At 43.3% G+C, this 144179-nt stretch overlaps 2 protein-coding genes and 1 long non-coding RNA gene across 9 annotated transcripts; 1 reads left to right on the top strand and 2 right to left on the bottom strand.

Moving 5' to 3' along the window:
* Positions 1 to 71662: 71662 nt before the first annotated feature.
* KIF23 (kinesin family member 23) lies at positions 71663 to 98284 on the bottom strand. Of its 3 annotated transcripts, XM_050967552.1 has the most exons (24): positions 97939 to 98284; positions 94528 to 94597; positions 93194 to 93322; positions 91896 to 92001; positions 90290 to 90426; positions 89821 to 89930; positions 86493 to 86663; positions 85299 to 85340; positions 84744 to 84856; positions 84487 to 84608; positions 83872 to 83974; positions 83413 to 83492; positions 83204 to 83323; positions 82564 to 82723; positions 81724 to 81891; positions 81216 to 81373; positions 80595 to 80768; positions 79833 to 80012; positions 79116 to 79424; positions 76739 to 76969; positions 75510 to 75592; positions 75037 to 75118; positions 74847 to 74917; positions 71663 to 72567 (listed from the first exon to the last, which is right to left on the bottom strand). In XM_050967552.1, exons 1-24 carry the CDS (start codon positions 97947 to 97949, stop codon positions 72552 to 72554), a joined length of 2946 nt encoding a protein of 981 aa, XP_050823509.1. In that variant the 5' UTR covers positions 97950 to 98284; the 3' UTR covers positions 71663 to 72551. The 3 variants fall into 3 exon arrangements, with proteins under 3 accessions (XP_050823509.1, XP_050823507.1, XP_050823508.1); XM_050967550.1 differs by lacking the exon at positions 85299 to 85340; XM_050967551.1 differs by lacking the exons at positions 79116 to 79424; positions 85299 to 85340.
* Positions 98285 to 100892: 2608 nt separating this feature from the next.
* PAQR5 (progestin and adipoQ receptor family member 5) lies at positions 100893 to 142042 on the bottom strand. Of its 5 annotated transcripts, none has more exons than XM_050967598.1 (9): positions 141578 to 142042; positions 121731 to 121957; positions 119040 to 119167; positions 118604 to 118809; positions 115313 to 115439; positions 106810 to 106854; positions 105233 to 105329; positions 104039 to 104180; positions 100893 to 103084 (listed from the first exon to the last, which is right to left on the bottom strand). In XM_050967598.1, exons 2-9 carry the CDS (start codon positions 121869 to 121871, stop codon positions 102837 to 102839), a joined length of 1134 nt encoding a protein of 377 aa, XP_050823555.1. In that variant the 5' UTR covers positions 121872 to 121957; positions 141578 to 142042; the 3' UTR covers positions 100893 to 102836. The 5 variants fall into 5 exon arrangements, with proteins under 5 accessions (XP_050823555.1, XP_050823554.1, XP_050823553.1 ...); XM_050967597.1 differs by lacking the exon at positions 141578 to 142042 and adding an exon at positions 141345 to 141569; XM_050967596.1 differs by lacking the exon at positions 141578 to 142042 and adding an exon at positions 136372 to 136466.
* On the top strand, positions 136462 to 143425 carry LOC127058127 (uncharacterized). Its single transcript, XR_007776291.1, has 3 exons — positions 136462 to 136510; positions 142602 to 142728; positions 143316 to 143425. It is a non-coding gene; the product is annotated as an uncharacterized LOC127058127 (long non-coding RNA).
* The last annotated feature ends 754 nt before the right edge of the window (positions 143426 to 144179 follow it).

The raw sequence follows: 144179 nt of genomic DNA, 5'->3' as shown, positions 1-144179 counted from the left end.
TCCCTTCAGTGACTGAAATGCAAGATTGATTTCTCCGTTTCGCAAGTAATGCACTAAATACGGCTCTCTGTTTCATCCAACAAAACTCTTCATTTGACAGGCTAATTCTCCCAGAGTCATAAATAAAACCACGGGGGACAACTAAGTTACATTTTTATAGCATAAGCGTTAAATTGCACATGCCAGCAAGTTCTATTAGTTTAGTCTGTAAGTGTTACATTCAGTAAAGTATACAGTATAAGTAGCACTTAACACCTTGAGAGCAATGGGGGGAGGGAGAAAGGTTAAATTTCCATTTCCAACCTTATTCCCTATTTAAGTGCTTTTGTTTTAGCATTTGAATGGTACATTGAGACCCACTGATGGAAGATTAAATGAAAATCTCCTAAGAACAATGTTTCTCTCAAACAACAATAAACCAAGATGTTTCAGTGAAAAAATGCACCACCCAGCCCTCCACACAGACACTGATTTTTCTTGCCTTGATATATCTTCTCCTCAAGTCAATGCAATGTTTGATTACTCTGTCTGCCAGAGTAACATGTGGAGGCTTTTGAACTTTTTTTTGGCATTATTGCAACATTAAGGTGATCCAAAATCTACTTTGGGTAATTTACTGTATGGTAAGTGATGAATTATAAAACCAGGAAGCGGCCTGACAGAACCAGGCAAAAGGTTAGAAATCATATTTATCCAAAAGGAAAGCGTACTTATTGTACCTTGCAATGCTGTCCCTAAGCCATTAATCAAATTCTAGAGGATTCCACAGTAACTGTTCCTTAACTTGGCTAGCTTAAATAAACGTACATTCCTGTGCTTTCATACAGTAGTTATATTTTTTTTAATCAGTATTTGCCAGCATTTACCACACATCAGATCTGGGATACCTACAGTTTCTTGCACCCTTACTACAGGGAATAACTAACTCTGCAGTCTCTGTTGTCAAAGGTTGATTTTTTTTCTTAACAGCAGCCGCTATCTATATGTTCCAAGCTAACAACAGTTTGTAAGGTGCTAAGTCAAGACTTGTGTCTTACACAGAAAAGACTGGCATCGGCTTACAAAAATAGAAAGCTAGTAATGTTAAGGTTGGCCAAAATGGGTTGGACAAAATAAGAACTGATCCAAGACTTTGGCCCAAATCCACAATGACACTTTGGCCCCTTCAGCATTTCTTCTTCCCTGCAAAACTAAAAGCAGAAATGACCAAACACTGTGCAAAAGGCCAGAGACCACCCAAGAACAGTCTGAACAGAAGGAAGAATCAGCAGAAATCTTGCAGGAAAGCTTGTGCTCAGATCCAGGAGGTTCAGATCACTCACCTAAAAGTGCCAGGCCTCTCAGGGCTTCTCCAGACTGAATCTTGAGAGACTTGCTTCCGTGATCCTCCTAGCCAGTAGGGATCTGCACAGGTGCCAGTGTTTAAACATGCAGATGACATTGAATTTAGGCTCTGTCACACTGAGCATCAATATTAGGCAAGCTTTACCTGAATACAAGCTGCGTGCTCTGTCCCTCCCCACATACCTCCTGTGGTGTGGGGCTGGGCTAGGGGGATTAGATGTCCCAATTTTATAGGGACAGTCCCAATTTTGGGGTCTTTTTCTCTTATAGGCTGGGCTTCTATTACCCTCCACCCGCATCCCGATTTTTCACATTTGCTGTCTGGTCACCCTAGGCTGGGCAGCCATTCCAGCCCTGAGTTCTCTTTATCCCTCTGGGCACTGCATGTTTGGGAAGAAGGCGGAGGCCTGATGTCTCCTCCACCTCAGGCTCTTTTGGCAGAGCTAACAGAGAGCTATTTGCCAGGTAAATCAGCAGAATCCCCTAGCAGAGCAGGGCTCTAATCCTGAAGTGCCTCAGTAGCATACCCCAACTCAACTAGTGCTGCCACTGAGCTGCTCTGGGGTTATTCTACCCCAGGGGCAGGCAACCTATGGCACTCAAGTTGATTTTCAGTGGCACTCACACTGCCCAGGTCCTGACCACCAGCCCGGGTGGACTCTGCATTTTAATTTAATTTTAAATGAAGCTTCTTAAACATTTTTAAAACCTTATTTATTTACATACAACAATAGTTTAGCTATATACATCTCTACCTCGATATAACGCTGTCCTTGGGAGCCAAAAAATCTTACCGTGTTACAGGTGAAACCGCGTTAAATCGAACTTGCTTTGATCCACCAGAGTGCTGCTTTACCGCGTTATATCCTAATTCGTGTTATATCGGGTGGCATTATATCGAGGTAGAGGTGTATTATAGACTTATAGAAAGAGATCTTCTAAAAACATTACAATGTATTACTGACCCACAAAACCTTCAATTAGGGTGAATAACTGGACTCAGCACAGCACTTCTGAAAGGTTGCTGACCCCTGGTCTACCCTATCTCCAGCGCAGCTGGCCTACTCCAGAGGAGATGCTGACTGATTGCTGTTGACTCATGGTGGGAAGCAGGAGTTCATTAACTCCAACCTGAAAGCCAGGCAAGTGGGAGCAAAGGTGGAGGGATGCGAGCGGGATGATCCTGGAGAGAAGCGGTAGGGACAGCAAGCTGGGCTGTGCTATTGTTTGAGTTATAAAAGAAGCTGGACCCCAGGCTGAGTTTAGACACTGAGGATCCGTCGACGCAGCTCATGGCAGTGACAGACTCGGGCTTGCACTACAGCACTCAAAATAGCTGTGCAGACAGCGCTTTTCAGTTGCAGCTTGGGGGCCTAGGGCTTAGAGCTACATAGGAGTCTAAAGCCCACCCCCTCCTTACAGCCCCCAAGCTGAAACGCCTGTAGCGTGGGTGTGGCGAGCCCACATCTGTCCCCCTGGGCTCGGAGGCTTGCTGCAGCAGACTGCATCAACATACCCTTCGGTCATGTCCACACTCTAAGTGAGAGGTGTGATTCCCCTGCTCATGTACATGTCCGCGCACTATCCAGGTGAGCATAAATAGCAGCATAGCCGCAGTCACATGGGTAGTACAACCCCACCCAACCCCTGATATGTACTCAGGAAGCTAGCCCACGCTGCTGCGGCCACACGGCTATTTTTAGAGCTCTTGCTCAAGCAGAGCTAGCTTGTGTCTGGGAAGAGCTGGCCCAGCCATGTAGACAGCCCTTACTCATGTTCTCTGCTCTGTTGAGGGGGGTAGGGTGGAGGCTTTAGCTCACCTGCCCTGTTAAAATGAAACCCTAATTGGTAGATGAGGTTGCAACACAATGAATTGTCGTTTCAGGTCCGGAGCACCTCGGAGGGCATTTGCACGTGCATTATTTAGAAAGGAGCCTGCTATTGCTAATTATCTTTTTAATGTGAAAATATTCTCAAGTGGGCACTTGACCAAACATTGCACATTGGCACTTTGACAGTGGGGGGCAAAGAGTCCTGAACAGCTCAAAAAGGTCAAAGCCTTTTTTGAATTGAAACTGCTTTAGCCACCTCCAATGTCCTAATGCTCCTCTTCTCAGAAGGAAAAGAATAAAGCAGCACTATCTCGTACAATGAGTTCAATACAGATCAATGAAATGGTCAGTGAACATACTTCAGTTCTAAATACCATCACACATCCTGACAGCGCCCCTATGTCCAAGATGTTTTAAATATTTCTGCTATAACTCACTATTTTTAAGGGTTTCTAATGCAGGGGAAAACATTTACCTCGGGCTTAAGCTTGGAATTCAAAGTCTCAGCTCAAGAAGGTTTGTGTAATGTTGTGGTTATCAAGTTCAACTCACACACGAAAGAGCTTCGGCTCAAAACTGGGCAAAACCAGCTGTACTTTTCAGACTGGAAATAAGGCATACCCTTTTTAAGAGTGAGAGTAATCAACTGCTGGAACAATTGACCCAGGGTCACGGTGAACTGGTCATCAGTGACAATTTTTAAATCAAGACTGCTCTAGGAATTATTTTGGTGAAGTTCTACAGCCTGTGCTATCCAGGAGGTCAGACTAGATGACCCCAATGGTCTCTTTTGGCCACGCAATCTATGAATCTGTGAAAAGTTGCCATTCTCCTTTGTGATGGTATCTGATCTCCTAAGTAAAGCACAGTGGATCCTGGTCACAGTTAGGCTGCTTCTGGAAAACATACAAAAAAAGTGAGTATTGATGGAATTGGTGCTATCCTATGTAGCTCTCTTCCCTATATATTCCAGCAAAGTCCCAGCATAGGGCTAACATATGTTGTGTTACTTTTTCAGGTCAGATATAAAACGAAGACCATAAGCACTCGTGGTCATAAAACAACATCATGTAAGAGCAGAGATGAATAGCCCTGTGGTCTTGGCAACATCCAGATTTCAGCAATCTCTATACTCTGGCCTACTTACTGTATTTTACTTCTTCATTTCCCCTTGAAATAATTCATCAAATATCAATAATGTCTATTTTGAAAAATTCCCTTGCTATATACCTACAAGAAGATATTTAAAAGGAATGTCGGTTGGTTAAAAGAAAACCAATTTCTTACCTATGTTATTACATAGAGTGATTCACAATGAAGAATCAGACTCTTCCTCACTGCCCCGGATCTATCCCTGTGCGCTAAGTCCACGAGAAGGCACCTATCCCGTGAAATACTGAAGCAGTCAGCACTTTGCAGCATACAGACTATTGTGCTGTTAGTACTGCACAGGGTCTCGACGCAGGGTGGGTTGTTCCATATGGTGCACCTGGCATGCCATATACCCCGGCACCACAGGGGACCTGCTAAAGAGGGAGTCTGAGCTTTTAAGTCGAATCTCTTTGCTTTTGTTTTGTTTTGTGTCACAATCTGAAACATTTAGCATACTTTTTGTGTTTCTCATTAATGGGAGCATGTTTTCAAAAGGATTACATAATAATGCATATTGATGAGACAACCGTGGATCAAGAATGCTGATATTTAAAAGACGCAATTATCTTTTAAAAGTTTGGCTTTGTTTTCATGCTAATGAATACAATAGTTTTAAGCAAGCTAATTGGCTTGCCAGTTGTTTGGTGGAGATTGCTGCTTGTTACAACTCCTAGATTTTTCTTATAAGCAAATTTAAAAGGAGGCAGCTCGCTCTAGGTTAAAGTATTTTAGCCTCCAAGGGATACACCATTTGAGTTTGTTGCACCCATGCAATAAAAATAATGCTTCCTAAATTCTGGTGGCATCTATGAGTGTTAGATTAAAAAGGGCAGGAGAAGGAGGAGGAGCAATTAGAGGAATCACTCACCACAAAAGATAAAGCAAAACAAAGTTTTATTCTGAAATGCGGGGTCATTAATTAATATTGTGAATTCAACCAGAAACCAAAGTATTCCTGAGATATGCTTAGTTTCAATTAAATGAGTTCTACAGGTTAATGGAGGAGGGCATAATCCTCTTACATGATCTGCAGCCTTTGGCAGCCTAGACATCACATAAGGTCACAGGCCCTGGCTCTGTACCGAATTGGCCTCGTTAGCAGAAATCCAGCAAGGCCAAGGGACTGGAGAGAGAGTTTTCTGGGGTGAAAATTTCACATGCATGAGTCTGTCCTCTCTTGTGATGGTCTATCCACCTGACAAGAGGACCAGAACATGGGTCTTCACTGCCACACAGCAATGTATTTAAGTTGATCATCAATATGAATAATTAAGACATGAATTAATTCTTTGGCCTGGAAGCCTCAGACCAACAGTTACCCATCAATCTGATAAAGACACCCGCCCTTTTTGCCCTATTTATTCCATCTTACAACTGGATCCATTTTATGATACTTATACTTTAAATAGCATTTTACATGTTCAATCATTAATGGACCTTACAACTCTTACAAATAGAATTGCCTCCATTGTATGCAGAACTGAGGAACATAGAAGAAGTGATTTGTTTAAGGCTACACAAGAAACCAATGTCGGAGCCAGAATTAGAACTCATGACATCCAGCTTGGTGGCCATTCCTCGAGACCACACTCTCTCATTTTCAACGTGATCATGAGTACAGCTGATTTCAGCCTTCCTCTTGGCCTTTTCAAATCAAGGATACATGCAATTTTGCAAGCACAATTTTGAGAAGCCCTTATACTAAAACTTGGCTCCACAGGTGCTGAGCCAGTGTATGTCTGTGGAGACATGTACCTGCCAATCCAAAGGTTTGTCTACACCATCTTGCTGTTCTCCCTTTCCCTCACCTAAAATCCCTTGGTGTTCTCGTTCATATACTGCATCATCTCTCTATTCGATTAACTGTCACCACACCATCAAAATCAGGCTATGCAGAGCTCTCAGAATGTGAGCTAAATAGTTCTGTTAGCTGATCTGTTTGGAAGCCCAATTGGCTTGAGCTTTATCAGTGCAGATTTGGTTATTTAAAAGAATTATTTTATCGAGTAATTATGTTCAGCTGAACTAGATTTCATTAAACAACCCGTCCTGATGACAGAAACAAATACATTATTAATTTCATAATCTTTAGCTATTTCATTCAGTTTGCAATATCAATAGAGGGGTTTGTAGCAGAGGCACAAGCATACATTTTCAGGCATAGCTGACAGAACAAGAGCTATTGAGGTCACCAGGCACTTGTCTATGCAATATGGAGCACAGGACAGGCAAGATGACCTACTGGAGCAAATTTGCCAAGTAGGCTTCAAAGAGGTACTCGCAAACATTGCAAGCATCCCTGTTTTTATGATCAAAAATCTGCCTTTGCACATGCAAATAAGCACTTTCGCGCTGAGTTACCTGTCTAGGTGCATGAGGGCTCTACTGAGCCAAATACACAACTGTGTGCACACACTCTGGTGAGAAATTTAGTGTGGATTAGAAGGATCAATGACACCAAAATGGAAAACCCTATGGTAGAAGGAGGATTGTGAGAGACAGGGAAGAGGTGTTCTGTGCTTGGACTATGGTTTCAGTGTCTGGGTGCAAGAGGCTTCCTATGGAACGTATTGCAGAGTTGCTCTTCCCTAGTGGGTGTGTAATATTTTCCTCTCAGTCTGCGTTGATGTGGTTCCACATGTTATCTCTAGAAAGAGAGTGACCAGAATTAACAAAGTGAAAAGCTCTAGGGCTGGGCAAGCAACCAAATACATTTGGTAATTAGGAAAATTATTTTCTTTCAGAAGAACAGGGATTTCCCGTCATCCCAGGGGACACATGGAACTATTCAAGGGCAAGCAAGCAAGTGATGGCAGCAAGTTGCAGAGCAGAACAGGAGAATCTGATGGGAGAATCTCTATGGAGAGAGCATACAGTAAATCAGTGGTTCTCAATCTATTTACCTTTGTGGGCCACATATGCAGCTCTCTGTGTTATACAGGCCACATCGACGCAATATGTAGACATATGGCCCAGAGAATGTCACATGGGCTGCAGCTCTGTGCTGATTGGGCCATGGGTTGAGAACCACTGCAATACCTCATTGCTTGGCCTGCTTACATAGGTCAGTTGTGATGGGGTGGATCTGTGTTACTGAAACTGTTTCCCTGAACACTGGACATTTCACATACACTACCAAATCGCCACCTTGCAAACATAACTTTCAGCCTCAAAGCCAGCCCAGACTGCTGGTAGTGCCAACTTACAGCTGCAGGACATTGCATCCCATTACCAATTCCGTGGGACATCCATTCCCCTCCTGCAGTTGTGGACTGAAGTAAAAGCGTGCATCATGCAGCTCTGACATTCACATGGGGAACAGAGATGGAGGGTGCCCCAAAACAGGGCAGTGCTGCATCTGATGGGGCTGAGAAAAGTGACCGCAAAACCCCAGTAAGTATTCTAGCCATCTCATGACATCGCTTGCCAAGTGTGAAGCACAACACAGTACAAGTGCCCGGTCTCATGGCCTGGATAGCAGGTTTAATTTACTGGAGATTGAGAACTTCCAAGTTGTAGCAATGCAAAAATATAAAGAATACCAGAGAGAATTTGCATTAGTCTAACTTTCCTATTACAGTGGATTAATGGAGAGAAATTGGCAGCAACAGCAGCAATTAGAAAACATATAGAATTGCTCAATCCTCAGAGGTGGGAAAAAGCAACATGCTACCCATTACAGACCCTTTTCAAAGGATGCGAAACAGTTATTGCCTAGCCACGGAAGGTCAAGAATCCCTCTTCTGCACCCTGACAAGCTTTTTCAGCAGGAAAAACAGTCACCCATGGAGGACTCCTTGGGTTGGAACACATGTCATTTTAATACTTCTTCCCTCCTCCATGAAATGGCAACCCTGATTCACCAGAGTGAAAAACTTACCCTCAGCAAATCATGATTATCAAAGTCATTCCAACCCTGAACAACTCATCACCCAGAGGCAAGAAAACTCAGACTGGGCTGCCCTTGCAAAGCTCTTGAATGGGAAATCTAGTCACTCCAAATCCTGGGCAAGTGTTTTGAACCCGAGTGCATAGTTAGGCCACTAAATCCGTGTTTAGGTGGTATAAAAATCAGGTGCCTTGCATTAAATAGTGCTGGGCATTCACAGCTCCTGTTGAAGTCAGTGGATTTCCATCCCCAAATTTAGGCCCTCAGATCTGAAAATCCTGGTCACAGACACTGGAATATTTGATGTAAATGGACTGCCTTCTATTGGAGACATTGTGACAGAGTCACGGTGGGGTAATAGTCTAGGAAGAGATTTGGGAGCTTCCCAAAGGTGTTACTCTAGGATTGTTTTCCCTAGGACTGATCCTCTAGAGCCTCAGGAAGATGTTGGCTGACTTTATGACAAGATGGGCCTCAGAGGCCCAGGCATCCAACAAGTTGGACTATACAAATAAGTCATGGGACTCTGAGCATGGAAGCTACAGTGCCCAGAGAGAGTCCTTTACGTTGGGGGAGGGCTCACTGATGAGCAGCTGCCATTTGGCCCATAAGTTACTGGAAGTGGTAGAAATGCAAACGCTCAACTTCCTCAGATAAATCAGGAGGAGAAAATTTGCTCAATAGGAGCCCACTTCCCCCAAACATTTGTACAACAAAATTAATTTCCTAGGCAACAATCATACCCATTGGATTTTGAAACCTGTCATTTCAAATTAAATTCCAGACCAATTCAAGATGCCACACGGGGTAGGAAGAGCTGTGTTCATTCTTAGTTTTAGCTGATGATGTCAAGATTCTGTGTTATGTTCAGTCATTTCATACTATGATGTTTGATTGCACAAGCCCTTTCAGATTTATAGCTCATAAGCAGGGAGCGAATCCAGTGGCCAATATGTACCTCAGAAGTATGTCTCCAGTGTTATAATACAATGTTTATGGCTGATTTTAATTACTACAAGAAAACGTACATTTCTTCTTTTGTGCTAATCTGACTAGAATATTAATAAAAATTAATTTAAACCCAATTTTTTAAAATAATCTCTGCTGGTCCCATTTCCCATCATGTGGAAGACACTAGAAAGATTGTAAATGTAACTCCTACTGTGGGTTATCAGCTACAGGATTAACTTCTAGCGAGCCAACCTGCACACATTTCCTATGTCCTTTTCTGCCTGGCATGACCAACTGCTATCAATGTGTCAAAGAGATGGTCTGTGTCTTTTTGCAGGAGTCGAAAATATTTTATGAACTAGAAAATATAAGAGCAACGGGAGCTACTGCTCAAGGTCTTGTGCATACAATTCTACAACATTCAATGTAAAAGGAAGACCAGCACCCCCTCCCAGAAACAGAACTTTGAGTCCAAATCCCCTCTGGATTTCTAGGGAAAGAGGGACTATTTGGGTTTGAATCTGCAGATATAAATATACCCCTTTTGGTTTTTGTTTCAGGATGCATGCAAAACTGGAAGGCGCTAATTTTCTGGTAGCAGCTCTGATGCCATAAAAATGTCTGAAAAACAGCTGTACTCATATAAGATTTTCCACAGGGATGGTGCAAATTTGGTAAGAGCAGCTACTGAGGGTAATTAACCATCAGAACAATTCAGGGATTTCCTTCACTTGCAGTCTTTAAATCAATACACACTCCAGCTCCACCCAGAGGCATGGGCTTGAGGCAAGTAGTGGGTGAGATTCTATGGTCTCTGTTATGCAGGAGATCAGACTAGATTATGGTAATGTTCCTTTCTGGAATTAATATTTATTAATTGAAGTGTATGAATCCTAAGACATTCCAAGTATTTGATGCTCAAATTTTCTGAACAGCTTGCAACTCGAATCAGAGCACACGCTCTGGCCCTCATCCTGAGCCATAACGTAAACCAAATACTGATCCAAACGGCATCATGTCATACCATCGCTAGCGAGGCTTCGCTGCATATACAGTGGAATGTTACATGAGGTGTTAACATAGGTGTTGGTTTTGCAATTAGAACTGAGCAGCCAGGTTCCAAGCAGATACAACTGCCACCCAGATCCAGCTGCAGATTCTGAGCCTTAAACTGGAGGGAAGACAGACTCATTTATGATGGGATAATTGAAAAGTTGTGAAATTGAATAAGAGTCAAAATCCTACATTTATCACAGCTGAAACACTGGCTGCTGGGGATATTAGACTCATCATGAAGACTCTGGAATGTTAACATCTGTTGAATCACGTCCAGTGGTTTTCATCTGTTTGCGGTCTGTGGTCACACACACGCACACACACACACAAGCACACACGTTCTCAATGCACTGTCATTTTTCATTTAAGTTAAGGCATAACCACCATGTCTCTTTATACAAATATTTACACATTTTGAATCAGGCTTGGACTGCACAAAGGTACAAATGATATACGTTTTAAAGAGGGGAGCCCAATACATCTATGCAGACATTTCTCCAATGGGAGGCCAACCCAGTGCGAGTGGCTAATCTTATCCTCATGCTGAATATTTCAAAATGGGTGCTCAAATTCATTCTGGTTAAGTGAACCACATACTAGCCTATTAACATAACCACTGCCCTTGAGATCTGTGTAACTGCTTCCTCACTTTTGGCACAGGTCAACATAACATAACATGAAGATCAATGTAACTTGAAATCTTTGCATAATTTTTTTTAAAAGGACAGAAAAAATAAAGTCAGAATTTGCTTCTGCTCTGGACGAAGGGCAAGCTGTACCTAGTGCCTCTTGGTACAGTAATATCAAAAGACCAAGAGCTTTGCTAGATTCATTGATGGATACGGAACTCCAGTCTCAAAGTCCTTCCAAGACATAAATCCTACTAGCTAGAAAATAAAAGTGGAAACACCTGATTATTGCCAGACATGCTGTTTTTCACAACCATGCCTCTAAATCCAATTAAGATACAATTTGAGGTTCGATTAGTTACATCAAACGACCTCATGGATTACATATTTAAAGACCAAATCCTTGCCCTGTGCCTTTGAATGGAAGTGGCAGAACCACTATTAAAAAAATTATTATAGAAACTTGAATTATATATTAATCTGATTTTCCAGAAGGTCTCTAGGAAATGTTTTCAATCAAGAAGTACATTTAGACTGTAATAAAATATTACATAAATATTGACATCAGCTCTGGCTTTACTTTAAAAGGAGCTATTTTTTTTCTTTTGCACACTGCCAAAGTAGTTGGCTGGCAAGCCTGTGAAAAAACAAGGCTTGAGAGGCACTTCCCTCCCCCGCTACCCTAGGCATATCCCTCTCTGAATGATCTGATTGTTTATTTTTCCCATGCCTACCCCAAGAACTCCATCATTTCCCCTTCCTAAAAGCTTCCATGTGTCTCCAAAGGACTCAGTCCCACAGGTGACAGAGAGACACTATTTATATACATTCAATGGAGGCAGGGTAGTGTAGAGAAACTTCTTCAAAGCTGCCGTACATTATTAGATGTGTTGTGTGGGCAGGATGCCAGGTAAATGTAATATAGATCTATATACAAAGAAACTGCCTAGTTATACATAATGCATATTTAATGATGGATAGATCAAGCAATTTCACAGAAGTAATTAAAAACAGGCTTTTTTTATTGCTAAAAAATATAGCTACCCTATTGACCTGGTTCTGAAGCTCCTTTGCCATATTGAACATGTTACCTGCTGACATTATGTTATTAAATGAGGATTAAGGCTTTTTTCCCTCCCGCTTTGCAGATAAGAGCTCTTACGCTATCTTGTCTGTTTGTGCACAGAAGAGGAAAATACGGCTAGTGATGAAAATAACATTCCGTATGGTACTGGAGGGTTAAGAAAACACCATGCCACCCAACACACACAGGCAACAAATAATCAAGCAATTAAATACCAAATGTGTTCTTTTTAAGTCCGTGCAGGCTGTGTATATTTAGTATATTTTCCATTAAAAGAAACTTAAAGTAAACCATCACCATAGACTCGGAGATAGAGTTCAATGGCAAGAAACAGTAATGCAAGAGCATGGTTAACATGAAGGGGCCCTGATTCTGCTCCCACTTACATCAGTGTAATGCCAATCTACCTAGGGCCTCACTCCTGCCATTGGATCAGTGCAAGAAAACGCTTGCATTCAGGCGCTGATCCAACTGCAGGATCGGGGCTGAGGTTTCCACAGTTACAACCACAGGGGTAAAGTATCAGAGGGTAGCCGTGTTTTTTACAACCCCAGGGGTAGGTGAGAAATCTACAAAAAGATAAAACAAGAGTGTGACTCTTTGCTGCATTCTCTCCTCCCTGCCAGCTAGTGACTTCATGCTGTGCAAGTGAGAGACAGAGGGAGAGCACAAACAGGCCTAGTCTTTAAAACCATATTTTGATACATTCCTTGATAAGCTGCAGCCTCGTCTCAAGGCATGAGCATAACTGCTGTTAACGTTAGTGTGTGTTATCTGAGCAAAACAATGGGAGAAGAGACACCAAAGCCACGAGTCATTTAATTTAATTTATTTATTGATAGTATTAAAATCAGCTCAGAGAGTGAGGCAAACGAGTTCTGGGCCGACACAGGGATGTCAGAAGAATAATGAAAAAATGCTGGTGCCAGAGAAGTTAGTCCACATCTTAGTCCTTACTAAAGGCTGTGAGGAGGTTAGAATCCTGCTAACGTTTCTTATTACACATTAGCAATTGAACAGAATGAGTCAAATCCTGCAGTCCTTGCTCTAGAAAAATTCCAAGTGACTTCATGAAGAGCTGTGCCTCAAAAAGAAAAGAGGCAAGGTTTGGCTCAGTACCCTGTATTCTCTCAAATACCATAAAACACCATAAAGTACAGATTCGACATTAGTTTGGCAGGATAGCTTTGGGCCATATATTTTATAGTGGACTGGTGGGCTCTATAGCAAGGGTCCTATTGTGAAGTCAGTGATTTTTAGAGAATGGACCAGCATCAACACAATTAGCTGTGCAATGTAGCTGTTAGCCCTAAAATTAGATACATTTTGAGTATTAGTTTTAATTCCAATGAAAGCAGTTTTGTTTGGGTTGGATTTTTTTAAGACAAGAAACATTCCCTGTAGGATTTGCCATATCAGTTAGGAAATCAAGAAGAATTAAGAACTGAGAGTGAAAGTGACTAGAAACAAAAATAGAATGGTCCTCATTGCCTTTGGTTGTCTAGGCTGAGAAAATGGGGAGATATGGAGGGAGCAGCAGCAGTAAACATACATCAAGGAATGAACAGTAAATGAGATTTTAAAAATTCCTTTAGCCTTAAAACCCCACAAAAATGGACGTAAGGAAAGTTGTTTGTAACTGTTTGTGACCTGATTCACCACCATCCTGTCCCTTCTGGAGTCCCATACACCTGAGCAAATTGGGTGTAAGACGCTCCCAGGTCTGAACGTTACCATTTTACTCCTACTTCCCACAGGTGTAAAGAACTGCACAAAGTGCCAGCCAGGCCGGGTAATAGTTGAGTTGATAGTGTCCATTTAAACTATTATTGTTTGTATGATGGCAGCACCTTAAGGCCTCTGCTGAAATCCGAGCGCCATTATGCTCGACACTGTACAAACACACGTAGTAAGAGACACTAGCTGCCCTCAAGCACTCTCACAATCTAAGCGAGGTCTTTGGGGCGGATGGTACTTTTGCACAGTGGGTTCCTGGTCTATGCCTAATACAAATAACGGACAAGACAGACAAAGGGTAGGAGGAGAAACAAGGTAACAGAACAGATCGACCCCACAGCCCTGGTCTGGTGAAGTTCAATCCAGTGCCCTAATCCACTGGACCATGCCGGCCTCTCCAGCAGTACAACAGTGTTTAATAGCTACATTTAGAATCTGTAGTTCAATTTTTTATAACAATAAACCACTGCCATTGTTTGAAGTTCAAGAGAGTTCATGGGAAAGCTCTAGGTGATGACATTTGTAAACACCAAGAGCTAAAAAAAGAGAGAGAAATAGCAATGTGGACAAAGAATTTGAATCGTGCAGATTTTAATAAAAAGTTGGAACACTGGCCAAGGGTTGTTCAGTTTAAATATTAAGAGAATTCACATACTTTACTAGCTCCAGTTTTGCTATGGGACATTTAAAGATATCCCCACCTATTCCATATCTATACCTACATACAGAGTTAAATGTTCGTTTCATTCTCTATCCAGCCGATATCTGTCCCAGCATTAAATACAGCCCAGGGCATACAGCAGTGCAACTGACCTAGAATGTTTTCCCAATAAATCCTTTCAGTGTGTTAGACTAAATATTTAACAGCTTTGTCAAATAAAAGTGTAATATCATGCCTAAACCGGGATTGGTCACAGTTTGCTGCACTCTTAATTGGTTTGCTGCTTTCCTATGCCCAACTCATAGAAAGAAAAATAATTTCTAATGAAAAAGTGCTGCGTTAGTCAAGATTTGTCCCTTTGGTTTAGGTGAGCAGTAGGTCAGCTCAGAAAATGAGGCAGATTCAAATTCCAAACCCAATGCTAAGCAAATACAGTAATGATAAATGTGAGAGGCTGTTTGGGTAGCAAGGACTTGCTCAGAATCATTTGTTTGTTTTTTTTAACTAGCTAGTGGTAACTGCAAAAACATATCTATTCACAGATTCATGGAGTTCAAGTCCAGAAGATCATCTAGTCTGACCTTCTGTACATCACAGGCCACCCTATTTCAGCCAGTGACCCCCATGCTGAGCCCAATAGTTTGTCTAACTAAAGCATCATTTGTTTTTGGCTAGAACATATTCTTCCAGAAAGGCATCCAGTCTTGATCTGAAGACATCAAAAGATAGAGAAACTACCATTTCCTTTGGTAGTTTGTTCTCCAATAGTTTATCATCCTCACTGGTAAAAATGTGTACCTTATAACGTTGAAAACATATTGATCCTGGTGAATAGATTGCTTTTCATATGGCAGGAAGGCAACTGCAACACACAAACACTGCATGCACGGTTAGTTAAAGGGGTATTTTTTAAAATTATGAATTGACTGTATAGCACTTTGGCTGTATGGGTCCTTTATAAAGTTTGTATTATACATGGTCTGCAGTCCAGATTTTGAGCTCTCTCAGCAAACTAGGTGCCAGGACTCAAGTTCTAGTTTTGATTCTTGTTTCTGACTTTCTGTGTAACTTCAGACAAGACACTTATTTGTGGCTTATTTTCTCCATATGTAACAGGTACAAAAATACCTACCTCACACAGCTGTTCAGAGGCTTTATTATTATTTATAAAGTGCTGTGATATCCACAGACGAGAAGGACTTTGTAAGTGTATAGAGCTATTATTTTTAGCTTTTCTCTGGATAACTTTCTGCCCCAGACGCTCTACACACCACTCCCCTCTTACGCTTCACGAAGGATAAGTCCAGCAATGGCTATTGGCCACGCTGCGCAGAGACGCAACCCCATGTTCTGGCTGTCCCTAAACTGAGTGCCAGAAGCTGGGACTGGACAACAGGGGATGGATCCCTTGATGATTGCCAGTTCTGTTCAGTCTATCTAAAACAGTGGTTCTCAACCAGGGGTCCACGGTCCCCTGGGGGCCACGAGCAGGTTTCAGGGGGTCCGCCAAGCAGGGCCTATGTTAGACTCGCTGGGACCCTGGGCAGAAAGCTGAAGTCCCACTGCATAGGGCTGAAACCCGGGGCCCTGAGCCCTGCCACTTGAGACTGAAGCTGAAATCTGTGTAACTTTAGCTTCCTGGGGGCCCCTGTGGCACAGGGCCCCCGGCAATTGCCCTGCTTGCTATCCCCAGTGCTGGTCCTGGCTTTTATATGCAGAAAACCAGTTGTTGTGGCACAGGTGGACCATGGAGTTTTTATAGCATATGAAGGGGCCTCAGAAAGAAAAATGTTGAGAACCCCTGCTTTAAAGCACCTGGCATCGGCCACTGTCAGAAGACAGGACACTGGGCTAGAAGGACCATTGGTCTGACCCATTCTGGCCATTCTTACATTTCTGTTTTCTCTTTGCCATTCTGTCAGTCATAACACACGACTTGGTTCACCTATGGCCACCGGTCTATTTGCCACCAGCTTCATCCTCTTTTATTCATAACTGACCTATAAATGAGCACAGGCTTACTCCAGACGTGAGTAGCTCAGCTCTCCTGCCGACTTCACTTCCCTGTATGCGCTGGAGGAATTGACTTCTATTGGTCCAGAGGCATGCAGGTAAAGGAGACTGTTCTCAAGCAGAATTACTAAAAGCTTTAAACCTAAACAAACACACTGTTAGAAGTCCCTTATGCTCACTAAACTCATTTAGTCCTTTCAGCTTAGAACAGTAATTATTCTAAATACTGAAAGCTATATAGACTCCCTGAGCCTTGTCATCTTAGAAGTGCCACATTTCCTACAAACCAGAGAAAAATTGAACCATGTTTATTTTAATTGAATTGTGTGGACAGTGCTAGATCCAATTAAACTAAGGGTGTTTCAACCACAAGCCCCTTCATTCTAATAACAGAACTCACACGCCCCCATCCCTATCTTCCAGCCCTTCTGTCATGCTACAGAATCTAGCCTAAAAACTGCAGTTCTACCACTGATGGTGGAAGCACACAACAAAATGAGAACTAGCAGTTGCCTACGAGTAGCATGGCAGATCTGGGGCAACCTTGCAATTCCAGAGACCTCATCTACTTTGTGCAGATTATGTGTTGGTTGTCCAGTGCACTTTACTGTGTGCCATATAATACACAGAGTAGCTTGGGGGTGGAGCAGAAAGGAGAGAGATAACAGAGTTGGCATGGCACTATGTAGCAACCTGTCGTGGATCTAGAATTGACTCAGGGGAACCAACCCCAAACGCAGCATGTAATGCTATGCTGGGAGAGTCGGACCTACTTGTGACAGATACCTGAGAGGTGTGATTCGCTTTCCCCCCCTTTTTTCTCACACTTTGGCACTATTCCAGCAGCTTGCCATGCCAATCAAACCCCACTGAACTGAGTTGTATTGCTGAGGACACAAGATGCTCAGGCATTTAGAAAACAGAATTGCTCCAAGACTGTTCAGCCCTCAGTTTTCAGTGCAGAAATGGCAGACATCCTCACAGGAACATTAAAATAACTACACATGCTGACATATTAAGCCTTTTGCATTATTTTCACAAAGTGCCAGCTGTATAATTATCAGGTAAAGAGTGTTAGGAGGGGACCCGTAATATAAAGGCGGGAGGTTGCGAGTAGCGGTACTAAAGATTACCCTTTGACACAGTAATTTTCATTTTAGCAGGGGCAGAATAATAGTGTTGCCAGACGTGGAGAAATGCCATTCACTGAGTGATGTGCAACTGACAAGCACCGCTGACCCAAATTCAGCCCTGGTGGGTGTAATTCCAATGAGGTTAATGGAGTTATACCAGCTGCTAGCTTAGCCTGCTCAGTCTATTCCAAGTATGTGAGCATTCCCTGGCGTTTCTCCAACAATTATTAGAGGACAAGTGTCTACAGAGAGACACTATTAAAGTCTTGACTCAACACTCAATGTCTAGTTATTTGCAATAGTCACCATGCTGTGCATTAAAGTACTGTAACAAAACAGCGCCTTTGCCCATGCTGTGCCATCACTTGCACAGGTGGAAAGCCACATGACTAATGAGGGGCTCAGCTCTGGGCCCACATGTGCAGCCCAATTATAGGCCCAGATTCTGATTCCCTGCCTTGCTTCAAGCAGTACCTTACTCCATCAATAGTTCTAGTGATGCCAATGGACACACCATTTTTGGCATAAGCCACTATTCAACCTGGCCGAGGCAACCATATTCTAGCCCCCCAATGCCTTTCTGCACAGGAACCGTCGGGGAGCACTGCGGGACTGACTCTATGGTCCACAAGCTTGAAGCAAATTGCAGGATACCCCCCAGCCAGGTACTAACTAACTACTGCTGGTTCAGGAGAGGCAAGTGTACGTGACCCACTGCCCAACCTCCTATAGGGTTACCAAGTGTCTGGTTTTGAACTGGAAAGTCTGGTCGAAAAGGGGACCTGGTAGTGTCCGGTCAAATGTACGCCGGACATCAAAAGACCAGTTACCATGGGGGTGGGTGTGGAGGGAAGGCACTAGGTCATCCACCCATGTCATCTCTTGCTCAGCCGGGACCACCTGTAACCTGCATCTCATGGGCAGGCAGGCAGCAAGCTCCATGTCAGGCTGCAGCTCCAGTCCCAGCCCTGGAGCAGAAGGAGCCTAGCTGTGGGGAGGGAGGTGGAGAAGATCAAGCAACAAGGAAGGGGGAGGGGAAAGGGAAGTGAGCAGGGGTGGGACCTGGGAGGAAGAGGTGGGGCAGGGGGCAGGGCCTTGGGGGAAGAGACAGGGCCAGTTTACAAAAATTAGAAAGTTGAGAAACCTGCTTCCTACGGAACTGTGGCTGTATGAAAGCCCACTGACCATACTTCTAGCATTCCCAACACACCAACACTTCTGCCCCTGAAATGAGCTACGAGGTGTCTCTCTGGCATATGGGCGGTTCAGAGGCCTCAGTGGAGGCTCTATGTTGCCTTGATCTCGTACTTTATGCATCACAATTAGATGCTCTTCGTTCTTCCGGGAGTGGGAAAGGCACCTCAGGATTTATCTCAATAATCTCCAGCCTGGGAATGCTAGAGCTGGTTAGGAATTTTGACAGTGGTTGTTTTTCTGTTGTTTTGTTTGGGGGGGTTTTGGGTGGGGGGTGGGTTTGAATGCCAATTTGTCAAAACCAAAGCTGTTTCACAGGAAAGGGTCAGTTTTGACCCTTTTTTTAAATAAAAAGTTTTTAATAATAGCTTCAAAATGATCAAGAATGAAAAATTCCAATTTTCTGGTTCAACACAACTTTTTGTTTTGAAATTTAAGATAATGGTAATTTACAAAATGATTGAAATCAAATTTTTTGATTAGCCCAAACTGAAATTTTGTCTGCATTTTCAATTTCTGAACATTTAAAGATTCTGTAGTTTGGCCCGATTCAGGACCAGAAAATCTTCTGATATTTCAAAAATGTTCATGTTAAAGGAAAGCCATTTCCCATCTAGCTCTACTAAATGCTTCCTACGGTGGATCAAAGCAATTACCACGTATGTTAGACCAATAGACCTGTAATTCCCATTTCCTTCCCCATAGTGGGAAGTACCAGATGCTTAAAAGAAAGGTGCAAGGAACTTCATAAGTGGTCAAGTGCAAAGTAACCTGCCCAATGGTAAAGTTCCTTCCTGACCTCAGGTAGGTAGGTGTTGATTTTTGCCCTGAAACATGAGGAGAAGCTGATGGCATCTGGACATCATTAAGGTCAAATGGACTATACTGGGTCTTGAAAAGCAACAATTCAAGGCTAAAGCTACACCAATCCTGTACATCGTTATCTTGTATATTTGGCATGTTAACGTTAGCTAATCTGCACATATGAAAGGAAACTCAAATGACAGAATGTAATTAAGATATGAATTCTGATTTATAGGCAAGGAGGAGGAAAATAATACATGGCCTTTCAAGGTCAAAAAACAAATCTAGACAAAAGTATTATCTCCAGCGTTGCATAGCTGATTGCATCATCTGCATATGAAATGAAATATAATTAATATTTGTCATGCATAGTCTGTTGCAGAGTCCCCGCCCCCGCTTCATTAATCTGTTAGTGGCATCCACAGAGTTGCATATGGTAATAAAATACCGAGAACTGTCTCCAGTGATCTGAATTGGAGATAAATCTATTCTCTTGTCAGCAAGTCTAGAAGGCAGAAACTGAAACTTCCCCAGCAGTCAGCGACCTAGCTTGCAACAATTTGCTTAATTAGGATAAAACAATATTTTTCACTAAATTGGGTGACTAATGTTTATCATTATAATCTGCCAAGGAGGTAGATTTGCCCTTCTCCAATGTGCCAGGAAGACAGCTGAATGTTATATTTACCTAGAAAGGGTCCCACAGCCCTATGTTAAAGAGGATGAGAGACAGATTATACCTTCATATTAATGGATGATGATTCTCTTACTGCGTGCCTGGGAGACCTCTTAGGTCTTACTTCCCTAAGACATAAAACAATTATTTGTCCCAGTTATATTTTTCATCAAGCCCATAAAAACTTCCAGATGATGTTAATGGAGGATGAGTTTACCTCCAATGGGTCCCAGGCAAGCTCCTATGAAGGATGTGCCAAGTACCAATTAAACAATAAGACATAACAGGGCATGTGTTAGAGTGCAATCATGACACACCTAGTTGAGCAAGAGTGATTGCATTGATGATTAGAAAGGATTTTTCTAATTCGGTTTCATTCTGAAGATAGTTTTTTTGTTGTTGCTGCTGCTGCTGGGGAGGAACAGGGGGGGCTTTGGGATACACAGAAGGGCCCCGTTGATTCTAGTTCTGTGCCTTAACATCTCCTGCTCACAGAAGCATCGAAGAAAGAAAATCATCAGTGGAGACCTGGCTTCCTGCATCTCACTCAGGTTGGACCACACAGTCCAAACACTGAGACTTGGTGTCTGGGCTGCAGCACCATTTCACAACCCTTAACATGGCAGGCCCAGTTGTGTGTGGTAGCTGTGAGCTCTTTGGTTCTGGGGGCTTGTGTCCAGCAGCTGATTAACATGACACAGAAACAGTGCTTTCAAAGCAAAGCATTATTGATTCCATCCCGCAGCGGTAGCAGGCAGGTAGTGCTAAGGGTTAAACACCAACAGGCCTCTAGGCCCGGGTCTGTCTTACACCTTCCTCTCTGCAGGCCGGCTTTCGTAAGCTCCCCAGAGCCCAGTTAACCCCTAGCTCTGACAAGGAGAAGCAGGCTGTCCTGCTCCTTAGCCCGCTCTGTCTGCATGTCCTCTTGCCAACCAGGCAGCTTTTGCAGACACTCCTTAGGCTGCCTCTCTCAGCTCACCGCCCGCCCCCCCTTTTCTAGGTCCAGGGTCCTGTAACGGCTAAGAGTCTGTCTACACAGCCTGGCCTGATAGAGTTGGACTAATAGGACCTACATTAGTACTCTAAAAATTGATGGAAAAAACCACTCGATCCCCGCGTCTGTAGGCTTCAGAGCCCATGCTCCAACCCAAGCCACAACTTCAAAGTGCTGTCTACACAGCTATTTTTAGAGCACAATCCCCGCTAGCCCGAATCTGTCAGCCCAGGCTGGGAGGCTGGCTGCTGCAGACCCTGTGTGTACTTACCCTGAGCGCTCCCTTTGGTCTCTCTTCTCAGCCTTGGCTAACAGCTCTGTCACCAGGCGTGGGGCCTCTTCACAACTAGAATCATAGCTATTGCATTGGAGTGTTTGTTGGAATGCTTCTTGTCTAGGCCATGGTTTTAGCTCACCGGCTTGATTCCTTTAACAACCCTTTTGATCTAAGGTCTGGTCTACACCAGGAAATTAGCTCGATTTAACTACATCAGTCAAAGGTGTGAAAAATCCACAGCCCTGAGCGACGTTGTTAAACTGACCTAAATCCCTGTGTAGACAGTGCTAGACCGATGGAAGAATTCCATAAATAAACTTATAATAGGCAGCAAAATGCCTTCATCAATGACCCTTTAGCCTTCCAGTGCCTTAACTGGATTTTTAGAAATTCATTAGGTTAAAAGGTCTGTTTCAACCATGCCCCCTGGCAGATCATTGAAAATTTAGTGGTGACGAGGGTCACATAAGCCCAGCTTTACACTACAGATTTATATCAGTGTAACTACATCGCTCAGGGGTGTGAATAATCCTGAGCAATGTAGTTAGACCAACCTAGCCTCCCATGTAGGTGGCACCTTGTCAACAGGAGAGCTTCTCCCGTGACACAGTTACCACTTTTCACAGAGGTGGATTAACTATGTTGACAGAAGCTCTCCTGTCCAAATAGGAGCATCTTCACTTAAGCACTACAACAGCACCGATGCAGCATTTTAAGTGTCAACCTCCCCTAAGTACCTAGACGGATTAGATAACTTTTTTACTTGGTAATTCTTTTGGGTGTATATTGAAGCCTCTGGCAGTCACATGGCACATGCCTATAAGGCACTGATCCCACTGAAATCTATGGCAAAACTCCTATTTGCTTCCATAGTGCAGGATCAGGTCTATAATTCCCAATATCAACTGAGTACTTCAATCACTACAGTACTTATCTGTTGAACGCCACGTGCTCATGTGTGAGGGTCTGCAGGGGAGCTAGACAAGAAATGCAGCTTTTTCTATAACTCTTTCCCTGGTTTATAATCCATTCTTCTGTGCAATTGGATTTGAAATTCCTTCCTGGGTTATTTTGACTGTTTGGGGATCCTCATTCTCATTTACCCTAAGAGTCTTTTCCATGCCTCTGGTTGCAGAAAGGGACCACAGACTGGGGGTACATGTAATTTAGATTGATTTTAAGGCCCTTTTCCACTTGTAGAGCAATGAGAATCAGGCCCAGGAACTCTACTTTCTTGTCCCAGTAGAGAACAAAACTAGCCCAAAGAGCGCTGTGCTTGTTTTCCTTTTTAAGAGATTCCAGTGATGACATTTGTTCTGTGATTTGCAGTCCCCCCACAAGGACCTTCTTTTGAGCATTTTCTCAGTACTAAATCCTGAATTCCTACCTAGACTTGCCTTAGCTCGAAGTTCAGCAAAGCTAATTATTATTCTCTTCTTATATCAAATCAGAGAGCTTTAGAATTCTTTCATCTAATTTTCCCTTGTGCAGTGACTCTGTGTTAATTAGCAACTTTACCCCAACCTATATGTAACACTGAATTTTCCTGGGCTGTGAATTTTCCACCTTATTATTCTTCAATCACACACACAAAAAAGTTAACTGGACACATCACAAAAAATAGTCAAAACGAGATCCCTGCCTAAAAAGGAGCTAGAACAGTCAGAGTCCCTGGAGCATTTACCTAACCCAGTAGTTTTAACAAATTAAAAAAGGCCCTCAAATTGAGGGATTTTGGGCTATGGAATGAAATTCCAGAGAGGACATGGCTTTTCCGGAATCTGATCGTCTTCAGAGCATCCTGCAAGACCCTCCTCTTTATCTGCTAGGAAGTGACGTTTGCCACATCATATCTCACCTGATTTTCTGAGCCACAGATTTGAATTTTGTTCTGACCTTCTCTAAAGCTGACAGGGGTCCATATCTGATGCTCTGGTTCAGACCCACCTCTGAAACATGCAGGGAAATGAGCCGCACAAGGGTTTTTTGCTTTCAGAAGGCCCACTTCCATTACACCTTTTCTTTCTCTTCTTCTATCTTTTATTAGCCCAACAAAAGCATTCAAGGTTTGGAAACCATCAAAGCAAACTTCTTATGGCAGAGGTTTAGGCAGGGAGATGACCTTTTCCTAGCGTTTCCTTTCTAACTGTCGCTTCAAGCCCAGAGAGTGAGATTCAAATCCTTTTGAACTTGTTTTCTAATTTCTCTTCCCTCTACAAGTTAAAAAAACAGGTATTGCCCTTTGCTTGCCACCTTATTTCAGCTTCTTTCAATGTAACTTGCTGTTCCTATATCTATGGCCTCCAACTGACCAGCCTTGTAATGTTGGAATTACACACATTTCCTCAGGAAAGCTGGCATTTAACCAATTTTCTGCAGCTTTCCAGCTATCACGCACACCACCGTGTCACTGGCCTGTTGTTGCTATTTTAATCCAATGGGTGAGGAGCTGGACAGGGAGTTACTAGTTTTAATCTAAATTTCACAGTTAGTAAAATCTGAGCACCAGACATTCAAGGCGGAATTTGCAGCCAGCCTCAAGCTAGCTCTAGATTTTATACGCCTGCTTTGCATAGACATCTGATTACACATAACACTGCACCACTCTAGCAGATGGGCCCAAGTACCTGATGTGTGCATGGACAAAGGTGCACATAGAGCAAGATTCACTGTGTACACAAAACCAGTCTACGGATGTAAGAGGATCCAGTTTTATACCATCTGGGACAAGCTGGGTGGTAGCTCTAGGAAACTCACATCAATTTTATTGTGTTGCAATAAGACAATGCCGAGTACCTCTAAGCACTCAAAGCTTATGCATTGCTGTATAACCTCACTTCCTGCCGTGTATTTCAAGAAGACTAGGCTATCTATTCCCATCTTGTTCAGGAGAATCGTTAGCCAATCAAATCTTCCCAACAGAGTATTAAATTAGCCATGAACTCAACCCTCATTGCCTGGAAGATTAAATTTACTTATTTTAATTCATTTACCTATTCTACTAAGAGGCCACCAACAGCATGGCTTTTAGATTCTAGCATGTTGCATTTTGCTGGTTCACAAGATGAAAAAGCATCAGAGGGCGCAATACAATGAATGGGAAGCAAGGTTCTCTGTTCATTCAGATGGAGCTAGATTATTGCAAACTCCTCCACAGTGTGTGCAAAGTGGAGGAAAAGGTCCTTGAATCTTCTCCCAGTCACAGAACCTGTGTTTGTGGGGAGTAAAGCACCCCAAAGCGGGCCATGGGAGGAGACAGGTTCATAGCCCAGTTGCCACCCCAAAGCTTGCCAGATGTGCTGACAGAGCAAGGTAGACCACTTCTAAAGGCAAAGGGTTCTCACTGCGGAGCTGTGGCTAAACAGCTCAATATAAATCATGAGCAGCATCCAGTGTGACCTGAATCCTGCATGTGATCTAAGGAGAAGATGCTTCTGGGTCACTTAGAAAGAAGTTTTTCTTTTAATCCACAAAAAGCCAAGTGTGTACGATCAGCACATGCATACTATTGCTTTAATTCTGTAGCAGGGAGCCCCAAGGGAAGGTGATTGGGGAAGGTTCTAGGCAGAAGATCTACAGAGAAGCTGATGGAGAGATCTAACTGGAGTGTGCGCACGTGCAAAACCTAACTTGCACATGTGCATCAGGATGCATGCAGGTTTGGCTCTGAAGTGTGTCCTGCTCTTATGAATCTCATCAGGAACAGAGACATATTTGTCTTCCAGGCTTCTGTGGGGGTTGAGGAAGAGAGGTTGAGGAAGAAAAATAAGATCATCACATCACACATGATTCAACAACACACATGTACCACTTCTGTAGAGAACAGGCCAGTTGTTTTTTGTGGGGGAGGAGAGGAAGGCTTACTTGTCTGTATTTGGCCTCTAATTCAGATTTAGAACAAAAGACAGTGGGTTTGGGGGAAAGATCAGAGAAGAAGATATGCCGAGGCAACCAAGTGAATTTTCTGTAAGTACTGAGTACCAAATGGAGATGCGATATTCTGGAGAACCTGCAGCCTTCCCTTCCCACGTCATGTAGGAGAGCTAGATAAATAAATGCAATCCAATCACTTCCCGAAGGAAATGCTAACACTTTCCATGAAGGTTTCTTTTCCTAAAAACATTCCTTAGGTCAGGTGATTCAGTCAGTTGGTGTCAAATTCACTCCTTCTTTATCCTTCTCTGCTTCAGAAAATAGCTGGAGAGTCCAGAATTCCCATCTCCTGCAGTGTAGCAGCCCTCAACTCTCTCCACACAGGCACACTGATCTGAGGCTTTTCAACATTTTAAAAATTCCCTGAAACTTGCACCCCATGGATCAGAAAAGCATGACACCTCCCTTCCCTCGAAGGTAAGCCATAGATATTCAGAACTATCTCAAAACGATACAGTAGTTCCTACCGGTTTCGAGTACTTGTGGATAGGATTGATCCAGCACCCAGCTGACCCTGGCATTTCTCATTCTGTAAGCAGCACACAGTGTATATTTCAGTCTTATTCTCTAATATGGCTAAGAAAAGTCTGGAATTTGAAAGTACATCATTAAAACTAATAGGCATACAGTATAGTGTGGCTTTCCTCTTTACTGGCCCACACTATGAAGAGCCAGTCCCCAGCAAAGGACAGTTGAAACCTGGGCACTGTGTATACAGACACAGTCAGATTGTGATCTCACTTGCATCTGTGTAAATCCAGAGTAAATCAGGGGAGTCACTCTAGATTTACACCAATAGAACTGAAATGAGAATTTGGCCCACTAACAGGAAACTAGAGCAGAAGTATTTGTAAGTTAAACTCAGCAAGCTGCAATTTCCCACCTTCCCATGAACCAAGGGCTGACAAGAGATTGCATCTTTCATACTGATTGCAATAGTGACGCTATCTACTAAAAATAGCCAACTCTGTTTTAACGGTCATGGAATAAAGAATAACTTCTGGTCCCCTCTTTATAGAGCAAATTGATTCTCACGCTCTTCTGTTTGCCACGCATAGATGTGCATACTTGTAGAAGAGCCCAGATGCTGGGAAAAAACACATACAAAAGTTTGGTAAGGAAGTCGCAACCTGAGCAAAGTTATGCATTTGTCAGAGGAGGAAAGTTGGCCTTGTCATAACAGATTTTTTTTAAAATTAAGGGGAAAAAATCAGAAAAGATCAAAAGTATTCCATTTTTGGAGTGATTGCATACTATCAATTTACCCCAAAGTTGGGCACGGGTCATAATAAGCTTTGCTTACTAATGGTAGCAGTTGGCATTTTTAAAGTGCATTTCAGACCCAAAACTGCTTGACAAGCTAGCGCTCCTCTCACTGATGAAGCAGCCATCAGTGAGGTGAAACACAGCAGCTATTTCCTAGCATGACACAGGATGTTGGGACAGGAAGGAAAGAAAAATAGCTTATTCAATTCAAACTGCAGGCAGAATGTAGGTAGGAAGAATGTAACACGGTCCAAGACCCCTTCTCCTCTCAGATCTGCAACTGGATCGTTAACCATCACAAAGCGTTCAATTTTAAATCTCAACTGAAAGACAGCACCCTTCAGTAGCACAGTGCCCTCTCTGTAATGGAGAGATGGGGGACACCTACTGAATCATCAACACCAATGATGGCAGAACCAAATCAAAGTGTTCCTTGATTGCTCTCCCAGCCTTATACTCTGCTGAGTTATGAGGTGTCAGAGGAACACAGCACAAGACCTTTTTCGATTATCGTATTCTTGCTACTGTAAGAGGGAGGAACATAAAAGACCAAAAAAAAAAAATTTTAATGACCTAAGGAAATTGAATGTTAGATGCTTGCAGAAGACACACCAATCCTGGGAAGCAAAATACATTGCAGCCTAGGATCTGTGTTCAACTATGCTGTTTGGAAAACACCTGATTGTACTGGATAGGGATGTGGGGGTTTTGAATAGCTTGGTGCTCTCACGGTCATTGTGGACCATCCAGAGCTAAAAATAAAATTGTGAAAATAAGATGAAGTGAAAAGAAAATATGCAAGTTCAAGAGACTTAGTGAAAAGAAATATCGGAGTGAATTTAGCAGAGAGTTCACGCTTACAGATAAGCAGCATAATAGGGAAGGAAATTGAAAATGGAATTCCTTGGAAAATAATGTGTGTTCTAATTGGTTCCCTCTGTGCCGATTGGACAAAGCCTCTCTCCATCTGGATCTAATGTCAGTGTTATCGTAGCACCGGTACTGTCCGAGACAATGACCTTCTCTGAACCAGTTTGTTTTGGCAGGAAAGTTAACTACACAAGATTAATTTCCAGTTTAATAAAACTTCTGCATCTGACAAGTTTAGCTGAAGTTTTGGGCCAGGTTCTCCATTCTGGCCAAGTTACACTAAGCACAGGATCAGGAGTGGGGCACAAGTGGCTTTCAGCCCCTTTGAGACCTCCTATGTCCTTGACCTTGCCAAAGGTCAACCCAACCCCAGAGCTGCTCTGAGCTCCAGAGCTGAACAGATTCATGGGGACATTCAGCAGCCAAGAATACTTCTGCCATGCCCCCTACACTGGGGTGTGGGCAGAACCATGTTCTGCCCCATGGGCAAAATTAACTCCTTGGGGCACAATATATACAGAACCAGTTCTGCCCTGATTTCTGCAAATCAAAACACTCTGGGTCTCTTTCTGACCAGCAGTATAAAGGGGCAGTGGAACAGAGGATCTGGTCTTTTCTATTTATCTTAGTTATTTCTAAGCGGCTAGACACCATGAAGTCTACAATAACCTGGACTGAATTCCTCCTCCTGTCACAAGCAAGTGACACTGCCTCTTCGCCCTTCGTAACATTAGAGCATAACAGAGAACAGACATTATTTTTCATGTCCTATGTGACTGGACAGTGTTTCCTCACTACAGGATACACTTGGAACAGTTCACTACCTGGTTTGGAGTTCTGTTTACAATAAGCGCTTGCAGGTACATAGTGGAAATATATTATGGACTTGCCAGGTGGCAGACAGGGTCAGAATTTGTACTCACAATTTACCATAACAATAGAGCATGCAGTTGGGGTCCAGATAGGAGGAGTTGACATAACGTAGCAGCTTTACAATTTATACGGAGTATTATCGAAAATGTGCAATTTACAGGGTAATGGTGACATGGGCAGCAGCACTGCTTCTTTGTAGCAAAAATTATAACATTTCATGATCTGGGCAAAGTCCTGGGTTCGCCAGAGGAGGAAATTTGGCTTTTTCACAATGACAACCTATTTAACAGCAAAGGGCCATTTTCCAAAATGCTTTTATTGTTGTTTTATAAGATTCCAGATGAGGCCAAAAAATGGATCCATGAGGTTTCCCTGGCACTGGGAAAGGTGGGTGCATGTCTGTAATCATCGCTGATAAGTGCAGGCGACTTCCATTCCCAAAATACATCTTTCAACAACCCTTCTTTACCATCAAAGTCACGTCAGTAAGTGCCTCTTCTTGACCGTTCTGAAGCCCAGTAACATAAAATGCACTTTGTCTGCCAGATGATATGCATTGAACAGAAGATGGTTTTTGCGGTAAAGACAAACTCATACTTCATGACTTTTGTATCGTTCTAGTTTAGTTGCCTTTCAAGATGCCCTTCCTGGGCTTGCTGGACAGTGCCAGAGGTGCTGGAACTAGGGGTGCTGGGGCTGCTGCCACAGCTCCTGGCTTGAAGTGGTTTGCATCATAGATACAGGGTTTACAGTTTGGTTCTATGGTGCTCAGCCCCCTCACTATCCAAATTGTTCCAGCGCCCCTTGAGAGTACATGAAGTAGTTAACATTAATAAAAGATTAAATGAACTATGGGATCAGAAAGGCTTTCAAGGAACATATAATGTTATACTAATCCCAGATTTATGGATTATTACATGTATTTCTGGATTTAAAAATTGAACTGAAACCAGAGAAGGAAAAAGGATTAGGCAACATCTGAACTATCCAAGCATGACTGTTACCCTGAGAGAAATAAATATTCTCAGCTCCTTAAGTCATCTCCTTTGAAGGAGAAGGAACACAAGTTCTTTCCTATTTAGCCAGTTCTGAACAGGGACAGCCCAATTGTCTGGCATAAGGCTCTGATCCAACTCCCAGAGACGCCAACAGGACTTTCCATTAACTTCAGCGGGTTTTGGATCAGGCTTTTAGTAGCAAATCCAGAACTGAAAGCTGCTCCTTACTAAGGCACAACTTAATAAATGATACGATAAGCAAAGAGCTTACACCCATGCTTCGAGCCAAGGAGCTCCATGGTTCCGACGTACAGCACCCAGCACTTCAGGGCTCTGATCCTCACTAGGGCCTCTCAGCACTTCCAAAATACAGCTCACTGACACACATTTGTGGAGCTGAATGCTGCAGGGGAAAAAATAAGCTTGTCAACCCAGGGTGTGGCAGTTTTCCTTTTGGCATGTCTGCAATCATAACTCTCAAGGCCAGGCAACATCCACTCCAGGAACACATCCATCAGAGGTCCCTGACAGCTTGTAGCAAGGACAAAAAAGCACTAGCACGAGACTGACTCTATGCGCATGTTGAGCCTCATGTTAAGGGCCAAATCTTGAGGTATTAAATTTTTATATACAGCAGCAGCACAATACAGCCCCGAGTTAGGCAAAATTCCCTATTAAAGTTAAGGGCCTCTGGCCCTGCACTCGTTTCTTAGAGTATGCAGCTTTTGAACCCACCTCCTCTGGCGATTTTTTCAAGTATGTTTTTTCATACTAACCGGGCTTTTCACATTTCTGCATGCTTTGTTGGGAATAATTGCCAGCCTGCCTAAATTTCACTTTCCCCTCTCCTCCCTCTTCCCCACCCATCCCCTGAAAAAAGTCAATAATTCCGTGGCAGAAAATTATGAGCAATTAACCAACAAAAACCAAGGCACACATTTTCCATACAAAACTTTCTACCTCCAATGGCCATGCTTAGCTCTTCCTCAGCGACTGTCATAGCTGGGTTAATCAGGACGGGGAAAGTCCTCCAAGATACTACATTAGTCAAAAAGATCAATTATTTTCTCCTATTTTTGGTTGTATCTATTTTGTGTGCAAGAAAGCAAGAACCAGGATATTATCTAAAACTTTTCCCCATCTATCGTTTCAAACAGATGGAAGAGAACTTGTGTCTTGGGCCCCATTTTTCTCTTTTACGCTGGTGTAAAAGAGGAGTAGCTCTGCTGGTCAGCAGAATCGCACTGACACAAGACAGGAGCTAGTTAGAGGAGAATAAGGCCTCTGATCAGCTGGACATAGGTCAATGATTTTCTGGTTCCATTCATTTTTCATTGCCTTGCTGGGAAGCTTTCACTAAAGGACAAACACCGAAGGCTGGAAATTATCATTTTGTGGTACAAAATACACAGAACTGCAGCAGTGCACCAGTTCTTCTTGCTCTCAGCAAACCAAAGTATTAAGTTACACGCTGAACTCAGATTTGGTGATGGTGCAGAAGAAGGGCTTCCATCTGGTTTTTATGGCATTTCATAAACATACATGTAAATTCTTGCAGCACACTGACATCTTATGGAAAAAATATTTGTTACAGTTACAGAGCTGAAGGCCCAGCAATGTTACGCACCACTGTGCATCTTCATTGTGAATATTCAGAATCGAATTTACCAAAAGGAGTTGAAAATCTGCCTTCTAAAAATATTGGCCCAAATTCTACCCTCAGTTTACACTATGTAAATCCAGAAAAGCTCTATCTTCAATGGAATTGTTTCCAGTTACACAAGTGTAAATCATTTGAGATCAATGAAGTTCTCTGGACCTACACCAACAGAACTGGGGTCGTAATCTGGCCCCCTCTGTATACATCATAGAGCAGAAAAAGATATAGGAGTTGTCATCTCCTGTACAAGTCTGAAATTTGACCCCAAAATATACTTCTTCCAATGTTTTTATTTTTTAAAAAAGGCTTTCTGCAAATGTTCAATCATTGTAAGAACCAAAATAAATGTACAAGAGATAAATGTAAGGAAATGGGATAGCACTGTAATTCTATATGTATGTGATGGCAAAAATATACATAGAACCTGAATGCAACAAAGCTCATTTTCAAAGGGAGAAACATTGTTCGTCAATGTAAAGAAACAAGAATACAGATGCAGAAAATCATGCTCTATGGAAGAGTGTTGAATATTTTGTGCTATCAATTTCCCTATTGAATTTCAACTTTATATTTGGGAGACTTTCCTGGGGGAGTGGGAATATCCTATCCGCTGGTAGGAATGAAATTAAAATTACTAGGAAATGTTTATCTAATTCCACTAGAATGCTTTGAAAATCATAACTAATGAATAATGATAAGGAATAGTTCACAACATTTAGCAAAGTTTATCAAATATATTATTCAATGAATACTTTTGTAAACTATCCCATTTATAGATGAGTGTGCATCACCAGCGAGAATCTCTCTTGGGTATTTATATGGTCTTCTATTTCCATAGTATCTGGGTGCCTCATGATCTTCAGCGCATTTTTCCCCTGGGTGAGGCAGGGCAAGGCTGTGATCCCCAGATAGAGGGGCATGGAGAGGATAAGTGACATACCCAAGGTCACAGAAGATATCTGTGGTATAGCAGGGAACTGAACCTGAGTCTCCTAAATCCTGAGCCCTAGCCACTATTCCAGCTATCTTCCTACATATCATTACCACTTTTGACCTGAGCAGCCAGCCAAAATATTCAGGGCCTAGTAGCCTGTTCTGGTTAGGAGGCGAAATTGGTGATAAGTGTTTCTTTGATGCAGTGTTATTTATCTAGGAAAACAGGACAAAGTCCCGTGTCTTTGAATGCAGAGGGAATGAAACAGCAGGAAAGAATTTTTTATGCTCACAGCACTAAGAACCTCTCTTCAGCCTGCACCTGACTCAAAAACCTCTCCCCAGTTTTTTTTTCCAGGGTCAGCCATGGTGCTTTCAGCTGTTCCTTCAGGCTGCCTGTTCCCAGTTTCTCCCAGATTTTTTTTTTGGTCTGTTCTGCCTTTCCTCTTTCCTCCACACCCCTAGGGAAAGCAATATTAAATAAAAGCTCCTGGGTGGGATCACATACCCCTTTTCTCTTAGGTGAGGAAACATCCTTACTGTTACGTAAATTGAAAAGCGAGTTCATACCTATCAATTTCAACCCATAATAAGGTTCCACCCAACACTTAACCATAACCATATTCATACCTCAGTGAAGAGCCAAGTGGGGAGGGTTTTCTATGAGCCACAGTTTAACAACATGCACAACAAAACTCACAAAAGGCCAACAATGACATATTTATGCAGTATTGTTGCAGCCATGTCAGTTCCAGGATATTAGAGAGTAGGGTGACCGGACAGCAAGAGTGAAAAATCAGGATGGGGGTGGGGGAGTAATAGAAACCTATATAAGAAAAAGCCTCAAATATTGGGACTGTCCCTATAAAATCGGGACATCTGGTAACCCTATTAGAGAGAGAGTTTGTCTCTCTCACCAACAGAAGTGGGTCCAACAAAGATATTACCGCACCCACCTTGTCTAACAAGGACTGTGTCCTACCACATTTCAGGACACACTGCATGCATGACTTCTCCATGCCATCTAGCCGAAACCTGCACTATGCACCAGCCAAACTGAGGTACCTGGTTGGTATAACCATAGTCTTTTAAGCAGGCAGACCTGTATGCAACCTACCAGAAAGTGCTGCAGTTTCTACTGCTTTCTTCTAGAACCCAACCTCAGTGTAGCAGCAAAAGAGGGAATGGAACAGAGGTGTTCAGAATCTTTCCAGTTAGGTTCTTTCCTCGTGCTGTCGAGCATAAGGTACCTGCTACCATTTTTGGAAAACATTGTCTGGGATTAATCTTTCTGATTAACTGCTATGACTATGAGAAGTACCATCCTAAGTGTGCTTTACAGAACGTTAGTTCCACTTAATTAATATTTGTGCAACAACGTGAAGATGTAGCGGGCTACATAAGCACCAAATATTATTAGTATTAGTTGGGGGTAATGTTCTGTCTGTGTTCAGCTGAGGGGGGAATGGAAAAGTGAAGTCTGAATTTGCCAGGCAGAGTGAGGAAAGTTGAACCAAGACTACACTCTTCAGTCTGGTCCTATTGACCATGTGCTCAGGGCAAGTGCAGATCTGGGAAGCCCTTCCACAATCACACAATCCAGGGGGGCAATGGAGAATCTGCACCTTCCACAATCACAGCCGTTAATCAGGAAGATTAATCCCAGACAGTGTTTTCCAAAAATGATAGCAGGTATCTCATGCTCAACACCACAAGGAAAGAACCTGAATGGAAAAATTCTTAACTCCTCTGTTGAATTCTCCTTCAGCTCTCCTACGCTGTGCACCAAGGTTGGATGAAAGCAGTAGAAACTTCCTTGTTGTGTACATTGATTTGTTGACTTTGGTGTGATTAGAGAGTACTACAGATTGCCTCCAATGGGAGAGAGACAGACATTTGTTATTTTCCTTTTGGCAAGAACATAAAGGCAAATTCATCCCTGCTGTATCTCCAAAGCTGCACTTTTCCTTCAATACATTTACACTGCAGGTTTCTAGTGAGATAAAGCAGAAGAGCTAGAGTAGTACCTGACCTCAAAGGGCATCAAGAGTTGTGTTACCATGCAGGACCGAGAGTAGAAGCTGGTATTGGACAGTGATTGCCTAAAGTCTTTTTCCAAACAACTCCCAGTGGCACCCAGCTCGGACCTCCTAGTGGAAAGGATGGGTAAACAAAGTGGAAAATAGTCCATACACAACTTGGACTAACTTACAGCAGAATAAAGACTCCCTGTTAACTTTGCCCACTGAGAACGGCCAGACTGGATCACACCAGTGATCCATCTAGTCTAATACCCATCTCTGACAGTGGCTGCAGTGAATGTTTATATCCTCCCACTACAATGGCCAGCACCAGCTGAGATAGAGGAAGATGCGAGAAATCCCAAAGTGGGCAATTATAGAATAACCTGCCCACAGGGGAAGCACCTTCCTTACCCCCACAAGCTAGAAGTCAGCTTGTACTCCTCTTGTAAACAGGATGGTTTAACAAGAGAACTAGCAGGTCACCTCCTGTTGGCTCAATGTTACTGTTAACATACCTATAGCATTTCCAAGGGCACTTCGCCTGAGGTTTTCTGGCATAGTGAGAAAAAAAATTCTGAGGGTGGAGGGGAATAATCAAAAGGGAATGGAAGATCTGGAGGGAGTGCAATTTCCTCCCTCCAAATAAAGAGTCAATGTTCCAACCTCCCTTTTGTAGCTGATTCACACAAACTCCAACAGCAAAAAGCTCTGCAATGCAGTTCTTAGCATCAGGATAGTTTTCAGGTGACTGGAGACTTCTAGCACATAGGGTACTGACTAGCCCACTCTATTGTCGCAACTTGCTGCTTAGTGTAAAGGGCTGAATATCAGCTAACAGGTGACCGACCCAACAGTGACACAGCTCCCTTCAGTGATACAGCTGTGCCACCGCAGCACCTCAGTCATGGGAGGCACGTGATTGGAGCCTCCCCAAACCTCATGTCACCGGGGCGGAGGTAGTGGCAGATTTGGGGCCTCCAGAAAAATCTCCCCCTGCCATGGCCCCGGGACTGGAGAAGATCTTCCCATTGGGGCGTTTCCAGTCTCAGGGCCTCAGTGGAGGGAGGAGCTTTGGAGAGGGAGAGGCAGAGTTGGGGTGGAACAGAGGAGGGGCCATGGAGAAAGGGGCAGAATGGGGTAGGGCTATTGGCAGGAGTGGAACGGGGAGGGGCTCCAACTCTGCCCATGGCTAAGCTGTCAGCCCCCCATCACCCCACTTGGGGTCATGGGTGGGGGGGAGGGACTGAGCAGCAAGTGGGGGGCGTGGGCTCAGCCAGAGGAGGCAGGGTCTCAGCCAGAAGAAGCGGGGCAGGGTGCTAATCTCCCCAAGGGAAAGCTTCACCTACTGCCCATGACCTCAGTATAGACATCACCTACATCCCTGGAAGGGGTTTTCCGGTCTCTGTAGTTAATCCACCTCTCTGAGAGGTTGTAGCTAGGTTGACGGAAGAATTCTTCCTTCCTGCATCAACAGCAGGAGTTAGGTTGTACTAACTACTTCACACGAGGTGCAAAATTTGTAACAGCCCTGAGCGATGTAGCTAGATCAATCTCATTTACATATGTAGACCAGGCCTACGTCTCTGTGCCTCAGCTTGGCTCTGGCTTGTAAAGGCACTTGAGAAAGCAGACACATGAAGGATGGTTTGAGGTGGAGATGCCAGTTTCAATAAAGAGAAACAATGGAGAAGCTAGCCTAGCAAAGCACTGAATTAGCCAGGCCTTCACCCAAGAGAATCCCAGCATACCATGGATGTCTACATCACTTCTCTGGGGATACACATTCGGTTGGATAGAAACAGGCATTTGTATGGGCATGGGTACAGAAGTAAATAAATAAACCCAGCCACCTGCTAACTAATGCAGCTCTGTTTTCTAGCTCTTCCGAGTCTACAGCTCGATGTCACAAACCAAAAATGAAAGAGTTTGCATTTCTGTAACACCTTCCATCCGGGGATCTCAAAGAGCTTCAGAGTCACCAGATAAGCCTCAACACCTCTCATGCGGAAATTCAATACCATTCTACCCATTTTACAGCTAACTGAGAGTTTGTATGATGTTTCCCCAAGTGCGACACTGAGTCAATGGCAGAGACCTTCCAGAGCTCTGCGCTAACAATCACGAGGCAATGCTCCCTCCATAATGAGAAATTAAGGACAGTTAAACAGTATGTGACCAGGGACACAAGTGCCATTGGAAGCTAATCAGAATTGGGGATGCAACATCCTTAGTCTGCTTTGAAAGTCCTAGCCTACAAAAAGAGATATTTTAATGACACTAACAATTATTCTGATTATTTTTCAGATCCTGTGGCAAAAGCACATGACTTTCTTTTCTTCTGTCTCCTGTTTTGTTTAATACCTTCCATTTATATATAGGATCCCAAGCCTACAAGATATTATTGCCTGGATCAAAAAAATATTGAACTGATGCAAACCATCTGTGAAACATTCCCTGAAAAAAATCAAACATTTGGGCCAAGGGCTATAATTCTAATGTGAATTATTTCCTCCTTTTCCGTTCGCACATACACAGGAAGTGGAAGGACAGTACAGCACCAGATCCAGCAATGCTTCTATAGTCTTAGTGCTACCACCCTCCGGGGGCACCCCTGCCAAGGTAAGCAAATAGAGTCAAGTTCATGTCCACAACAGCCCTTAGATCTCCAGACCAACATCTCCCCTAGGCATTGCAGTTACGTTTGCCGACACTCACAGAGACGAGCCTTTGCCCAAGGAAGGAAGTTTTCCTCCCATTCAATAAATGAACAGTTGTCACAGCCTCCCAGCCATTTTTGCAAAGCTTCATTTCTTCATTTTTTCCCCTACTAGAGTGTAATAGAAAAATAAAAAACTCAATCCCCCAGCTGCTGCTGCTGCTCAGCAGTGAATCCATTACAAAGATTAGAAGAAAACACTTCTCTCTCACTCCATGTAAAAGAAAAAAAGGGTTGGGCGGATTTTGGGGAGCTCTTAACACTTGGTAATTAGGGTTGATAAATGCTTGGGGTGAAGTCCTGGCCCACTGACGTCAGTGGGAGTTTTGCTTTCAACAAGGCCAGGATTTTATGCGTGGGGTTTTCAACAAGAAACATGTCTCAGATCCGGGGCCAGTCCACTGCAAAGACATGCTCTGGGGTTCCCTTCATCAGAACAGCCTTTCGGGGATGCCTTGCGGCTGGGAGTTGGCCCTGTGTAACAATAAGTATGCAGGAGAGCATGAAAGGGCACATTGTGTGCGATACTCCAGTCACAGGCTGCGTCAGGTGTGCTGTGGAAAGTTAATGTTCTCTGCCTGAGCGCTACCATTAGCCACGAATCAGCCAAATGCCCAGACTGTACAGTTGCTGTCGGGTTATGGCTTTCTGTTTATTCTGAAATTTATTAGTGGGGTGGGGTGAGGGGAGTATGTTGTTTCTTTATTTTATAACTTTGCCTCATTTCCGATGACCATACATCTTGCTTTCAGGGAGAGATTACATTTATCTGGGAGCCTGAACACTTGGCTGTAGCACTGCCAGCCATATTGGATTCTCTCCCTTAGGGGCCAGGCCTCAGTATTTACATCTGGGTTCTCCTGATCCAGGCACAGCTCTTGCAAAGTTAAAATTGGGTTGTGTTCTGCTGCTGTCTGAGGAGGACTGCTCAGCTCTGAGGCCTTGTACTCCTGGTGCCTTTCACCTGTGGGTCGTCGGTTTAGTTCTGATCTCTAGTGAGCAGAGGGCTAATTGAGGACTTGGCTGGTCTGGTGAGCCACTGACCGGAGGTGGCTTTTACGATGTGGACACCTGCTATGAGAAACAGAACTGAGCCGCTCTCTCATCTTTTCAGACAGCGTATTGCACAGCCATCAGAAGGCAGGGACTTCCAGCCAACACTCATGATTGCTTCCTACTTTTGTCCGATGTGTGGTTGGAAGAGCAACATCTCCTTCTCTGAGAAGCAAACCATTCCATATCCTGGCTCTGCTGGGTTTTAAAGCACTGCACAAACTCTTGTCAATCCACCCACCCCCAGCTGTGAGGTAGGCCTGTTTCACACATGCTGTGCCAAGATTCAGATTAAATGATTTGCCCAGGGCAACAGAGGCAATCAATGTCACAGCTGAGATTAGAACTCAGGCAATCCCCAGTTCTAGTCCTCTGCTCACACTAACATGGCACATCACTCTCTAAAGACTGACTCAGCACTTGGGGCCTAATCCAGCAAGCCTAAAAGCACTTCCATTGAGCTGAACAGGAACTGGGGGCCCTCCGCATCTTATCTTGGAAGCTTTATCCTTGTCAATTGGAACAACTTGCTGTACTAGCTGCAGCACCAGCTGAGGTTTCTTGTGATACAGAAGTTCCCACTTCCTGTATTTCTAGAACATTTCCAACCCCTGTGAAGTTAATCCCTCCGACGTTGTTTCCTTTCTTTCACGGCACAATTGCTTTTATTATATTGCAAGCCAAAATTATATTAAGATGTAAATATTTTGGTGCAAAGCTGCTTAATTTAAGGCAACAATATTAGAGAGATTTGCAGTCTTACAGAGGAAGCACTGAGAAAAAGAAGCCATATTTACCCTAAAGATTGTGAATGTTTCCTTAACCCTCAGTTATAAAAAGTTATCATGCAACTGTCTCTTTAGACCAGGATTGCAAAGATATAGTGACATTACGGTTAATATTCTTTCTAAAGATTAAGTCAGCAATACAATGAATCATGCAAAGATTCTGTTCTCAGATGACCGAGTCTCACAAGACGAACTAATGGACAGAATCTAGTCCAACGGAGAGCATTTTTCTGGGTTGCATTTGCAACCGTAGACAACAGAGATTGCAGCCCGTTTCTGATAGGTGGGTAATACATATCAGTGAAGAAAGCGTCACAACTTTGGCTATGCCATGACCCTGCTAACCAGTGGAACAACACAATCTAAGTGTCATACCATGGTTAAAAAAAGCATGCGCCCGTGAAACATCTGTCACTTGACTGAAATGTGGGCATGCCATACAATATGAGGTTTTCCTGTGTTCTCAGTAAGCCAAGTCTTCTCTGCTGCATTTAGTCATGTGCAAGAAGAAGGGTGATTTTGTTGTTAGGGCATATGATAGGAAGTCAGGAACTCTGGGTTCTCTTGCTAGCTCTGCCATGAACTCTCTGCAGGCAAATCACTGAATGCTTTGATATGTGAAATGGGGTTAATACTGCTTCCCTGTTGCACAGGAACTTAATTAACCAGGGACAACTTGTAATCACTTCTCACACCCGAGCAGGCCCCAGTGAAGCAAACAGAACTTGCTCACATGAGTCACGTGATACTAGTCTGGTTCTTATGGAGGGTTTGCCAAGCATTTTGAGATGCCACTATGCAAGAATGATTATGTGAGTGGGTTAAAAAAAATGGAAGAGCGATTAAAAAGCTGTTCTTACACACACACACACGCACCCCAAGGTGAGGCGGGAAAAGAAGGCACCAAATTCATTGCCACATTTTCTCACAGTTCATTCATGCCTAGAGAAGTTTGTTTTCTTTGTACATTCGAGAGCATTGAGGACAATGGGTCCAGTTTTATTTTACATACTGAAAAATATTGGGCCAGTCATCGGACAGATGTAAATACTTCATTATTTAGGCCTCGCTGTAATTTATTCGTTGGTTTATGAACCCACAGCTCTCCATGGAGCATGTCAAATCCATGATTTTCTCAAGTGCCAGATTCTGCATTTGGATCTCTCTGCTTAACGGGCAGGAGCAACCAGACCCCACTCGATGGCCTACACAGCTGCAGAGGGTGGAGACAGCAGGTTAGCCTTCTGTTCATTTAGACTCCACATCACCCTCCCACCCCCTGAATTGTCTTTTGGGTTGATATAAAGCAGCTTAGTGCAGTTTGGGGCAGTTTAATACTGTTGGGGATCTTCCAGCATAAACATAAGAGACACAAGGATTGTGTTTGTTTCCTTTGCAAATGTTCTTTTAAGTTCTGCCTGCATTTGTCATGTAGTTTTGCACAGATTGAGGGGCCTTGTGGCAGGCCAGATCTCTGTCCGGGTAGAACCCTTGCAGTTGCTGGAGTTCTGCCGATTAACATCAGCTGCAGGCTGCTCCTGCACTGGGTTCTCCTCAGGCCTATTGCCAATTTATTGTAAGTTACGTTTTAATGTTACTGGAATGGGGGCTAGGGAACTGAGCTCACAGGAGCATTAGTGCATGGACTCCTCCTATAAATTACACAGTATTATATGAAGAGCTGCCCCTGTTGAAGCAGGACACAATGCAAGGAGATCCTGGGTAAGATCTCCCCTAAATAAAGAAAGATAGATTTAGACTAACTGGAACTGAGGAGACCTGTCAGTAGAAAACTATGAAATCATTACTTTACGGTCTCCAGCATCCAGAGTTATATTTTATTTTTTAAAGGAAGAAAGAAGTCAATGGTGGGGGACATCCTACCTCATCTAGTTTCTCCGTCTGACCCCAGCAACTTTCCATGGGCATCTGAGCCAGCCTGGTTGGCTTGAATTATATCTATACTACAATTAAAAACCTAGAGCTAGAATGAGCCAGCTGTGGGTTTTTAATTGCAGTGTAGACCTACTCTTGGATTTGTTAGCCATGCCTGGATAGGAATCCTCATACAACTCTGAGGAGGAGGAAACAAAACATATCCAGGTTTCCACAAAGTCACATGAAGATACTGCCCAGACACAGAGATTCTTCAGTAAGTGATAGTATGTTTATCTGGGTTTCTCAAAGGATCCACATGAGCTTGATTTCCACACATCTGGATGTGTTCAGCAGCACCTAGCTAGGATACCAATGATGACAATAAAAAAAAAAAAAGCTTGGATCATCACATGGGGCTTTATAAACTCTGTTTAACTCATCCTTTTATGTGATTGCATGTGGGAAAACACAAGCCTGACATGGAACTGCATGAGGATCCGACTCCAACATAGCTGGGGGAGAAACATCAACATTCAGATTAAATAAGAAGGAGTCTCACACCTCAGCTACACTGAGGGCACAGTGAAAAACCAGGAAAATGTTTCCTTGTTAATGGGCATTCCTGTACCATTCATCACGCAGCGTCGTGCCCGAGCGCCTCACCAGATTAAAGGTATGAAGGGCAGAGCTCAGCGTTTATGTGCCACCTGTGTAAATACAACCTATCATGCACCTTGGGAGGAGGCTCCAGGACAAACAGCAGATCGTGTGTATTTGTGTGGATTTTCCTTTTGCAAAGAGCTGGATTAACAGCCCTAGAAACTGAATTCTTGTGATTATCCAGCAGAGAGATCCAACACTGGCAGTAGCAATGCTGTGCTCTCCAGGATCCCTCACTCTGACCTAGAGCAGCCATGAGAATCATTCAGGCTGTGTCCAAAGACTTGGTCTCTCCGAGGTGGACAACAGGAGTGGTCATTAGCTGTGATGGCTTTTGTGTAACAAATATCTGTACCAGTAGGTGATGAGCCAAGACCAAATTCATTTCATGCAGGCTAAAGTAGTCAGAGCTTTAGGTCACTACTGAACTAGGCTGGATATGAGCCAGGAACCAGGATGTGAGCAGTCATTTATTTTATGACCAGTTCTCTGAACCACTCTGTCCCCAGTGTGGCAGATTTCAATCCTAAGTGGATTCTAGGGTTGTCTTAGTTTTGCTCAGAGTTTTTCCCCATTATAAAAATAAGTACTACTGTATTCTCCAGAACTGCTCCAAAACACTCTGTCTTACCGTGCTTTGGGGGATGGGGGGGTCACTGTAAAATGCTGTGAGTAAACATGCCCCTGTGATGTGTGACTGGGTTGGAAGATTTCACTTGAGGAGATTAAATGAATCACCTGAAGTGCCGATGCTCAGTCTGTCTTCCTCAAAAGGGTTCAGGGAAGTTACTCCAAATTCGCAACTAAGCGACTGAAAGCAAAATCCAGCCCCCTCACAGCCCTGGTTAACTGCAGATGAATCTGAAACAACACTGAAATCCAAAACTGCCGCAAACTAGCAGGTTTTGTAATCTGGGACCGGACCTCCTTGCTGGTTCTGGTTGGGACAGACAGACCAGAATCTTGTAAGGAGGCAGCTGTGAAGGCTAGGACTATAACAGGGTTTCAAAGAGAACTAGATTCATTCCTGGAGGTTAAGTCCATGAATGGCTATTAGCCAGGATGGGTAAGGAATGGTGTCCCTAGCCTCTGTTTGTCAGAGGGTGGAGATGGATGGCAGGAGAGAGATCACTTGAGCATGGCCTGTTAGGTTCACCCCTTCTGGGGCACCTGGCATTGGCCACTGTTGGCAGACAGGATACTGGGCTGGATGGACCTTTGGTCTGACCTAGTGTGGCTGTTCTTATGGATAGCCAGAAGGATAGATTTAGACCCAAAATGATGGTAACCTCACTAGCTCACTGCTTATAAGATTTCTGCCAACATCTAATCGCAATCACTTCCATTTTGAGCCAAATTATTGTGAGAACAACTCATAGGATTTTGGAACCGTTGAATCTGAACTCCAGCCCTTGATCAGCTTGGGGCTGTAGGCAGTGTAGGGTCCCTGAGACACATGTAAGCAGCTCTGACTTGTCCCAGAGAGAGCGATGCCACACACACAGAACAGCAAGACCAGCACAATACCATTCACAGTCTCACCTTCTCTCAAGGGTGAAACTGGCTGAGGTGCAGGGGCCTCACACGTGCCTTAAACATCACTTAAATCCTAATTTGAAAATGTAAGTGGTGCCTAGCCCTTGTGGTTGGTCCTCTGCCCAGGAGTGTATTTCACCACTAGAGCACAAGTCTTTTTCCGTTGTAAAAAGAAGCCTTGGCATGCAACTACACTTCTCTATACGCAGTTTGTTTGAGGAGATGCTCCTTAGATGTCCTTTAAAGCACTTGCCTTCTGAATTGGGAAGGGCGTCTTTAAATAAAAATTAAAAAGCAAACAAAGCCAATGTCTCCACTTAAAGGTTTGGAGATGATTAATGTGTTTAAATATAAACTGAATCTGTTTTAAGAGGAGATAAATATGAGATCAAGACGTCCAACTACACAAACAGTACAAAAGCGTAAGTAAACAGCCATGACAAGTTTAGCACTTTCTTGGAGACTAACTTCTGCATACAATGCATGTGCTTCATGCCACAGCTCCTTCTGGAATATTTAAAGAGGAAGCAGCAGGCTGTCTCCAGACAGCCATGTGTGATTGGCTTTCCTTTAGCAGAGACTGTACTGCACAAGGTCAGTACAAACTAGGCAGGTTGGTTTTAGAGAACGTGGCACATATTTGTACATAGTTTCCAATATAAAGCAAACAGAGAACAGCAACACCTAGTCACATTAAAAAGGTTGATAAACCATCATCACAAAGCATTCCTATTTGGTTTCAGAGATAGTCAATGTATAACTTAGCCGCATAAATATAGCAGCGTATCTAAAGACAGATTCCTCTTGGAATTCCACAGTCCATGGAAATGTTGCAATGCTGAGATTCCTCAAACTGCCATTTGCAGAATAATTGCTGTTACTGCCAACTTCCCATTACAAATACAGACAGGCATATACTGTACATTAGCTTGGCTCCAGGTCTCCTTTTTAAAAGTCCTTCTCATCCTGGGCAGAAATCGGAGCTAACAAGCTGGAGGGAAGCTGGCCTTGTTGGCACCTTGTGTGAATGTGTCAAGGATGTTTGCCATGAGCTGCACATTTTGCCAAGACCAACCATAGCAACAGAGAGCTGGAGAGTAGGACACAATAGATGCAGCTCTTTGCTGTTATTTTGTTTATTTTACTGAATGGAACGTTTGTGTTATAAGGTGTTTGTTTGTTTTTTTTAAGGCTACAAACCTGTAGAAACAGATAATTGCATTTATACAAGACTTTTCCTTCACATTGTCTCAAGACTGGGACTTCTGCTGTGAGAAACAAGAATGAAACCATTCCTGAGCAGGAGATAGATAGGATCATAGGAATTACAGATGCAAAGTCCAGACCCTCTGCATAAGGCATCATATTGCCTCCCTGACAGAGGATGTTTCTCCATAACGAGATAGGGCCTGCTGTTTTGACTCTAGTATAAGATAGCAGTGGGTACCGTTGTGATAGCATTGTGCCTTTTGCACGCAACTGGTAAGACCAACCTGTTCTTTTACTGTAGACCTGGGAATTTTGCCTATGACATTGGCAACTGGTGAAATATTCTGCCAGGGGAGGAAGGCAGCAGAGTAGCTGCAAGTGGGATTTTAACACAAATGAGTAAAAAACCCCAAGTCTTGAACGTTCTCTTGGAACATTTCAGGAAAGGGGTAATCACCCATTAAAACGGCACCAATTAAAGCGTTTCACTTGACCAAGCTGGCACTGAGTTTGTGCACTGCTTTTCAGCAATCTCAGACATTGGACACAAATAGCCTTGTTTTAGTCTTGCAACCCATGTTGTTGTGGGAGCGTGGCCCATACTGTGGAAACCCACGCATTTACTGTGTCCAAGCCCCCACTGCCTCCTGCTCAGTCTCCCAACACAGTGAGGTAATTTTGTTTCCGGAACTACATCTGTTTTATTGGCTCGCTCTCCTATAAAAAAATATGATCAGTATTCAATGACCTTCTGCAACACTAGATCTGCAATTGATTTTCTGCATCATCTACAGTTAAAGACCCCTTTGCCCTATACCAGAGGTTCTCAACCTTCTTCTCTCTGAGCCCCCTCCCCCAACATACTATAAAAACTCCATGGCCCACCTCTGCCACAACAACTGGGTTTTGGCATATAAAAGCCTGGGTGGCCTTATGTGGTAGCAAGCAGGGCAACTGCCTGGGCCACATGCCACAGGAAGCTAAGTTGCTCAGGCTTCAGCTTCAGCCCTGGGTGGCAGGGCTCAGGGCCCCAGGCTTCAGCGCCATGCCAATCTAATGCTGGCCCTGTTTGGCAGCCCCCCTGAAACCTGCTCACAGCCCCCCAGGGGGCCCCGGACCCCTGGTTGAAAACCACTGCCCTATACCATCCAAGAGTAGTTCTGAGGGCTGTTCCCATCCATGAAATCTCCACCCAAACATATGAGCCAAATTGTCCCATTTGCTACTGCACAGCCAATCACGTCCAAAGACCAAATTGCTGGATTCAGGACAATCCATCTACCTGTCTTGCCATGCCAAAGATTTGCATGAAAAACCAGAAGAGCCCTCCGGGTCAATCAGAAGAGCCCTCATAGAATATCCACAAGCACAAAATGTAAACAACATTATGGAACATTCAATCGAAGCATAAAGGAACTTTTTGGAAAGCGCCATTGCAAGGAGCAGGATGGAAGAACCATACATTTGTCTTTGAAGAATTAATTCTAATGTTGCTCCCCCTATGCAATAGATAAATGGGAACTTCCCAAAATAGCCTTGTGGGAATGGTTCAGAGACATACAGGAGCGTATGTGCCCCCATGTTCAATATTATGAGATACTTAAGCAAAAGCCTCTTGCTGTGTGATAAAAATAATCTTATGGGGTGATGGAAGGGGGTTTGGGGATGATGGGTTTTGTTTTGGGGCTTGGGTCGGGTGTTTATAACACATTGTGCCGCACATGAAGCAAAATGATGCATTGGACTTTCTGCTGAAAGATTCATGTTGAGTTCAGTGGGCCATTTAGTAAGTAACTGTCACTTCAAACAACATTCAGACAACAGGAAATAAGCCAGCAAAACACTGTTCATAATCCTGTGTATGTTCAAACACTTTGACGGCTAGATAAACAGACTATTTAATTAAACCAACAAGTCATCATTTATTTTCACATCACAATAGGTTAAATGACTTTTTAGTCCCATTTTCCATAACAACAGAGCAGACTTTTTGGTCATAAAAGCTAAACTCTAATTAACAGCTGGTGTGGCTGTACTTGGCAGCATTGTGAGTAATTCAGTACAAAGCAAACACATTTACTATAAATGGCTTTTGATTGTAGAGACCAAGGTAATAGATGTTACACAGATCTGTGCCAACCAGCGTCTGTTTATTATTTCTGAGGAGCTCAAACGTGCCCAAGGTGAAAGTAGTGATGGTTGTCATCAGAAAGATGGTAAATGGTAAAACATTTAAATTAGAACGGATTTCTATAATAAATAAGTAGTGGAATCCATGAGGTGCCTGTCGATTCACTACTAAAGGCCTAACAAGAATGCCAGACAAAGCTTCCCTTAGGTGGGGCACATTTCTTACTTTGATGTTAGCTGGAAATTCAGAAAGTAGTGTTCCTAAGAAATGTAAACAAATGGCTCGTTGGTTTTCCTGAATTGCCTACACACGTCCCTCTCAGACCTGGATGACAAACATTTCACACAGACTCTTTTCATGTGACGTTTGCAGAGTTCTTCATGGATTAATTGAGCTACAAACCGCCACCGTGCAATGGATATTATCAACCCCATTAGACAGAGACAACAGTGGGACACAGGTATGTGACTCAATCAAGGGCAGAGGCAGAGCCAGGAATAGAATCTAGGAGCCATGACATATAATCCCTTTCTCTAACCACTAGACTTCACCTGTTTATAGCCTAAGAAGATATATACCGGGCTGTTGGGTTTGTTTTTCTCAGCGCAAAAGTGTCATCCTTGCTGCTGGGTATCAACAAATGTCACTTTGGCTTGAGATATAAAAATGCCCATCTCATCTTTTTCATCCATAACTTTTTTTATTTGAAATCAGCACTTCTTTTATAAGTGCCCTGCTGTTGTTTCTGCCAGAGAGGAAGGAGGTTGAGTACTGTAAGCACTGGAGAATAAACGGTGTGTCAGCAGTGGTTGTTTACCTTTCTCCACCCTGCAGCAGTGGTTTAACCTGCCAGCAACATCATTTGCGTTGCTCCCCACACCTTGAAACTGCTCCAATCCCAAGGTTTATCTGGGCATGCTGTCAGTCATGTCTAACTTTTTAATATATTTTATTATTTATGCAGAAATATTGACAACAGCTTGAAGCCCACAGCCATACAAATTATTTAAAATCAATCTCTCATGCTTCACTTACTGATTTTCCATTTAAATGGTCTCCCGGGTGATTTAAATATCTGGGTTAGCATCCAGGGCCTTGATATCCATCTTGTTTTTCAATGGAATGGTCCCTTCCTGCCATGCAGAAAAAGCGCTGGCCTCTTGGTGTCTGAAAAAGGCAGAACTAAATTGCTAAAGATGAATTGTGCTGCCTGACATCTTTTATTTTCTTTTTTCCTCACTCAGATGGCAGTTTTTCTATAAAATTCTAACAGAGTTTATCCAATTAGATTGGAGAGGAACTATTTATTCTGAGATATTATAAAAGAGCTTTGATCTTCAAATTAAACTGGGGATGCTCACAAGGGTTTGAGCATATGATTTTCAGGACTGTAGCATAGACCTTTACCACCTGAGCTAAAGGAGTAGTTGCATTATTAGCATGTAGCTGTAGTAGGCTGTTATCTAATAGTGAACCAGCACAAAAGGGGTATAACATTCCCAGTGTGTGTTACACTAGAGGCTTGTCTACAATGGTTGTTACCCCTGATTAATTCCATTTGTGGTTGTTCTTAGTCTGGAATAAAAATACCTTATTCTGAATGAGTTTAATCCACTTAAAACTAATTCAGAATAAGGCACTCTTTTTCCAAAATACATGTCCTCACATGGAGTTAATCAGTAATAGCTAATCCACTTTAAATTCACACCCCACCATATTCCAGATTAATGTTCATGTGCAGACTATTCCTAGCAAGAGTCCAGGTGACCTTAGATTTCCTCATTTTAGTTGTGTTATTTGGCAAGTCTACAGCATGTGTATAACTCTGTTCATTAAACAAGAACTTAGACACAAGCAATGCCCTCCTTTGAAGGCAAGGCAGAATACAAGGTACTTTCCTCCATATTTGGACAGAGAATCTAAACCAGGCAAGGAATATTACCAGCTGTTGAATGAGATCATGGACAACAGCTACCCCGCCACTCCCCCCAGGCCCAATTATGTTTTTTTCCCTGGCTTCTCATTTAGCTGATCCAAAAAACAGGGAAATTTTATTGCAAAAGTTATGGGAAAATATCCACTTCCTTGTTGAAAATTTTCAAAATTTTTCCCCACCCACCAGCTCCAGTTTCCTAAAGGAAACCATGAAGGATCCTACATCAGTTGGTTAAACACTGTAGCTATGATACAAAATTACAACCAAAGAGAAGCAAAAAGATTCTGCTCTTTCTTGCACCAGTGTGTATGTGAAATAACTCCACTGGCAATCTATGGCATTACTTCAGATTTTCATCACAGCAGAAACCTAGTGAGAGCAGATTTATAGAGCGCTGGATTTATACTGGTATAACTGGAACAAGAATTTGACTCGGTACATAGAATAATGGATTGCAAGACCACAAGGAGGTGAAATAACTCATCAGAAGACAACAGGGAAAGTTAGCAAGGACTTTTCCTTGAGAGTTAGCAGTGTTCATGCATACATGCTAATGTGTGCCTGGGTACATGTACAATGCAGAATGAATGTAACATTCAGAATATAAACTGAAGACTTTCCAGCTTAGAGTTCATCTGTGGTTTCTAGACACGGAGCATGGCCTTACCAAAGGCATCTCCCCTCTCAAACGGTCCATGTAGTTACCTACCCCTATTGGCATTACTGCTCGAATCATTTCCCTGACCACCTGAGCAATCCCAAACTGGAGTTAACCCTTTTTCCTCCATATGAGACCCAGCATTACCTCTGGAGTGACTCTCCATGATTTGTGATCAAAAAGTTGCCTTGACATTCAGTCAGTACCTCTGGGCATCACATGGCAGTAGGAGTTTGCACATGTAGGCAAAAAGCTTTCAGTGTGACAGCATGTAACCTTCATAGAGGAAAGCATAAAAAATAGAACAATGCAAGTGTCAGAATCCTAGTGCCACTTACCAGCTGTCTAACTGGAAGGAGCCATTTTTATCTGCACAAGCAGAGTAATGTTACCGCTGCCAGCACTTGCTTCCTATTCTGGAAAAAATAGAAGAATATAAAAGTTTAAAAGATTACTTTTTTATTTTAATCCTTTGGAGGAGCAGAAAATAAGTTAACTACTCAGACATACACACAAGTGCATGAACAATAATTATTGACATTGGAAATCTTGTTCATGTCAGCCAGGACATGGGTCCTATTTTAGAACAAATATTCTTTATTTGGGACATAGTTTATAAATCCTGACATATGACTCTACAGAACCACAAGGATTTTGCAACCGGGCAGTGCCAACTACACAGCCTGTAGTGGGAAGAAAATGAGTTCAGCTCCCAAATGACCCATTAATGACAGTAATAGTCATGTGGAATATTATAAATACACAAAGAATTCTGCATTATGGTGGGATTTCTGTATTTTTAAACTTTGGATCCTTTAAAGTGCACCTACCCCTGCTACACCCCAGGTCATTTTCACTCTCTGGACAAAAGGGAGTATTTTAATTTCCAATATAGAAGTATCTGGCTGAAACTAAGTGGTGTAATACTAACAACAGTCTGTACTTTCTTCAGACCTCCCACCAGAAGAGCTCAAAGCACTTTCTGGATATTCACACAATACACCTGTGAAGTAAAATAATATCTTCACTACTACCACCACCTCAGGTAGGTTGCATTTCAGTGAATCCCACAAAGGCCAATGGTTTACCCAAGCTTTTAGGGAGGCTGACGGTGGGAGAGGAAAGTATTCTCTGGGCTTGATTGTATTTATTTTAGGGCTATTGATTAATTGCAGTTTACTCACGATTAACTCAAAAAAATTAATCGCGATTAATCACACTTTTAAACAATAGAATACCAATTGAAATATATCACATATTTTGGATGTTTTTCTACATTTTCAAATATATTGATTTCAATTATAACACAGAATACAAAGTGTACAGTGCTCACTTTAAATTATTTTTATTACAAATATTTGCACTGTAAAATAATAAAGAAATAGTATTTTTCAGTTCACCTCATACAAGTACTGTAGTGCAATCTAAGTGCAACTTACAAATGTAGATACTTTTGTTACATAACTGCACTCAAAAAACAGAATATTAAACTTTAGAGCCAACAAGTCCACTCAGTCCTACTTCTTGTTCAGCCAATCGCTAAGACAGACACGTTTGTTTACATTTACAAGACATAATGCTACCTGCTTCTTATTTACAATGTCACCTGAAGTGAGAACAGGTGTTCACATGGCACTTTTGTAGCCAACACTGCAAGATAATTATCCGCCAAATATGCTAAACATTCATATACCCCTCCATGCTTTGGCCACAATTCCAGATGATATGCTGATGACACTCATTTAAAAAAATGCATTAATTAAATTTGTGAATGAAATCCTGGGGGAGAATAGTATGCCTTCTGCTGTTTTACCCACATTCTGCCATATATTTCATGTTATAGCAATCTCGGATGATGACTCAGCATATGTTGTTCTCTTTCACTGCAGATTTGACAAAGTGCAAAGGTGGTACCAATGTGAGATTTCTAAAGATAGGTACAGCACTCAACCCAAAGTTTAAGAATCTTAAGTGCCTTCCAAAATCTGAGGGAGATAAGGTGTGGAGGATGCTTTCAGAAGTCTTAAAAGAGCAACACTCCAATGTGGAAACTACACAACTGAACCACAAAAAAAGAAAATCAACCTTCTACTGGTGGCATTTAACTCAGATGATGAAAATTAATGTGTTGGTCTGCACTGCTTTGGATCGTTATTGGACAGAACCCATCATCAGCATGGACACGTCCTATGGAAGGGTGATTGAAGCATGAAGGGAAACATGAATCTTTAGCGTATCTGGAACATAAATATCTTGTGACACCAGCTACAACAGTGCCATGCAAACACCTGTGGTCACTGTCAGGTGACATTGTAAACAAGAAGCAGGCTGTATTGTCTCCTGCAAATGTAACCAAACTTGTTTGTCTGAGCAATTGGCTGAACAAGAAGTCGGACTGAGTGGACTTGCAGGCTCTAAATTTTTACATTGTTTTATTTTTGAATGCTGTTATTTTTTGTACTTAATTCTACATTTCTAAGTTCTACTTTCATAATAAAGAGTTTGCACTACATTATTTGTATTAGGTGAATTGAAAAATACTATTTTTTTGTTTTTTTACTATGCAAATATTTGTAATCAAATATAAAGTGAGCACTGTACACTATGTAGTCTGTGTTGTAATTGAAATCAATATATTTGAAAGTGTAGAAAAATTCCAAAAATATTTAAATAAATGGTATTCTATTATTCTTTAATCACGCAATTAATCACAGCCCTAATTTATTTACCAAAGGTACTGAATTGCTCATGCAATTGTAATAACCACACATGCAAATTAAGCATACTACTGCACAGAATTTTTTGTGTTCACCAAATGCATTTTCTCCAAAACTCATGCCATAAAAACATTGTCTTGAATCAAGCAATGAGACATAGAAGGGTTACAAAGCACCTTAAATTATAAGCTTACTAGTAATGTTATTTAATCACAAGGTTTTAGTTTCCAAACCTAACATGAACATGATTGAGAACAGCACAAGTACAAATGGCATGGTATGTCACATGTTATGGAAATATCTCCAAAAGAACAGATTCTAGGGAACTTATTTGAGTGTAATAGCATTGTAGGAAAAGCAGCTGGGCTGTAACTTAGAATCCTGCATTTGGGGAGCTGGAGAAGCCAGATCCTGCTAATGGCCCATTTTGTCTGCATTTTGTCAGGTACAAATGAACCAAGAATGTGGCAGACTTTATTAGACTGGTCACTGCGGGGCATGGGGTGGAAGGATACAATAAGGGAGCTCTGCCTCTTGAAAGGGCTTGTTACAACTGGTTCCTTGGACAGAACACCATAGAACCTCCTGTCCCTGCTCTCTTCATGCAATCATCAGCCAGACGGCCTTGTTATTTGGTAGATTCAAGCACCTGTGCATATGTATCTTACTCTTCTGGGCCCAGCACTTTCCAGTATGACACGGACAGGAAGAGCTCTCTTTAAGCCTGCATTAAGGCAGTTTATAATCTGCCTTCAGAACCTGGTCCTGGGGCAGCTGGCAGGGGAAGGAACCAGGCACTTAGGAGACAAACAAACATAAGAATGGCCATACTGGGTCAGACCAAAGGCCTCCTTCAATTATTTCCCACAGCCTGGGCTTCACAGAAGTAGCAAAAACGACCAGCCTGAACCAGCTGCCAGAAAAACCTCCCCCCCGTTTACGGTTGCCCCTCTCCTCCAGCCCTAGTACTCTGTACTGTTCTCCCTCTTTTTCCCCCCCCACACCTCATATGGCTCCACAGAAGCTACAGGAGCCAGGTCAGCAGCTCCTAGGCCTCCTGTTGTTTCCTCCTGCTGACAGCCTTTCCAGTTTGTGGCTCCAGCAGCGGGCCCCCATTAGGGAAGGGGCACTCCCCTACCCAAAGGCTGGGATCCTGCCTCAGCTCACTACAAGTAAATGGCTTCCTTTCCCTACTATACTCCAGACCACCATCACCCTCCCAAGTCAAATGAAGTCAGCCCCTTCTGTAGTCCAGTTTGTTAACTAGGGGGTGCTGCCAAACCACCACAAACTCCAGTCTATGCCTTCTCCCCAGGCCTGGCTACACTTGGGCTCCTTCTTTCACAACCCACCTCCCTCTGCCCCAGGAACGCACACCACCCCCCTTATCTCTGGGGGAAGGTAACCCCACCCAGCCTGTGCTACCAAGATCATCCGCTACTGTATGTGGTTTTTGGGGCAAAAGCACCAGCCTATTCTGCCCCTCTCCCCACACACACATACCCCCACACCCTGCCTCCCTCAGGATGTGGGGCTGGGAACAGACACAGCTGAATTTAACATTAGTAAGCAGCTCAGGTCAACTCTGCCTTGGCTCTTCAGTTTTAGGCTCTTCTATTTCCTACCAGGGCAATAAACCCAAAACACAGTGACACCAACAACTGAAAAGAGCATTTACCCCCTTCCATCGCACTGGGACAGGTAGCTGCCTCCTCCACCCAGCCTGCACTTGCTAGATGGAAGGAGATAGTCAAGGGAGCCAGTTTTAAAGGGCCTGACTCCTCCCCCTCCAGCCTGCTCCACCAGTCACAGCTTGGTTCCTACAGTTTCCTGTTTTTTTCCCTGAAGGGCCTTTTGTCTGCCCCTCAGATCCATGCTCCCTACCTGCCTTCTTCCCGAATTGGAGGAGCGCAGGGCACATAGCAGCCATGCATGCTCCTCCTCCCAATGCTATGGCCAGTCTCCTGCAGCCCAGCCCCAGTGCAGCCTCTCGCCAAGAGGAGGCTGGTATAGGAGCCAGTATAGTGCTTTAGGACAGTTCCCCCATGCCAAGGTTTCCTCTATCAGTTGTATCTGCCACATTAAAGCCTGCTTTGCTCCAGGGTGACTGCCCAAGGAAGCCTTAGTAGGCCAAACTCCAGGCCCAGGAAGCCATCCCAGAGCATAAGCAGGAGCAGAATTAAACCCCAAGGGAAAAAGCTGCCCCACTTGGCCAACCCTTCTACTCCCCCCGTTACACAGACCCAGCAAAGCTAAAGCCAGCTCTCCCCAGGGCCACAGCAGTGTGGGCCTGACAGTAGGAGAGGGAAACCCCAAGGCCTGGCTTTCACTCGCCTTGTTCACCTGACCTTGAAGCTAGTATGAAGAGAGAGCGTTATTTCCCGCTTACTAACTGGGCGAGGTGCTGTGTGAGTCCAGGGTCACTCACATGTCAGGCTTCATTTTCTCTTTCCCCCAGACAGTCTTGTAGCTCAGTCATTGTCTTTTGTTTGGTTTTGGTTTTGAACATAAGCAAAAAGGTAAGGAAAGGCCTTCGGTTCGGCAGAGATTAGCAGCAGTTAAAAAACAAGGCAATTTGTTTAGAAAGGCGTCCTTTCTGGCTGATTTGGAAAAGCGACTTCAGTAATGAAAGCCAGCCTGAGAAAAACTGGCATTTGCTTTGGATGACCTGTAGCTAAGTCTATCGCTGGTGCTGAGTAAATACAGCAAGGAGAGAAAAACACAATGTCCTAAAGCAAACACCAAGGACAAGCTTGATGAGAGTATTTAAGCAGTTATTAGAGAGGATTTGATTGCAGGCCTTGTCAGAGCCCCATGGAACATGTGATGTTTGTTTTAACAGCACTTAACAGCTATCCTGTTAAGGAAAAGAACAAAGTGTAGGTGTTATAAAGTCAATATTTTTACAAGAAGGAGTGTGACAAAGGTCCACAGAGCTGCAGTGAAATGAAATTGCTTTCTCATCGGTTTATACAGCTTAACTGTAGTTTGTATTATTTTCCCGTACTTTTCCAGATGTGAATGCCATAAAAGATTAAGATCATAGAACAAAAATGATTATTTCCACTAATGAGATTACTGACCTTTTTATGTTTATTTTATTTTATTTTTTTCCTAAAGTAGAAGATGGATTTGGGAATCAAAAAACATATTATGAGACCGTGCAAATTTCTACTTCAGCTGGGCACCTGGAGTTCTTACAGTTGGGTAGTCACTTTTATTCTAAAATCTTGTCTACTCTTGGGTGCTTAGAGACGCCACAAATAAAATTAGGCCTTGAGCTGAAATTTTTCCTGGTTGTTGTTAGCCAAGAGGTGGATTTATCTGTAAAGCCCAGTAAAATTCCCTCTGTTTGGTTCTGTTATTGGAATGTGAATTTTAAGCCTTAAAGACAAATTTTTAAACACTTTTCTTGCAACTGAGACCATAAGAAAATGGATGCTTCTTAAAGCTCCTAGTTGCCCATAAATATAGGGCCCTCCATAGCAGACTTCATAGCTGCTAGCCCAGGTGAGTTCTGCAGGACTCCTGGCCTTTGGAGCTGCAAATGTCTCTCCGGAATTGGGAGCAGTTATCCATAGCAGCAGATAGCATAGTGCCACTTGAGACATTACATCCCAAACATTTCCCTACACACACACCCCTCAAACGCCCCTCCCACCCCAGTGGTCAACTATGCACATGCAGTGCTGCAAATTTAGTCTTTTCCAACACACTCTCTAAACTCCCAGTTCCTGGGGAAATCCTTGTTGGCCTCCCATACCATCCCCAGGGTGCAGAATTACAGGCTGCCCTGCACATATAGATCATCCTATCATGCGACCAGTGGCAAGGGAAATGAGGGGTGGGTCAGATTTTTTGGAGGGAAATAACTACCACAAATAACTACCACCAAAAAAAAAAAAAGAAAGAAAGAAAGGTTGAAACTTTCCTATATTTTTCAGGTTTTCTATGAAATCCTAACATTTTTCTATTTATGGCAACTGAAAAATTTCAGCCTTTTAGGCAACAATTTTTGGTTTTATTTAATCTTTTTGCCTGCCTGGCTGAATTTTTCCAATTTTGGTTTGCCAAAAAATAATTTTTTAAAATTTGTTTTTGTTTGCCCCAAAATGAAAAATCTACAGTTTGGCAGGTATTTGTGGTCAAAAATAGACTTCCCAGAGAAATTTCCAGTTCAATAAAATTAGCATTTGCCAATTTAAAAAAACCATAACCACCGTTGAGACTAAATTTTCAACCAACTCCAGTGTTGGGGCTATGGAAAATTACAACAGCCCCTAGGATAAAGTTGTCTCCCTGCAGCATCCCTCTAGTTTCTGAGAGGCACAAGATTCTTTTCTTCAGGCCTCTGACCCATAGACATAATCCAGCTCCCAGACAAGACTCAGTCTGGCTGCTGGTTCCCTAGATTTAGCAAACATATGGCACTGAAGACTACTAAGGGGTTGGCATTACTTCCTACTTGCTGCATGGAAACCATATCTCCAAGTGTTCTGAGCTTTGCGTGTTTAAATTCACACCTGACCTTGCATTTGCAGATCTGTGCTTTTGGTGCATACTGTAGAGAGCATCAGCTGTATCCTTATTGCAGCTATTAACCTCTGCTTTTGAGGACATTGGAGGTAAATGAGTAACTTTTGATTCCATGGGCAATGGGAAGAAAAGTCACAATGTTGATGCCAGTGCACCCAATAAATGATTTTGTTTCCTTGTATACATGTAAACACAATGATTTTATACACAGGAAAAAGTTAACCTGTCAGGTTGAAAATTTTCAAGCATTTTTAAACCTACACACACACACACACACACACACACGAGATGGTCCCAAACCAAAACTCCGTTTGGAACATCCCCAGATCTTAAGAACTTTGGAATCCAACCATAGATCCAGATCCACATTTTGTGAAAGGCCTCTGTCTTTATAATGGGCTGAACCAAAACACTGATATTAAACAATCTCAGGTTTTCACAGTCAGATGGAAATCCAGACTCAGATATCAATACTGCATCATGAGCCCATCCACTGTATTTTATGGTTGGTTTATATGGTTTCCTTCAAATGTCATTTAATTAGAGAGTAATATATATGCATTGCCTAGGAACAAAGCAATGGGTTTTCTGATACCTGCCTTTCCCCAGTCCCTGTGTGCGTGAAAACACACACACACACTCTGCCACAAACATCACCTGCAGGTTTTACTTTTCCAAGCAACACAGTTTTTATTAGCATATAAATCCTGTCATAAACGCCAGAGTCTAGTTTGCAACTTGCTACCTCACATGCCAAAGGACTGAGTTAAAAATAGTAAACTGCAGGGAGGTTTCCTTGTTTATAAGGCTCTGATTTAAAACTAGGCCAGACGAAAAACACAGTGGAGGTCTCTGGTCATTTTGTTCTTTTCATCCAGGCTTAGCTGTATTTTCTTGCCATTCTGGTCCCCATGCTGACTTTGTAAATAGCAACTCTGTCTTGTTTACAGAGCTAATGTTGGTATTTTGTTATAAATGGTAATACCAACATGATAAAGTTAATTACTTATTAGTTGGAATCTAATTTGCATTGAAGGCTGAATTCATTAATAGGTAGAGCTTGTGTTTAACCAAGTGTTTTTCAAAAGCTCCTGAAGAACTAGCGCTGGTTAATTCACAGCCCTAGAGCTAGGTCCTAGTCACTCTGCAGTGGATGTGGAGGCCACAAGGAGCACAGCATGCTCGATCCCCTCTGTTAGAAAACTTATTAACAGGACAGTTGAAAGCACTGACGTACTGGAGCTAAGAATTCCCAATGCAGTATCTAGTTCAGCTAGGCCAAGATCAAGTCAATGTTTACATTCTGTTATTCTTCACATGGATTTCTCAAAGTGGGTGTGGAAACACATTTGCATCCTAAGTGAAGCAAAGCCCAGTTCTGCTTCCATTTCAAGTCAATGGCAAAACCCATCGTGGTTGTAGTGGGTTGTCAGGTCCATTTAAGTACAGTTCTGAAAATAATAAAAAAAGGTTTAAAAATAAAGGCCCATAACTGTAGAGAATGATTCTCACAATCCCTTCATTGGTCCTTCTCTCAAACAGGCCTTACAACCTTTGGGGACGGTGTATTCCATCACATCCCATAGAGAGAAAATTTTAGCATATTTGAAAACAAAACAAAATAATAAAAAAAAACTTCTCCATGAAGCTGTTCTGAGTTAAAAACTTGTGATCTAATCTGGCACCTTGAGCTCCATTTCACAGAGATTAAATCCCAGAGTGATTTAGACACATAACTCCAATTTCAAGGGGAGCTGGATGCTGGCTGACTCACTTAAGGTCAGATAGAAAGCCAGAGATAGAAGCAGGTATTGACCTCAAGTTGTCCTTTTTTTAGTACCATGCCTTAACCACAAGGCCAATCATCGCTCTAGCTTGAGAGAAATAACTATTTCCTAGTGAATTCATTTTCCCCAAAAACCTTCTATGCTGCTAGATGTAACATTAATACCGCACCAGACAAAACATTGTCCTTAAAAGACTCTTGTTACAGCCTGTTGGCTGGGATTAATTCACAGAACTCTACATTGTCAGTGATTAAAACAAACAACTGGTTTGTTAAGTAACCAGGCCAAGAAAGTCAGCAGAGGTTATGGTGTACACACGCCAGTGGCTACATTCAACATCAGACTGGATTATATAGTGTAAAATAATTCTCCCCCCGCACTCAAGCATGACACTGGCCCAGCAATGGCACACAACACTGCCAGACAGGGCAGCGAGGGACCTGACGTGTTCTGTCTCTATGATCATTGCCAATGTGAACATTTTTTGCCAGGGATAACGTTCCACATAAGCCAGTCACAAGTGGGCCTCAGCACACAGTGATGAGGGGATTGTTTTCTGCTCTCTTGCTAGTCCCACGGAGTCCTGTGGTTTTTGGCCTGTACATTGACTGCAATGCAGTGAGGATGCCGAAATGCAGGAGAGAAAGAGCAGCAAAGCCCCGCCTCCTTGACTTCAGTGCAGCAAAACCAGCGTTCTGCCAGGAAGGGGCCAAGATTTACCCCCCACTCATGCTCCCAAATTCCCAACAGCTTTGGGGAAAGTTTTGGAGGCAGGGCCAGGCTCTTCAGAAGCAGATATGAGGAACCCCCCACTCGGTTAGAGAAATAGCCTAAAACAGGACTCCCACAGGGGCTTCTGGCTGGCTCCCATAAACATCCCCCAGCAAAATCAGCTCTCCTCTGTTTGGGCCCTGGCAAACCCCTACCTGTTATCTTCTTGTGGGGAAACCTTAGTGGCCCAGCTGTCCCACCAGGTACAGCTACAGGGAGACAATAAGATGCTGGAGGTGGGAGCAGGCTTATTTGGGAATCTCCCCCTTCTCTCCTCACACCCAAACTTCCCCTTCCTCGGCCATTTGAAATAGGAGTGGAATTGCTACTCTGAAAATTAGCTAGCATAAATATGCAGTACTACGTGTAGGGCTACAGGCCCAGCTATGGGAGAGTAAAGGGGGCTGTAAACCTTTATCCTGAGACCTGCTGCAGACAGGTTAGCCCCCAAGCACAAGTTTAGAGCAACCCTAAAGCTGCTCTAACTTTCCCCTGACCTGACTCCAATGGCCCTACACATGATCTTTTAAGAGAGGGGGAGCAAAGAGCTCCCTCTGTCAGTCCCTACAGGTCCCTTGGGGAAAGGGAATTCTCAGGCAACCAGCTAACCCAGTTTGTAGTTGCTTTGCCCTGGCAGCCTGGTACAAAGTAGTGACATTTCTTTTAAATTTAAAGTGGCCCTGGGCCCCCACCTGCCACTGGCAGCGCAGGGGAGCTGGGCAGTTTCTGCCTGCTCGCTCTACGTTGCTGCCGGCCCCTCCCTGCAGCCCTTGGGTGTATGTGTGGGGGTCTGTGTCCACGCATGCTGCTCCCATCCCTGCAGCCAATAGGAAGCTGCAGGGGCAGTGCCTGGGGGTAGCAGCGTGCAGAGACCCCCCCAGCCTGCCCTGCCTAGGAGCTCCAGGTAAGCGCCACACTCCCCTCACCCCCACCAGAGCCTGCACCCCCAGCCCTTTCCCATACACCCCCTCCTGCCCCCAAACTCCCTCCCAGAGCCTGCACCCCCTCCCCTTTTCCACACACCCTGCCCTGCCCCCAAACTCCCTCCCAGACCCTGCACTCCCTCCCATCCCCAAACTACCTCCCAGAGCCTGCATCCCCTCCCCTTTTCCACACACCCCCTCCTGCCTCCAAACTCCCTCCTACAGCCTGCACCCCCAGCCCTTTCCCACACTCCCGTCTTGCCCTGAAACTCCCTCCCAGAGCCTGCATCCTGCACCTATCCCCTGCCCCAGCCCAGGGTCTGCACTCCAGACCTCCTCCTTCCACCCAAAGTTGCTCCCAGAGCCTTAGGCAGTTGGGGGGGCAGTTTTGAGGGGGATGGCTCTGGGCATTCTGGGCACCACCAAAATTTCTACAAACCTGCTGCCCCTGATTGGGTCTCTGTGATGCAGGAGCAGCTGCTCCGTGGCCAGTCGGAGAGGATTTTTTCACCCACCAGCTCCACCAGGATGTGGGCTGCGTATGGCGCAGCAGGATTTGAGCTGGTATGTGGCTGAGGTGCAGTTCGACCCATCACAAATGAGGCGCCAAGTGCCCAGAACTTAAACAGGGCCACAATGGAGCCTGCACTGTGTGTTGCTTTCTCCACAGTTCCCTGGCTTCAGAGAGAAAGGACCTAGATGCAAACCACAAATATCACACTTCAGGGAAAATGCAGAGAAGGCTCCACCCTGAAGTCATACCATTTTTTTCTGCCTTTCAACAGCCTTCCTTATCACAGATGTGGTCAGGCCTTCTCAGAGGCCCAGGCCACTTCCAGCTTTTGAGGTCCCTAGCCATAATAAAAGTAAACGACACCTGAAAATAAAATAAGGCACCAAAAAAAGAGAGAGACATAATTTGAAATTTTTTTTTATTTAACAAATGCTTTTCTAGCCTTTTTCTGTGCAAAAAAAAAAAAAATATGTCTTAAGTTACATCTCTTAGTTGCTTAAATTTGCAACTTTAAGCTGAGAGCATGCGTCACATTTTGGTCCGATAGGGATGCGCATAAAAACAAGCTGCGAAACTTATCAAATGTCAAAAAATTAACAAGCATCTAAATTTGAGGCCCAGGCCAAATGGCCCTCCTGGTCCCCCCCGACTGACCCTGGATATGGTAATACTGACCTAATGGGCTCAGTTAAATTCTACAGGCAGATTAGCCTTAATTTTGAAGTTCCTTGCTTTTGCAGGCCTTTAAGAAAGGCAACTTGTTATCTGCACAGTTACCAGTTATCTACTTTGAAAAGATATAGAATATAAATGTTTCAAAGAAACCCTGCCTGTACACTGGTGCATTTCCAGCAGTACAGAAGGCACCCCGCATTACTGTCACGGGAAGTACTAGCGCCGTGGTTCTCAACCAGGGGTACGCAGAGGTCTTGCAGGGGGTACATCAACTCATCTAGAGATTTACCTATTTGGCTACATAAAAAGCACTAGTGAAGTCAGTACAAACTAACATTTCATGCAGCCACAATTAGAAAGTCAGCAATTTTTCAGTAACTATGCTGTGAAACCTTTGTATTTTCATATCTGATTCTATAAGCAAGTAGTTTTTAAGTGAGGTGAATCTAGGATACACAAGACAGATGAGACTGAGAAGGGGTCCAGGAGTCTGGAAAGGCTGAGAGCCATTGCCCTAGTGTACTGCTGAGAACTGCCAGCAAATTAAGCACAGAGCTGTAGCATGAGACCTATAATGATTCACACAGCAAATCTCAAGAGGCTCTGTTTTGTGCATTTGTGTTAGATGGGTAATTTCCTTGAAGAAAAGGGTGTAGAAAGGATCCATCTGTGCTACCGTTTGGAAAAGGACTCAAAGGTGGGCCAGACCAGCACTAGTTCGCAGCGCCTTTTATAATACAACCCTGGGCTTCCCCCCGCCCCCTAACAAACGTTAAGGTCGCAGGCCTGCAGCTTGCTGAGCGATTCCTGCAGATGCCCTGTGCCATCAGCCCCCAGCGCTGTCCATAGATGTTAAGGATATGCAGAACTGAGCCCCAGTTAGGGAGCAACTCCTCACCCAGAGCCTTGTTGGCTTTAGTCAGTGCTACATTGCCACCTGCTGCACACGCGTTTTATTGTTGCACAGAAAATTCTTTGCAGAAAACATGAGCTTTCGAACAGCCCGTTTACTGAGGGCTTGTCTACATCAGCGAGTTTTGCTCCAGTTTGAGCTAGCAGTAAAGGCACTCTAGTGCAAGTGCAGTCCACGGCCAGCAAGCCTCGTGCAAAACCCCCTACTGTAGGCAAGCTCAGGAGTCCATAGGTTATCACCTCTCGCTACTAAATCCTGAAGCCAGGCCGAGGTGTTATTTTCAAGGTAGGAAACATCGCTCTTATGACAGGATTCTGTCCAAAGACCTTTCCGCTATTATTCCGTCTGACCTGATGGAAGGGTGAGGACAGCTGTTGCAGAAAGTCCACTGGTCATTGTAAAGTCTTCTGCACCACCTACCTCTGATTTAGAGCAATGTGAAAGAGGAGAACCAAACCCGCAGAAGTTAGCAAACATTTTCAAAATGTAAGTACTCCAGAAGGGCTAGTTAACCTAGAAACAGAACAGGATACAAGAGTAACTAACTGATTCTCTGTTTGCTTACATTTTGTCTGATAAAGGTTGTAGTTCGAGCCAACAAGGAACCAGATAGAAGCTTCCCATGATCCACTGCTATAAGGTGAAGATGTTCTCAACAAGCCTGGGTAGCTCAGTTGGTAGAGCATCAGGTGCTTAATCTGAGGGTCCAGGGTTCATGCCTCTGTCTGGACACTCAGCTGTGGAGGAGGGACAGATCAGTGGTTTGAGCCTTAGTCTGCTAAAGCCAGGGTTTTGAGTTCAACCCTTGAGGGGGCCATTTAGGGAACTGGGGTAAAAATCTGTCTGGGGATTGGTCCTCCTCTGAGCAGGGCGTTGGACTAGATGACCTCCTGAGGTCCCTTCCAATCCTGATCTATGATTCTAAGGATTCATTTATTTCATTTCTCTGGTTTTCAGCTCCAGAACACTTTCCAAAAAAAAGTAGAGTTCACATTTATGCACTAGATTCCACTGAAATTCCATCTTTAATAATCCAGCCAGATCATCATCCAGAAACTTGCAAACAAATATCTTAGGAGTAGGGCTTTATTCCTATATGAGAATTGTATTTTAGGGCTTTCTTCAATTAAAAAAAGAGATGGTAAGAACTTGACAGTGTGCATAAAGATAGAGAATAATTAAATATGATTATAGCAGAAAGAGCCAGGGAGAGGGGCGTGCAACTAGACACGTAAAACTCAGCACACTGAAAAAAAATTGTTGTTCACTAATTAAAATGTTTGCATCTGAATTGCAGATTAAATATTTGTTCAACTCCTGCACTTTCAGCAAAGCAGACATGGGGAATTAAATGGAATTCCTCTGCAGGGAAATATGGTATAAGTAACTGTCTTCTCCTGTGAATTAATTCATAGCAAATCAGCTATCAGGAAGCCATATCTGCTTTCTCCCTGGCTGAAGAGGAGATTCCAGAGCAAGTGGCAAAATCAAGGAGGGGAAAAGTAATGTTTTCCAGGAAAAAAAAGTTTTTTTTTTTTTAAAAGCAGCAACCTTTTTATGGCAACTTTTCTGTAAAACTGAATGTAGCCACAGGCAGTGTAATTTTAGCATGTGATTGGATTATTTTTAACAGCATAGTAGTTTAATATCAATCATGACAGAAAGACAAGATGAAATGTATTTATGGGAAATACGGTGTGACTTGGGGGAAAAGGATAATTTACTTACCTGAAATCAGTACAGACCCGCACGCAGTACTTGTCTTCTGTGGTCTGTGCAGATACATCCCAGGAGTCGAGTTCTGTACTGACAGCACTTGGAGGAGGGAGGAAGGGTTCCTGATGTATATTGGCACATAAAAATGTGACTTGCTTATAACAGTGGATAAAATCCTGCCCCTTGGCTGCTGAAGCAATGCAGCAGTAGTAAGAGCTAGTCATTTTAGAAATTATTTTTCCCCATAAGATGACTTCTGACGAGAATTATGTAGCCCCAGGTGGTGGTGAACATCTGGCACTAGAGGAGAGGACCAGTGTTTGAAGATGAAGTGGTATCAACACACACATCTATTAATCCAGGTGCTGATGTGTCGGGGGTCACCGATTTTTATAATTTAAACAAGCTGCAGTTTCTCTTGCGTGCCATTATTATTGCTAATAATTATTCATGATATGCAGGCAAACAAGCCAACAGGCTTCCCCCAAGGAGTTTACAATTTATATCCTGATCCTGCAAACTCTAGTGGATCAGCAGGCAAGAGCTATGCTCCTGCAGTGCCAGAAAACGAGAACCAGAAGAAATGTAAAACACTGTTCCAGCTCCCCAGAACGGGGCCACAATGGCTTCCTGGAGCATTGAAGCAGGACTCCAGCACTAATGAGCATTGTTCTTACTACCAATGACAAAGATCTTGGAAAACGGGAGAAGGGAAGGGGAAGAGGCACAGGTATAAAACAGATCCCTACAGAGAATTGTGCTGTAACAGATTAGATGCAGCCCTCTAATCCCAGCATTGACACCACGGCCATCAGCAAGTTACTTTGGTCAATGTTTTCAGAAAGGCTCCCTTTCTGAGTTTGGGTGCCTCATTTCAGGTGCTCAGCTGTAGACATCTTTAATTACAACAAGCTCAGCTGTGGCACTTTTCATCCACAGATCTTGAAGTGCAGTACAAAAAAAAAAAAAAAAAGAGTCCCATTGTCCCTATTTTACAGTTGGGGAGACTGAGGCAGAGAGAGAGAATGTTACTTGCCCAAGGTCTCACAGCAGGGCTGTGGCAGAATGAGGAATGTGAAGCAGGTCTCAAGAGCCCCACTCTAGTGCCTGATCCTCTGATCCACTTTGCCACTCCCTAACTTGGCTAAGGCAAGGATAACATGATGGGTAAAAACACTGGCCTCTGCTCCATGCTGTCAGCCCCCCTGCTGCCAGCAGGATGGAGCTACACTCCCCATGAAGCAACGGTGGGAGATCTGCCAGTTCTCAGTGTGAAGAAAGCCAGAGAGCAGACATGTCATCCTAGCTGAGATGTTCCATGGCAAGGGGTAGGTGACAAGCTTACCTCACCCGCAGGAGACCTGGGTTAGCTCCTACACAACCATCAGTTTTTCTGGCCACATCCTACACCTCATTTCTGCAGATCACAAAATCCACTTGCAGTTTGGCAAGAGGCAGTGAGACTCAGGGCCTGCACTGCACAGAGGTCATGCTCAGAAGAGCTGCAGTGGGTGAGGTCAGGGCTACAGTAGATCAGAGAGCCAAGGGAAGCGTGCCCAGAGCCAGCCTGCATCAAAGGCGGGTTCCACGTTAGCAGGGTCTTTCTCCTGCCCCAGCTCTCACTAGCAGACAGCTCTAGTGCACTAGGATGGCTTTACCGGAAGCAAAGCTTTTGGAAAATAGGGTGTGCGCAAGTCTAACTCTGCTCCCATCAAAGTCAATGGTAAAACTCCCATTGACTTCAATAGGCGTTGTTAGGCCAATGCTGAACACTTCTGGATGTCCCACCTGTGACGGGGGCCCTGGGTGTCAAGCTGGGGCACCCCCATCAGCCCAGTGTGGGGTTGGTACCCACTCCTCATGATTCCCCATTAAGCGGGTGATTTCAGCCAAGTGGGTCCCAGCCCCCCGACAAGGTCACTTAAACAAATAGTCCGTGGTCTCTGGGCTGCAAAACCAACCAGTCAAGCCCTGCAGCCTCCTGGCTGGGGCAAGCAGTATTACTTGGTGAATTAGCCCCCTGGGCAGGGCAAAACAAACAGTGCATAGGCCTCACTTCCCTCTGAGCTGGGACATAGAGCAGGCAGCAGTCTCCTCAGCAGGTGGTCGCTATCTCTGCAGGACAAACTGCTGAGAAACAAGGCAGGCACACCCCAAAACTGGTGGGTATTCTCCCATAAGATATACCAAACCAGCAACAAAAGTTTCACCATGCTGGCTACGAAGATGTCAGAAAAGCAGTCTCCTTAGGCATTTCAGTCCTTGTAACCCCACCAAAAACACTGGACTTAATGATGAGTAGTTATTTAAAACCAATTTCATCAACCAAAAGAGTTCTTCTGATCCCAAAGGGCGAGCCACACACCCAGGTCAATATATAACTCAGATCTTACCCAATAATCACACAGTTCCCAATCCTTTAGTATCTAAAATCTAAACGTTTATTTATAAAAAGAAAGGAAGATGAGTTAAAATTGGTTAAAGGAATCAAATACATACAATAATTGAAAAGTTCTTGGATCAGGCTTATAGCAGTGATGGAATAAACTGCTGGCTTAAGTCAGGTCTCTGGCTACTTCCAAATCATTGAAAGGTCCTCAGTCCATTGATTAGAATGTTCCCATTAGTATAAATTCATAGTTCACGGGTCTGAGCAGGAAAGAGGCCAAATAGAGGTGTTTCCAGGGCCTTTTTTAGCTCCTGCCATGTGAAGGGAATCCCATTATTCTCACTGTGGAAAATTACAGATAACAAAATGATGTTTGGAGTCACATGTCCATGCATTATTTTGCTTAGTCACAGCAGAAGCTGTTACCTATCCTCCAGATAGAATGTTCACAGGAAAGTCCGTTAAATGTAGATAGGTGTCTTCCATTGTGAGTTAAGGGTTCTCTGATGGGCCATTTAACTTGAATAGTTCCTTCGCAATGGGCTAGCTAAACACCACTGTGGTGTTTTCACAGGAGCCAACCTTTGAAATACAGGTACAAAGCCAATACTCATAACTTCAAATACAAAAATGATACATGCATACAAAAAGCATAATCATATTTAGCAAGTCATAACCTCTCCATAGACACCTTATTTGACATATTTTGTACAAGATTTGTTGCAATTATACACCAAAAGTGTTTGCAACAATGATCAACATGGTCATATTTTAATAAGATAACATCACGCCGAGTGTGTGTGGTAACTAACTTTGACCGTAGTTTACTAAGTATAAATTAGTTAACTCAAAGGAAAAGACGGCATGGTTTGCTTGAGAGTTTTCACATCTGCTGTCACGGATGGTCTAAGGAAACTGAAAAACTCCTTCTTGGTTACAAAATTTCTCCAGACTTTAGACCATGTCTAAAGAGGTGCTGAGCACCTACCACTCCCCTTTCAAGCAGTTCCCTGATTGTTTTGGGGGGAGGGGAGAGAGATGAGTGGAGAGTTGCACTTGAACATCCCAGTGCTCAAACTCTGCCAGTGCTGCTGGGGCTGAGAGTGCACAGAAGTAGTAACAACTTATGAGCTTCTTTGGTCATTAATGCTAATAGACAACATACCCTTGCAGCAAAGCAGCATGAGGAACGGTCAAAGGCAGAGATGGAGTCTAAACAGCATCACCCCTCCCCTCAACTCTGCAGAAGCCTCTTCCACATATTTTTACCCTACAGTGGGGGAGGCGAAGTTGTTGGATGCGGAGGGGATGGAATTGAAGGTGGGAGCAGTGCTCCACAGCATCCAGCCACATGAAACCAGCAAGGACTTTCCTCTTTAGGATTATACTTATCTTGTTCATCATACAACAGAGCATTCCTTATCCAGAGTTTGAGACCCTTTCCACCCACAGGTGTCTCTGGGAGTGGGGAGGAGGGCAAGCAACATGGAGGATGGGTGCCTCCACACAAGTATTCTTGTTGTCTACAGTTAAGGTGAGATATAGCAACAACCTTGGGCTCGGAGAGCTATTTGCTCCTGCAAAAAGTCTCTGGGGGCAAACCATCAGCCGTATGACTCTGCTAAGACTTCATGAGACCTGGTGGAAATTCCTGACCTTCCCTCAAGTTCTCCCCCACCCCCAACACACACACACACAGACACAGGGGATAGTGTGGCCCTGTAAAGTGTTACATTAAAGTGCTAATAGCAATTTGTCCCTTGATTTCAGCAATAAGGGTAGGTGTATATACACAACCACATACAACTGAAGAGGAAAGAACCTTTAGGGGATTGGTCAAGAAAGTTTAAAGATTTCTTTCACTACGGATATTCTTTTCCACATATATTTACAAAAAACATTGAAGGAATGTAACCCTGACGAAACCCAAGAAGAAGGCCTCCATTCAGACATCTTTCACTGGAGAGCATTGGTCCATGCAGCTGCCCTACTGCAGGCTGCTGTTTGTTTTAACATTTCCCACTGAACGTCAATGGAGACTAAAGAAGATTAGTAAACAAAGATACCCACAATAAATGCCAAGTCTTGTTTGCAGAGTAAATTGTGTGCTTAGACTTAGAGGAATCTTTGCAGGGTAAACACTGCCAGTGGTGTGAGTAAGTGAAGAAAAAAGAGCAGACATGAATGGTGACTTCACTGGAATGTGATTTCACTGACAGGAGGGAGGCAATGGGTGGTTAAAACGGTGGGAGGAAAAACAAGGGACACAGGATCACACACTGGAGTCTGATTTTTTTTCGGCATTTTTCACAAATGAAGAAATCCAACCTCTGCCCCATCCCGTGAATTAGCGAATGACTTGAAGAATCCCTTCTGAAATAATCTGATTTCTCTTCCAAGTTTTTCCTTCAGTCTTCTGTGTTTAGAAGGAAACATTCTAACAAACAGCCATTTGTTCTCATCTGTCATCAGGTTTCATTCTTTAAATTTTCCACTCCCTCCTTTCTCCCAGCTTGAAGAGAATAGCAACAATTAAAGGGAGGGGCTCCCACGTTCCAGAGGTTTTGGTTTCAGTGGCTGTGTAAAAGCAGAAATGCAAACGTCAAGTCCTCTGTCCTCACTGAGACGATCATCTAGAATTACACAGCCAGGGCTAACATGGCCCTTCCTGGGCAGTAATGTACAAGATTGCCAACAGGCTCTGCTTAGCAGAGACTCAATGCAGCACACAGATAACACGGAGAAAGATTCCATCCCTACAAACTGCTTCTATGGGGCAGCACTGGGCCAACTAACGAGTTGCTCTTCCAATACCCATGTACCCAGGACCTGGTCATTTTATGACGAATTATTGTTGCCACATTGCTCATTCCTGCTCCCTCGTACGCCTTACAATCCAGTGATGTACAGACACATCCTTCTTAGCAGTAAGGTCTTAAGTCTGCTAGTCATTTAAACCCCACCCAACTATGTTCTTTCCATTGATGATGCACTTCTCAGCATGTTTCAAACTATTCTCACTGGAATTTGTCAGGTCTTCAATTTTAAAACAAAGAACTTTCCCCTCATAAGAAATGAGGGTGGAAGAATTTCTGCAACATTTACGGCTGGGAGTCCAGCGTTAAAGCGTTATGCACCTTCCCACCAGCGGTTAAAGAGCACTCTGAAAGCTTTACGGCAGGGAACAGACCGGTTAACAGCAACCCGACTGAACACCACCAAGAGTCACACTCACGTCACAGCTAAATATTCTTTCCTACAAAGATACAAAGTATCTACAGTAAGAACAGCCACACAGATCCATCTAGTCCAGTCCCCTGTCTTCAGGCAGTGGCCAGTGCCAGATGCTTCAGACGGAATGACCAGAACAGGGCAGTTATCCAATGATCCATCCTGTTGTCCAGTCTCAGCTTCTGGCACTCAGAGTTAGGGACACCCAGATCATGGAGTTGCTCAGACAGTTTCTCATCATATTTTTCTGCTGTTGCTGATGTGTTTAGATGGCTTATGGCCTGAATGCTGCTTGTTCAACAGCTACGCACTTAGCCCTGTGATTAACACAAAGAGGTTAACTGGGATTGGGGTGAAGACTTATTTTATTCCCATTCTAAGGGGTTTTCTTCAAAACAAAAACAGGTGGCGGCTGCCCCATTGGACTGTTTTATTGCTAATTCCACTAGCTCAGATCCCCAGCACCTTCAATCACTGTGAAGCAGCTAGGCTGATGCAGTTAGACTCCAATTCCTCCGAGACAGCTCAACACTGAAGTCGGTATTAGTAAGCAATTTTCTTCAGCTGGTACCGCTCAAGATCTTAGCCTTTAAGCAGAGGTACCAAGCAATAGGTTTCAGATCACATAGTGCAGGTTACGCTTCACAGAAACTGGGTTCCAGACCTGAAACACAAGGATCTGTGCAATGCACACATTGCACCAAGAAAAAAAATCTTGACTGTGACCAGAAAGTACCAGATCCTGGCCCAGACAAAAGCCAAGTGTGCAATAGCATAATTTATCCACACACAACTCAACAAAATCCCCTAATCACTCCAAGTACAGACCGTATTTCCCCAGCTGCTCCCAGCCCTGGAAAGGAAGGAGCCTTCTATAACCTGAGCAGCAGTCATTTGGTATAAGGAGAGGGTGCTGGCACAGGGGACTGGTTACAAGGTTTCTAAAGCCCAGCAATGCCGGAGGGAGGAGGTAAATCCCACAAGTGGGAACAGACAGAGGGTACCTCAGAAGAGTTATGTTGTGGGGCTGGGAAGAATCTACAGTCACATACTGTTTCCTAACACCAGCAACGCTGCTACTGCACCCCCCCTTGACAACACTGTTTCAAGATGCACAATGTAATTTATTGCCTTTTTAATACAAGCAGCTGTCATCTCCATGCTAAGCTATTGATATAACAGCCCTTTCCCTTCTACCTCTCCCTTTGTAGAGGTTTAAGTGACAGAAATGGATGTACTCCTTCCACAAGGCTTCCTTACTGGTTATCTGAATCCTTGCTTCTGCATTCCTCATCTAGTATTTAGCTATAAGTTACAGAAAGGCATGAGGACCCACAACAAGGCCTGAACCCTACTCCTGAATGGGTCATGGGAGAAGTAATGACGCAAACAATGGTGCTGCATATTTGCCCATGACCTCTGTAAGTGCGAAGTGTTTCAACGTACCTCAACCCATTTTTAAGGAGTCCAGTCCCATGCCAGGGCAGGCAACTGAATCATATAATCCTGTTCATAAATGTATCAAGCCAGGGAGGAGCAGACACTCTAGATTCCCTGGACTTTGTATGTGGGATGATCACTCATTCCCTTGTCACCTGGGGAATCCTGCAACTCCTGGTCAACTTTTCCCATTGTGGAATTGCAGCTGCACAGCACATATATATATATATATATATATATATACACACATATACACACACACACACGCTGATATATATCTATCTCATAGAACTGGAAGGGACCTTGAAAGGTCATCAAGTCCAGCCCCCTGCCTTCACAGCAGGACCAAGTACCATCCCTGACAGATTTTGCCCCAGATCCCTAAATGGCCCCCTCAAGGATTGAGCGCACAACCCTGGGTTTAGCAGGCCAATGCTCAAACCACTGAGCTATGCCTCCCCTGCTTAGTCCAGCCCAGAGTGCAAGGACTAGTACTAAGTAGAGCAATTTGCCCTCAGAAGCCTGCAAATGCTGCCTCACAAGCAGAGCAACTTTTGCTCTTCACTAGTCAGTGCTTTGGGGCTGCTCCACCACTGTGGGGTGAGAACTGGGTTTGTGGTGTTACATGGGCAGACCCAGAGAGGTTGAAGGCCTCATTTTTGGTTTTCCCAGTCTAAGTTGGAAGGGCTTTGAAACGTGACCTGCTCCGCTGTCTGCTCAAGGCTACAGGTAACAGCAACAAACATCTGAGTGTTAACGTCTATCATTTTCCTCAGGGAGAGGTTTATTACGAAGGCGGATCACTAAGAATTGGAGTTGTAATATTAGCCGGGGGAGGGGGGGGAGGTTGAGGGGTTATCAAAGTTGGACAGGAGTCCTCACTATCTGTAGCACCGTTTTTTGTTTTACACACTACACTTTTGGTTCAGATTCTAAGGCCCAGTGTCGACTAGGAAACGAGGTATGTTTAGCAAATGTGTTAGCTAACACAAACATGCATATTTTTAAAACTATTTAACAGCCAGTGTAAACAAATGCTGTTAAAACCGTGCTTACTAGGTGTGGCCAAACCCTGTTTTTAAAAGCCATATTTTTGACAGTTATTTAAACATGATAGCCAACATGTCTCTTTAGAGAATCTTTTTCCTATTTCTAGTCCAAAGCCTAAAGCAAGGCGACCCTTTCATCAAAAGATAAGGCAAGAGACTGAAGAAGTGGAACTGGCTGCCTTGAAAGGGAGCCTAAATAAAATCCTGAAGGTCTTGTCTGATGCTTTTAATGTACTGGAATTCACTGTAAGCCCCTAGTCAAAGTTTCGAAATGTGCCAAACACCCACTTCAAAGATCCATTACTGCAGGATATTTTTGGCACAGGAGCTCTTAAAAGACCAGACAGTGCAAGATGGTATTGAAATTCTGGCCTCACATCTCCACCGAGAGGAAGCCCAGATTCCACACACTAGAAGTAAAACGCTAGCCAAAGTTAACAAGTCTACACTGAGTAAGAGCCATTGAATAAAAGTATTTATTTTAACACATTTGCAGATCCATGCGTAATAGAATTGTCACCTAACAAGTGAGCATATTACCTTCACCCCCACATCTGCTGATGTAATCAGCATCACATAACAGTTACTCATTGCACAGAATTGAATAGGTATGACACCAATTCACCATTATGCACTGTATCAAGATTCCTGCTTTTTGTCATTAGGCTGTCTCAAAGACAGAAATGAGTTTCAGAAGAGGATTGTATATGTACAGAACACTGTCAGTCCAACAATTAAGTCCCGTCTCTTATTGGATAATTGTTCTGATGGGTAGTTCATATTAATAATTGTCGCTAAGTATAATAAAAACCTGAATGGGCATAGAACTATTTCTAAAGTGCATTACTGCAGCTAAATAAATAGCAGCAATTGTGTATTTTTTTTTCCTTTTTAAAAACAACCATACAAAGGATTGTGACCAAACTTGAAAAAGTTTTACACTGTAAAAAGAAAACCTGGCAAAAACACAAGACAAAGGCCTTGCATGATTCAGTCCACAAAAGATATAGAATATCAAGAGGCTCTCACACACACAAAACAGAAGGCTCTCTTCAGAGTTATCCATAATACACATCAGGGCAAAAAACAAATACGTTGGATACACGCACTTCCTCAGAATATTGAAAAAAAAAAAAAAAAAAAAAAAAAAAAAAAAAAAAAAAAAAAAAAAAAAACACCTTTCCCTTAGCTGCTTGCTGTCCAGCACAGGCTGTTATAAAATGCAAGTCTGCAGCGTTAGCATAGCACTAAATTTACCAAGACTTCACTGGCAGCAAATTCTGAAGAACTATTAAAATCCCCATTTTGTGAACAGTATTCCAGTACAACAGTGAATTCCAGCTCATGGTTTTCTGCGCCTGAAATAAAAAACACACAAACACTCTCAGCTCAAAGTTTTGATTCTCACATCATAACTTTCTATAAAAGTGGTCAAGAATGTTACTTAGATTTACATAGTCTGTTGTATGAATACAAGTTTTAAGCATATATAGTGATGGAAAGACAATCAATTGGTTAGACAACTATGCTAAAAGAAGTGCCACAGGACTCTTTGTTGCCTTATAGACTAATAGACGTCTTGGAACATGAGCTTTCGTGGGCGAATACCCACTTCGTCAGACGCATGCTGATATTCACCCACGAAAGCTTATGCTCCAAGGCGTCTGTTAGTCTACAAGGTGCCATAGGACTCTGTTGCTTTTTCCAAATCCACACTAACACGGCTACCCCTCTGATACTTGACAACTATGCTATGGATTTTATTCAACGCATCAGATCAGGGAGCAACAACTGTTAAGTTCACAATGTGCTTTTGCATAGAGTTCCTACACACACAGTACAACGCAAGACTGACCCAACAGGCAAAGTGAAGACTTGATCCTGCTCCTCTAAAAGGCAGTGACAAAGCTCCCACCCATGTCAATCAGGCCCCAAGATTACATGGAAGGGGGCTTTGAAGAAAAGTTTGTACCATAGCAGGATTACAAGGGAAATGTTTGTAAACAGATCTAAAATTGCAAGTCTTCCGACCAAACATTCCCAAGAGCGCCAGATTTCAAATGTATTCCAGCACTGCTATTGGATTTGTACAGACAAGTGTTCCTACTTGGAGCAGTGTACACCATAGAGTGAAGTCTAATGCATTAGCTTCTTACAGTTGTTTAGCCTCTCTATTTCGAGCTGAAATTTGTCAAGGTTGTTTGGTCATTATGGTATCATCATCCGTTTCTATCCCGCCAATCCCCTTTTTGCTTCATGAAAAGCACTTTTACCTCTGAAGCCCTCTCTCCTGCCTGTAAACATCGTGTAAAACTGCAAGCTTTCTTCCCCTGAGCTGAATGGATCACTTCCACAGCACTGCCAGCACCTATCTGCAAAAGGCCAAATCTGCAAGTGAACTCTGTTCTCCAGCGGCTAGGCTACCAGACTACCTAATAAGTACTTATGCTGTCAGCAAGTGTTTGAGACCCAGTCTTGCTGCTTATGAAGTTTCATGTCTAAACTATCATTTGTTTGAACTCTGGTGTTAGAAACTGGGACTTCTACATGATTTCAGGTGAGTTTTCTATTTATATAGCGAGATGGGACCTTTAGATTCACAAATTCTCCAGGTTGAGATTGAGCTACCCAAGAAGCCTCAGGCTGTCATCTGTGAATTCAGTAGGTGGGACTCCAGACTCTGAACAGAAGCAGGGCTTCTCTGGCAGGGCTTGGGCCTGTGCTTCTCCGCTGGAAGCTTTAGGTACCCAGTCTGGCAAGTGGTAGTTGGAATTTAACACGAGCTACATCAACTTTGCCATCAGATTGTTGAACACTATCCCTCTCTCCAAGGTCCCTTAAACAGTTTTTGTAAACTAATAAAATGTATTTAAATTACCCTCCCCTCCCACCATCAAGCAGAGATCGCGGATATGCCCATTTGCACTGCAGTGTGTTACTAACATTGACAGGCACTGAGATTCCTTTAATACTTTGCAACCTTAGATGTATAATGGCCAAAAATCAGGGCACAATATAATAACTTCTCTTCACTTCTGTCCCTGAGACACTGCTCCATCTCTGAGCTGTTGGGAAGCCAGTGTTCCAGCACAGGTTTGTGGGCCCACTCAACTGCCGCTGAAGACATAAGGTATTTACGTCAGATTTTACTATCATGCCTCAGGCCAAGAGTTCCACGTGTGACCGGTGATTCTGGGAGCCCAGCTTGAGATATTTTACAGGAAACTGATGTTCAAAAAGTCGGCCCAACTCTGAACGTCAGACTCCTTTCAGGCTTATCAAGTTGGGTACCCAAAAAAGTCACTGGTCATGCTAAATTTGGCTTCAATCTCCGTATTTTAGGCCACTTTGTCATTCCAATTGCCATGACACTTAGTTGTCTCCAGTTGTCCCTTTGGTGACATATCACTGCTACTTGATAATCTGAGTCAGCAAGAGAACCCATTCACATCAGCAGAGGAGAAAGAGTAAATGGCTGGAACCACAAAGTGGCAACGCCACCAGGTTTGACATTTCAGGATTTAATCCTTACCTTAAAGCTGGTAAGACTTGAGGGGAATAATATTTTTCCATCTAAATAGCATTTAGAGAAAGAAAGCCAGAAGCTCTAGTTATGATAAGTTAATATGACACCTACTTGGGCTGAGCATGATGCTGATATCCAGGTCCTAGATTGGATCCTGCCCTCATCTCCACAGCTACTGAACACTGGAAAGACACGTGCATTAGTCACTGCTGCTGCATGAAGCCAGTGAAAAGATGACACTTACTGGCGTTATTCCAGATTCACACCAATGTAAGAATCTGGCCGCCTACTTGTAACTTACTCTGGTTTCTACATCTGTCCATTCAGATTCCGCAGCGTCTTCTGGTGGAGTAGGACTTGAAGGTGATGATCTTCGCTTTCGACTGAAGGAGGCAGAGAGATGAGTTAGTCCTGAAAGACTGCTATATACAGCTCAATAGGTCTGCTATATACAGCTCAATAGACTGTCAAACAAGTGACTGCACAAGCCATTATCTAGAGACGGTTCGCTCATCTGGAGATGATGAATAGCTTCCTGTACCCCAAAACCCCAGCAGTGTGCCTGCACTGCCTGTAGCTGAAGGATTTACAAAAAAATCCTTACCTCAGTTTTACATATATTAAGCCAGTAACTCCAGTTCAAAGTCTCAGCAACTTCATTCTTCTGAAGTTTCTCACCAGACCACTGATAGAGTTAGAGTCAGAGCTGTGCGCACATTCTGGGGATACTAGGTTCTTGACATTATTGCAATTATAAAATTAAATGTGACTGACCCAGTTGGTGATTCTTGTTTTAGAGTCTCTATATCCGTGAACTGGACTGCCTGTCCACCACCTCTGGTTCTGTAAACATCACCCTGAGGGAAAGAAACGAACAAGTTACTTACAAATTAATATAATTACTTGGATATTATGTTTGCACAGAAACGTGAATTGTGGCCAACTAGTATGTGATCTCAGCATTAGCAATAACTACCATTTCTTTCAAGGAAGCTCATCGATCAACCCAGAGAACACAAACACTTAAGCATGCACGAGAGTGAACCATCAGCACATGATGTACCCAGAGGTTGTCAGCTGTCCCCCGAAAATGGGGCAAGAAATTCCCAAAACAGCAGATTACAAACACAACTGAGTAAGGCACAGTTTCAATGCTTTCATTTGCCAGTCTAGACAGGACTGTAACTGTGTTGGCAGATAGGAGAACGCCTGGGATAAGTGGGGTCAACAAGCCCTTGGGGTAGCATGGAGGAATTTTATTTAAAAAAGTGACAATGACATAGCAGTCAGAGCTAAAAGAAAACTGCAGCTGTTTTATCCACTTTAAAGTTTACCACAAGAAGTACTTATGAATGCTGTTTCTTTGGAGGATTTTTTAAGTGACAACAATTGGCATTTCCAAGAAACATGCTGAAAGCAGCCATCTGGCTGAAGAGACATCTTTTGTGAAACTAGTGGAGCCCCCTGGCACTCAAAGCCTACGCTGGAACCTAAAGCAAGCTGGGAGTTTGCCAGACTACCACTTGGAAGCTACATTCTGAAAGCGTTAGATTTCATATTGCTGCTTTGTTGCTGTGGCAAGATGGGAACTGGCTCACGCTGCTAGAGGAACGAAGCGACATCACTTCAACAAGATGGTCAAACCTCCGCAACTAGGCTTCAAGAAAGCCAGTGGCAGTCACAGGCTTGACACATCCACTGATTATGGATGGTGTCTTACATAATGGGCTAAAAGATCATTTTATTATGGTAGGTGCAGTTTCTTTTTAATCAAACTGATGCAGATGAAACTTGGCATGCAAATATCTAGAAGAGCACATTCAAGTACGGTAAGTTTACTAGAAATGTTTTCTAGAAACTGAAGTGTCTCCTACCCCCAACATGCAACTTCCAAAATCACAATCAACAAAAGCACTTCAAATCCAACACATCCTTATGCAACTAAGATCAGAAACTCTGGATTAGTTAAGTACGATTTGACAATACAAAGGTATTTGCTTTACCTTAATCAGTTTAGTTTCAATCTCCCCATCAGAAGCTAGTTCCTGGTGCGTCAGCATGTACTTGTCACACTTAGCTAGTGTCTTTTCGTTTGCAGCTGCTACTGTGATGGCATGGGGGACATGGGGCTGCATGACTGTTTCAGTGGGCACATTAGAAGGTGGCTTATGATCTACCCATCTCTCCCCCGCTGAACGTGATCGTCTGTGTCTGAGACGAACTGGAGGTGCAGTCTGATCAAAGTGGAAAAGGAATCAGAAGAAATAAGCATAATCAGTAGTTAAAGTGCAGTTTTTCGGGCCTGGTTAAAATGTATTTAGATGAAGACCAAAATTTCATGTCTTAAACTTTTAATCAGAATTGATTCTGCAGGGAACCATTACTGACACACTTATACAAAATTGCTATTAAAACACCACTTGGGCCAACTCATATTCTTTGCAGTTTTAATTAAGTTCTATGTAGTTGGATGGATTCCTTAACTAGAACTTCAGACAAAAAGGATTTGAACTTTTTTGCAGCAGCTCTCAAATGTCCAGCCAAACTATGAGTTCTACACACATTAAAAACAGGCCTGAAAAAGCAGTTACGTAAGACAGTTTCCATGGATACATTCCTGGGTCAAATGGTCTGTTTCTCAGGTAATCAAGGGAGCAGATTCACGGCACAGGTTTTGGGAGGTGTTACTTCAGCAGAGTCACTCAGAGATAGGAGACCTTAACTGTGTTACTGGGTAAATACTGTGGAGAAGGAAGAAGCTTGACATTAGCCCCCCTTTCCAGAGCGAGATTTTGACCCATCCAAAGTACACAAGACCCCTATTCAGCCACACAGTGCACTGTCCCCATTAAATGCAGCTTTTTTCTCCCATCATGCGAGAGTTTACATTATCGAGAGAATGGCACAGGTTTAAGAGAAGTAAGATGAAACTAGCGAGACCACTGGTATGGGTAAGTGTTCCTCTGCCATCAGGCTCTGGGAACTAACAGCTGTAAGTAGTAAGGGGAGATTTTACACTTCTGTCTCACACATACACCCAATGAAAATCCATTTCACTAGTGACATGTGGCAAGACCACCTGACTCAGACCCATGGACACTAACCCGCATCCACTGCACTTCCAAGAGCTGAGCATTGATTACGTTGTATTTTAGCAACAGGTGTAAGGCGTACAGTGCACCCTCTTGATAGGTCTCTTCTTAGTAGTCCCAAACACTGTTTACAAGCATCTATGTTCTTATCAAAACTACATGCTGCCAGGATGCAGAAAGCAACATTAAGATTTGGGCAAATAGAAGTTTTCAAGGCTCACCTAAAGCTACCCCGGAAACCGTGCGTTTTTTTGGATGGGTGAGTGAAATGTTCATTTTTCCATTGGCAATTTTTTGAGACAGTTCTGAAAAGCTGCCGAAGGAGTTTAGATCCTTAAAAAAGGGTGCACTGTATTTGACAGTAGACACTGTTCCTTAACTTGCTACCAACAAGGGTTAAGATATACTTTAATTTGAACGGCATTAGTATGAAAGCATGTCACTTGCATCAAACAGTCTCTCTGTAACAGGAACTTTGATGAACAAGTGTGTCTAGATTGTTTGTAATATAATTAAGGGAGTCCAAGATATGGATTCATAATGTAATAGAGATTTTGCTCCTGTTTAGAACATCTCAGAATAATCTGATATTTGTCTATTAGTTTTACCTGAACCCCTGTAGCAAGAATGTGATGATAAAGCGTAGAGTGTTAAGACAAGCATCTCCTTGTGATGAACTGGTACAGAGAAGAATCACTTAGACAAATTAAAACTGAATGAGAACTGCAAGTAAAACCACCACTTTTATTACAAATATTCAAATTTAGTAAGAACATTTTAACGGTTGTATGAATCCCAGACTCAGCCCTTTACAAGCGAGACAGCTTGTCCAAACAGTTTCCAGCTGATAAATGAAATTTGCACAAACAGCTCATGAGACCTTTAATCTGCCCCAAAATGACTCTGGCAATTTGCAGACTGCCAAATAAGTTTAAGAGACAGAAATGGAGACACAAAGAGGTTTATAGTCAGAAAAATTGACTATAATTGTTGTTCCTGGAGAGAGCTACACACACGCTGACAAGACACAGACATACTCCTTTAAGGGCTTTTATATGCTGATTTTAGAAACCAAATTAGACTGTGTTTTGCAAGTGCTGCAACACACAACTTGGAGGCAGCAGTCAAGCATGGAGAAAATTTGTAAAATAGGGTCCAATTCCATTTCAAGGGTGAGCTTACATATGGCAGAACACACTAAGCTTAGCAGTTGTTGGAGAATGGTAATTTTCTGAGCCATGGCAACCAAGCACTGCTACATGTAACCATTGCTAGGAGTAGCACTAACCCTGCAGCATTGGTCCTCTTCTAGTTCTATCTCATCTCTACGGCTGGGGACCTCAATGACTCCAGTCCAGTGCATCCCTCGCCTTCTGTCTGACACATTACAGTTTCTATTTTGCTCTGGTTCCTGTTGTCTACTCCTTGCCTTAGGTGTGCCAATGGTATGCTTGCTGTATGGAGGAATTTTCTGCTCCCACTCCGAAATACAGGATGCCACAGAAATGCTGCTACAAGAGTTAGAGCGTCTATGCAGCTGTGGCTGGCTCATGAGAGGTTGGCTGTTAGGGACTTGAGTAACAAAGTTACTAGAAAACTGAAGAAAACGGGAGAGAAGTTAGTGAACACATACAATTTTGAACTGGTAACAAAGTAGAACACTTTTCAGAAATCATCCTGCATGGCTGACTTGCATATATGCAGAGAGTAATCAACGCAAGTACTTGACATAATTAGGTGTTTCATGGTCAGCTTTAAAAAGCCAGGACACTCTTTCAATTAGTCAAGTGTAAGGTAAGAGAGCATGCAGAGACACACCACACCGGAGGAAAAAAGGAAGGAAAAAAAAAAAAAAACCCTTAAGGAATTTAGTAGAGCCCAAAATGTATACTCATTCCGTTGTCCCATTCCCAACAACTAGACAGAAAAATAATCAGCTACATTTAGCTTTATAAAACTTGTTTGTCTCTGCACTGACATACAAAGAGATTCATATATAACATACTGGTGCTGGCGGCGGGGACACGGATCTCTGAAAAGCTTTCTCCCGGTCCTTCTCCCGTGAAGGCCTCTCTGGTTTTTCATTCTTTGGTTCAGTAACAATAGCTTTCAGTTGCTTCAGTTTCTCATCTTTGACCCACAGCTTGTTCTGCATCTCCAGCTGTTTTGCTGCAACACGGCGTTCCTGCAGGTGAGAACAGGGTGAAGGCTATTGTTTTAAATAAAGATCAAATTATACAAGCATAAGTTATTGTGATGAAAATTGAACTGAGGAGAGCTATTTCAAATGGAATGAAGTCTTTCCAGCCACGATGTAGACTCGTCAAAGCACTCACTATGTAAACTAGGCCTGGCCAACTTTCAAAGCTATCTAGCATCTGTAACGTCCTAATTGAAGAACAAAGTGATTACATACATTTAGTAGCCCCCATAGCCACTACAATATGAGCGAAGTCTCTAGCTCAGGTAATGGATCACTATAGCAGGTTGATTCCTCAAAAGCTATTTTTCCCCCCTACACACACATGCAATTGCAAGAAAATTTGCTGTTGCTAATGTACCACGGGAAGAGTACCGTTTACATCAATACTCTACTAGAAAAATTCTACCTCAGCATAAGATCACACATGTCAAATTTTAAGGTAAGAGTGGATGGTCTGGTCTCTCTCAAAACTGGATACACAAAGAAAAATTAACTTCAACCTTAGCTTGGTACAAGCAGCATTGCTCCATGAAGCATTTCTAACAGATACACTAGCGTACTTACACATTCCTTCTCCCATTTCATTGTTGTCTCTGTCACCATGCCTTGCAACCGTGCTTCCAATCGACGCTTATCAGAAGCCTGCCGCTGCAATTTCTGACTCTTGTTTTCTAGCTCTTGCTGCAAATTACGTTTGTCTTCTTCATAAATTGTGGTCGTTTTCTCTAAAATCTCAATCTGGAGAAAAGACCATAGCAATTTCTTTTACATTTCACATTTAATTGCTCACGAAGCATTTTCTTGAAGAGGTGCACGATAGAGAAAAGGAGCTAATCATATTTTAAGATGCTTTAGAACACAATCAGCGATTTTAGTACAGACATAAACAAACACTCCAGTAAGATGCCTTTGAAATGTCAAGACAATTTCAGAAGTTTCTAACACATGTTTATCGATTTCTGGTTTTCTTGAAAGAAACTTAACCGTAACCACATGCTAAAGCCAAAACAAGACCGACATTTTGAGTAATATCCCCACCAAATAAAAGAAAAAAAACCTAAATTATTTTGAGAAAACCTTATGTGGAAAAACTTCTGGCTTTGATTTAAAAAATTGCCATTTGCTAAATAGGGTATAAGTTTTGTGCCTAAGAACTGAGTAATTTCAGATTATGCAAGAACAAACCTTGTACTCTAATGTTTTAGTTTTCTTTTCCAGTCGTTCAATCTCCATTTTCTGTCCTGCTATCATTTTCTCCTTTTCCGTGAGTTTTCCTTGGGCGTAGTTTTCCTTGGAAACAATGCTGCTATCAAATTCTTGCAGCATAGTTTTAAATGCGAGCACTGGAACAGATTCAGACATTGTAATCCATTTAAATTCACTTAGGGAGAATCTTTGCACTCCCACCCCAGAACATTAAACTAGATCAACTTTTGCCTCTTCCCTGCAAGCTTGAAATATGAAGATTGCCCTATTTGCTTGCTGACACAACCTTGCCAAAAGTCTGATTTATTACATCAAACCACAATGAAGTTTTTGAAGAATCACTCGCAAATTTAGGCAAACAAGATATGTTCCGCCACGTGCCTACTGGGATAGAAGATTCGCTATTTTACCCCAGATGCTTTGCACAACTGCCTTTCAGGTAATAGATTAGCAGAGGAATGGTTTCACATGGAGAATCCATGCTCACCATTTTTGGTAAACTCCTCTGACAGCATCTGCCGCATTTTGTGGCGTTTCTCAAGGACTTCAATCAGCCTAGGAAGTGTTTGGTCATCATTCACATCCAGTAGTTCACATGATGGTAACGGAGGGAAGTTCTGCAGAAGCATTTCTGCAACAGATTGTTCTTCTGTTTCTGTAAGGATTTAAAGCAGACAATCCATGACAGCAAGCTATCCTAAAAACATTTCAATATTATAGCGCACAGACTGAAGCCACACACTCACTCCTCTCATCCCAAAGCATTTTGGAAATATAAAAGCCAGAACATTTTAATTGGGAAGAGTTTCCACCACCTAGATGCTAGCTGATCAGGCACAACTGTACCAAAAGAAGGGTTTGAATGTGACGTTACTGCATATGATAAGTGTTTCAATAAGAGAAGTTATAAACAAAAGGTAGGCGTAGAGGGAAGCTTGGAAAAATTGGGAGAGATTAGAAGTCCTCTGAGCATAACATTTTTTTATCCCATTTAATAATTATTTCTTTGTCCAAATATTGCTGCATTTCTATATCCATGACCTCCCTCAAGGGACAGGATAAGGGAAAGTTAATCTAAGTCTATCATCACTATATTAAAAATTGACCTTGTAACTAGTAATATGTGCACTAAAACCAACTGTATTCATTATAATTTATAACCCTGCAGTATAAACACAAGGTAACAAATATACTTATGACTGTATTGTATAGGTTAAGTTATAGATTATGTAAGAGATTTTTGATTTATTTTAATGTCTTTTCTATTAGTCAGACTGGATCAATAAGTCTGTGCTATGAAACCATGTAACATCATTCCAGGTTTTACCTCCGCTGATTGGGCCACCTCGAATCTCAAGTTTTCGTGAGAGTTCATCCTTAAAGGCCTGGTTTCTAAATCGGCGTCCGGGGGTTAAGCCAAAAAGTGGTTTATCAACAGGTCTCGCAACTTCAACTTCTTGCGTCATTTCTGCAAATCGCATGACTTGCTAGGATAGAACAATATTCAGTTTTAGATACTCTGTATTTAGTTACCACAATCTTTAGCCTCGTAAGTACTAAGATACATATTAAAAAGGACATTATCAAATTGAGATGGCTTTTAAAAACCAAGTTACAGGTAGTTCCAACTACTACAGCTCCAGCTCAGTTTCCCTGGTGGTTTTACAGGGGCATGCGTGTCTTCCCCCTCCAATGCTGCCAACGAGGGAAACGGTGAAAGTGACTATACAGAGTGATGGCAAACAGTTAATGCCTAGAAGAAACGTGACTTCTTTCAGTTATAGTATTCTCCAATGCCATTTTTAAGAGTAGAGAGAGTGTGATCCTTTCAGTTTTGTTCCTTGTGAGACAAAGTGAGAGGTTCCCTCCCCTTTATATTTTCTATCTCTTCGTATTCATTTCATTCGTTTAGTGGGGATGGGATGGGGTGGGGAGAGGAGAAAGAGGGGAAATCAGGTGCAAGTTACCAAGCTCTCCTCATAGTCCTCGGCCTTGGGGTTAACGCACACGATCATACGCACTTTTCCTTCTCCATCAAAGTAGTTCTTGAACAGGTGGGTTAATTTGGAGTCTCGATAAGGGACCATCTAAAAAAATTGAAAAAAAAATCTAACCACATTCTCAAGCAAAAGTCTTGACAGGTTAGAAGACAGAAAGGAAGGGGGTTGTTGTATACCTTGTTGGTTCCATACATTTGGTTCTCCCGTAGAACTTCAATACATGTTCTTAACGTCATAAGTGACTGGTTAATGTTACCTGGAAGAAACAGAGCTAGTGTTAAGCACTCAGTTGGATGTGCCCTCCTCCGTTACAATATTCCAAAATTAGTGACCAGGTTATGCCTAAAATAGTATTGTTTGGGGGATAAACTATTCTGATTAGATTAGGAATATCTCAAGCCTTTTCTAGTTACATTAAGACAACAAGTAAATGCTACAAAGAGTGGTGTCCAGCTTTCCAGACAAGGGGATTTAAGAGAGTCCTTTGACTTAATAGAACAAAAAGACACCCCCAACAGGATTTTCCCAGGATTTTTATCTTGAGCCAGGAGGCATTACCATACAACCAGCTTTCTAGTCCACAAATAGTTGAATATGAGCATATAAGCAACAGACCACCCAAACCAACTATGCACCTGCTTCCCGTAGTCTGTTTCCTTCAGCTTTTGTCCTGTTCGTTCTTTCACTTCCAGCTAAATCAACCAAGGACAGCTGGCTTAAAGTTATTTGTTCTCTCTCCTGTTCAAGAAAAAAATAAAATGTTTAATACCATTTGCAACACTTCCCCAATACAAAGGGATGAAATAAAATTACATGGGACTTGTAAGCCTTACACAACTGTTCTAAGTTAACACTTAAAGGTTAGAGAGAGAATTGAAGATCTCTCTTATAATTATGTGAGAGGCTATGAGCACCTAATGGTTTAGTGCTCTAGCATTCCAGGTTCTGGAATTCATATTCCACCTCCGGCAGTCTCAAACTACTAACGCCTTTCACAAAACCTCTCCCAATTTCTACATGCTTAGTTTTTGTGTAAGAGTAGCCAAGACAAAGAGCAAGAGAACAACAAGCTTTGCTTATTTCGTTAATGCTCACCTTGACAGAGGGAGCTTTGACTTATGAGGCATTTAAAAAGTGCACCTGGAAACTAGTAATTAGAATGTCCCAGACAGGAGCCATTGTCTAGGCAGGTCTCCGCCCTTCCCACATGCCCATTGTGCTCTTTTAAATAATCAGCCTCTGAATTTCACCTGCAGGACATTATCTCCATCTGCATCCAGTGGTGCTTGAGCCAACTTAATCATAAACACACTGTGAGAACGACTAGATTCGCGATTCAGCTGAGTGTTAGCAATCCGTCTCTTCTTTTGACCTGTTAAACAAGAGACTCCTTTAATTAGAGTGGCAGATCTGTAGAGGTCATGCAGGTCTTGATGCCACAGGATTTCTACTGTACATGAAGGGATTTACATGACTAAAGTGACCACTACTTCTGAACATTTCTTACCTCTCCAAAACACTTCAAAAGCTTCTTCAGTAGATTTGACCTCTACTTCGGTGCATCCTATAACATACATGTTGTGATTCTGGTCCTCACGGAGTACTTTGGATTGTGGAGGTCTGCAAAGAGCATGGTTTAGATCAAGATGACAGACAGTAAGGCTTTTAAAGCAAGCACCATGCAAATCCTTATGTTTAAGGATCGAATTCAACCTAAACACAGATGTCAAACATTCTCCCACACCAACAGGACGCAGAGCCAATACAAATGCATGGCGAAATATTTAGACAGGATTAGTTACACTTCTGTTATTGCTTTGCTTTAACTCATAAGCCACATTGAATTGCAATGCACAGTAGGCACTAGGAGGCTGGAGGACTACTGCTACTCTCCTACATGCATAAGCTCATACAGAAGCATGTAACAGATTTCAACAGCATTATTCTGAATTTGCTAGAGAAGCAGAGAAAGAGATGGGGTCTGAATTTATTTACAGCAACACCATACAATAAATTCAGCGTCTCCAATTTTAATAGAAGGGACAATATGCTGGGCACATACATAAAATCACCATTCCGCACAGGAGTGTTGCGACTGTTCCACCTATCGAAGGAATAGGGTAAAATATTACAGCACCCAAAGCAACCAGCTAACATTTTAATCGTTGTAGTTCGCACAACGGGAAATAATGTAAAAGTTAAGACCAATTTATAGAAATGTTCAACAAGATGGTGATCCTCTAGTGAGAGCTTAACGAGAGGTTAAACAAAATAATTGTAACTCTCCTCTTAAAGCCTCATGACATAGCCAATATGCTCTGTTGGTTTGTGGACCCTATTCAGAGAAGGAATCCAAAGAGATTAGATCCAACGACCTCAGACCAGAGTGATGGCAATTCTGTGTGCATTAATTGTTCTACCATAAGTGTGTCAAGTTTCACAAAGATATTTGTACACCAGTAGCTATTTGCGAGAACCTTAATTTTAGACCCATTTAAACCGAAGCACAAAGCAGAGAGTTAATGTGGAGACAAGACAAAAGTTTAGAGGTGCGCTTGTGTTGTCCCTAATGAGCATTGTTTTCCCAAAAGTTCACAAACACTGCAGCAGTGCGAGGGAGCTCATCCAGAGGCTGCCTCCAAAAGCCAGAGTTTCAAACTGACATCTAGCATTTCTGTTCCTGTTTCAATGAAGTATAAAGCTGATTAACAGTGAGTCATGTTCACCAAGCCAGTATCAGTTTCTTTGGAAACAGAAGTAGGAATGGCAGCTAAGAAGTTGTACAGATTGCAAGTTGTAGTCATCAGCTGAGAGTGCTGTTTGTCAGATACCAGAACAGGTTTGGGAGTCCTGCACATTCCAAGAGCCTTAAAGTTCCTCTTTTGACATTCCCTCTAGAGCGGGTTACAATTTAGCACTAGCAACAATACACCTATTCTACAGTTTTAGGCCCTGCTGTAGAAACTTAAACAAGCCAACTCCACATGACATCACAGCTAGTTCCCATTTTTCAGATGAGGTTGAGGCAGACTTGCACAAGGCTATAGAGGCTGTCAGTGGCAAAGTTGGATTTAACTGTCTGATTCAGAGTCTTGTATCCACAGCCCTGTACCCACTATTCCTTTCTTGAGTAATCTCGTTTGGACTCAAGACAAAAAGTGGTGGGGGTTGTGAGCATGTCTCGAGGTAATCCAAATAAATTACAACCTGGACAGATGATTATTGCTCAAAGAGGTCTATTAAAAGAAACACTTACTTTGGTTTTATTGGATCGAAGGGAATTTCCTCCAACAGGTCATATATGTAGTTATTGTAGATTTCAATATATGAGACAAACACACTGTAGACATTGTCTTCTTCAACCTCTTCCACTTTGCAATGATCTCGTACACTGATCATATCAGCAAATTCTGGATCTATTTGTCGTCTGTTAAAACATGTATGACATTATTACAATAGAGCATCTATGACAAGCGGATAACTCATCACATATACTCTAGAATTAGAAGCTATATTGAAAGCAGCACAGTATCAGGAAACAAAACTGTCTAAGGCTATGTCTACACTGCAATTAAAAACCTTAGCTCAGGCTAGGGCACCATTTAAATGCAGTGTAAATGTTTTCAGGCTTGGGCTGGAGCCCAGGCTCTAGTACCCTATGAGGGTCCCAGAGCTTGGAATGCAACCTGAGCCCAAACGTCTACACTGAAAGTAAACAGTTCCATAGCCAGAGTCAGCTGGCATTGGCCAGCCATGGGTATATAACTGCAGTGCCAAAAATGCCCATATTGAACACTGATGCCAGGTCTCCTCCAAAAAGATCGACCTAAAGCACTTGTGAAAGCAGTAAAAAGCTTAAATATAGTCACGATTATTATTATATATTGTGATATAAAATTTTCAGATGCCATTGCGTTACTTAGTCAATTATCAAGCAGTTACAGTCAGTCAGCCCTATGCAGAGCTCATTAATACTTCGTACTTGTAGCATCTTCCATTCACTGAACTCAAAAAACACTTTTTAATTTAACATACCTTTTAGTAACAGGAAAGACTAAAGCAGAGACAGTTTAAGTGACTTAGCCAAGGTAATGCTACGAATCATATTGCAAAGACTAGAACCTAGGTTGCAAGTACTCGGCTTTAAATGTTGACTAGACTATCTTTATCTCACCAGAAGATAAAGGAAGAGTGATATATTAATGCTTCTTGAAAATGGCAAGCAGTGTTCATGAAGGCCATCTAAGTCATCAAAACTCAAGTTTTAGAAGGACATAAATCAATAGAGACAAGGTAGGTGAGGTAATCTCTTTCATAGACAAATTTATGAGATTACACAGAGCTCTTCTTCAGGTCAGGGAAATGTACTCTGAGTGTCACAGCTACATAAACTGTCACAGAAAAATGAGAAGCCAAAAACACCATATCACCTGTGAGTGAACACTTCTCACCTCTGTATCAGATGTTCCAGTCCTCAACCTCAAAGGAAACCTGCACAATACCGTCAAAAGCAGCCTGAGAGCTTAAATGCATAACTTTTCTAGATACTAAAAATCATGTACTGAAGTCATAAATTGAGTGTCTCTGTTATTACAACAGTCTATAACCTGCCTCCCCTGCCAGTTCTCCCCCCTCTTAATACGTGGAGAGATGTTAAAGGGCCACTTTACCTTGAATGGTCCCTTACAATGTGTTAATTATTAGGGCTGTTGATTAATTGCCGTTAACTCACACGATCAACTCACAAAAATAAATCAATCACAATTAATTGTAGTTTTAATCACACTGTTAAACAATAAAATACCAATTGAAATTTATTAAATATTTTGGATGTTTTTCTACATTTTCATATACATTGATTTGAATTACAACACAGAATACAAAGTATACACTGCTCGCTTTATATTAATTTTATTACAAATATTTGCACTGTAAAAATGATAAACAAAAGAAAACAGTATTTTTCAATTCACCTCATACTGTACCGCAATTTCTTTATTGTGAAAGTGCAACTTACAAATGTAGATTTTTTTTTTTTGTTACATAGCTGCACTCAAAAAACAAAACAATGGAAAACCTTAGAACCTACAAGTCCACTCAGTCTACTTCTCATTCAGCCAATGGCTAAGACAAACAAGTTTGTTTACATTTACCGGAGATAATGCTGCCCACTTCTTATTTACAATGTCACCAGAAAGTGAGAACAGGATTCACATGGGACTTTTGTAGCCGGCACTGCAAGGCATTTACGTGCCAGATATGCTAAATATTCATATGCCCCTTCACGCTTCGGCCACCATTCCAGACAACATGCTTCCATGCTGATGATGCTTGTTTAAAAAGAAAAAAATGTGTTAATTAGATTTGACTGAATTCCTTTGGGGGAGAATTTTATGTCTCCGGCTCTATTTTACCCGCATTTTGCCATATATTTCATGTTATGTTACAGTAGTCTCGGATAATGACTTGGCACATGTTCATTTTAAGAACATTTTCACTGCAGATTTGACAAAATGCAAAGAAGGTACCAATGTGAATTTCTAAAGATAGCTACAGCACTCAACCCAAGGTTTAAGAATCTGAAGTGCCTTCTAAAATCTGAGAGGGATGAGGTGTGGAACATGCTTTCAGAAATCTTAAAAGAGAAACACTCCAGTGCAGAAACTACAGAACTCAAACAACTAGAAAAGAAAAATCAACCTTCTTCTGGTGGCATCTGACTCAGATAATGAAAACGAACATGCATCAGTCCGCACTGATTCGGATTGTTATCGAGTAGAACTCGTCATCAGCATGGATGCATGTGTCTTGGAATGGTGGTTGACGCATAATGGGACATACGAATCTTTAGCGCATCTGGCAGGTAAATATCTTGCGACGTCGGCTACAATAGTGCCACAAGAACACCTGTTCTCACTTTCAGGTGACATTGTGAACAAGAAGCGGGCAGCATTATCTCCTACAAATGTAAACAAACTTGTTTGTCTGAGCGATTGACTGAACAAGAAATAGGACTGAGTAGACTGAGAGGCTCTAAAGTTTTACATTGCATTCAAAAATAAAACAGTTATGTACAAAATAATAATTCTACATTTGTATGTTCAACTTTCATGATAAAGAGATTGTGCTACAGCACTTGTATTAGGTGAATTGAAAATTGCTATTTTTTTTTACAGTGCAAATATTTGTTATAAAAATAAATCTAAAGTGAGCACTGTACACTTCGTATTCTGTATTATAATTGAAATCAATATATTTGAAAATGTAGAAAAAATGCAAAAATATTTAAATAAATAGTATTCTAGTTTGTTTAACTGTGCGATTAATTTTTTCAATCGCTTGACAGCCCTATTAATTACTTATTCTAAATAATCTGTTCCTCCTTGTATTTACCTGTGACACTGACTACCTTTCCCAGACCTGAAGAGCAGGATTGTGTATCTCAAAAGCTTGTTTCTCTCCCCAGCAGAGGTTGGTTCAATAGAAGATATTGCCTCACCCACTTTGTCTCTCTAATATCCTGGGACCGACACAGCTACAACATTTCATACATATGTATTAATACATTATTTCATTCTACTTACTTGCCAGACGGAGTCTTTGGAATTGGCATGGCATCTCTTTTTTGACGCTCTAATAAAGCATCAACTTCACACTGCACATCCACACCGTTCTTGTCATCAACTTTAAAAACCTGAGGGTAGCAAATGGAGTTAGCTGTCATGTGACGATCTTAAACACTGGAAAAGGCAGGTTGTGGAGAGAGTTAGTGGTGATAAAAATGTCAGCACGATAAGAGTGAAAATATGACTAATGAAGTAATTTGGTCTGACTACCCCAGAGATCATTTCATTGACATGCCATCCTGTAGTCATTCTCCTTTTTGTCCAGGCTCTGCTTCTGATGCAGATGTTTTGTTAGATTAATTTATTTCAAAAGGATTGTAAGATTACTCTTACAATTTAACTATTTGGAACAGAGAATAACTTTGTGACTGTATTTTAGGCTGTTACTGGGAAAGTTTCTCTTAAGACTTAAAACAAAGCAACTCACAAATCGCTTGGCCTGAAATGGTCCTATGCTGTTGAAGATCATGTCTAAGCACCGGGGAAGAAGTCCTCCATCACCAGGAGAACCTGTCATTGTGTGTGTTTTCCCACTACCTGTCACACCATATGTGAAAAGGAGACCTAGGAGTAAAACAGTTACAGTTAAATATTCCTAATTGGACTTATTAACTAGAAAATGTTCAACTTGAACTGTTACTTGAGCCTATCCAATAAAGAGAGAGGTTTTTGGGGGTGGGGGAGGGAGCGAAAGACGTCCTCATTTGGAACGGTTGGCACTAATACTCAAGACATGTTGGTACCATCCCAGGGGTGAGAAAGGAAAGAGAGTTAGTCCAAAAGGAGGAAAGATCACAGATGCATGTCTTCAGTGCAGTGACTGCCCAGATAGCAGGACTGGGCCAGCCAGCGTGAAGACATTCTCCCAGCACACTGTAATGCTGCTCAGGACAAGGCTAGCTGGCACTAGCAGACAGATCTCAGGAAAGTACTAGAAACAATCCATTTTTAATAAACTCTAGTTGCTCAGAGTCCCCCTTTCTGGTTAAGTACATTTAGAAATGAGAGTGAAGGCAGCTATTTTGACCGTCACTTAAAACTTGACTGCGGGAAGCTTGGTTGTTTTTATTCTGCTCTGACGAGCCTCAGATACAGCAGCCAGATGGACCTGAAGAACTTGGCTTCATGATATCAGTTAGTTTTTGATAGTTCACATGAGCCAATCACCAAATTACCACCACCATCTAGCTCTTTAGTAGTACTTTTCATCCTTAGATCTCAAAGCTCTTTTCAAAGAAAGTTGGCATCGTTATCCCCATTTTACAGATGAGGAAACTGAGGCATGGGGGAGAGAGACTTCCCAAGGTCACCCAGCAGGCCGGTAGCTGAATCCAAAGTAGAACATAGATAGAGCACTGGACTGGGATTCAGGAGACCTACTAGGTCAAACTGCTTGCCAATCATGACCTTGTATCAAAATGATACAGGGTCATGATTTTGTAGACAAAAGCCTCTACAGTTGATTGGTATGCAAGGAAATTAAGCCTCAATATAAATATCTTGTACGCATCTGAAACAGGAGTAATTTAGAATTGGAGGTGGGGGTTCTTTGCACTTTGTTACAAGGAAGTAGTCCTATTCTTTCATGAAAATAGGAACAATTTGAAGACTTGTTTTCAGCAGACAAACTGAGAATCCTTGATAATTTGGGGGAGTGTCAGAATAAGTGAAGTAAAGCTGAAGAAAATAAGTACACCTCTACCTCGATATAACGCTGTCCTTGGGAGCCAAAAACTCTTACCGCGTTATAGGTGAAACCGCGTTATATTGAACTTGCTATGATCCACGGGAGTGCGCAGCCCCTCCCCCCCGGAGAGCTGCTTTACCGCGTTATATCCAAATTCATGTTATATCGGACCACATTATATCGGAGTAGAGGTATATCCTTAAGTTTTGAACAGCCTTAACAGTGGTTTAAAGAAAAAAAAAAAAAAAGATTTCAAGAGAAAGGAAACCAAACAAGAGTAAAAAAAAAAATGGTTTTTAGCTATGCAGTGCCACTACAGCTTGTTAAATACAAAACAGATGCATACCATTTTTCCCATGAATGAGATCTTCTACTAGAGGTCTAGCCACCACATCAAAGAGTGTTTTCTGAGTGACAAGAGTTCCAAATACTTCCTTAAACGTATACTGCATCTGGGGAAAAGAAAAACACATTGATGTAAATCTGGTTTCTAGATCTCTCTCTGCATAACTAAAACTCTGCTTTTCACTAGCCTAGCAAAAGGGCAAAGTAGATTTTTTAGTGTAAGATTTCATAGAGACAATCACATTATATGTGTATAGGGCTGCACACAGAGTAACCGTTCAAATTCTAGTAAAGCCTAATACTAAAGGCAACCACATTATACTTCAGGGTTAGGCAACCTGCGGTACATGAGCTGATTTTCAGTGGCATTCAGATCCGGGGGCCTCTGCATTTTAATTTAATTTTAAATTAAGCTTCTTAAACATTTTTAAAACCTTATTTACTTTACATACAACAATAGTTTAGTTATATATTATAGACATAGATAGAGACCTTCTAAAAACATTAAAATGTATTACTGGCACACAAAACCTTAAATCAGAGTGAATAAATGAAGATTCTGCACACCACTTCTGAAAGGTTGCCGACCCGTTATACTTAAACACATGCTGTAGTATCAGGACATACCAATCACCACCATGTTTTTCCTCTCTGTCTGCCATCTTTTTAAAGTTAGAATACATGCTTGCTGGACCTTTGTATGTGTTCAGGAAGTACCAAGCACATTCCAGACAGAAGAAAAAGCCACCCTCCTTCCCCCAAGATAATAAGAGGTTAGAATTGTGTTTGAGTAGGAGGATGAGGAACTGGATGTGTGCACAGTGTGGGGTCCCATGATGGAACTGAAGAGGAGCGTGTTGTGGAGCTGCAAAGCTGAAGCCTGTTTCAACATGCATTGACGTCAGAGGGATTCTTTCCCCTGACTTCAATGAGCATTAGATCAAGCCCTTGACAGTATGTTAACATATTATGTTTGGGAATTTAAGGCATGCGAATTGAGGTTATTGTGGATGTTAATTGGTTAGTTCTCTGATTTTTAGCAATTGAGTTTAAGCCATTTAACCGTAAATTAAGAAATTAGTGTGAGAATAAATACATAGTTTAATCAAACAGTTTACAAAAAAGTGAAATACAAATTTTTAGAAGCCAGCCCTCTGTAGATTAATACATGAACTGTATGGCAAGCCTATAATAAATAGATTAAGTCCAAAGCTTGCTGGACAAAGTCAGCATGAGCATTAGCTATCAACTTGCCCGTTTTAAATTTGTTTCTACTGCTAGTCTTAAAAAGTACTATACCTCCCTGTATTCCCCATTCCGGAATATTCTGTATCCATCAGGAGGATGAATCTGAACTGTTGTTTCACTGATCACTTCTATGCAACACTCCTGATCCTGAACACTTAGGGGACGCACCCTGCAGTACACCTGATGGAACAGAAGTAAGTTTTCTTAGAATAAAAAGTAGTAACAATAATAAATAATAATAATAATAAGCCAGTCTACCCTTGTTCATTTTTTTTTTTTTAAACACAGTAATGTGAAACTAACATTTTGACATTTGCCACTATAGTTTACACACACCTTAGAAAGTTACAAAACATTTATACATAAAGTTTATTTTAATGCCCCAAGACATTTGGTCAATTGAATCTCCATTAGCTAACCATTCCCACCTAGTGATATTTTTGCCGTGTACTTCATGCTGTAGAATGCTTAATTTGTTCTACTTTAAAGTCACCAAAGGAATCATTTTATTTCAGCATCTTATAATTATGTACCAGATAATACGTACTTGACAGTACACATGATTTACCTAAAAAAAGAGCCACATGAAGAAATTCTCTGGCTGCTTCTCTTCAGAAAAATTCCTACTATGGCAGTGACAGGAGAATTTTAAGACCAACAAAAAAAAATAAAAATGTCCAGTGCCATTATAGCAGATTAACAAAGTCGCTCTTATAACAGATTTGTATCTACTTCTGTCACTTGCCACTGTATACTGACAGTGCTGCCCTTGAAAATCTTTCTACTGTAAATTATCACACAAGAGTCCCACATTTACGTTCTGGAGCACACACTGCCCTTGTGGGAAAAGGCCTGCCTGACAAGTGCCTCCCATCAACCCAGGAGTGCCACTGAGAGATTCTTATGATCTCATCCAATCCTTGTTGGCAAGAAGTAAAGTTATAACTCAGGACCTTGAGCCACTGCATCAGTGAAAGATGAGAGGGGAGTAACTCTGCTCAGGATGGGGAAGAAGAGAGAAATTGAGGGAATAGTTTCTGCCACTACATGGCTTTCCTTCCCCTACATTCCCCAGAACCACAGATGGTATTCACCAGAAAGCAAGCAGAAAAAAAAACACTGAAGAAATGGATTAGAAATGCATAAGCCTGACTGCAACAAGTGGATTCCAAAAAGACTTAAGCACAAGCATAAATATGCCTGTACAAGAGGAGGGGATGTAGAGGTTGCTTTCACCTCATCAGCATTATGTCAGGCACACACAAACTAAGGAGACCACAGTTCTAGTAGAAAGTTAATCATAGAAATTACCCTCTCAAAGCTACAGCAAGTTTGCTTTCCGGTTGACCGCAAAAAGAGCAAGACAGGAAAGCAAGCCACCTTACCCCAACTGGATCTTTCAGACTTGTGTTGGATGACTTCTTTAGCACTGGTTTTCTAGGAGTTTTAGTTCTACTGAAAATAAAGAACTGAAAGTTAGACTTGTCATCCAGTTACACAATTCATATATTGATTAGCATAGTTCTACCTAAAGAATATTAACTTGCCTCACCTCAACAATCTTTTAGACTAACTTTCCAAGAAAAATGATCTACCTGCATCTCTTTAGGAAAAAATTGGTCACTTATGGAAACAGGACACCATTGCTCCAAAATGGCAAGTCATATGCTCCTAAGGCCTTGTATTGACTGTTGAAGGCTTTTGGTTTTGATTCTTATCTCAGGGTAAAAAAAATATGAGAGCTATACCAAGGTATAGTCACAGTGAAGACAAGGTATTTTACTTTTACCTGAGGTAAAATAGAGAGAGGTCAGCATCGTCCTGTATGTAATACTTACTTAAACAAGGATTTATTATAACACTGCAAGCACAGACAGAAAAATGAACTTCTTGCTACACCTCCCCACCAATCAGATATAACATAACTACTAAACTTGGACAGATTAGATTTTGTAATCGATAAGTGTCAAATATCAATTTAACCATAAACACACAGACTAAAAAAAATACTTCCATCGATGATCATCAAAATTTACAGATAGGCAAAGAAAAAAATGCTGCCTGAAAACTGTTTGATTTAAGACTATTTACTATGTATATTTTGACGTGTGATGTTGACAATGTGTTTTAACAGTATAAAGCATTAACTTTTTGAATCAACATTTGTCATTAATTATTGTCTGACCAGCTCCCCATAATTTCCTGTAATTGTAAAAATCTAGATTAAAAACATTTAAAAATAAATATTACACATTTTGGCAGATATGATCTATATATCAAATTCCGCCAAGCCTAATAACAGAGAAATTAATAATTAATAAATAAAAATATGTTCAGAACCCCCTCTTCTGGTCTTCAAACAACCCCCAACCTCATCATCGCAAGTAAGTTACCCAGAGACCAGGACTCACCAACTCAAAGCAGTAACAGAACCTGCCAGAACGACAGACGCAAAACCTGCAGACATATCTCCACTGTTATGAACATCAATAACCCAACATCAAACTTTTCAAGATCCATGGGTCCTACACATGCCTATCACAACATGTGATGTACCTGATCCAGTGCACTAAATGCCCCCAATAAAAATTATGTGGGTAAAAACAAGCACTACCCTCTCAAATGACACACCAAAAAAAGATGACACACAAACACACTATATCACCCAAGGGCAAACATTTTTCACAATACAATCACTCCATATCTGATCTCTTAGTCCTCATCCTCAAAGGAAACCAGCACAATGCCTTCTATGACAAGTCTGGGAGTTTAAATTCATAACTTTGCTAGACACAAAAAAAATCACAATCTTAATAAGGATACTGGACTTATGGCTTGTTACTGCAATCTGTAACTCACTAACCACCCTTTTTTTTGTCCTATGACTCCAGTGGTGTTAACAGCCACTTCACCTTGAATGGTCCCTTACAACATGTAACTACTTATGATAAACAATCTGTTCCACAATGTATTTAGTTGTGACACTAAGTACTCTCCCCAGAGCAGATGAAGAACTCTGTGTAGCTGGAAAGCTTGTCTCTCACACCAATAGAAGCTGCCCCAGGAAAAGATAATATCTCGCCTATCTTGTCACTCTAAGGTCTGGTCTATACTAGGGGGAGGGATCAATCTAAGTTACGTAGCTGAAGTCGACGTACTTAGACTTACACACTGCAGTGTCTTCACTGCCACTCCCCCATCGACTCTGCCTGTGCCTCCCGCAGCGGGGGAGTCCAGGAGTCAACAGGAGAGCACTCAGGGGTCGATTTATCGCATCTAGACTAGACGCGATAAAATCGACCCTTGCTGGATCGATTACCGCTTGCCGATCCAGCAGGTAGTGTAGTCATACCCTAAGGCTTGGTCTACACTACAGAGTTAGGTCAACATAAAGCAGCTTATATTGACCTAATTATGTCAGTGTACATACTCCAGCCTTGCTCCCGCCGATGTAAGTGGCCTACTACACTGCCATTATAACTCCACGAGAGGTGCAGGGCTTATGTCAATGTAGTCAGGGCGACTAGTAATTTGTGTAGACCGGGGTAGGCAACCTATGGCACAAGCAGCAAAGAATCCTATGGCACCTTATAGACTAACAGACGTTTAGAAGCATGAGCTTTCGTGGGTGAATACCCACTTCATCGAATGCATGCCATGTATTCACCCACGAAAGCTCATGCTCCTAAACGTCTGTTAGTCTACAAGGTGCCACAGGATTCTTTGCTGCTTTCACAGATCCAGACTAACACGGCTACCCCTCTGATACTTGAGCCTATGGCACGGGTGCCAAAGGTGGCACGTGAACTGATTTTCAGTGGCAGTCACCCTGCCCAGCTCCTGGCCACCGGTCCAGGGGGCTCTGCATTTTAATTTAATTTTAAATGAAGCTTCTTAAAAACATTTTAACTACCTTATTGACTTTACAAACAATAATAGTTTAGTTCTATATTATAGACTTATAGAAAGAGACCTTCTAAAAATGTTAAAATGTATTACTGGCACGGGAAACCTTAAATTAGAGCGAATAAATGAAGACTCGGCACACCACTTCTGAAAAGTTGCTGATCCTTGGTGTAGACACTGCATTACTTACATCCACTGTCAGCTGTCATTCATGCAGGAGCCGTGAAACTAACAAGAAAGCTGGGCTCCTGGCCACAGGGGAGCTGCGTGTGGGGCTGACAGCCTCTCAGCCCCCCACGCTGCCACTGTTAAGTCAGTGGAAGCGCTCCTCGTGAGGATGTGCACCATGGACAAAAGGAGGGTAGCATGGACATGAACCACTGCAGTAATCACTGTGATGGTTGTAAGCTGACCTAACACGGGTCAGCTTACAGTTCCAGTGTAGACATGCCCTAGGGCCAACACACAAACAAGCCTCATAATAGAGACGAGGTGGGGGAGGTAATGTGTTGTACTGGTGAAAGAGACGGGCTCACAACAGAGCTCTTTGTCTGCTCGGGCACACAGGGCTACGCCGCCACTGCAAAGCCTAGGAACATGCAAGACAGGGGCCTCACACGAAGCCAAAGATCCAGCACCCTGCAGGGGCGAGGCCGGGGCTGATCACCGCACTAGCCGCCTCGGGCTGTGCAGCGCCGGTTTCCCCCGGCGGCAGCGGTGCTGTAGGGGATGGTCCCAGCACCTGAGAGACGGGGGGAAGGGGTTTCTCAGGCCCGACGCTGGATGCACACGCGGGGCCCTTGCCGGGACAGGGGGTGACTCTGGCCATGCAAGTCCCCGCCCTCGGGCTGGGCTGGGGGGGTCCCGCGCGGGGCCTGCCCCATACTCACGCCGCCTTCATGGTGCTGGGCCCTGGCCGCGGGCCGCGCTCTCGGGTCCCGGGACGGTGGCCGGGCGGTGCTGGCAGGAGGGTCGGTCTCTCGCTCGCTTAGTGATCATTCGATTTGAACTTTCCCTCCGCTCCCATCGGCCCGCGCGCTGCTGTGATTCAAATCCGGCCAATCAGAGCGCGCCGTTCGGCGAGCGTCACCACGCAACGCGTATTGCGTGCCGCAGCGTCACGGTCAATCTTCGTCACCATGGAGACGCCGACACTAACGCGCAGGCTCCAAGTAGGGGGACAAGGCCCGGAGGGAGGAGGCCGGGTCCCAGAGGGGCTGCGCGGCGGAGCGGGGACTCAGGGTAGGCGGGACGGGACGGGACGGGGTAGCTGCGCCGCAGGCCGCGGGGGCAGGAGCCCGGGCTCCAGCGAACGGCGTAGGCCGAGTGAGTCCCGGGTAGCGCTCGGGGCAGGCCGGGGGGTAGAGCTCCACCCGTGTGGGGTGCGGAATCGCTGCCTAGGACGTGAGCCTGGGCGGGGTTCCGGTTGCAGGGCTGTTGGATGCCGGGGAGCTGGAGCCGGGTGGGTCCGGCCCTGGGCCAGGAGCGGGACACGGTGGGGGAGGTAACGGCTTCTGTGGACTTAGAACAACATAACCTGAAAGGTGCCCCCCCCCCTTCCCTCCATCGCGGGCAGGCGAGAAGGTGCCATCCCAGCAGAGTGCCCGGAGCCTGAGCCTCTGCAGCGGCCTTCCTCCTGGTGACAGGGCCGCGCCTTGAACTTACTGAAGCCAGCTGTAAACTGTTAATTTCTTCTGGCAACGGAATCTCCCTTAGGGAAGTATCCTTAGTGCCGAAACCTGAAGTGTGGTAGGACACGTGACAACATCCAGGAAGTGGACAAGCCCCATGAGGGACCCAAAGGAGGTGAGGAATGGGCTAAATGCCCTAACTTCGTGTTATTATTTAGTATAGTAGTTATCCACCATTTATTTAGATTTATACAAACTATAAGAAGAATAGTCCATCCAGTGCTCTGGGCACCCTTGAGATAAATATATCGATATTTAAATACACAAAAATAAGCTGATGTATCAGTTTTCCTAGATCAACTTACACAACAATAGTATGAATATAGCTGAAGTTAATCAATCCCCTGAGTTCCACCCTCTGCCCTACTTGTTTGTTCTGGAGCTAGGGAGAAAAGGTAGGCGCTGAAGGCTGGCAAAGTTGAGCTGTTTAAGAACTGGAGAGGAAGCAAGTTCCGAAGGCCCAGTACCCTAACAGAGAATATCCTGCCTGCTAGCTAGCCAGGACCTCCTCTCTTCTATTGAAAGCACTACGGGTGCTATTGCTAACAAGAGCTGCAGTAGTACATCACAGGGACAGCAGAATTTCTTAGGTAGGTCCCAGGAATTTTAGGGCATTATAGGTCAAAACTAACCTCATAAAAACGAGAAACTAGGCCATCAGTGGAGATCATAGAGCACAATTTAATATGCTCATGAGAGAGCAATTGCTTAAAAAGAAAGCTGCCAAATCCTGCATCAACTGCAGTTTCCAAATAGATTTAATATGTAGAGCATACTCCAGTGTCTAATCTCAAGGTGACAAAGGCATAGGAGACAGTTGCAAAGCCTGCATCCAAAAAAAAAAAAAAAGTTGGAGGGCATTACCTCCTAGCTCTCCATAGATGGAAAAAGGCTAACTTGGCTATAGCAGCTATCTGGTCTTCTAGCAACAGCCAAGATCTGATTGCTCTGCAGATTGCAAACCCTGGCCACAAAGGCCAGAACCACAGCTCAGTCAGTGGGCAGAAATAACCCACCCATCTCTTCTCATTGCTTCTGTCAATCAACCAACATCATCTCAGCCAGTTAGCCCTCATTTATGCCCCAGTTTTCCCCCAACGTTAAGTAATACATTTAATAGCTCCTGATAATCAGTGGGGTGGAGATGGAGAATATTGAACCTAAGAGGTGGACGAATGTAATTCTCATACTGAGGATGGGATTAGGGCTAGGCATAATATCATGGGAAGGGAGTTAGTTTTGGGGGTCTGGGGCTGAGGTAAAATAAAGACTAGGGTTAAAAGTAAGGTAGAGGTTAAATCCAGGAGAATGTTCCATCTAATTTTTTACATCCACGTGCAGAATGAATTTTGTTATATGCACCAATATGGAGGTGATGTGTGGCTGGGATGAGGCCAAGAGGGTTAAGTGCTGGGGCAGAGGTTTGGGATGCAGGGCAGTGAGGGCTCTGGCTGGGGGTGTAGGCTCTGGGATTGGGCTGGGAATGAGGAATTTGGGGTGCAGGAGGGGGCTAGGGCAGAGGGTTAGGGTGTGGGGGGGTGATGGCTCTGACTGAAGGTGCAGGCTCTGGGGTGGGGTCAGGGATGAGGGGTTTCGGGTGCAGGCTGCAGCAGGTAGAGAGGATTCCCTGCAGCCTTCTCTTACAGCAGCCCAGGACTGGGGAGAGTGCCTCTCCGTGATGTCAGTGGCAGCTTCAGAGGGGGCAGGGCCAAGGCACCTCTCCCTGCTGTACGGCTGCACAGCTTAAAAGGAACTTGGAGCCTGGCACTGGGTCGGAAATGACAGACATGGGATCATATCCCAAACACTGTTTAACTTTATCCTGGACAGATACCTGCCATGGTTGTCTCTTTTTTACACTTTGGCAACATTTGTATAGCTTGCCATGCTAACAAAGTACCACTGAATTGAAATATGTAACTGAAAAAAATGTTCTAGATTTGGTCTTAAAGTTGAAGGGCTTCACCTATTTCTTGGTTGGGGGTCTGATGAAGAGGATGCAAATTAAGCTCAGTGTTTGGGACAGGATAGGCCAAAGATTGCCCTTCAGTTTGCAGGACTCTGTTTGGATACTGTACAGACATGGTAGAGAGGCTGAAAGAAACAAACAGTTATTCTGGCATTCTTCACATGTAATAATATGACAAGACCAATTCTTCATAAATAGACTTTATTTCTTTACAGCTGTATAGCTTAATTCATGGTATGGTTTTGAATGTGTCTCTCACATTATAATTAATCTGGCTTCTCTTTCCATCTGATGTTTCAGGATCAGAAAATGTTGGAATGACACTCAACTAATTTGCTCTATTAAAATGTGTAAGTGTCAGACCAGATCCCCACGTGACACTGCTGTAGGGTCTAGAAGGATGAAGGAGCAGACTACCCTGTCGAACAGAAATGTGTTGTTTTACAGGTAGTTCTCCTATGAACCACTGCTTATTTGAAGTTACCTAATTGTGTATGTGTAATAGTCACAGAACATGGGACTTATTGAATCGGAAAAGTTAGACTACCAACTGAGAAAGAAAGAAATTAATTAATCCTGTAGAATCTTAAATCACTTTTTGCAAACAAAGCCAGACTTTCCCAGCTATACTAAAAGACAAGATAGATAAACAGATCAGCAGCACATATTAGCGTTTTTCTTGTCATAGTTATTTTTTTAATTAAATAAAATGTTGGATAAAAACGTTATATTCCAGTGCTAATAAATGTTAATAGAAATCTTGATCAGCTTTCAGAAGAAAGTAAGATCATTTCCAAGTTGTGTTTTTCCCAGAATATATTTAAAGATTGTGCTGTACTGTCAACCCAAAGTTTATCTATTACACCTCAATGGAAGCTACTATTTACAAAACATATAGTAAACCCATACAGTTATCAGGAAGCTTGATAATCTCATTGTAATTTTCTGCATTATATATTTATGTACTTAATAAAAATATATTCCAAGGTATTAGATAATCCAATATGCGATCAAGTCACAGATAACCTCAAAGCCTGAGACATTTGAGTACCACTCCTGTGTATAAAAAACAGTAATCAGCTACTCTAACAGACATTATAACCTGGCCTAGTACCTCTCTGGTCACCAGCTGAGTGCAAGTCAGTCCAATCGCAGGGTGCCACCTGCTTCCAAGCCAAAATTTGTGACCCCAGATTGCAATTTTGATGGCTTCTCAGTGATAGTCTTTCAGTGAGGTGTCTGCATACTGTGGAGAGGTTTAATTAAGAGCAATGGAGGCTTGATTCTCCTCTCATTCACATTACTGTAAGTCAGGAGTGTAACTGCTGAAGTCAGTGGAACTACCCCAATGTTAAGACTGATACAAGGGCCTGAATTACAGCTCATTGTACTCAATGGAAAACACCCACCGACTGATCAGGCCGTAAACAAGTGCAGAATCAGGCCAAGGAAATTTAGACTGAATATCAGAAAAACATACTAACAGTGAACTCAGACTGGAGTAATCTCCCGAGGGAAGAACTGAAAGGCCCAATCCTAGGAACACTAGAATTCTAGGGTGAAATCCTGGCTCTTATTAAAGTCTGTTGCAAAAGTGCCATTTACTTCAATAGGATCAAGATGTTACCCCATGTATTAAATATATAAAATATAGACACTTATGCCTATGAACTGACATAATCACAATGTACCATCATGTTATAATCAAAATAATAAAGTTTCCTGGTTCTACCCTAAAGCAGTCAACTGAAATCAGCACAGATAAATGACCCTTGACTTAGAAGATGGTATTGCAGTGTTTCATCATTTGGATTAAATCTGCCCTCAAATACTGGCTTGCAAAATATTACACTTCTCCCTTTTACAATGTTTTAATTTTTTTCTAAATAATTTCATGCTCAAATATCAACTTGACCTGATTTTAAACCATTTCACAATCTCTCCAACTTTAAAGTCATATGTACAAAAAGCAGTGCAATATAAAATGGTTCACTCTTGAAAACCCCTTAAGTATCTTCCCCAAGAAAATCAATCAAAATATCTCATCACCTTAATTGATCCAGTACTAAAGTTACTTGGTATTTCTCATTTACAGCAATGTAACTAAAAACCAATCTCTACTTCAAGTTTAATGCCTGTGTAGTTTTTCTTTCCTAGAGGACTTTGGTCTTGAATAGAGAGCCCATGAGAAAGCCACAATGATAGTTAGGCTAATGATAATGGAGATACCAATTGAACTAACTGTCTGAGAGAAAGAGAGAAGAGGTGAGAAAGCTAAGAGCCAGTCACGGCGAGTGTTCATGTCTATAAAGATGGCCTCCATTTGGAAGTGTGTGCCAATGATGCCACATACATGGAAAAGCTGGTGGCTGTGCCCTGCAACAGAGTCAAAAATATTTAACAAGAAATTTCTTGGTTTCATTAAAATACACCTCTGACAGTTTAGCAAATCTTATGTGCAAAAATTCAATTTATTTATTTTACTAATTTATATGGCTCTTATTGTGATGCTGCTAAACTAAGGCAATTGTCCATCTGGAAACTCACTGAATCCCTGCCTACTGTAAACCAAAGCTCTGCATATACTGCTTTGTGCTCTTATTCTGCCAGAGATTACAAGCTAAATAGAACTTGGCTGGATCACTGCTTGGATGGGAGACCACCAGGAAACACCTGTGTGCTGCAAGAAATGGTATTGATGAGTCAGGCTTTCTTCCAACTCAGTACTGTATAGCCTGGCACGATGGTGTAGATCGGGTCAGCAACTTTTCAGAAGTGGTGTGCCAAGTCTTCATTTATTCGCTCTAATATAAGGTTTTGCTTGCCAGTAATACATTTTAACGTTTTTAGATCTCTTTCTATAAGTCTATAATATATAATTAAACTCTTCTTGTACGTAAAGTAAATAAGGTTTTTAAAATGTTTAAGAAGCTTAATTTAAAATTAAATTAAAATGCAGAGCCCCCCGACCAGTGGCCAGGACCCAGGCAGTGTGAGTGCCACTGAAAATCAGCTCACATGCCGCCTTCAGAACACGTGCCATAGGTTGCCTACCCCAGTATAGATTTTTGGATGGCAAAGGACCACTTTGTGGTCATTAGAGATTCTATGATGCTTCTTGAAACAAGAGGTCATTGGAGATGCCTTCTTGCACAACTGTGCATGGCTACTCTAACCATGACTGTGAAACAGTGAATGCATTTTCCTGATATGAACCATTTACTCTGCTCCGGATATATTATATCCCTCATGAGATGCCCAAGCTTCTGTGCTCTTAAATGCTGGAAATAAAAAATAGTAAAGACAAGAATCACAGTGTTCTGCACTCACCAATATAGTCAAAGCGTCCCGGTGCAAGTCTTTCAGGCAGATGTGCAGCAAAAATGAAACAAGTGAGGAAGGCAAACACACAGTGCTTGTAGTGGACTGGGATTACACTTTCCATGCAGCTTTCCCCAGTACACAGATATAGCTATGATATCAAAAGGAAAAATTACACATGGGGTACCAAGAAAAGGAAAGTTAGAGAACTACTGAAGAATACCTCTAGATTGGGGCCAGATTTGCTGCTATGCTAAGGTTCCCCGGCCTCATAAAATGGCTAGAGGTGGCTTGTGGAGTAGTCACCCCCCAAACCAGAATGCTCCACTAGCAGAAAGCTTGCACAGGCAGTTCCCCTGCCCCCTGTGCTAGCCACTTTTTCATTTCCAGTGTAAGCTGAAAGGGGGGCTAGGGCAGGGGCATTCATACATTGGGGCATGGGTGGGATCAACAGTGAAGTGGGCGTGGTTATATCTGAGTCTTATTCGCCACTGGTGTAAGGTCCCTAAGGGCCCTTATGCCAGTGTTGTAAGTTAAAGCCTTTTTCATGGAGCTTCAGTTTAGACTGGCTGGGAATCAGGTAGCCTCAGTCAGCTCCTGTGCCTGTCCTGCTGGGACACAGGGAGAATCAAGCCCAAGCTGTCTATATATAACAGGGATTTCTTGTCTGTCTGTTGCATGTTTCCAAAGAACACACCACCTATCCCTGTAGCCCTATATACCAAGATGATGATATTTAACTACTAGCCATTTTAGTATGAGGACTAAAAGTGGCCACTTAGTCGGGCTGGATTATTGTACGCTGGGATCTGGAACACTGTGAGCAGAACCCAGTAGTAGATATGAGAGCAGATGCAATCATCTGTATTTTATGCAAATTGTGGTCCAAATACTAACGAGCTTACTCAGGCAGAACTCCCACTGACATCCAAGAATTGGGCCAAGGGCAGCTTTTGGGCTCATGGTAAATTGCCAATATGTTTGAGTGCCCCAGTACTGAGCACAAAATAATCTGTACATCAACAAATATTTGCTAAAAATAGCCAAACACTGTTTTCTAGCTCATATAGTTTTCCTTTTTAAAAAAGTCTGGATATTTTCCTAAATACGCTCAGTCTCATGTTAATAGCCGATAGTTACTTCACTGCAGGAAGCCAATGTATTTTATGGCATCTTAATAAGAGTTGAATGTTCAGTGCGTACCCTGTAGAAGAGAGGCGTGCTGTCGAACAGGTACGGATATGCAAAAGCCAGCGTGCGAAGAGTTTTACTGAGCCTGGGCTGCTTTATCTCGGGGAACCTACATAAAACGCATTTCAAATTACAAAATTAAAGCAAATAAGGATTGTGCAACTGCCAGGGATATTTTCGAAGGAACTGTGGCTTGCAGAACATGCTTTTTATGTAAATTTTTTTGCACAGCCATATTTCCACAGCTGTTGTAATCTATACTAGCGTACAACAAGCTGTCTAAGCCTAGAAGTGGGGCTGGAGAAATTAAACCCAAATTACAGCCATCCTCAACTTGTTTTTGCAACTAATTATTGTAAAACGTGGTAGACAAACAAGCCACATAAATGTCCAGGTTTGTTCTAACAATGACCTTGTTTATAATGTATCAATCAGCTGAATTATGCAAAGACTGGTTAAAACTGTGGGCCTGGCCCAACTCTACTGAAGTCAATGGAAAGACTCCCACTGCCTTTACCATGCATGGATCAGGCCTTTTGAGACAGGGCACCCACAATCATTCCTCATTAAACTCCATTGATTCCCCACTTCTTCAGCTCTCATGTTGTAGATAAGACAATTAACAAATTGAAAATAGCTGAATCTTGCACTAATACAGGAGCATAGCAGGCCAGTCATCATTAATAATAAGGAATGATGAATGGAGCAGATGGATATCTTGATTCTATAATTCAGCAAACTTCCATGTTGGGTCTCCAGCCTGATAGCTAGTATTGTGGTGTGCTGCTGTGTCGTTGAGGTGAGAGAGTCCAACATAAACAGACACTGGGATCAGTGTTGGAAGTTCTGGTTCCTTGTGTGATTCACTATAACAATCTTTCCAGTTGTTTTCTGCAGGCCACAGTGGAATTAGCAGCATATTGAGGAGTCTGTAGCCATTTCCATGATGGCTGAATCACACAAATTTATTTCCCAGATTACAAGATTCCTACCATTGTGTAAAATCACCGAACAGCAAACAAATCAGACACAATTTTCTAAACTCTGATTGACTAAAATGGATGTCTCTTCTAGATGTAGATTAGCATGCACCGGGCTCTTCAACACAGACTCTGAGAGCGACTTTGAAAGTATGAAATCTTTTTACATCATCTTGGCACACATTTCAAAGCAGTATTAATGGCCTAAGGGAAAACACTGAGAAAGTGCGTCCTTTAAAATTTAGCAACATCTACCATATGTCAGTTGGAAAAAACAGAGTTTACTTCTTTAAAAGTTATAGTTATTTTGACCTCTTGAGTTTTTGAACTCCTTCATCACAGAGGCTAGATATTGAACTCAGTGTTGTCATAAAAATAGATCTATTTATATTGGATTACAAGGTCTTGTAAGTAAAGCAGCATTCATGCCATGGTCATGAATATTGATTCATTAAATTGAATCACAGTTTCAGTTTACAATGCATGACACATGTCTTAGAATACTTATATTTTGCATCCAGCCAAGATTTTGTAAATGCAGCATTTCAGGGAATACAAACATATTAGCTAAAATTCAAAATAAAATAAAATAAATCTGACCCTTATTACCTTTCTATGACATCACTGTTATAATGGAGATATGGAGCACCAAGCCTGTTGATTACAATCATATGGTAAATGAGAAGAAAAGAGTATGTTTGGGTGGAGACATATATGCTGGACTTTGTTAGCAATACAAAGAAAATGGTTGAGACGCACTTTATACTTTGTTGGTGCAAAGTCTAAACATAATTTACCAGTCCTCAGCAAATGTGCAAAGAGCTGAAAGAAGTGATGATTGTGCCAAAGAGGAGAGTTAGAAAGAACACCAAACCTTTCAGCAGAAAAAACGTGTTCATAGGTGACTTTCATTTACTCAAATGAAGAGCTTGCGATTCCAAACCAAGACAGAACCAGAAAGACACACATTACTGCTCAGTGGTACACATACAAAGTTCATAGTAAATGCGATGCATTACCATTCTATCCAGGTCAGAAATCCAGTTGGAATATCAGGGATCATAGACACTTCGCTTATCCCTTCGAGTCAGGGCTTGATCCTGTAAATCCTTGAGTGGTGTAGCACAAGTGGAGGCTGGTTCCATGTGAGGGCAAGGAAAGATAAGCATGGGGTGTAGTATGGCAAAAGTAAGCTTCAAATCTCCTTCATCCCTGCTCCCAATGTGGTTACATACAGTGTATTGAATGGGTGTGTCTTGATGCTAATTTGGGTCGTCTTAACTCTGCACTTCTTCCTTAGGTCTTATTCTTGCTATCAAGGAGAACAGACTTGGTAGCTACACAGCAGCTGTTTCATTACTGCAAGTTCAAATTTCTCACTGCTCCTTGTCCTTGCACCTTTTACATGCAGCATTCTGTGCTCAGGTCATCTAAGGTTCCCTGCCAACTTCTCAGCTCTTTTAACACCCTGTCCCTGCAAAACAATTCTTTGTAACTATCCAGACTTTCTGAGCAATGAACTAGATCAGTGTTTCTCAAACTTTTGCATTGGTGACCCCTTTCACACAGCAAACCAATGAGTGCAACCCCCCTTATAAATTTAAAACACTTTTTTTGTATTTAACACAATTATAAATGCTGGAGGCAAAGCGGGGTTTGGGGGTGGAGGCTGATAGCTCGCGACCTGCTATGTAATAACCTGGTGCTCCCTGAGGGTTACAACCCCCAGTTTGAAAACCCCTGGACTAGATACTGACTAGTGCTTTTCAAATCAGATGTGAAGCTGGCCCCCAACAAAGCTCTGACACAGTTTGGACCTCTGTGAAAGCCTGTTGTAAGGTCTGCAGACTTTGGGTATGGAAAACGACGATGATCCTATTGGCTCTCTTTTTATCCTCCTTGTAGGGTGCTGAGCTTAGGTGCAAGTGTAGATTCCATCCCATCCTGCATGTCCTCATGCCACCCATTCAAATACTGCTGTGCTACTAGTTTCCCTGCATTTTGCTACTTCTTTTTAGCAATGTACAAACCTACATTTGCTTCCATTTCTGAAACATAACACCAATTCTTCAGCCCAGGTGCGCAGTTCTGCAAATAAAGTTTAAGTGAGATGCACCAAATCCCAGAAATACTTCTCTGTTTTCTTCCATTTGTCCAGTCTTTATTCTAGATCCATGTAGGAATCTGAAGTGAGAGCTCTTGAGATGTGACTGCTGCACAGATACTGCTTCAGTGGGTGAGAAGGATATGGGAAGAAGTAGGAAGTTCTCAGTGAGAAAGCAATGGAGGCATCCTGCTTCCCCTAAAAGTCAAAAATAAGTTCAGTTTCAGCCATTTTTATACACTTTCACATTTGATAATTCAGTATTCGTAAAGTACATAAAAGGGAAAAAATGCTTTATTGCCAACTCACCAATCAACTATCCAGTATTGAAACAAATTCCTGAGAAGCTGGTAAGAGCTGGTACGGTAGATTTATAGAAACACATTAACCTTTTTCTGATGACCATGATAAAAGTTCCTGCCTTCATCAAGAAGTTCCATCTTCATGCTGATACACTGATTCATATTCCTATTAATCTTCATGAGGAACAGCATGAAGTGGTTAAGAAGAATGAGTACATAGAATCATAGAAATGTAGATCTGGAAGGGATCTTGAGAGGTCATCTAGTCTAATCCCCTGTGCTGAGGCAGAACCAAGTAAACCTTATTCTGCTGCTCTCACATTCCTTTCCTTAGGAATCATGAAATTTATCATTTCAGATGGTCACTTTCACCCAAATTGCCTTCCACCTTCAGATTCGCTACCAATTCCTCCCGGTTGGTCAGAATCAAGTCTAAAATGGCTCTCGCCCTGGTTATTTCCTCCATTTTCTGAAATAAAAAATTGTTCCCAATACATTCCAATAATTTATTGGACATTTTGTATTTTGCTGCATTATTTTTCCAACAGTTGTCTGGATAAAGTGCCCCATTAGTACCAGGTCTTGTGTTTTGGATATTTCTGTTATTTGTTCTAGAAATGTCTCATCCACTTTTTCCTGATCTCGTGGTTTATAGTAGCCCCCTACCATGATGTCACCCCTATTTTTCCCCTTTTATCTTTACCCAGGGATTTTCAACTGATATGCTTCTCACCTCCTTCTAGATCTCAGAACAAGTCTATATATTCTTAATATACAATGCAACATTTCCTGCCTTTTTCCCTGCTTGTTCTTCCTACACAATCTCTACCAATATTCCAGTCATGAGATTTAGCCCACCAAGTCTCTGTGATACCAATTAATTCATAATTTAGCTTACATACTAATACTTTCTCCATTTTTAGTTATTGTAGAGCAGTGGTTCCAAACTTTAACAACCTGTGAACCCTTTTCAGTAAAATGTCAAGTCTTGCAAACCTCTGCCTAAAAATGAATATTTCCAGGGATTTTTTTCCCTTACCTGAGTATAAATTAAAAAAGCAGTGATCTTGGAAATATAAAATTTGTTTTTATGACATGCTTATTACAGAGTATTTATTGTTAATTATTATTTATCATTACAGTATTTTTATTACATTATGAAAACGGCAACACTGTTCCAAGATCTCACTTTCATAGCTTGTATCACTTTGATTAAGCCTGTTATAAGACAAGGCTCCTATGTTTCATCAAGGAGAATCAGATGTGAAACAGCAGGAAGGTATTTAAGAAGCCAACTCAAAGAGTTCCTCCTACACAAGCATTCAGGTCTTGAGCAATCCAGGCAAACAACGCACATTACAACAAAGCTTAAACTTGTTCTTCATAATAATTTTAAAAAACAATACTAGCTTCCTGTTTCATTTTAAAAGCCAAAAAATATCCACCTCCCTTTCAGTTTCTTATAAGGAGTCTTGAAGTTTAAATCTCCTCAGTGTGATAGATGCACTTGCTTTGATCTGCTTGGCTCTTGGAAGTGCAGGGGCTCTGGGCTGCTGGCCCTGTGCTGTCCCTCTGTCCACCGTTAGGGATTTTTTTCCCAAGAGCCTCCTATAACATTTCATGAACCCCAGTTTGGGAACCACTGTTTTACAGCAAGTGAAAATAGTTGCCAACTGCTTGATGTCCCACCCGAACAGGTTAATACTGTGCTGGCTGTAATCTGGAGCTGTAGGCTGTTTGATAGTAATGGCTTCAGATTTAGTTTTGTTGGGATTAATAACCAGACCCATGCAAGCTACTTTGCTGTTTACAACCAGCTCAATATTAACCTGTCCTAATTGACACATGGAGCAGCTGCCAGCTGTCAGATCCTTGAGTAGCGTCAAAGACAATGCTGAACAATGCTTGGAAAATGTGGACTCTTGTATAGCAGCATCCTTGATTCAGGCCCTTCAGTGACCTCTGTGGGGACCTCATGACATCAAGCTTTCTACGAAGCTGCAGGTCTATAGAATGACAGTTACACCAATTCTATTGCACAGAAATGAAACGTGGGCGCATCCGAAGATCACTGGACTGATGGTTCTAATTTTCATTGTCTCCATCAGCTGCTCCATATGAAGTGGCAAGACAAGATCAGAAATGAAGATATTCAGAGCCAAATCCAACAATCATCTCCATCAGGACCGGATCAGTCCCAGCAGCTTTGTTAGTATGGATATATTATAAAAATGGAAGACCAATGAGTTCTGATGCATGCTTACTAATGAATGCTGCTACCCCGCCGGTGACCATGTGGGTGCCAAATGCTTCAGTGGCATGACAAGGTTGCCAGTAGTGGACAGAAACCTCAGTATACAACCAGACAACTTTAAGCACCATGCCGAAGATCGATCCGGATGACGACTGCTTTACAAGAAGACTACGTCCCTTTGGGATTTGCCAAGATGATGATGAAGTGCAAATGGCCTGAGTATTAATCAACCTGAAATCGTTATACTATATTGTTGCAGCTACATAATCTTTTACTCACTAAAATAATCTACATGCCTATGAAAGTTAGTGCCCAGTTCATTTGGAGGAGTGGAAATATATCTGCTTATTGGTAGATGTGGTTGTGATGGGATCCCCCCAAGGTGCAGCCTGGGACTGTGGGACCGCTGTGCCCCCTTAACCCTCTCCAGCCTGGGCCGTCTCTCGCAATGCCTTGCTAATGACCAGCAGCAAACCCCTCCAGGCGCTGTAATCACTCAGCACAACAGCATGTGGAGCTCCACACCCAGCTAGATTGCATGGATGCTCCCAGAGCCACTCATGAATCACACAGAGAAAGGTACCAGAGCCACATTCCCCCAGCTCCCAGCACTGTGCCCCAGGAATATACCGTCATGCACTGCTCAAGATGGCAGTGCAGATTTATTAATTGGTTCACCCCTTCATCAATGGAAAGTGGACATACACCAGCCTTTGTCAAACCTGAGCAGATTTGCCACACACTTCATACAAACTCACTGGAAAAGATAAACAGTAAAACAAATGTATTGACTATAAAAGGTAGATTTTAAGTGATATTAAGTGATAGGGAAAAAGTCAGAGTTTAGTTACCAAAAGAAATAAAATATGACCATGAAGTCTAAACTCTCAACCCTATTAGACAGGGCAACAACTAGATTAAGCAGTTTTTCTCACCCCACTGGACATTACAGTCCTTAGTATACAGATTTTCCCTTTGAATCTGGGCCATTCTCCTCTGCTGGAGTCTTGTCTTCTCGGTATTTTAGTTGCTTGCAGCATATGTGGGGGAAGGAGAAAGGCCAAGCATATGGCCACTCTGTCTGTTTTATACCCTCAATCCATGTGCTTGGAAAACACAAGTCCAGCATGTCTGGGTGGGCCTTGCTGAGTCTCTAGGCAAGATTGAGCAATTCCCCTGGTGTGGTCTCATGCAGGTGAGTCATTGCATTGTGCATTGCTCCCGTTTTGGACAATGGTTGTTGATGAGTTGATTGATACCCCACCCAGGTGTTGGCTACTTTCTTTGCTGTTGCCTCTGGTGAGCTGATGTCTGGCTGATTCCCCAATTTACAGCATGTTTTAGTGACCACCATACAACACAATTCTCATAACTTCACATGCATCAATGTACACACATGGACAGAGAAATGACTTTCAGCAGGTCATAACCTTTCCCCTGATACCTTACAAGGCATGCTTTATACATAAGATCACAATCATATGTAAATGAGGAATATGGAGGTTCCAGGACACTCCCCCAAGGTACAGAATGTCACAGTGGTTTCTCTGTGAATGGTCATAAAAGTTATGATAGATGTGGATGGCCCACGATTGCATTGGCCTACTACTGGGAGTGTTTTTTTAGAAAGACAAGAGAGAGAGATTCATGGATGGCTGCAGTTCTAAACATGTTAGACTGCATTGCTTCCAACATTGCCCATTCTGCAATTTGGACCAAGTTTTGCTCTGACTCACATTGATTTTTAGGAAGAGTTGCACTGGCGTAACTCAGCAGAATCTGGTCCCTTAGCTATAGTAATTAAGATTACGGAAGGATTCTGTGTTGTATGAAAGCAAATGAGATTTACTGCTGTCACTGAGCACTAAATTTCCTGCATGGTGCTCAATGCCTTAAACTCCCAGGGACTCAGTCAGGCCCTTAAATTCTCTCCCATTTTCTTTTCAACCTTTTCCTGTTGAAGCAGGATCTCTGACCCTTGCGTGGCTCATGCACCCTTTGGGGATACAATCATGAGTTAGCCACTTACATAAACAAGGAAGAGGACTTTGGCGAAGAGACATTCACAAAACTATGGATTTTACAGAACTGTGCACTCCTAGTGTATTTCACTGAACATCAAACCCCCTGGGGAAATTGATTCTGTGCCACAGGGTGGCATTGTTCTTCCTGTGCAGCTGCGGGCCTGAGCCTAAAAGAAAAAAAGAAAAGAGAGAGACAGATGAAAAGAAAAGAATAGATGGAGAGTCTGGTAGCTAACAAAGTCATTGCTGGCACAGGATAAGGTGAGGTTCCATGCTGCTGCAGCTCATTTGACAGGGAAGCTCTATTTTGCATGAATGAAGTTAAGGAAATATATAAAAGCTTCCGATAAGAGTTCAGCATCAACTGCACAGAGATATTCTCTGATTTTATTATATGTTTACTATGGACAATAGAGAAGTTACCTACTCGTAGGGGACAACATTGCACTGCTGATTGTGAAGCAACAGGATGGTTTGGTAGGAAGAGAAAGATGTCTCTAGGATTCAGGAATGATAAGTAGCAAGAGCTATTATCCCATTAGAGACAGCAATTAGAAATCAGTGGGCCTGATTCTCCACTCAGACTGGTGTAAATCAGGTATATATTATTTGAGCCAATGGAATCACCCTGGTGTAAAGTTAGAGCAGAATCAAGCCCACTAGTCACAATTTCTGCTTACTCAGAAACCTTTTTTTGACTTGTAAAAATGGTGACGTTTGATGGCGGCACCACAGATACAATTGACACTTCAGCATTGCTGAGACAACAATGTTACACTGTCTTATCTGATCTATTTAGTGCTGTAAAAAAGTTTTACATGACCATATCTCCAGTTCTGCAATTGGGGGATGCTGGCATTTCAATTTGTAAATTAAAAAGAATTTAAAATAGGTTAAAAAGCTACACTTGGACTGGTCAAACTTGTTGACATTTTATAACTGGGTTAGCCTGGTAATACTTGAAATTGTAAAAGCTAGAGTTAACCCACTGTCACCTGTCTTCATTTGTCTAACCAGACAACAGAAATCAAAAGTCAACCAACACAAAAGAGGAGGGGAAAACAAACAGAAGAAGAGAGAAACAGAGTTAAAAAAGAAAAAAGGACAGGGGAAAAAAAGGCAAGACAAGTGGGATGGTCTAAAAATATCAGTTCCTAATTCTGCAGTTCACATAATACTTGGTACTAAAATTAAAATGATGGAGGCAAACCTGCAGCCCTGACTCTAGTGAGTAGTCAGTCCTCTGCGAGTACCCTACAGAACGCAGTAGAGCTACTTCTGTAAGTAAGTGGCTGGATCAGGACCCATCTGGGACACTCAAGCTTTGCAGCATGATTTTGGGTAGACCCATGCACTGCTATGCTATCAGTTTGTTCCTCTCTGGAGTTGCTTCTTTTCTCTGCTACAACAGAATCACCTCTGCTACTGTTCCATTTTGTTTTGATGTTTTACCTTTGGGGATTCAGCTCTCCCTGTTCTATGGCAATATCGTTTCAAACATATTTACATGCCAACGAAGGCCCCGGGTGTGTACTTAGAGCCACTACAGCTGATAGTGAAGCACTCCTCAATAAGCAGAAGCTATTGTGGTGCTTTGTCCTGTAATGGACACACATGCTAACAGGAAAAACTGGGATCACTCCTCCAATAAAAGGACAATTAACTAATTACAGAGGCAAACTGTGTGTTATCCTAATGATAGAGATTAACCTTCTACAGAAAAGGCTTTAAAGAGCATTTCCATCATGAATTAAGATTAAAAAGATCCTTTTTGAGATTTGGTAGGTAATTCATAACCAGAAACTAGCTGAGTACTATGGCAGTTTTTAGAAATGTTGCTCAAATCCAGATTCCATGCCAGGATACTTTCAGTCTATAATAAAGTCAGATTTTCAGGGCAGTTAGATTTGAATGATTTTCTCATGGTAAGCATACAGTACACATCATGTTTATTACCCTTTAGAAAGGAGGTAATTGGTGTGAGGCCCCAATCCTGCAAACCCTTACGCATGTTCCTAACTTTATGTCCATGAGCAGTCCCCTTGACTTCAACGGGACTATCTAGGTGTTTAAAATTAAACCCATGCTTAAGTGGTTGCAGCACAGGGGCCCAAATTTCTTTACCCTATATATCAGGCACACTGTAGTTAAAGAAAAAAAAAAGTTACTTTAGGCAGACATATTAAACATAGTAAGTTAAGATACCAAGCTAGCTTTCAGCAACTCTAAAAATAAAGCTTTACCGATAAGTTATTTCACATGCTTTCTTGTGAAGCTGCTCTAGCTTCACTGTGTGACATGGTTCTAAAATTAAACGTCCTTTACCCTTCCCTTTCCCCAGTGCACACAGTGTTGCATATTCCAAAGCTACATTTGTAAATAAACCTGCTTTCTCAGTCACAGTGGGATAATCAGAAGGTAACTGTACCTGGAGTAGCAGGAAAGACCAGTGCTAATGACCGTGTTAAGCACAGCAATGGGTACATAACAGTGATGGAAAGTGCTATTGATCCATTCTTCTGGGAAAACATACGTTGAATAAGCAATAGCAGAACCTGAAAATAAAATCAGTGCCCAGGTTAGTTCTGAATGTTATTAGTGCCCTTCAGTAACCTCCCGGGTAATTTGGTAATCTTGCAGGTTTCAAACAAGCAAACCAATGTTATCCCGTATATCCTGTAGGCAGATCCTAAATATATTTCAGAGGTAATGAATTTCAGAGGTGATGAGCACCTGTAGCTCCCTCTGCAATTAAAGAAAGCTGCAAGGAAGGACAGGATTTCAGCACGCTGGAAAATGCAACAATTGATTTTTAAATAAGCCTCCAGATTCAGGGGCAAGGCTATCAGAAAAAGTCCATTGTTGTTTCAAGCTGACTGATATTGGATATGTAATGTTGTAGCTGTGCTGGTCTAGAGACAAGGTGGTTGAAGTGATATCTTTTGTTGGACCAACTTCAGTTGCTGAGAGAGGTGTCTGTCTCTCTCACCAACAGGAGTTGGTCCAGTAAAAGACATTACTTCACCTACCTTTGTCTCTCTGATAGTGGATAATCTGCCATGGACTTGATCAGAGGTGTCTGCGAGTGGACTAGGGACCTTAATTTAACACATGTAAAAGACAAAATAAAGAAAAAAGTTTCATCATTTCAGATACTAGGTTAAACACTTAATTAATCAGAGCTTTGAAACTGGCCTGTATCACACAGGAGAGAAACAAATTGACTTAGGACAATAGCATTCCCCTATGCATTGGCAGCCCAGCCTGATAACATTCTATTCTAGCTACGTTTATACATCTTTTTCTGTTAGAAAAAATTAAGGCAAATTATCTATCCCTGAGCTGATTCTGTTCTCACTCACATTGGGTTTTATGCCTGTGCGATGCCATTGACTCCAGCGGAGTCCCTCTTGATTGACCCCAGTGTAAGCATGAGAAGAATCTGGCCCAGAACCTTTTGTTTTTTCTTGTTGTAAAGTGACAGAATTGTAGTGTGCTTCAGCCTGCTCCTTTCAGGTATTTTACAAAAAACGAAGAGCCCCACCCTGCAACCAGTCCTAAATCAGGCATTTTCCCCTGCAGTGACTGCTAGGGCTAAGTCAGGACTGCACGATCGGACCCTTCAATGGATTTTTTTTAAATTGCAGTGGAGATGTTCTTATGTTTCTGTTGTATGTATGTGGTTGCCAGTGTATATGCTTTCTTTACTGTCATTCATATTTATGCTTGAATTATTTCATTAAGTGCTGAAGATAACTTTATTGTTCAGTTGCTGTCAGCAGGACTTCCTTGTAACAGAGATGACGCATCCCACGGAGCCCATACCTTTACAAATATAATAAATAAACCCAAAGGCAGTAACTTTATGTCAGGATATCTCTGATTTATAAACAAGACAGCCAGGTCCCTCTGGATCCTTATGTAGCTGCAGATTAGACACATCACAGAGGGGAAACTCTGACTCAGAGCAGGGTACTTTCAGCAACCCCTTGTATGACTGTGCACTGATAAGAATTACCAGCAACTTCAAAGGAGGCTGGACATGTCCCATGATAATAGATAAAACATGCTATGTTGGTACTGCAGGAATGCAGAACATCTGAACCAGCAGGTCAGGGCTAATTTACCTTATTTAGTTTTGGGGGGGGGCTATGGGGATATGGAGCTATTTGGATTGTGCAATTTCATCCTTTTACTCTGGGCATTAGCAAAATGGCGACATCTAAAAATGTTGGTGACAGGTGTTTTACAAGCCACGGGCTGCTTCAAATTGAAACAGCAGGTATAATCCACTGTAGACAAAAGCATGGAATTAATTTACAAATGGTGAGATGGCCTGCATCTCCCTCGATGGTATCAGTAAAAAAACCAGAGCTATTCTCACACGGGTTGCATGTACTCAGCATTCTTTCTATAGAGCCATAACAGTGTCAGGGCACCGCTTTTGTTCCCTCTACCCCCAGGATTAATCATTAACACACAGCACAGATTCGTGATAGAAAAAATTCACAGTTTTACTTCAACGCTCCCAGACAGAGTGACTTTACCAAATGTTAACATGCAGGACTGTACTTCAACGTTCTGTGGATGGTAGTACAAGTATCTAGTAAGCCTCGTCTTTGACTTCGGCAGGCAACAGAGTTGGATTAAGTGTGTGTCTGTCTGTCTCAAGTCCTGGGTGTGTCTTCAACACAGTCATGTTGCAACAGCTAAGGACAAGAGGTCCTCCAATCTCCCCTTGCTAATTGGTGGAGCAGGATTTCAAGGTGGCATGTGAAGGAAGCACTAGTGAGACGGACCCAACAGCTCCAGGGAGATGTCATCTGCCAGGCAGGCAGCGGGATACGTCCCCCAGCTGGCTGTTCGGCCACAGCATGCACCAGCCAGGGCAAATACCATGTATTTCCAAAGGAACAACTGTCCCACTGTGCCTCCCATAGTCACCCCAGAGAACCCAGCCCTGAGAGTGAACCAGCAGAGCCCATGCTCCTCCTCTTACTTCCAGCCCAGGTAGCATTTGGTCCCTAATTTGCTGTGGTTGCATAAAGGGAAAGAACCCTAATTCTTGGGTTGATGCAGGACTTGACTCGGGGGGAACAAAGGAAGCTTTAAGCCCCTTTTCAGCTGTCAATCTCTTGGTTCCTGGCATAAATACCAGCAGCCTCGGGACTGCCTGTGTGACTTCAGGCAAGGCATTTAAACTCTGTGCTTTAGTTTCTGTAACATGGGTATGACAATACTTCCATACCTCATGAAGGTGTTGTGAGCCTTACTTCATTAATGTTCATGAAGTGATTTGAGATCCTTGAGTGGAAGATGCAAAGCATGAATTATTATTAACTGAAAAACACCTACAGCAACCCTAAAATACTTAAGGCATTAAAGACGAATGAGAAAAAAAAAAAGACATTGGGCAACTTTTTCAAAAGTGCCTAAGTGACTTAGAAGCCTAAGTCCTATTTTCAAAAGTGAATTAGGAGCCCATGTTCCATTGACTTTTAATTAGATTTAGGCTCCTAAATACCAAAGGCACTTTTGAAAATGGGGCTTAGGCCCAGATCTTTAAAGGTGTTCAGGTACATAATTCTTACGGATATCAGTGGGAGCTAGGGGCCTAAATACCTTTGAGGATCTGGCCCCTAAGTCACTTGGATGCTTCTGAAGATGTTGCCAATTATTCTGTTACATATTTAACAAGACAATGTTTGGAGACTCTTACCTAAACTGTACATACTAAGGGCACCATAATCAAAGAAATAACAAATATGTCTCGCCTGGATGGACATCGTACTGAATGTGTGGGCACAGCTGGATGTGAAAGGATAAATGCAGCACGTGAGCATGTAGGCAAGGAAGGGCCAGGCATACGTGTCGTTCCAGACATCCAGCGAATAGGCCAAGGCAAATAACTTCCATAGGAAGTACCTGAAATAGAAAATACTGAGTTAGTACCTTGTGTGTTACTAGTGAAATCCCACCCCATTGTTATTATTTGAGTTCTCAGTTATATTTTCCCTGTCCCTCCATTGGAACACAGTACATTTCCCACCCAGGTCCCCAAATCCTTCAGTCGCCCTCCATCACAAACAGCCATTGGCTTAGGGTGATTTTAAACATTTGAAAATACAACAGTTAATAAAAACCAGCTCAAGTACCAGGCAGGCAAAAAATGTGTCCATATATTTAGCGTTTCATTTGTCATCTGGAAGACGCTGAGGAGACAGTCTGCTGCAGAACTTCTTGGATGGCGATACCCAAACAGGATGCCCTGCTCTCGAAACACCTGCAAGGGGATGATTAGAAGCGCGTCATTTAGATGGACTGTACAGTCTGTATATTTCACACTGTGTCACAGGAATTGGAACATGAGATGCCCAGTCCTGCAGCAAAACTCCCACTAAACATCTCTCTGTAAAAAGAGAACTTTATCAAGCTGCAGTGCAGGTTATGGTAACTATTTAATTCAGAAAGCATGCTACAAAGGAAGGAGAACACATGTTAATGGTGCAGTAGGGTTGTTGCAGAAACATGGTTGCATGTTCTTATCTAGGACATGGGCTCAGGGGGTGAGGAACAATCGAGGTGATAAACAGGGTCATAAGAATGGCCACACTGGGTCAGACCAATGGTCCATCTAGCCCAGTGTCCTGTCTTCTAACTGGTGCCCCAGAGGGAATGAACAGAACAGGTAATCATCAAGTGATCCATCCCCCGTTGCCCATTCCCAGCTTCTGGCAAAAGTATGAGGATCATAGGGAAATTCTTGAAGAGGACCTTGAGCTCAAAGGACACGTACATATAGGAGCTGACCCTCGATCTGCAAGCCTGCAGCAGAACTGTTGGCAATGGCTGGTCCGTCAGCTGCTGGCTGCTCCTAGCCTCTGTCCCCTCAGTGGCATGTAGAAGCTGGGCTGCAGCTCAGCTCCAGCCCAGCCCATTTCTGCAAAATTAGGTCATTCAAAAAATTTGCAGTGCCTCCATTTGGGAGCCACACGAGAAACAATTTGGGCCTGGTTTTCAGCATTGTTGAAGAAAATAGCAGCTGTTGGGTCCTCAGCAATTCCGAAAATGAGCCCACTTAGTTAGGTGCCCACTTCTGGACTAAGGGTATGTCTATACTGCATGTGGGAGGAAGCCTGCCAGCCTGAGTCCACAGACTTGTGCTGGCAGGGTTTGCGCCAGTGCATTATAAATAGCAGTAGGGCTGTTGCAGCTCGGGCTGGAGCTGGCTCTCAAACCGGCATGGTGGGGGAGACTTGAGAACCCGAGCTCTAGCCTCAGCCACAATGTCTACACAGCTCTTTTCAGTGTGTTAGTGCAAACCCTGCCAGCACAGGTCTGGGAGGCACATTCCCAGAAGGGTCTGGCTTCGGGCACCCGTTTCTGAAAATCTCGTCCTTTAAGTTCAGACTCTTCCAAAAATTAAAACTCATTGCATCACTCCACTATCACAGTGAAGAGCAAGCAATGTCCACCTAGACAGCTCAGAGATCAGTGTATGATAGTGTCCTTTCCAAAGGCTAGATTACGCCATCTTTACACAGCAAGTCATCAACTGAAGTCAGTGGGACTCCTGTTTGGATAAGGTGTTATTTAACATGAGCAATGATGGCAGAATGTGGCATGAAGTAGTAGTAGCTAATGTTCCAGACAGACTTCAAGTGTCTCTAGTAACTTTATATGTCCGAACATTTTAAGATCAGGAAGGAACATAGAATTGAATCGCATCTCAGAGACGTAGGTTATAAATGTGGCACAACTCTGAAGATAGCTGAGTGCCACTATTGTTTTAACAGAGATCTTACCTTACGTTAATGAGCCCATTACTGCAAATAATTCCCCTCAATATCCTCCCAGTGTCTTTAAAGAACAGCACTTGCTAGATGTGACTCTTTCTAACATTACCATGCCTAGGTCAGAGCACTAAGCTTGCTTTTGAGATACTCAGACAGTTCCTAAAATGAATCTGATTCTTCTTTATCTGAAATTCAGGGTCTGACTCTGATTCTCTAACCTAAGCAAGTGAAATACCCTCCCTGTGCAAGAACAGATGTTTTCTTTACCTTGATGTGACCAAAATCAAGTCAACATTAAACTGCAGCGTCTCCTTAGTTTTTCTAAATCTAAAGTAATCATAGTAAAAGCCAAATCTGTGTGTCGTCTTCTTGTAAATAGTTCTACTATCCCCAGTGGGAAGATGGGCCAAATTTCATTCTCCACCTCTTTTCTGAATAATTAGGCCAATTTTTTTTAAAAAATGGTCACAATAATTGGTCAACATTTTTTAACTAAAAATATTTTCATCCAATAAATGGCTCTCTTGTGAAAACAAAATTGTATGCAACAAAACTCAACATTTTTCCTTCTTCACAATTTTTTTTTGCTTTTAGTTTGTGCGCATACAGGTATTTAAATGAATTAAAATATTATTGAAAATCGTTATCAAAATATTTGATCAAAAACCTGGTTTTTGATGAATGTAAGTTTTATAACCATTTTATAATGTTTTCAATTAAAAAAATTAAAAATACACTGAAAAAAATTCTCTGCACTGTTTTTTCAATGCTTCTCTTTCAAATGCTTCAGAACAAAAAGTTACACAAAACAAAACAACTTCACCGTTTCAAACATTTTCCACAAAAATAGGTTTTTTTCCCAGCCAGGTCGAGGGCCACTGATTTGGACATAGGGTTTGGCCAACCTGCTTTGATCAAAGGAGTCACATGTAGAGCATTAGAAGAAAGTTATAATTAAAAAGAGAAGTTGTAGCTGAGGTTTTATTAGGCTACTGAGCCCACACAGGTCAGCAGCCAAATAGGAGATACATTTAACAAAACCTTACTTACCTGAGGCACTTGATTAATACTGAGTTGCCTGGGCAACTTCCAACTCAGCATTGTGTGTTGGGCTAGGCGGGGTTGATTTTGGCTCCGAATGCTTGTTAAAATCTTCACCTCCTTAGAGACAGACTCCTGCGTAGTCTTCATCTATGGCCTCAGGCCAAACTCATCGTCATTTACACCTTCCTGTCTCCTCGCCCGGCTTGTTTCCAAGCTCCCCAAGCGCTTTGGTGCTAGGGAGAGCAAGAGAACAATACAAGGGAGATTGCTATGCAAGAGAAACAAACGAGGAATGGGCCCCGGGCCAGGTAACTGGATTCAAACCATCACTGGCAGCTCTAGCCTGTGTCACATCCCTATCAGCTGCTCTCTTTTCTGTTTCTATACCAAGTTAGGGTGCCAGTTTGGGATTCTTGGGTTTAGTGAAGGCAGGTGTGATGTGGAGGGCAAGACAGTGACATTCACCCCTGTGCAAAGTCTATGCACAGATTATGTCTCACATAGGCCATCAAAATGGGTTGACGTGAAACCTATGCTCTGTGATGACCTTTTGCATGAGGGACTGTCACCCTAACGGAATAAGTACATAGAGAGACTCAGAACTGAGCACTAGATGCTGCAGGCCTTACTCAGGGCTTGATCAGTTCCACTGCTTTTGAGAGCAGAGGGTACCCAGAGCTGGAAGAACCAGCTTTGAGGCACAGAAAGGAGAACAGGGTCTCCATGGCAATGCCCTTCCTCCTAATCCCAGGGAAGCCTCTTCGCTGGATGAGGTACTACCAGACTAGGCCCAGCCCTCTGGAAACTACCAGGGGTCTCCAAGGAGGAAAGCAGTATGTTGTGTGTAACAGATCCCCTGCAAGTGAGTGAAAGCCCCGCAATATGGGCCAATTGGCAGGCCTCTACAGCACGGGCACAGGGGCTGGGAAACAGGGTAGAGATATTGGATCTCGGCCTTGAATACTGCGTGCAGATGTGATCATCCCAGATATATTGGTAATTGGAAAAGGTACACAAAAGTACAACAAAAACGATTAGGGGTATGGAACAGCTTCCGTATGAGAAGAGATTAACAAGACTGGGACATGTCAGCTTGGAAAAGAAATGACTAAGGTGGCATATGATAGAGGTCTATAAAATCATGACTGGTGTGGAGAAAGTAAATCAGGAAATGTTATTTATTCCTTCTCATAAAACATAACATAAGAACCAGGGGTCACCAAATGAAATTAACAGGCAGTAGGTTTAAAACAAACAAAAGGTTTAAAAACACACAACGCACAGTCGACATGTGGAACTCCTTGCCAGAGAATGTTGTGAAGGCCAAGATTATAACAGGGTTCAAAAACAACTAGATAAATACATGGAGGATAGGGCTATCAATGGCTATTAGCCAGGATGGGCAGGGATGGTGTCCCTAGCCTCTGTTTGCAGACGCTGGGAATAAGCAACAGGGGATGGATCACTTGATGATTCCCTGTTCTGTTCACTCCCTCTGGAGCACCTGACATCGGCCACTGTCAGAAGACAGGATACTGGGCTAGATAGACCCTTTTTTTTTTTTGACTATTTGCCAAAATCTAGCCAAATTCGCAGATTTTTGTGGTCACCCCACAACTGCATTTTTTGGTGGAAAAAAAACTAGTCTAATGAAAAATTTTACCTAAGTGTAGTTTAGGCTCTGCCTATTCTGTCATGGGGGTCCAAACTCCCCACCATTGATGGAAATACTGAGAGGAAGCTCAAATGCCCACTTGTCTTGACATTCTGGGGCCTGATGCAGCCAATCAGCCCACACTGAAAGCTCCCATCAGCATTGACGTGTGCTCCATTCAAGGCAGGATTGGCCCCTTTGCAGAATTTCACTTGTTTCTCATAGCCTTCTGTGAGTGGTTCCTATTAGGACTGGGAGTCAAGGAGAATACGCAGCACGAGTGGCATTTATTTCCTTAATACTCCATCTTGCAGCGTCTGAAATTTCCATTTATCATCACACAAAAAAATCACTCAAGAGAGAACCAGCAAAAGGGCAAGAGGACCAGCCTTCCATGTGCAGTGCTGTGCTACCACGCAGATGGTCTCTGCTCAGTTATGTTCTTGGACATCAATAGACTGGGGAGGTGAGATGAGGGGCAGGGGGGCTCTCCTTAAAGGAGTGGGGAGATGGGGGGATCCAGGCAATGCTGCCAAACCTGCAGCTGTTTGGGGTAGTCTCATCATGGGAGCCCCTCCTCGTTCCAGCCAGTATCAGCTTATTGCTCCCAGTCCAATGCCACAAGGTGTGGAATACAAACTCCTCCATGCCCAATGACAGCTCAGTGGTGTTAATAACATGCAGCCCCTGGGAAATCAGTATGTCTCCTGCTTTATCTCAACCCCTACTGGCAAACTTCCCTAACAGTAAAACACTGTCTGTCCCACCCTCTGGCCCCAGCTGGCATTGCTGAGGAGGTTGGGAGGTGGGTGGGAGACTGTCAGATGCTGAATCCTGGGCATTGGCATCTTAGGGCTAGCTTGAATGTCCTGGCAGGGAGGCCCAAATGTGCTGGAATAGGTCCTGGGGGAAGAGATACAAGCTGCTGGCTTCTACAGCAGCCAAAAGGGGCCACGCTGCATTCCTGATGTGGGAAAATGCGAAAGGATAAAGGGTGGGTGTTGCAATAGTCTGCAGTTGTTAGAGGCACGAACTCAGGACTCCTGGGTTCTAATCCCAGATTTGTCACCGACTCACTTTGTGAGCTTGGACAACTCCCTTCACCCGCTGAGCCTTAGTGTCTCAGCTGTGCAAGGAGGGTAACAAAACCTGCCTCACCAGGGTGCTGGGATGCTGAATAAACTAGTATATTTAAACCTGTCTGGGACAGGGGCAGGGGAGCGGCGAGCCCCTTTCCATGGTTTCAGCAAACTCCCAGCCTTTAACAGGTGCAGTGATGGTCAAAAGTGCTCCTTAGCCTTTCAGAATTAAGCAACTTTGCTCTCAGCTTCGCTTAGGCCTGGTCCACACTACACTGTTAAACCGATTTTAACAGCGTTAAATCGATTTAACGCTGCACCCGTCCACACTACACTGCTCTTTATATCGATTTAAAGGGCTCTTTAAATCGATTTCTGTACTCCTACAAAACGAGAGGAGTAACGCTAAAATCGATATTACTATATCAATTTAGGGTTAGTGTGGATGCAAATCGACGTTATTGGCCTCATTCTTTTACAGTAGCTACCCACAGTGCACCGCTCCAGAAATCGACGCTAGCCTCGGACCACGGACGCGCACCACCGAATTAATGTGCCTAGTGTGGATGCGCACAATCGACTTTATAATATCTGTTTTATAAAATCGGTTTAAGCTAATTCGAATTTATCCTGTAGTGTAGACGTACCCTTAGGCTACAACAGAAACAGAGAATTGAAAGTGAATGCCTATGGAAGGTGTTTGTAGCGCCATCTACAGGACACCCCTTGGCACAGAAAGGGATTGAGGTTTCCCATACTGTCCCATAACTTGCTAACTCACAGATAAATGAAGCGAGTTCATTAAAACAAACATTCTGCTGAAACCATTTCAGAGAACACTCGGTTTTCTAACCTTTTTTAATTTGTTGGCTCACATTTGGCACGTTGCTGTTAGTCCTGGCATGGGAATGATTTTCTGACAGGATTTACAATCACGTTCATTTATTCCCAAGCGCCTATTTGAAGCCTACCTGCACAGGGCTGGGTTGGCAGACTAATTCCTGAGGTTTCCTCTGAGGGGTGGGCATGCTGGGAATGCATCCAGGGCCTGGGGATGCCCCTCTTTGGACTGGCAGGTGAACGCTGAAATGTCTGTGCACTGCTCACAGTTCCCTAGAGCTTTTTTGGTGTCTGTTTCTGCAAAACCTTGCCAAACGTCTAACTCAAGCAGCCTCTTCCGATTCCGGACAGCTTGCTTTCTGCATTAGAGACAGGGCCGGCGCTTCCATTTAGGTGACCTAGGCGGTCGCCTAGGGCGCCAGGATTTGGGGGGCGGCAATTCGGCGGCGGGGGGTCCTTCCGCTCTCCAGGTCTTCGGTGGCAATTCTGCGGTGCATCTTTCACTCGCTTCGGGACCTGCCACCGAAGTGCTCCTAAGACCAGGAGCACGGAAGGACCCCCCCCCCGCAGGGCACCAAAAACCCTGGCGCCACCCCTGGGACGCCCCCACCTCAGATCCCCACGTCCGGCTGCTCACGGAGCACGTGGTGCTGAGCTGGCGGCTGAAGCCAGAGCACTGGGAGCGCTGTGCAGGCAGCCCCGAGGCACAGCCCCTGCTGCGGGGCTTCCTGGAGGGCGCCGCGGGGCAGCCACTGCTGCTGCTGGTGACGCTGAACCTGGTGGGGCAACTGGAGCTCAGCACCAAGCTCCCCGCCAGCCCCGGCAAGGCGCTGTTCTTCCTGTGCAGGGGGCCCGGGCTGCTGAGCACTCCACCAGGCCCCGGGGAGCTGCTCTACAGGGACCTGCCTGCCTCCTCCCTGGAGCACGTAGCCGCTCTGGTGGAGGAGGTAAGGGGACCGTGTGTGGGGACCCCCAGCATGGGGGTGGCTGGATGGAAGCCCAGGAGCAGCCCCTTCCCCTCCGCAGTTCTGGGTCCTGGCGGCTGGCAGGGACCGACCCCCGCGGCTGCCCCCCTTCTGGCCTGGCTCCCAGTCTCTAGCAGCCCAGGGAGCCAGTGAGGTGCCCAGCCTGGCCGTGCTAGTGCCCCAGGTCCCTGGGTGGGGTTGGCACCAGCAGGGAACCTCTCTGGTTCCCACCTTAGTTCAGAGATCTGTGACCCATCCCCACCCTCGAGGCTCTCTCCCCTCAGCCTGGCTGAGCCGGAGGTGGAGGCTGAGGAGCTGTAGCCTGGCCAAGCAGTGGGGTTTTGTAGCTCAGGGAGCAGCAGCTCATGCATGGGGAAGCAGAGATGTCAGGGTCAGTCCCTGCTGTGGTGATTCACCCCGGGGTGTCCCCAGGGACACAGGTTACAGTGGTAAAAAACAAGTTGCTAAGGGGTTGTGTGCAATGTTAAGGTAACATCAAGGAGAACAAGTTGCCAAGTGACAACAATGCAAAACTGGAACACACACAACACAGTGTAACACCATGTATCTCGGTACATCAGTCCCACACATCCCTGTTCCCAGATATCATCCATTCCCAGAGAAAAGCTGCTCTACTTATCCACACTCACAGGCCACCCAGATCCCTTAACTCTGCCATCTGTAAGCCCCAGGCTAGCCCAGCAGGGAAGTGTTTACAAAATCAAAACCCATCTGTAGACAGGGCCTGTTTAATGCCAGTGTTCCTATGGGATTAATCTGTGTTTCTCATGGTTAGCTTGAATCTGGATCATCGGATGCATTTTTGAGGGAGAGGGATAGCTCTGTGGTTTGAGCATTGGCCTGTTAAAACCCAGGGTTGTGAGTTCAATCCTTGAGGAGGCCACTTAAGGATCTGGGGCAAAAATTGGTCCTGCTAGTGAAGGCAAGGGGCTGGACCCAATGACCTTTTGGTCCCTTCCAGTTCTAGGAGATAGGATATCTCCTTTCATTTCCATTTAGGACTTGTCAAGAATCACAACTATATGTCCTTTTTGTTTGTAATCTTAATATTGTGAACTAGAATATGTTACCAGTATTTTTCCCAATAAAAGTGTCACCTAAAGAATTTTTTTAAAATAAACATTTATTTTGAATGTGTTCAGTATGAATTTAAGATGGGAAATCTGCACAATGATAAGAGTGTATGTGGAAATAGGTGTAAATGTGGCAGTATTTTGGAGTTGGCATTGTTATATTAAGACTTTGAACCTTCATCTCACAGTTGTAGGCCACCAACCAAGTTATTTTGATTTTGTGGGGTAACATATTTGTTTATGTGGAGCAATATTATATCTCAATCTTTTTGATGGGTTCTGCAATTTGGTAAGTCATAATTGCACAGATTGCAGTGTTTGTGTGCTGTGACTTTGTTTGTAAATGGTGACAGGTAGCATATGAGAGGACTTGTAAGCTCCAGCTGTTATGTAGAATTTTTGGGGGTGTAATGAATAGTTTTAGATTGATGTCACTGGGGCTCCTTTGGTCATGTGTCCTGAGCAGGGTGCATGTGCAGATCTCTGCTATGCATATTTCTTTATGTAGCTTTTTGTTCAGGAGCTGTAAGCATTGTTCCATGGCATTCCACGGAGGATAGAGTTAAGGGTCTGACTGTGGTGACGATAGCTGAGTAGGACTGGTTGGCTGGGGGAATGGGCAGTGTGTGAGTGAGAGAGAGAAGAGGAGGGGTGTAGGTGAATGGTTTTGTGCTGTGTTTCCTAGCGTTGTGCATTTGGGTTTTGCGTCGCTGTCTCTCAGCCACCTGAACTGTTTTTACAAAGTGTCTTTTGTGTTTGAATTTCCTGGTTTTCTTGAAAATAGAGAGAGGCAGGCTCAAGAGGACTCAACCAAGGAGGCTCCTTCTCCTCCCCTGTGCAGTCGCTTTGCACCTGCTGTGTGTGCAGAGTAGGGTGAAGCTGGGCTGGCACCAAGGGGCTGCATGGCTCCCCTGGGTGAATTGCACCAGGGGCTCAGTGCCAACCCCATAGTTTCTTCTGGCACGGGGGATGTTTCAGGGCAGATCGAGGGCAGGAAGAGACAGGATCCCCTGGTACAGTGATGCCTATAGGGACTATGGCAGTGGGAGGTAGGGAGGGCAAGCTAGGGCTTTCTGCAGGCTGCTCTGACCTGCTACTGTGGCCTCTCTGTCCCCTGCCTGCCCCAGCATCACATCAGGGAGGTGCAAAGCCTCCCCTCTCAGTCCCTGCACTGACTCAGGAACCCAACCTGCTATAGAAAATCCACACTCAGGTTGATCATTCATGACGCTTCTCTGATGTGAACAAACTGCACTATTGGGCTGAATCAGCCACTCGCACTGGGGACAGGAGCAGGCCCTTCCACCCAGGGTGAGGCAGGCCGTGCAGATAAGCCCACAGCTTTGTGGCGATGCCTCCTACGGGAACACCTCTGCTTGTGTTACATGTGCTGCTCTTTGGCAGAGAGACTGAGCTGAGCCTGAGGGCAGTGCAGGCAGGGCCGGTGCAACCATCTAGGTGAGGCGCTGGGATTTGGGGGGCGCCATTTTCTTCAGCAGCAATCAAGGCGGCCGAATCTTTGTCCGCTCCGGTCGCCGCCAGCATTTAGGCAGAGGGAGCTGGGGCAGGGGAGTATGGGGAGGGCCGCCTGCAGCAAGTAAGCGGGGGGCGGCCCGCAGAGGAACTCCCCCACCCCAGCTCATCCCTGCCTCACCTCCTCCCCGAACACGCTGTAGCTGCTTGACTTCTCCTGCCTCCCAGGCTTTCGGCACCTAAGCTGACTGGCACCGCAAGCCTGGGAGGTAGGAGAAGTGAAGCAGCCACGGCGTGCTCGGGGTGTTCGTGCGTGGAGCAGGGGTGAGCTGGGGCGGGGGGGTGCCTCAGGGCGGAGGGTGGGGAGCTGCCACGGAGGGGGGCTCCTCAGGGCCGGGGGGCGCAAGGTGGAAGTTTAGCCTAGGCGTGAAACATCCTTGCACCGGCCCTGATTAGAGAGACCGCTTTCTTTCCTTTTCTGGCCACTTCTCACAGCGTGCAACTGCAGAGCCCTATTTCCATGCTCTGTGCTAACCTATTGCAGGCTGCTGGAGTTGAATCAGCAACTCTCTAGCTCCAGGTCCCCAGACTTCTTACAGCCTGAACATACGTCCTACCGTGTAGACAAAGATTGTGGCGAAGGGTCATTTAAGGGTGAGTATCCAAACATATATTTTATCAGCTTGCCTCGCCTTCCAGGAGGCCTGTAGCCAAGTGTTACTAGCACGGTCACATATCAGTCGCAGTGCCTGGACAATATTTAAAGCAGTATTATCCAAGTGACAGACAAACTGGCACCACAAACTTAGATTTGAAAATGGCTGTTTCATTATATTCTATGTCAATACACACTTCTTGTGACAGACAGCCCAATATTCCATCTTCCCCTTTTCTCTTGTGCATAATGTCCCCGTCACAACCTCACTAAGGGTATGTCTGCACTACGGGATTATTCCAATTTTACATAAACCGGTTTTGTAAAACAGATTGTATAAAGTCGAGTGCACGCGGCCACACTAAGCACATTAATCCGGCGGTGTGCGTCCATGGTCTGAGGCTAGCGTCAATTTCTGGAGCGTTGCACTGTGGGTGGCTATGCCGTAGCTATCCCATAGCTCCCGCAGTCTCCCCCGCCCCTTAGAATTCTGAGTTGAGAGCCCAGTGGCTGATGGGGCAAAAATCATTGTCGCGGGTGGTTCTGGGTAAATGTTGTCAGTCATTCCTTCCTCTGGGAAAGCAATGGCAGACAATCATTTCGCACCCTTTTTCCCTGGATTGCCCTGGCAGACGCCATAGCACGGCAACCATGGAGCCCGTTCAGCTTTTTTTTTTTTTTTTTTTTTTTTTTTTTTACAGTCACCGTATGTGTACTGGATGCCGCGGACAGAGGCGATACTCCAGCGCTACACAGCAGCATTCATTTGCTTTTGCATGATAGCAGAGATGGTTACTAGTCATTCTGTACCGTCTGCTGCCGGTGTAAATTGGTAATGAGATGACGGTTATCTGTCGTTCTGTGCTGTCTACTGCTATCATGGGTGCCCCTGGCTGAGATCTGCCGGGGGCACAAAGGCAAAACTGGGAATGACTCCCCGAGTCAATCTCTCCTTTATGGTTTCTAAAAATAGAGTCAGTCCTGCCTAGAACATGGGGCAAATGTACTAGAGAACCAGTGTATCAGAGAGCACAGCTGCTCCGTGTCAGATCCCGCAGAAATGATGAGCTACATGCCATTCATAGGGGGTGCCCCTGCAACAACCCCACCCGTTGCTTCCCTGCTCCCCCAACCTTCCTGGGCTACCGTGGCAGTGTCCCCCCCATTTGTGTCATGAAGTTATAAAGAATGCAGGAATAAGAAACACTGAATTTTTAGTGAGATAAAATGAGGGGGAAGCAGCCTCCCAGTGCTATGACAGTCCAGGCACATTAAGCAGTGCGGGGGAGAGAAGCCCAGCATCCCGCTGCTATGACAGTCCAGGCGGGACAGAATCTTTTCTTTACACAGGAAAGGAAGGGGGCTGATGGAGCTCAGCCCCCAGTTGCTATGATGAAGACGGTTACCAGCCATTCTGTACCATCTACTAGGAATGACCAAGAATCATTCCTATTTTCACCCAGGCGCCCCCTGCCAGCCTCACCTGCCACCAGGGAGGGGAGAGGAGCGGATACTGCTCTTCACTGCCGCAACACCCCGTCTACCAGCAGCATTCAGTAGACATAGGGTGACATTGAAAGAAGTCAAGAAACGATTTCTTTCCCTTTTCTTTCACGTGGGGGGGGGGGGAGTAAATTGACGAGCTATTCCCTGAACCACGCCGGACAATGTGTTTGAACCTACAGGCATTGGATGCTCAGCCAAGAATGCAAACACTTTTTGGAGACTGCTGAGGACTGTGGGATAGCTGGAGTCCTCAGTACCCCCTGCCTCCCTCCCTCCATGAGTGTCCATTTGAGTCTCTGGCTTCCCGTTACGCTTGTCACGCAGCACTGTGTAGCCTGTAGATTTTTTTTTCAAACGCTTTGGCATTTCGTCTTCTGTAACGGAGCTTTGATAGAACAGATTTGTTTTCCCATACAGAGATCAGATCCAGTATCTCCTGTACGGTCCATGCTGGAGCTCTTTTTGGATTTGGGACTGCATTGCCACCCGTGCTGATCAGAGCTCCACGCTGGGCAAACAGGAAATGAAAATCAAAATTTCGCAGGGCTTTTCCTGTTTACCTGGCCACTGCATCCGATTTCAGATTGCTGTCCAGAGTGGTCACAGTGGTGCACTGTGGGATACCGCCCAGAGGCCAATACCATCGATTTGCAGCCACACTAACCCTAATCCGATATGGTAATACTGATTTTAGCGCTACTCCTCTCATCGGGGAGGAGTACAGAAACCGATTTAAAGAGCCCTTTATATCGATATAAAGGGCCTCGTAGTGTGGACGGGTACAGCGTTAAATCGGTTTAACGCTGCTAAAATCAGTTTAAACGCATAGTGTAGACCAAGCCTAAGAGCTGAGGGGCGTCAGCCCACGACAGGATCAGACTAAGTGCTGGACTGATTCCATGTAGACACACAGCACCAGTGGTAGAGAAACTCCATATCAAGCAAAGCCTTTGATATCCTTTTCCACCCTACAATTATTCTGTACCCGGAGAAGTGAACACACTCCCCTTTTATTTTCCTGCAAATGCCCCACACCTTATAATTAGAGTTTGCCTCACTCTCTCATATCCAGCCTTCCAACGCTATTAAACACAGTTTGTGGCTGTGGAACTCCTGAGCTGCACTGCATAATGGGAGTCCTCCGTGCAAAGCAACTTCCCAGAAAAAAGGGTTAGATGTTCACTCATCTATTTTAAAAGAAGAAAACGAACCTACCCCAGAAATGCAATACGTGACATAAAAACAATCAGAAATGCTTTTGAAGTTTACACATCACATCTGATTTTTTCCATGATCTGTAATGATTTTACTTCTTTCAGATTTACAACAAGGGTCCTACAGGCTCAGAGTTTTGTCTTGTTACCTGCAGCGTATGGTCTGTTAAGGTCCCCTTTTTAGTTAAGCATTTTTCTCACTGCAGTACAAACGATGGGCCAAATCCTGTGGGGCAATGCACCAAATCCCCATTGAAAACATTCCCCACTATGCAGAACTCAGCCCTCCAGTGCTCACCCAGATTCTCTAGCTCTGGAAGAAGCTCTACCCATTCCTATCCTTTTCCAGAAATATTTGCTATGAACACGACTGAAGGGAGCCATGGGACAGAAAAAATACAAACTCTTATTTTAGTGAAACTGGAAGAGTCACGTGAGCAGCTCAACATGTTTGTTACATGGCGATGTGGTTTACATGTTGGATCATTGATCAGCACGACCTATATTTTTAGTCTCAGACAAAGCCGAGTATCTGATACGCTGGGTTACCATGACTGCAAATCAGATAATAGGGCATACGAATAACTAGTCACTGACTCTCTGTCTGTGTATCTAGGTTCTTGATTCAGCATCCATCAGTGTAGTATCTAGGAGCAGCTGATAGTACATTTCAGAAACGTGTCCTGGATGAGCAATATGCCCTCGCTAGTGAATTACTGTGTTGTGTATCAATATATTACAAATTTACCTAGAATTGGAAGGGACCTCCCAGGTCACCATGTCCAGGCCTGTTCTTTTCCAGGCAGCCTCCTCTTATAATTCTCTTCTGAAATTTATCAAGCTCCATCTTCAAACTAGTTCATTTGTTTGCCTGTACTAGGGCTAATAGGAGGCTGTTCCAAAATGTCACTCCTCCGATAGTCGGGAACCTTCTCATTTCTAGCCTTGATTTCATCATGGCAAACCGTTCTCCCTTGTGCACCATTAGCTTGCCTGTTCGCCCTCCAAGCTGGCATTCACTGCTGACCAGAGAGAGAGTCAAAGTACCCAGAAAGCTATGTTGATATGAATACATCTCATTAATTACATGCGATTGAAACAGCTAAAATGTCTTCTGGTCTCACTGTCCAAGTGTCAGAAATATAGTCCTCTCTCTAAAGCTCGGAGTCAGCTATGCACAACTCTAGAACCAATGAAAAGACTTGCAAGGGCAGACAACCAACTCAACGGTCCCATTTCTCTCTACTCCCACAGCAAGACCCCTGTGGCCTCTGGGACACTGCCAGTGGTGCTAGTAGAAATCATTTCTTGCCGGTACTCTATTCATGGGAGGGACATAAGGGGAGGGACACACAACCTCCCCATGTGACCCTCCATGTGCAAAGTTCTTGGCAGATTCCTGAGGCAGCTGGTTTAAGGCCGCAGTGTCCAGCATTATAATCTTCACTTTTAGTTCTCTCACCCACAAAGTTGGAAAATAGGGCATTTGTTTTCTTTGTTTTGCTGCTTCAGTTCCAGTTAGCAAAATGGGAGCGCTTTCCCAGTGCTGTAAAAGCCCCACCCCCATGAGGGGAGTAGCTCCCAGTGCTGTAGCTTTATCTACACTGCCACTTTGCAGCTCTGAAACTTGCATCTCTCAGGGGAGGGGTGTTTTTTCACACCCTTGAGAGAGGAAAGTTTCAGAGCTGTAAGTGGCAGTGTAGATAAGCCATTAGACTAGTTTGGCTGCAAAGAAGAATTCTGCGTACAGTGGGGACAAGACCTGATTCCCATCAGGCTGCAGAACTGGGCTGACATCAGAACCCAAACATCCTCTGGTCAGTGCAAGCAGAGGCATTCTTCTAATGATTTAGACTTGATGTGATGCAGTATGGATGTCATGGATAATTCAGACCAATGGGGAGAAACAGAATAAAAAACACTGTTTAAACCTTCCGTCCCCCCAAACCTCCCCTCTTGAGGACTCCTGACCAATGTAACAGCACAATACATAGGCTAACAAACTTAAACAAAGCCTTTGTTTAGGTTTGTTAGCCTATGTATTGTGCTGTTAAAGCCATATAAAGAATGAATGTCCTCCCTAGCTGTGTTCTGTTCCTTTAAGGAGCACAGTGCAGTCCCTCCCCCCAATCTTTCTGGTGCCCCGTACCCACTAACAATCTCTTGCTGGTACTGCGCACTGGAAGGTACCACCCTACTTGCACTCCTGGACGCTGCACTAATTTGAATACGGGAAACATTAACAAGCAGCCCGAAAGTGGCGTATGAAGGGTGGTGAGGTGCACATGCAGGTGAGTGCTGCATGCAGTCATGAGGCTAGAGAGTTCTTTGTGCAAGTTACGACCTCCCTCCCCAAAAACAGAGACACAAACTTTCTCACAGTTCGTCCAATTCCCTTTATCACAACTTCCCCTTTGCAAGCCTCATGTTACTCTCCAGTGAGTTCCATGGGAGCAACATGCACCTAAGGGCTTCAAGGTCCTGGTCAAAATTTGGCTTTGAAGCTTGAATACAGAGAAGCGTCTCCCTGCTTATCTTGCAGACTCAGCAAAGCATATGTCCACACATGCTGAGTAGATTTCTTTTACAAAACACACTACATATGGTGCACGCCCACATCTCCAAGGGCAGGAGCCAGCCGTTCTTTTGCTGTTAAGTTTACACAGGAATATTTCAGCCTGTCAGTTTAACTTCCAGTTTTTCAAGATGGGTTTCTCTAAATGAGAAGCCTTGACATTCCCCTATAGAATCACCTCTCTTCTACAAGGGAGCGCTTTCATTCAGGAAAACATGGACCTAGGGTAAACAGGTCTACCTGAAGCACAACCTTCCATTGTAGAGTTTCTATAGTTACATTTATTAGCATTGGCTGCATGGCAGACACAATCAGAGTTAAAATACAACAGTGCACACAGGATGATTTAAATTCAAGAGAAATATTTTAGCTGTTAATTATTAACTTTTATGATTTACTCTGTACAGCACAAGAGAGAATTGTTAAACTATAAAACCAGTGACTGAGTCATCCCACGTAATCACCACTAAAGGTAACAACATAAGAATTGCCAAAACTTTGTAGGCAGAACGGTGAGGAATTTATAATAGGTTTGTTAAATCATTTATTACTGGTTAGGGCCCAACACAGCAAAGCATTTAAACACAAAGAAAACATTTTAAGTGTTTTCTTAAGTAAGTCCCACTGAAGTCACTTTCAAGCAGACTTAAGCATGTGTTAAGGTGCTTTGTTGAATCCAGAGTGACCAGATTTCTACTGCACCCCAGAAGCGGCTGCATTTCAGTGGTGTATGTCTGCTTGTAAAGTGTTTTAGAATGACAGCGCAAATGCTATTATACCCTTAAGATATTATTGTTACAGTATGAATGAACGAAGGAAGCGACTTCGTAAAATAAACTAGTTGTTCTTATGACACACAAAATACATACTAATTTTCCATTGTTCTCTCTCTTTCTGTGTGTGTGTGTGTGTGTGTGTGTGTGTGTGTGTGTGTGTGTGTGTGTGTGTGTGTGTGTGTGTGTGTGTGTGTGTGTGCATGAGAAAGTTCGAACTTTCTCTTGCAGATTGAATATAGTTGGGCTTGGCAGAATTTGATTTTTTAAAAAATAATTTTAACAGATAATATTGAGGTTTATTTTTAAAGTTATTTATTGGTTTAAATTTTCACAGTTGTGTAAAAGTATGGGTTTTAAGCATTTTTTTTAATTTATATTTTCAGAGTTGTGTGAAATTATGGGGTGGTCAAACAAGAGGGGTTAAACAATTATTGTCTAACGATAAATGTGGGTATTCAAAAGGTTAAAGCTTTATACCATTAAAACACAAATTCCCAATATCACATGTCAAAATATACAAAGGAACTATCCTGACATTAAACGTGAATAAATACTCATGCAGCATTTTTCTTACTTTGTCTAGCTGTAAAATTTGATTATTTTCAATGGAAATATTTTTTCGTTGGTTTCTGTGTGTACAGTGAAATCGACATTTACCAATCTAATCCTTCCACTCCTAGTTACAGTCAAAAGTGCTTTTTGCATTTGTTAGATAAAAATTCAGTATATTTCACTACAGGCAACATAAAAAATCATCAAAAAAAGCTGCATAAAAACCAGAAGAGCTTCTGGGAAGCAAATATGCACTGTACTTACATCTCTGTCTCTGGGAGCCGGGATGCACTCGCTGATGCCCTAACAACCAGAGGAGCTGGGAGCCCCCTCAGCACCAGGATGTCAGGACTATTCTTTGTACAATGGAAAGTGCACAGATCAGCCCTGTGCTAGAAATGTGGTAAGTAGCAGAATTGTTTGGGGCTGAGCTGTCGCGTAGATAGCAGTTCAGCCGGAGTAAGTGGGCTGACAGGTTTGCAAAAGAAACAAAAACAACCTGTTGACCTCTTAAGGGCAGGGCAACAGAAGCAGAGAAGCTCTGAGTGAGATATGCTTGCGGCAGCCACTTGGCCAGGCAGTACCTACACATTAGCCAGCTGTGGGGTGGCGCGCAGCATGCTGGCGCAGGGTAGGGGACAGCGGTTAAGCATGCATGCTGCTTTCTGGGATTAGGAGCGAATTCATTCTGATTCACGTTTTATTGGAAGGTTTCAGAGTAGCAGCCATGTCTGTCTGTATCCGCAAAAAGAACAGGAGGACTTGTGGCACCTTAGAGACTAACAAATGTATTTGAGCATCAGCTTTAGTGGGCTACAGCCCACTTCTTCGGATGCATAGACTGGAACATATAGTGAGGAGATATATATACACATACAGAGAGCATGAAAAGGTGGGAGTTCCCCTACTAACTCTAAGAGGCTAATAATTAAGATGAGCTCTTGTCAGCAGGAGAAAAAAAAACTTTTGTAGTGATAATCAAGATGGCCCATTACAGACAGTTTGACAAGAAGGTGTGAGGATACTTAACATGGGGAAATAGATTCAATGTGTCTAATGGCTCAGCCCTTCCCAGTCTCTATTCAAGCCTAAATTGATAGTATCTAGCTTGCATATTAATTCAAGTTCAGCAGTTTCTTGTTGGAGTCTGTTTTTGAAGCTTTTCAGTTGCAAAATTGCCACCTTTAAATCTGTTACTGAGTGGCCAGAGAGGTTGAAGTGTTCTCCCACTGGTTTTTGAATATTATGATTCCTGATGTCAGATTTGTGTCCATTTATTCTTTTGCATAGAGACTGTCTGGTCTGGCCAATGTACATGGGAGAGGGGCATTGCTGGCACATGATGGCATATATCACGTTGGTAGATGTGCAGGTGAATGAGCCCGATGGTATGGCTGATGTGATTAGGTCCTATTATGGTGTCACTTGAATAGATATGTGGACAGAGTTGGCATTGAGCTTTGTTGCAAGGATAGGTTCCTGGGTTAGTGTTTTTGTTCTGTGGTGTGTGGTTGCTGGTGAGTTTTTGCTTCAGGCTGGGGGCACTGTCTGTAAGCAAGGACAGGTCTGTCTCCCAAGATCTGTGAGAGTGAGGGATCATCTTTCAGGATAGGTTGTAGATCCTTGATGATGCGCTGGAGAGGTTTTAGTTGGGGGCTGAAGGTGACAGCTAGTGGTGTTCTGTTATTTTCTTTGTTGGGCCTGTCCTGTGGTAGGTGACTTCTGGGTACTCGTCTGGCTCTGTCAATCTGTTTTTTCACTTCAGCAGGTGGGTATTGTAGTTGTAAGAACACTTGATAGAGACCTTGTAGGTGTTTGTCTCTGTCTGAAGGATTGGAGCAAATGCTGTTATATCTTAGAGCTTGGCTGTAGACAGTGGATAGTGTGGTGTGTCCTGGATGGAAGCTGGAGGCATGTAGGTAAGTAGGGCGATCAGTAGGTTTCTGCAGGAGCGGCGCCAGGGTTTTTAGCACCCTAGGCAGGGGTCCTTCCGCGCTCCCGGTCGTTGGTGGCAATTCTGCGGTGGGGGGGTCCTTCCGCTCTCTCGGTCTTTGGGGCACTTCAGCGGCGGGTCCCGGAGCGAGTGAAGGACCCGCCGCAGAATTGCCGCTGAAAACCCGGAGCGCAGAAGGACCACCCACCGCCGAATTGCCGCCAAGGGCAGCAAAATGCCGCCCTCCCAAATCCTGGTGCCCTAAGCAACCGCCTAGGTCGCCTAAATGGAAGCGCCGGCCTTGGGTTTCTGATATAGGGTGGTGGTTATGTGATCATTGCTTATTAGCATAGTAGTGTCAAGGAAATCCCACCATCAGCCTCAGCCTGGACCAGTCCACACAAGCGGTCCATTTGCTTGACAGTACTGTGCTAATAAGTGATGGTCACATAAACACCACCCTATACCAGAAGCCTACTGACCACAACACTTACCTACATGCCTCCAGCTAACAATAGCATGTCCTGCTGACAACAGCTCATCTTAATGAATTAGCCTCTTAGAGTTGGTAGGGGAGCTCCCACCTTTTCATGTTTTCTGTGTGTGTATATGTATCTCCTCACTATATGTTCCATTCTATGCATCCGATGAAGTGGGCTGTAGCCCACGAAAGTTTATGCTCAAATACATTTGTTAGTTTCTAAGGTGCCACAAGTCCTCCTGTTTTATTGGAAATATCAGTCCAAAATAATATCAGATTCTTTTCTGGATTCAGTTTACCAAGACCTACAGGAAGCAGAATACAGGTACATAGCGTATAAACCCACAGCCTCTTTAGTGTCCGAAGTCCTATCTTTCTGTCCCTCAGTTTCCCCAGCTCTGAAATGGAGATAAAACCAGACGCCTGCCTTCCTTCAAGGGTCTGGAAATCTTAAATCATCCATGTCAAAGAGCTTTAAGAAATCAAATACTATAGAAACAGATGGTAATATTAGGCCCAATCCTGGTACATCTATACATGAATCATGCCATACTTCACACGTAGTTCCACAGATTTCAGCAGAGCTAGTTGTGGAGTAAGGGACTGTTCAGTGTGAGTAAGAGGGGCAGAATCTGTCCCATTGTGATCATCATTCAAACAGAAAGAACAGAGGAAAGAGCCCTGCATATCTCAAAAACTGGTCAACAAACAGAAATCGTCCATTTTGAAATTAAAACGTGGTTACGACAAACTCAGCAGCTGGGATCAACTAGAGCCTAAATTGTCCCTTTGCACGGAGGACTAAGTTTCCCGAGAACAGCAGGGAGGGGAACACAGGGCAGCACATGGTCACGGCTCCCTTTTGTAACATCCAAAGAGGTTACAAAACGGGGATTGCTTAAAAGTGCAGTTATGGGCAGGAAAGTGACTATGTGAAAATGGCACCTTCTTACTCAACAGACCGGCTCCCTGAGTTTGAGTCATAACAGCTTGTTTTATACCGCCGTCAGCCGCGGGAGAGTGAGCTAGATTCTGTCCTAGGGCTGCCCACGCTGTATTTCAATATCATCACCACCGTGATTAATAAGAAGAAGCAGGAGTCAGATGCATTCGCCAGGAGTATTTCCTGCTGCTTTTTGCACCACTCAGCAACCCCCGATCTTATTGTACAGAGATGAAAAAATAAGGGAGGTCCCTTGTAATTAGCGACTGTTGGCAGCCCTAATTCTGACTCAGGCGCTGTCAACAGAATTGTTAACTAGGCACCAGCCTCAACATCCTTCTTTGACAGGTAGCAACGGCAGGTGAGCCAGAGACCCCAGCTTGCATCTCAGAGCCGGCAGTTTGGGGAATAATCCAAATCATCATTTTATGTGGAAACTGCACCTACCTGTGTTTGAGCCACTGAGATGCAATCGATAGGCAATCTCCCATCACAGGCCCTCAGAGTAAAACCACAGAGTCTGGCCTCAACCCTGCTCCTACAGAAGTAAATGGCAAAACTTCCTGTGACGTTAATGGGACAGGATTGGGCCCTTAAAAAAGATAAACATAAAATGCCAGAGAAGAGATGGATGGGGCAAAAGAGAGTGGGCAGGAGGCAGGTCATAGCATCCCTCCCCACTGACCAGGGCAGGGGGCAAAGATAGCCCACCGGGGGGAGGAGAGTAATCAATCCCATCTGAATGGCTGGGCACAAGGATACTCTGGAAGCACGATACCTGCCTGCAAAGCAAGTTCCCTGGTAGTTCTGCCCATCTAGCCCTCCATGCTCACAGCGTTGCTGGTTACACTTATTTTGACTAGTCCAAGTTACTGTATGCAAAACCAAGCATGTTCTTCTTCTCTTTGATAAGGCCCCTATATTTACTCCCAGCCGTGAGTAACACATTTCACAATATTTGAATATAACAACAGACTTAAGAGCCCTGAATCACTGAAGTGTGATACAAGGTCATTACTCTAGTATTATTAAATAGTTAAAAAACTAGATCGAGGCACAATGCATTATTCACAGATCACAAAGAGCAGAAATAATGGTCATTTTAAATCAGGCCTCATGAATATGCAACAATGTCCCAGGTTTTAATCACAAGGAGGAAAAAGAATCTTGACATAAATTTAAAGTCTGGACATGTTAACCCTCCCTTTCCCAGCTCCAGAATTTTAATCCTAGCTTTTCCTTGGCTGAGAATTACCTAGTGCTCTAATTGCTGCTTTTAATACCTCTCTCTTTTGAACCTCAGACTGAAATACACAAGCCTGCATCGCATCTGTTCTGCAATCTGTTTTCAGAGTCATTTCCTTCAGTTGGACTATAAAGTTATCTGCACAAGGCTGCAATTTCAAATACAATGCCAGCAAAGTGCTAAGGACAATGCAAAACCAAAAAGCAATATTCTTCAAGGTCTCACTGGCTCTGAATTTGTACAAGAAATCACACTGACGATTAGCTAGCTAAGTATTCCAGACCTCCTGCTAAAGGTCTCTGTCATATTGATGACCTAAATCTAGTAAAATCATGACAAAACAGATCTATGGATACAGTAAACAGCTCACATTCAGTTCCGTGCTGCTTGGGGGGTCATGCTGGTCAGTATTTCTGAACATTCAGGTGATCCCTGGAACTTTCAGAAAACTTTTCCCGAACCCTGGAGGTTTCGCACACTCACGCCAGAAGCACATTTTTTTGTCATCCACTCAGGGAGCAGAACCAAATGTCACATGACCAGCTACACACTACAAATAGTCCAAACGCACAATTTACAAACAACCCCTCATTGTTCCAGTTATTCGTACAAACCATTTTGTGCTAATACTTACACCTTGGCCCGGACTAGCGCCAACAACCGCTGATTGCATCCACAGCTAACAGGACTAGCTCCCACATGACTCGACGTTCATATCAGAAAAGGCAAAACCCTCTGATTTCCAGCTGTGTGACTACAACATGACCAGTATTGGTATCATGGAGCGATTGAAGAAGCTTGGTCAATCACAGCAGTGAACACTCGCCCTTGCTATCAAGAATAAATGAAAAAAAATTCCAGACATACCAAATGCTCCACCAGTCAAACATTGAGAACTGGGTGTGTCTCCAAGGTGCTTATTGTTAGCTCAGCATTGGGGAAGTACATGCAGTACAGCAGATCAGTACCCAGGAAAGGCAACTGGCGTGGGTATAGAGAAAGAATGCAGAATCCAGCCCATTATGTGGTTAATGTTGCACACACACCCTGCGCCCAGGGCACAGAATAGCCCAACTGCTGAGAAATCAGTGCAGGTAGTTTCCACTCCATGGAAACAGTAAGCTTGCAAAAGCAGATGCCAGGCTGTAAATACAGCCCGTGAAGCAACAGTGGGCCTCGTGACAACCTGAAGGATCCTGGCCAAGTTACACAGTCACGTAAAGCATTTTTTTCAAAACCCTGGGAAATGAATTTTCCAACTGGAGATGAGTCACCGATCCCATTAGACAGACGGATGTCTCTGGATAAAGGTCAGGCCTGGGCCTCCTTTTGGTACCATCCATAAACAGCCCATATATTTGGATTAACAAACTCAATTCATCCCCCATGACACACACACCAACATTACACCACAACATCCTCTCATTCTGCAACACAGTCCCGGAGAACAACGAAATGCTCTTCGGCTGCACAAAGCCAATGCATTTTATTTTGTTGCCCCCATTAGCCAGCAAATTGGCACAAAATACTGATTTGCTAGGAAGCAAATTGATGGGTGAACACATCTCTGGGGAGCTGGACATTTGGCCAGTGCATCTGCATCCAGCTGTGGTTCCGAGGCCACACGTCTGCTTCCAGAAAAGCCAGTGGGGACACTGCCATTAACTTCACTCAGTGGGAGCAGGATTGGGGCCCAGCTTTGTTAGCACTTTATATTCTTGCGCCCCAGGTTATATCACCCAAGAACGCGGAAAGCAAAGGAAAGACGCTGGCCTTCTGTGCGCTCCTTGCAATCAAGTCCATTTCCTGTATTTCTGTCTCTGTTCAGCCATGCTCTCCTCTGAACCATTTCCTGACCATTCGTCAGACCTCGGGGTCTTTTGCCCCACAGCTGCAGCTTGGGGGAGCTCCATGCCTTACAGGGAAAGGCGCAACGTCCCAGAAGCCATCATCTGCGCAATCACATTTTAATATCAGCAGACTGGACTCTCCCAGACACGGCTAAGAGAGCCCTCTAGGTAAAACATGCTCTGAGTCCACTGCCCTCTCATGCAGGCACAGGTTAAAGGACATTGCATGGAGTTACGCCAAATCTAGTCTGCCCTGGGAGCTGATAAACATATGAACCATATTTCTGAACCAGATGACAACTACACTGAAAGGGACATGGAACAGGTGTTTTCCATTCATTATTGTGTGTAATACAGGAGGTCAGACTAGATGATCACAACGGCACCTTTTGGCCTGGAAATCTGTGGCTCCATCTGCACTGCAATAAAAAACCTGGCACCGAGTCTCAGAGCCCAGATCAACTGACTCAGGCTCCCAGGGCTCGGACTGCAGGGCCGAAAACAGTAGGGGAGACGGGCAGGTTCAGGCTGCAGCCCAGGCTCTGTGACCCCTGGTGTAGTGTCAGAGTCCTGTCTCCAATCCAATCTTTACACTATTTTTAGCCTTGCAGCCTAAGCCCAAGTCAGTTGGCCCAATGTGGTGCAGTGGGGTTTTGAGATTTTCCCCCCTGTGTAGACAGACCCTCTGACTCAATTAATCTGCTCAAGTTGTAGGTAGCTCTCTGACTCGACTTTTCCTCTCTCTGAAAATCTAGGTGTAGATTTATGCAACCTACTTCCATCTATTCTACCACGATCAATCAAATAAGCTGGAAAGAATAAAACCTGGTGCTGTATCGTGATAAACCAGCTAAACACTTACAAATGATTCCTGGTGATTTTTACACAATAAATGACACAAACCCACCGAATAATTCAGTCCAGTGATTCTCACTTACTAATGAAGCAGCAGCAGTTTTTCATGTTGTACTGCCAAGAATGAATAGATTTATAACAGACCGCTGGATCCAGCTCAGCTGGTAACAGAAAGACTCCTCCTTTCAGATCTAGGCGCTTGCATAGCCCTTACCGCTGTAGTAATGAGTAACTCAGTCATTAGCAGATTGTTTTCCTTGTAAGGCAGGGAAGAATTATCCTTCTTTTCCAAAGGGGAAACTGAGGCACAAAGAAAATTAAGTGACATGCCCAATGTCATGCAAACTCTATGGGTGAGCTGAGAATAGAAGGCAGGTCTTCTGAGTTCCAGTCCAGTGCATTATCCACTAGATGCTCTTTTCTACCCTGGGATCTATTGTGCCCTTTTAAAGATCCCATACCTAGGGTCTAGTCATGTGCCTGTGACAGTTCATATTTCGAAATTAACTGGACACACACATGCATGTGTGGGGAGAGAGAGCTAGTATCTCATGTAACCAGAAGGGGCTGGGAGGGGTATCAAAGGTATGCCTTCGGAACGAGGATCTGGTATAACAAGTTTTGATTCAGTGGAAATTTACCAGTTAAACATTGTTTTCAGACCTTGATAATAAACTTTTGGCACAATCTTAGCTACAGTTTTTGTGAAAGCAATGCTGGAGTCAAATTAAGACTCGAAAGAAAACCGTGTTAGCAGGAAGTTC

The sequence above is a fragment of the Gopherus flavomarginatus genome, chromosome 9, assembly GCF_025201925.1.
Source record: "Gopherus flavomarginatus isolate rGopFla2 chromosome 9, rGopFla2.mat.asm, whole genome shotgun sequence".
Taxonomy (NCBI): domain Eukaryota; kingdom Metazoa; phylum Chordata; order Testudines; family Testudinidae; genus Gopherus; species Gopherus flavomarginatus.
The sequence above is the reverse complement of the archived record's forward strand: the minus strand, read 5'-3'. Positions and strand labels throughout refer to the sequence as shown.

Coding starts and splice junctions, on each gene's coding strand:
- KIF23 (XM_050967552.1), bottom strand. Junction 90,427..91,895: donor TCTCATTCATGGGAAAAATG/GTATGCATCTGT, acceptor TTTTACTCCTAG/GTCTCCTTTTCACATATGGT. Junction 81,892..82,563: donor AGGTGGCCCAATCAGCGGAG/GTAAAACCTGGA, acceptor AAATCCTTACAG/AAACAGAAGAACAATCTGTT.
- PAQR5 (XM_050967598.1), bottom strand. CDS start 121,871: ATGAAGACTACGCAGGAGTCTGTCTCTAAGGAGGTGAAGATTTTAACA. Junction 118,810..119,039: donor ACACATTTTTTGCCTGCCTG/GTACTTGAGCTG, acceptor TTTCTATTTCAG/GTACTTCCTATGGAAGTTAT. Junction 106,855..115,312: donor GGTCTTTCCTGCTACTCCAG/GTACAGTTACCT, acceptor TGTAATCAACAG/GCTTGGTGCTCCATATCTCC.